We start from the raw sequence: 144,179 nt of genomic DNA, 5'->3' as shown, positions 1-144,179 counted from the left end.
GCATCAATTAAAATTTAGTCGCCAGAGTAGCGATGGCTGCAGCTTTCTTCCTGTCTAATCAGCTTGTTGAAAATGTCCTTATGGTTTCGACTGAAGACTATCACAAAAACTTGGGGGAACATTTGATTCGTTTGCGCCTGAGTAAAAATATCTGCAGCTGGGATCCAGTAAGCCAGTCCTTCAAGCATATGGAGATGGTCATCATTAATTTTCTTGCTTAAACCTAACAATATTGTCGATATGTTGGGCTAAGTCTCGAGTGCTTATGCGATGATTTTCGAAAATAGTGGCCTGAGCCCATAAGCGTATCGACCGGAGAGTGGGTGCCTGGGGGGTGGGGCACAGTCTCACTGTGCAAAGTCGGGGGCAAGGTATGTGATTTAACCCCCCCCCCCCCCACCCTACTTTTGAATACGGGCACTGCACTTTTGGCTGCACGCTGGAAAGTCAATGTAAACTACAGCTGAAGCTAAATTTTCTTCCTTAGTAGAGTGACTAGATAAGTTATGCGTTACTACGCATTTCCTGTTTGGGTAGTGGCGATTGTCTTCTGTGCCTTCTCGGGACGCCCTATACCGGGCGACGCACGGGATTTGCCATTCACATTCGCATTGCGGACAACTCAACTCGTGGCACAGGGTGGTTCTCTCATTAACTAACTGTCAACTTGCGCAACTTGCATCATGCTCAATTTCTTGGGACCACTGTATCCGTATTGCGCCCAGGGAGTTACAACTCCCGGTCCCTAGGTGGGAGTAGCCCGCTCTATGGGACCTTGCGCCCCGTAGCTCGCAGGACCTTTCATTAAAGTTATTCCATCCATCCATCCATTTTGTATCCGTATTCTAAAACACAAACAGCATGTTACAGTTATTCTACGTTTGAGGGGAGGTCAAGATAAAATAATGTAAGCGGCCGCCCCCAACGACTGGTGAGCCTAGCTTAAACCATTAACTCATTGTATTATCAAATTCTGGAACTATTTAATCTCTCTCCGTTGCATAGTTGCAGTCGCAGTATCTTGTCACCATCAGAAATGTAATCAAACTTCTTACAAGTAGAACTATCCAATTTAATTTTGTAATCACGACTTATCGTAGCTATGCCCGTGAAGATGACCTTGGTAGAACTCACTGAGCCATTTCAATAGCAATGGAACACCGTCTTCCCTGCTTTAAATGCGAGTGTCGCAGATAATTACTAAACTGCCGTTCTTTCACGTATTTTTATGAAATACCTTCCATCAGAAATTTCGATTGATTGTCGATTATTTCGCGAAATTTCCACAATTTTCTCCCAATGCGCTGAAGATGCCATGTTGAAAGTAATCAAGGTGGGAGAATTATTCTGCGCATTACATAGTGACCCATCATAATGACCCACTAAGCAGTGACCCAAGTTGGCAGAAACAGGTTCATCGAAGATAACTTAATTTTAATGTCTCACATGCTGGTGCAGCAGCTTAAAATAATGGTCTCATCTTCTGAAAGGAAATGTCTGGCGCCTGTGCTTTCACTTAACAAAATTTGTAGTTGCCTACTGCGTGCACAGAATACTATTAGGTGCGGCCTTCACGGGACGCTACCTACATATCATCGATCGGGCGGACAGTGCGAATTGTGAGGAATGCGGTATTCCTGAGTAAATTGCGAGTAGCGTCACTCCTATCATGAGCCATCTAGTGAATCGTCCACCAGCAGAGCGCCAGCAGAAGCTGCGTTTGGTGGACGCAGCTATGGATCTGTAACTAATGCGTACGTTGAGTTCTTGCAACATAGGACATACGCACAAATAGCCACTGCGGGTGGCCACCTGAAATAACCATTTGAGTATTGCACTAATGTTTCAGACCACACGTGAACTTTCAAGGACCATTATGCGTCGTCATATTATACAAGACGAAATGGAAGCACGCCTGCCATTTCGCAGTCGTGCTGCCCTTTATTGCAGCACTTGTCAGCAATCTTTCCCTTTTCGTTCCTCAAACTATCGCTTTTCACAGCCAGTAGAATGCATTACACACAGACTGTGCTAGCGGAGTCAACCTTTTTGTATGAGAAACAGCTGGCGAACTCGGGAAGGGTGGGTACACCGCTTGATCAGGATCACTTGTCATGTCAATGCTTGTCTTCATAAGCTTTTGCGCTCCTGATGAGTCGTCCGTCACAAATGGAATCAGGAGGCTTTTCTTGCCCGCGCACACTTGCTCGCATGAAGTGTCCATCTTACTGCGAAAATATTCATTTGATTTGATCACACGGAAATGTAGCTGTCAGCAATATTGCACTAGTCTTCGCTGGTCACTAGGCAACCCGCTTAGGAGGGAGCTTCAGCTCAACGCAAACTCTGATTACCCCACCGAAATACACGTAAGAGGCAGAAATGCTACCCCGAGAGGACCACTGTACCGATTTCGTGTAAAACGCGTTCCATTTGACAAAGAAGGTTACATTTTAGCCACTGTAGAAAGCTAACATCTCACTTAGGACCTCATATTATTTAACAACTCGTCGACATTGGTATTTGCAAAGATGCGGGAGCACGAAGTTTACAAATCCGTAATTCTGCGTCCAGTGAGATATCAGATATCTGTAAACTCCATCCGCTAGTACAAATAAAGTGGTCAAATTTGACATGTAAATTTACAGCATGCTCCGCATGTTTTCTACTGCATGGAAACGTTCTCGATTAAAATAAATTACTTGAAAATTTTCAACTATTTTCGAGGGTTTCGTGAAGCTCCTAGAGAAACCAACCAGTGTAGTTGAAGGTGGTGGATGAATATCTCATTTTTTGTGTTTTGATGTCTTACTAGCAGCAGTTTACAAAATCTTGCTATAGACGATTAATACTTAGCTTTAGAGACGAAAATTTGTCACTTGCAAGCTTTCTTTTAAATTTAGCGATTTTGAAACATTTCGTAGACAACGTTCACTAAATAAAGATTTGCTTCTGCAGTCACCAGACATTAATGTTTTCATTTAAATGCAAGAAACTTCATGAAATTGGGCGCAATGGATGCATAGCGCTACCATCGTTCCCGTTCTCGTGCATTTAATCGACATTCCCGATCTAAACCTTACTAGTAAGTGCGAGAGAGTAGAAAATCGCATTCGTTGCCACATGTTATCTTAAGCATAAAGGCAATAACTGTAAAGGTGACATGTTGCTCTTTGTTTGATCTTTAAGTGCCCTGAAGTTCTAATGATTTACGAGGAAAACATTCTTAACATAGTACCGGTGTCAGTTTTTCCGTTTTCCGCGAAGAGGCTCCTAGCTTTTTAAGCCTGTCACGCTCTGGGCACTTTTCTATTTCCTGGCGAACTTTACAAAGTCGTGAAAGTGTGAGATCCCCTCGGTTCTATCCAACCATTGTGATGTAAAGAATCTCAATAAACGCACTACACAGCGAATGATAAGTTAAACTGAAGTGACAGATAATTTCATTTGGATGTGTTCGGTTCGCAGGAGAGTCCACGTTCAAAGAATTAGTATTTAGGGTAAACCAAAAAAAAAGCTACTTGATGGTAAGTTAGATGAAAGTTTGGTGCGCTCGACAATGTCTGACAAATCTGGCGCGTATGATTTGCAATTTATAGGTGTGATGCTTGATTGTTTTGAACTACCTAGTGAACTACCTAAGCTACGGGATTTCCGGTTATGTTGTAGATTTTCGTTCGCATTTTTTAAAATGAAAAACGTATGGTGTGACATGTCTCAGCTACCACCTCATTTTTGACCGCCTACAATTTCACATATGTACCTATAAAAACGCATTATGATAGATGCTAAACTTGCATTTCATATTAAAACAACCCGAGAAAGATTTAAAATTCTCTTTGTAGAGCCTGCTCTCACCAGTCATAATAACTGACTATTAATAATATCTGAGCTGAGAAATTCAAAACGAAGTTAATCGTGAAATAATAATAACGCGTTCCTAATCTAAGCTCTGCGAAGGCAACAATCAAGAAAGGCTCATCTTCGGTCAGGCAGCAGAACAGATTATCGATTTGTCCGAATAGCATCATCGTTTTCTAGGGCTGTGGGAGGCGCGATGATACACAAAATTAGCAGAAAACAAGGACAAGTCAAGTGACGCGCAAACTGTAAACGGAAAATAGCATATTTGCAGTTGAAAATCTTTGTAGGTATTACCACGACAAATACGGCTTGACTTTATTTTAGTAATACCCCAATTACTTATGCGGTATTACTAGATCCCTTAACGCTGATATACAAAAGAAAAGCAGTATTTCTCATTGTATTTCGATGTAAGACCTAAGATTTGTTTCCCGCGGAATGTCAAGAACAGACTTTCTCACTGGCTGTAATGTGCTCTATCACGTGAAATGAACATGCAAGAAAAGAATTCACACACTCACTGAAAACTGTTGCTATATGATTATTAAATGAAATACTGCCGCTGTAAGCGACAGCATGTGCAGGCAGAAAGACTCAAGGCGCTCGGCTTGCTGAGCTCACATAAATAATGAGCGAATTAAATGTCAGCCAAGCCTTACCGAAAGGTCTTCTGTAGCTTCTAGCGAGTAATGTAAATGTGGCATAAAAATTGCTGAGCGTGTGCGGTAGAACACGTGATCAGCAAAACCGTAAGTCATGCTCGTTTAACATATAAACTGGTCACGTTGTAGTAGGCGCCTAGCAACAGGTGCGTGTTAAAGAAATAAAAGTCGGGAAGAACGAATACGGACCGATGTGGCTAAAATTATCAGTAACCAGGGAGAGCGTCAAATTTGTGTTGTTGGGAGCAAATAATATGTGAACATTAATTAAGCGCTGGTTTGTTTCACTTTTTTGAACATTAATTACTCTGGATGAATTGCGTCATTGCAAGATTTGGAATTTCAGAATAAGAGTGAACTATTCATGTGCACAGTGCAATGAAATGTTGCTGCATACTAATTGTTATGGTTGTGTGCTGCAAAGGCACGCCGGCAGGATATCCAATCCTTCAACAATGTAAACCACAAACGTTTGAAGTGCCATGCTGCTGCGTTAAACTCGCGCCCCGCTTTATATGCAGCATACAAAAGGTAAAACACAAACGTAACATTTGCTCACAAAAGTTGAAACTCCGTTCTTGGTTTGATTGCGTATAAACAGAAATACAGAGTACCAAGAGCTCTTGTATTCACCCTGGCTATGCCATGAAAATAATTTTTTTGCACTCTTAAACATAAGAGTGATAATAAATGCTAGTTCTTTGGAAATTACGAAAAGCATTGACCGCGGATATTACATCGGTATTCCGAGTCGTATTACTGAAAGCATAACTGCGGTATATAGCCTGCCTCTCAATGTGGGAAGACGTCACGTTCCGCATGAATATAGTGCGAAAGCACGTTAACCCTTGTAACCAACGTAACAAACTCACGTAAGATAAATAATACATATCTAAATGACATATAATAATGACATATAATAATAATGACATATAATAAAAATTTGTTCGCTTTGAATGATCTAATGGATGCGGTTTACGAAACCGCGATGTCTTCTCTTGATGCAGAGCTATGAATTTGTAAACTTCGTGCTTCTATTTTTTTCGGACGGTCGAATATTTGAATTTTTTTAAAGAATATTCAAGCCCTAAATCGAAATTTCGCTTAGAACAGTCACTAGAATTTAGCTTTCTTTCTCAAATGCAACAAACTTAATTAAAATCGGTCCACGGGTCATCTCAGAAAAACGTGTTTCTGTTTTACATGCATTTGAATAGGCCGCGTTAGAGTTGGGCCCGAGCTAAAGCTTCCTCTTAAGCTTGGCCTTTAAGACTGGAACGAACATCGCTGAATTTCTCACACTTCTCTGCAACTGCAGCGTATGCAACCGTAATCTTTGCTGGGAAACGCTCGCGGCGAACGCTATGCACGGAGGTGGACTTTCTGGTAGAAACGCGGCCTCTGCGGGGCAAGCGATGCGGCGGAGGCGAGTGCCAGCTGGAAGCGTTTCCAGGAAACGAGTGCGCCGCTCCGTGGCCTTCGAGATGTTCACTGGCCGGTGCGCGCAAATGGCGGACGTCATGGCCGGTCTGTTTATGGTATAAACGCTCGACAAGGGGTTTGTTTGAGTTCTGGCGTAACCGAATTGTTTTCTCCAATATACAAATTATAATACGGCGCTCTCATGTCTGTAGGTTACGTGTTAGTCTTACTTTACGATTTGTCTACCTACTTTAGTTTGACAACTTCAACTAGTTCAATAAGTTCCTTGCGCCAGATCGAGGGCCTCTGTTTAGGTGCTTCGAAAACGGTTTTGCCGAAACGACATCCGACCTTGGAAGCCGACGTGAGACGCCGACCCCGAATTATCTGCGACCGCGGGCAATTAACACTCTCGCCTTAAAATTGGCGATAGTGTTGGAACGAATAAACCCTCGTCAAAATTGCTAGTATTGCGTCAAATTTTCCCGGGAGATTCCTGTAAGAAAAGCAACAAAACGACTTTGTAATGAAAATTTGGTACATTTACGCCTGGGAATCGAACCTGCGCCTCCTGGGTGCGACATGAGCACGCGTCCCAACATCAAGGCGGCTTCACGGTTCCAGCTGAATGAAGGTGTGCGTAGTGCATGCTTCATGGGGCGCGTGGTAGCTAAGCCGTTGTGGATAAGATGGCGCCACGTGATGAGTGTAAAAATGAGCGCGTACGTGACGTCCCGAGGTCTACAATTGCCAGAATGCTTTCGTATTTCCACATGTACGTAGCCTTAAGTGTCTCTGCTTAATTATGTCTTTTAGGTAAGGCTTCGAGTTCATTTTCGGATTGTCTGTATAACGAAACACAATAAAATTAGAGCAATGACAAGCTTCGATTACGTGCCTCGGATTAGAAAATGTCGTAATTTCGGTAACTAGGCTTAGCGCTAACAAGCGGAATGCCACGGGTGAACACTCATTACTCTGCTTCTTTACGTGGTGTCACTTTAAATATAGAAGGGTTCAACCGCTGAGAGAACGCGCTTATTAGTGAGTTCCTTCGCTATCCGAAGGGTGCATTCCGTCGTTCAAATTTTTAAACAGGTTTCTCACGATCACTTGCACAGTATTGCAGCCAAATGTGGATGTTCAAACTAAAAAGAAGCATTCGAATCATCTTTACTGTACGTTCGATGTAGCCACGGAAGTTCTAGGGCTTGGCATTGTCCACATAAACTGGTTACGACAATCTTTTCTACTTTTCCCTTTCTTTCCTATTCCATGTCACAGTGGTAGAGGTAGCCAAATTCGACTTGTGCCCAGGGAAAGCCGTTTTTTTGTGAAAGCAGGTAATGGTGTCTTAATGGTGTCCTTTATTTTGACGGCGTACTTGCCGCCCGCACGTAAAGAGTTAGGTCTTCGGAACAACGAGATCCGTACGTTGCGCTTCGTTGCAACACTCCGGCCTGCAGCTCGCGCCTGGTCGTGGTTACAGAAAACGTGAACTTAACCCGCCCGTTCAATGGTCTAAACTTCGGAGCTGGGGCTGCGTTGTGTCCTCGGCTACCTGCGTGAACGTTATCTGCGCACGAATGCTTGCGTTCCCACTGTGTAGTTGAACGCATCCCACACCGCGGTGCACACAATGGCTTGACCGAAACAGACAGTACACTCTAAACGCAGTAGCGGTCTTTATTAAGAGGAAGCTTTAGCTCGGGCCCACCTCCGACGCGGCCGATTGAAATACGTGTAAAACGCAGAAACACATTTTTTGTGATAACCCCCGTACAAATTCTAATGAAATTTGTTACATTTGAGAGGAAAGATTAAGTTCTAGTGGCTGTTGCAAGCAGTATTTCGATTTAAGGCGTGAATTTTGTTCAAAGGATTTTCAAAAATTGCAAAGTTCGAAAAAAAAATATGGAAGCACGAAGTTTACAAATTAATAGCTCTGCATCAAGAATAGATATCGAAGTTCTGCGAACCGCATCCATTAGATCATTCAGAGCCGACAAATTCGACATGTCAATTTTTATCTTACGTGAATTCGTTACGTTATGTAAGAGGATTCTGCAAAACCTGTTTTTTCATACTTGTTTGAGATTCATGTGCAACATATCAATTTTGTACGCTTTAGATATACTGCTATATTCAATTTACACAATTATGAGATCATTTTTCATTACCGAGTTACAGAATTTTGAACTTGATTGTGTCGTTCTTGGAAATGTGATTTTTCCATATTCTTAAAACGAAGTTTTCAATAAATAAAAAATTCGAAATCAACAGTAACTAGATTTTAAGTTTGCTTTGAAATACAATAAACATATTCAAATTTGGTGCGGTGGTTCCCGAGAAAAACGAATGCTCCTTTTACATGTATTTAAATAGGAGCACCCGAGCTAAAGCTTCCTCTTAAGAGGAAGCTTTAGCTTGAGCACCACTGTGACGCGGCCTATTCAAATACATGTAAAATGTAAAAAAAGTTTTTCTGAGATAACCCCTGGACCGATATTCAGGAAATTTGTTGCATTTGAGAGAAAAAGACGAATTCTAGTGACTGCTGCAGCAGAATTTCAATTTAGGGCAAAATAGAAGCACGCAGTTTACAAATTAATAGGTTTGCAACAAAACATATATCGTGGTTCTGTAAACGGCATCCTTTAGATCTCACAAAGCGCTCAAATTTAGTATGTCAATTTATATCTTACGTGAATTTGTTACGTTGCGTAGACGGGTTCTGCAAAAGCTGTATTTCCATATTGCTAAATTTTTGCAGAATTTAGTGTAACATGTCAATTTTGTCCCCTTTATATGTGCTATGAGATGCAATTCACAGAATTGCGCTATCATTTTCCTTGTTGAGTTACAGGATTGTAAACTTAATAGTTTAGTTTTCTGAAATTTCTCAATTTTTGCCAACTTTTTATAAATAATTGACTGTATAAAGAGAAAATTTGAAACCAACACTCATTAGATTTTGAAGTTTTTCTTTCAAATGCAAAAAATCTTGTCAAATTCGGTGGAGTGGTTGCCGAGAAAAACGAATTCTCCTTTCATGTGTATTTAGATAGGAGCACCCGAGCTAAAGCTTCCTCTTAGGGCGAAAGCCTTAGACAAATCTCATTGTTCAGACGTCCTTGAAAGTCCTTGAGCGAAAGTGCGTCGACGACACGTATCATCATCAATGTATCATCATCAATGGCTTATAACCCGGTAAGCAAAGAAAGATGGGTGATAAAGCGAAATAAGATGGATGATAAAGCGAGTTAAGAAGGATGAGGAATCGAATTAAGTGGATGACTAAGTGATTTATGCGAATGACTCAGGCGAGTTAAAGGCAATATAATTAAAATTGATGACGGCAATTTAAGAAGGTGACTTAGCGATTAAAAGGATGAGTAAGCGAATTAACAAAGATGACTAAGCGAACAAGACAAAGCGCATTATGGGGTATGTATACTTAATACGTCCTTCTTTAATGCATTGGCACTTGGGCTTTAGCCTTCAAGTTGTCTTCGGCATAACGTGTGAAACCCTGCGAATGTTTCCGTTTCATCTCTGTACAGCCCGAAAGTTCGACGCCTGCACAGCGTCGGCATTGGCGATGCACTGGCGGCCAATCGCCCACGCTCTTTGTTAGCCTAAGATTATGATACCGCCAATATCAGCCCAGACACCTTCTCGGCTGCACTGCAGAAGTTGCTTGTCAAGCTGTGGCGCAACAAGATGCTTACCCGCGTATTCTCAGGTAATCATCCGAAGAACTTCAGCACAGCGATAATCCTTGCTATGAGGATGCTTCTCTCTTTTAAAAAAATGTGCCTATTTGCCTTGCTATAGCTATCCAGGCTTCAAGGCACGCGATCCATGTGATGGATATTAAGGCGATCAAGGCTTAAAGCGGCAATTTTTGTTAGACGTTTCTGACGTCTTTAAAGGGCCCCTGAAACGGTTCGGACAAATTTTGTAGGCGCATAGGGTACAGCTTAAGTAGAACATTCGCACCACAATTTAAGTGAAGCGTTACGTATTAATGGAGTTACAAGCGATTAGAAGTTACCCTCCTCCCTAGCCATGCCTTTCCTCCTCAACTCGCTCGCCGAGCGAGCGGCGCTAAGCTCCGCCTTCACTGGTCCTGCGTCACGATGCGACGTCACATCGTCCACTTCCGGTTGTTGGAGCACGCCTCCTCCCGCGCGAGACCTCTCCGCTGGCCGCTTGGCCGTCGACCGAGAGCCATCGAAGCAGCGTGCGTTGCGAGCATTCTGTCCTAGCGCCGAAGGTGGCCGGTATTCCGGTCACCACAGGCAAGCTGGTCATTTCGGCAAATGACTGGAGGCATAAACTCAAGCTGATGAAGGAACTTCAGAGTAGACGTACGTGAGCAGCCTGATCGGTCTGCACTGTCGAGACACTTGTTGGCGCAGCGCTTAACCAGTCAAACGAAGCGCTAATATTGCTCTAACCAAGTGTAAAACATTTTAAACATTTATAACAACAACGTGTTGATGATTACACTCCTGCGAAAAATACACACCAGCAGCAAAGAAGAATGCACTTCGTTGCTGCTACTGTGTATGGTTGAGCTCTGTGCCACCAGGTGGCTGCACCGTGCAGACCATTCACATTTACCTTTCTGCTCATCTCATGGCTCATCCCGGCGCAGTCAAGCGGCCAGACCCTGTCCCCTTGCGCTTGTGTTTGCCCTAATACCGGACTTGCGAAACGCTATTGCGTTAGTAATCTTCCGCTGTAAAGTGACGGCCACAAACGCGCAAATCCTGGTGCCTATCGGATAGCCGCAGTGCGATGCGCAGCAGCCACTTCGCTCGTATGCTGCCTTGCAGAGAGACACGATTTCGCAACTTCACATCTTTCCAGTCGCTACGTCTGCAGCCCACAGCGCAACAAGGGTGATTCATCGTGCTCACGAAAAGACTGATCGACACTGACGGCGGAGCTCTTGTCAAAGACTGCGCACGTTGTAACACAAGCAGACGACACTTGCTGTGTGGCGGAAGTGCTCAAGTGTACTAAAATACTATTCTTGTGTATTCTCTTTAAGTTATTTTCGTTTTACAAAAACAAAGTAACTAACATTCGAACTATTACGAACATCATTTGTTCACCATAAAGTTGGAAAAATTATCGACCACGCGCCCTGCTCAGCCAATCAGATAGCTCACCCATGTTACGTCATATGGGTTATTTGCATCATATGGGTAGGGGCGGCTTAACCCTTTAAGGCGCCTTGTACACAATTGTGTACATTGTACTTCTGGTGTTTTTTTTTCACGTTTAGGGCGCGCAATTTTCTATTAGGTTGACTTTAGCGCATTCCCAAACTTTACACTGACACCCATGCGCATTTTGGGCGCCATCTGTCGCATTTCGGTGAAGATGTTCATATCAAAACAAGAAATGGCGGACGCCGGCGCAGCAAAGAGCGGTGAGTTAAGTTCCTATATTTTTAGAGCCGCTTTTTTTCCATTGTGGCAAGCGAAAAAAATTAGACGCGCTTGTGCACCATATGAAGTACCGAGGAGTGATAATTTCATCCATTCTAAGGAGATGACCGAACGCTAACGCTCGCACGCGCATGTGTACACTATTATGTACAAAGCGCCGTGGTCGCTGCAGAAATGAAGAACGCTGAGAGTTGCTTTGATTTTCTTTCCAGGTTTTTTGGCCATTCGTCGTTCTTCTTTCTACAGTGCAAACAAGCATAAGAAAACCCAAAAGACAGCTGAAAGGCTTTTGGAGCTCATTGCTGATAAATGTTTCAGACGTCGGGGAAAGTGACGAAGAAGAAGCCACGTGTGAAGCGAGCGACGCCTGCGTTGCAGCTGCGTTCACCAACCTCACAGAAGAGGAAGATGCTGCTGCAGGGGAGAGAGAGAGAGAGAGTAAAACTTTATTAATATAAATAAAACAAGGCACGATGGTTGGAGCCCCTATTCCAGGGCCCCACTGGCACGAGCGGCTCGCTGGGCTTGGTCCAGAAGAGCCAACTGGCTCTCCCGACCCTCGTCCGCAAGCCATGCCTCCCACTGCCTATTCCTCATTAGTGGATGTTCGTGTAATATGGGACTGTCTATGTGCGGAGGCCTCCTGGGACACTCCCATGTGATGTGTTTTAGTGTGGGTGTGTCTGTGCACCACGGGCACTCGTCATTGAACCTCGTGGGGTGTATTCTGTGTAGGTGGTGCAGGTTGGGGTATGTATTCGTCTGAATACGACGCCAGTCCCTCTCCTGTTGGCTGTTTAAATCGGAGTGAGGATGTCCAAAACGTCTCCGCTCCTGCCTTTGCTGTAGGAGGATGTCACGAGAATTCGGTGGAAGGTCATCGCTAGGCCATGCCGTTGCTCGGACGTTCAAACCTCGAGCAATACGGTCTGCCCTAGCGTTTCCTGCCAGTCGCTCGTGTGCCGGACACCAGACGATAGTGTGGTGCCCCTCCAGTTGAGTGCCTAAAATTTTGATCACTGATTTGGGTGCCGTTCCTTGCAAAAACAGGCGGCAAGCCGCTTGTGAGTCGGATAATATGACAGCCGAATTGGTTTGGCGCTCGGCGTCCTGAATGGCCAAGGCGATGGCTGCAGCCTCTGCCACGCATGCCGAGGCGGTTTTGAAGGATGCCGTTGTTATGTTGTTGTTGCATGTAGAAACTATGGTGAAAGTGTCTGAGCTGGCTCGACTGGCATCCGTATAATACACCCCCGGTCCCATGCCGAAACGTTTGTGAAGGGTCTTTGCCCTTGCTCTGCGTCGTCCGGGATGGTACTTGGGGTGCATGTTTTTGGGAATTGGGGCCACCGCGATGTGCGATCGTACATTGCGGTCTATCTGTGCCGTTTCCTCTCCGCAATACTGGGGTCTCAGGGGAAAGCCTAACCTCGCCAATACTTCCCTGCCCTGAGTTGAAGAACAAAGTCGTTCTTTCTGGGCGTATAACGTCGCGACTACGTACTCGTCAAAAGTATTGTGCAGGCCCAGTCCCTCGAATCTCTCTGTGCTAGCGCATTCGGGAAGACCAAGGGCGGCTTTGAAGGCTTTTCTTATTATTTCTTATTTTCTTATTATTTTCTTATTATTATTGCTGCAGGGGAAACGCAAGCTGAAGAAGTGGACACTGAGAGTGCTTTTTCCTTTTGTTAACCTGGGTATCTGCAATTCTTTGGTGGACTACCAGCGCGACAATCAAACGCTGCCTAGTGCTAAACTCCTATATTTGATGAATTTTCGCTTGCAAGCTGCTGAAGCTATAATTAAGTCGGTACTACCCGAGAAAAAGCGTGAAAGGCCTTCTCTTGCAGAGATCCAAGCACCACAACCAAAGATAGGGCAAAAAAGCAAGAATATCGCTTCCTTGCACCGACGCGCACTACGACTTCTTTGACCATTGGCCCGAATCCCGCGACCAGAAGGTGCGAATTAGGTGCAAGCTCGAGAAGTGCACACGAGGCGCCCGGATATTCTGCATGAAATGCGCCGTGCCAGTGTGCCTGACGAAAGAGAGAAATTGCTTCCTCGCATTCCACAAGTGAATTTTGTGACCACCGAGGCGCTGTGTACACAATTGTGTACGATGTTGCAAATAATAAAGCTTCATAATAACTTTCAAGAATTCGATGGTGTTGTGTTTCTTAGGTCCCAAAAATAATGTTTATATATAAAAAGATTTTTTTCTATGCATAATTGCAAGCGGCGCCTGAAAGGGTTAAAATTCCGCCGAGCAGTGCGCTGCGATCGACAGCGATGTGCATTTTTAAAACCTTATAATAAATTACACGCTTTACGCAGAGCACTTAGATGTGTCAATTAATGATCAGAAGGACCTACTCTAACGATTCAGTACGTTTGTAAAAATCGCCAAAATCGTTTCAGGGTCCCTTTAAGGTGCGCCCACTTTTGCTTCCCGAAGAGGTTTTGCCGAATTTTTATTGCAAAGCTAATCTAGTTTGCCAGAGGAATATACATCGTGTTTTCGGCTTCTGCTTTCTGCATTTCGAAATTTGCTTTTGACGCGTTTTCAGTTAAGGATATTCAAGGTATACTGAACGATGAGTCATATAAAGTATCCACCTAATAATTATGGTGCTGTACTTTCAGAGGTACACTGGTAGCTGCGGATTTGTGGTATGTGTGCTCGTGTGATATGTGCAAGTGTCTTCCTTTGGATGTGTGCACTGCAGAAGGTTTCTATGTCACTATTCTTGAAATTTTCACTTATCTCTGCTTTCTTCCCTCTCAAACTTTGCGACGAGTTTGCAGTTCCTTCTGCTTTTCAAAACATTGCACTTGACTCATTAACCTGGGTTTCACAAGGGCTTCCTTCAGAGCAAACTTTAAGGAAAGGGCCTTTGTAAAGGGGCTTTGTATTTCGCGAAGGAAATGACTGTTTTTTTTTGTCCTCACGAAAAGAAGTCTTCTTGTCGAAATGTTGGCTTGTAATTATCGCTAACGGTAATGGCATTAGGATCATTTCAAGCCTAGAGCTTTCCTCTAATGTTGGTCTTTTTTATAAATATTATTGGGGTTTCCCGCGTTTTACCTAAAGCTCGCATTTTGGCAGTCAGCAAAACTCGCCTATGGTTTGACAGAAGTCCTTTACAGAGACAAGGAGACGCATCCGAATAAAGTTTATATAATAACCGCAGCTTATAACCACAGTTTATATATCAACCACATACGACGGTACTTTGCATATACAGTAAACTCTCAGTTGTACGAACGTCGGTTTATCGAATATTTCAGAATAACGAACTTTTTAAAAACCCCCGGCAGTTTTTTTATAGATTCTATGCAAAAATGTTTCATTTAAACGAATTTCGGAACAGTCAATATTTCTGTTTAACGAACTCGCTCAGAGGACCAAGGCATTTTTTTAACGAAGTTTTGCGCCCTGCACTGCAGGCGCAACCGATGCCCGCCCACATCAAATCGCCGCTTCAGCGGCAATCTAACGTCGCTGGCGCTACAGCGCCCCTGGGGCAAAGCGGCGGCGCGGAAAACTAACGGCAAGGAGGCGTGGCCTCCGAGATTACCTGTACAAAACGAGCAAGCATGTAATCTCGGAGGCCATGAGCAAATTAACATCGCTGGCGCTTACAACGCCGCCAGAGCAAAGCGGTGATCTACCACACCACAAACCACGTGGTGTGTGGTTTTTTCCGACTGGCTAGTCGTGGAATGGTCGTCGTCTCTTTCTTTCCAGTCTCGTCGGTTCCGCGTGTGCACACAAAGGCAGCATTATAACTGTTATGAACCTTGTACTTGTTGATATGTACAAATTCCATTTCACACATTTCTAACACTATGGATGCCATGTCTTTTGCTCCTTGAATTGCACTTCAAACTTTTGACTCTGTATGCCATGTCTTATGTTGGTCAAGTGAATATTCAGTTTAGTGAACTTTCAGTTAAGCGAACTATTTCCTACGGTCCCTTGAAGTTCACTCAAGTGAGAGTTCACTGTACAGGGTTTTTCAACAAACTTGTGTCAAACCCTAAAAAAATCCCTAGAATATGAGACTGCATCCAACTTAGTATGTTTCCCTGTCCCGTCAAGCAACCTAAACTACTTTTTTTTTTACTTTGAGCCTGCATGGTAGTTTGAAAATAATAAGGTAACTGCATTTCAAAGCATCAATTTACAATCCAGAAGTTATAGGGGAACTAGGAAAATATCCAAATAAATGTTATTGCGTATTCATAGATGCTGTGCTTTAGAATATTTTGTGGACAGCTGCCATCACAGAAGGAAATAACTTGGAAACTTCTGGAGGACCTCCGCATCCAAAGTAATACTTTAAACGTTAATTACTTAAGTATTTTAGTTAATGCTGTGAATTAAATAAAAGAATACTTACTTAAAAAAATATTATTTGCTGAACAGGATCGTGGATAATGCTAGATTTTGTCACCCATCTGCTCTTCCATCATTAGGAATTAAAAGTGCCATTTTTTTTTGTAAACATGCTGCTACCAGTAATCGGAACGGTGTTCAGCAATTCTTTTGTATAGGCGTTTCCGTGCTACCAATGGGCACTTATGGCAACATGGAAGTGGCTGCACCAAAAAAAGGACTCTCGTCTTGCAAATCATATTCAGGCGATAGTACGTGTCAAACGTGCGCATTGTCACCAGCCAAAGTACGCAACTTACAGAAATTTATTAGTCACGTAATCACAACAGTGTGGTACAACGACTGAAATCCTTATCTTTCTTCGTCTTATTCAATTGTCACCGACTGCGTCTGTTGCCACCGTATCTCCTGAGTGTTTAGTACAGCATACGCACATTTCATAGTACGCCGGTGACCGCTGACCACCGCAGGATGGACAAGGGGTATAAAAAAATGTGGAGGTAGTTGCATCTCATGGCGTCTGAATATAGTGCCCTAGTTGGCATGTGCATGCCAGCTGTGCTAATCACACATCAGGTGGAAGAGATTAGGGGTATGAGTAGGGGAACATATTTATAACAGCACAAGAACGACGCTAACTGCGCAAAACTACACAGAAGCACCGTCGTCTGTGTATCGACTGATGGAAAGAAATCTCGTAGAATATGTTTTACCTAAGAACCCGATCGCTGCTTTGCCAATTATTGTAGATTTCAGGATGAACCAAATGATAAATACTGCTCTTTCTTTCTCGAACGCTGACGATTTAATTCAAACTGTCATAGTCATAACTGGGCGCTTCACGCACCACGTACAAATGTCGCAGCTTTCACAAACACCCTCAGAACATTTGCCTAAAAGACATGAGAAATTACTGAAGTCCTCGATTTGCGAGACGTCTTCGCTTTCCATATTCTGAAACGAAAGGACGAGTTATTACAGAAATTGTTAGAGAACATGCTTAGTACTATTTGGGCGTAGGAGCTAAAGAACGGCCTTCAAGTGGCAACAAATAGACCTTTTCAGTTCTCTTGACAAGCACACCATAGCTATTTGTTCGTGGCTGAGGCTGAGTTGTTTTCTGGGTTTGGAGACTACTCTACCGGAACGATTTCTAACACCACTTCTTTGTTAAGTGTGTAAATATAGAGCTGTATATTACAAAAAAAAAGGACAGCTACAGCATCGACTTAGGTCTACAGGGATAAGGATCAGCAACAAACAGCAATAACACAGCAACAGTTAGAACAGTTAGGCGGAAATAAGGCTAGACATACTAGTAGCGAATATTTCAACTGTTAAGCTGCAGAGTGCGCAGTCAAGGTTCTTACACAACTGTATAGCGTAAGGAAAATAAGGAAATTTCGCGAAATCTATGTCGCTTCTGAACGATACAACTCTGTCGGAATAGTTTGTGAAGTTTTCCGAGCAGAATCGCTGATCAGTAACTAAGTGTTTACATATGTTATCTAAATGGTCAATATTCTACCGTTGCGAGTTCATCGCGATGAGTATTGTAAACATCAATGAGAAGCACTGCATACTATTATAGGATATAAACTTATGTACTGACAGGGATTAAAATGTTTTAAATTTCAGAAGTTGATATGGGCAACTACTATACTATAGAGGACTTACATGGAGGCGACAACCTAGGGCTGCGGTCAGGTTACCTTTGTTTAAGTAGGCACTATTCGCCGGTTACCTGCATACCTCCTGCTTCATGGTCTTGTGCTGGTTCTCTAGCCTGCCTTCATTCGAATTTGACACGCAAACATACAGATTCGAACCGTTATGCCAACAGTGAGCTTAAGTGCACGGCTCCCGCCATACCGTATACATATGTGCGCCAACAGCAATATGGCCTCTAGAGCACCAGCTTCACCTGCGAACTTGGCTGCTCCGCAGTTTTGACGACTGTTTGCCCATACTTCGAAGTAATTGTAATGGATAGTTGCAGCAACAGCTTTTACTTGCCAGTTATACCCGGTATATGAAAAAAAATGTACACACCACACGCATTGCTAGTCATTAGTTGTTTACACCACCGACCGCAACGAGCGGTATCACTCGCTTGAAACCATGTCCATGACAGCCGTAACACTTCTTGAGCCGATGATGATACGCAGGGCAGTGGTGATGGCGACAAGCTGGCTAATCCTCAGACCGAATACTATAGCATTTGTGAGGTCGATTCGGTCGTGCTATAGATGACCACACGAGATTGTTACTCGAGTGGAAAAGGTGCCTAAGCAAGCTGTGTTCCTTGGCATGCTTGCTCCTTTTTAAGGCATCCGGAATACCGTAAACTCGATCAAAGTTGTAGGTCCTTTAGTTAAGAATTTTCATCGACACCTTCGAGCTTCAAGTATGATAGCGTGCTAAGAAATTCCACTTATCTCATTGCACTGAATTAAACTTGCGATCGCAAGGCCATGATATGCGTCGAAGACACTAAGTGTGTGTCAGGACACTGCAGCGAACTCAATGAGACCTGCCGCAGAGCACGCGCGGCCTTCAACCACTATGCGCGCGTCCTGCACAGCTCTGCATGTGTATCCTTCACGGCGGTGTACGGAACACATTGTAAGTGGGGGGTAGCCTGTGTTATGCAAAAGATGTGTAGCATGACAAGCGAATAAGTAAAATACGTTATTATACCCTCTAGATCAAGCGCCTTTTCTTTTACATTACTTTAAGAAATGCCATATTTACGCATTACGGGTATATTGAGGCAAATATAAGCATATTGGGTCCTTTTGGCCTGCAGGTTCCTCTGGGATAGGCCTTCGTCATGCAGGGGACATAAAAATAGCCTCATGATCATGGTTCAGTGGTGATGAATACTAAAGCTTGTTTTCAGTCCTACCTTTCCCAGGCATCTGTGGAATGGAACCGCCTCCCTCCCAATATTGCAGCCATTGAAGATAATCAACGATTTCGTGATGCACTAACAACTTTCGTTTATTTTGGAGAATGTTGAAATTATGTTCTAACAAAACTCACTGTATCGTATTTAGTGTCTTTGTAACTTACATTGCCCACTCCCCTCTGTAATGCCTTTGGCCCTGGGGGTATAATAAAATAAGTAAATAAATAAATATATATAGATGGTGATGAAGCTTTACTTCATGAAAAATGGTTTTGAAGGCCCCCGCGGTAATACAGAAATTTTAGACAGCAGACCCTGTGCGTCCACAACTTCGAAAATTGTACGGCTTGCTTTTGCCACAGCAATTTTGTTTTCTACGAAGCTTCGTTTAGTGCTCCTTGCACTTCTCATGCAGCAAACTGTTTTAGCTCTCAGAACACATCAAGGTGAGCTCCATCAGTGTTAATACACTCAATTTCTACAGAGATCCGGAAGCACCAAGTACATTGTATATATTCCACCAAGTTCCTCATGCACACGGAATTATTTATACCGCTCGCTTTGTAGGAAAGAAGCAAATGAACTCTGGGCTACTTACGATGCACAGCGTGTTATTTGGCAAAGATATATTTCCTTTCTCCATGCATAACTGGATGCACCCGATCGGAAGCTAAGCAAACAACAAGAGGAATAGAATGACCGAAAGCACATATTCACTGTAATAATAAACAATCACAGTATAATGAGCGAAAGCAACACGTGAGGCCGTGACGCCGGAATGGTGGACTCCGGATTAATTTTCACACCGTGTCGTTCTTCCACGGTCCCCAAACATAAATGCGCGAGTGTTGTTTATTTCGCCCTCCTCGAAATGCGCCAGCTGCGGTAGGGATCAAGCCCGTGACCTCGAGCAATGCCATACCCACAAAGCTATCGCGCCTGGCACAGAAGTGTTGATCTGACGTGTGACAGCTTCTGTAGTGTCGTTTATATCACGGAGTGCGCTATATCGCCGCTCTACTTCAGCGCGCCCTGCGTATAGTTCTCCGCTTGACAAATGTGCACAGTGCTTATTTTTAAGGAATAGCAGGAACGTACCGCAGCGTGCCTTGAAGTTTAATTTATACCATTTGCCTGCTACCGCTGTCGTCTCTATAGCACTATCGTTCCCTTTGCCTTCGCATGTCACCTCCCCCCCCCCCTCTCCTCGTATGGGAACTGCAACCAAAGAGGGGCAAGGCTGGTATTTACTCGTTTCGCAAATGCGTCGGTTCTACACATTCTCTGCCTCCTCTCCCCTCTACCGTTCTATCTATGGTCCCTCTGGACTTGCATGTTAGTAGAAGGTAAGCGCTACAATATCTGCAATACTTTTGCGGGAGGTCACATATAATTACATCTGTCGAGAGGCTCATGTGGCGACGCCCGGGCAGCTGCAGAGGTTATTAGGTGATTGCATGTGCACATTCTAAGCGGTGCAAAGGTCTAAATAAGTTTCTAGCGTCACTTTTCCTCTGTGCCGCTCTCCTCTCATGTATACACATGAGCAGGAGTAGCAGCAGCAGCAGTGGGCAGGTCGAAGGAAAGGGCCAAGAAAGCTTTGTAAAAAAAAAAAAAAAACCTTGTTCTAAAACCTTTTTTTTTCAGTATCCGTTAGATCATACTGATGTGGCGACTGCTCAAACGTATTGTGCAAAATCACTAAAAATGATGCAAAATGACGTTACATGATAATTGTTGCACAGTATACTCGAACGCTGGGGCCTGTGAAATTATTCGTTATATTCACTTGTTACTTCGGGATAATGGGCGCGCCGCGCGCAGATCAAAGCTGGCTACAAAACCAGGACATAGGAAATCGTTCATTGTACTGACCACTTCGTGGTTGAAGCGTTTGTTTCAGAAGAACTGTGGTGTATATATTAGAGCGATAACCGAAAGCGATCTGCTTGTGCTAAAATATTTTTGGAACAACGCATTCTCACTTTATAATTTTGTAAAGCACAGGGAAAGCTTGGTTATTTGCAGAAAAATTATAAAAATTGCTGGTATCAGCTGCACAGAGTAAAGCAATTGGCTACCTAATAAACATGAAAAGAGGATAAAAAAACGTTCCAGCAGGCCGAGGATACCGCCAGAGTCAAAGGGATTCTGGCCGCTGTCTAGGCGGGGTTGGCTCCCGACCAACTGCCGGCAACCCAAACAAAAATTATTTCTCTCACTCTCTCTCTCGGATAAAACAAAAATAAGATAGCAGTAGGGGCTACTAACCAGGCCGCGGCCAGTTTCTAGGCCTTGAACTGTGCAGAGCTCTGGGTAATCGCCTGAAAAACAATTATGTGTGAGAAATTGCTGTGAAGAATAGTTTATCGACATTTTCTAATTTGCACAAAATAGTCCATATTAATTTCTAAGAATTACTTTTTGGTGGTAGGTGTTGTGCTCAACTAAATCACCTCTGGGGTTTCCTCTCTCCGATAATTCTCTGGTAGGTGCACAAGGTGTCCCACTTTAAAAAAAGAAGAACGATCAAATTGTTGCCTTATTTCTAACACCAGCTATATAGTAATGTCGGGTCAACTCTTAGAAGTTGCATTGTGTGCTGTGAGGAACGCCGTAATTGCCAAGAAATGTTGGAGGACGCTTAAGCTTCGCCTTCAAGAGAGGAACGCGACAGCGTTCCCGTCAACCCGCCAAGGGGTGTAAGACAATGCGCTACTGCGCAGCGATCACTAACGAGGGGCCCCGCATCGGACTTTGCACCCACCAACCACGCGGTGAGCGTCGAGCAACGCAGCGTTCGGCGCGGCAACGAAATGTGCGCCTGAGCAAGCGGAACGAACCAAAGAACTCGGTGTCACGGAGGGGGAAACGATCTATGCCAGCCAAACGTCGTGATCGGCACGGGGAGAGAGGTAGACAGATAGTGATTTAAAGAAAGGAAGGACGCTTGACTGCGCAACCCGTGAGGGAGCATGGCGAAGCTTCGTCAGGGCAGAGGGAGCCCGGGCCGCGACGCGCCTCGCACAGGTCCCCGCACAGCCCTAATGCGTGCGTGGCGCGCAACCTGTTGGGGCAGCGACGTACACTGAGAGGAGTGGGTCTTCTGTGTTTGCCGCCAGATGGCTCGGCGTGTGCGGAAAGCGCCGAAGAAATGTAGCGGAAACATACGTCGCTACGCATTTAACTGCGACTTCTGTTTTTACATGCTCATAATTACCGATATACACAGCAGTATAGCTTTCTACGGTACGTTTGTAAGGCAACACCGCATTCACTAGAGGCGTTTTTTCCCCAATTTGAACGATATAACTCATGATTGAGTGGTAGCATCTCCGCCTCACACTTCGGAGACCCTGGTTGGATTCCCACGCAGCCCATCTTGCAAGTTGTCTTTATTTATGTATTGCATTCCGGGATTTTTCGCTCACTGACGAGACCAACGCCGACGACACCGGCTTTTCTGCGACACGAGCTCCTTAACGCTGTCGCGTTAAAAGTTCACTTTTGATATGCGAGGTGCTTTAGTGTATGACTAAGTGTTAAGTGAGCGGCTACTTCTGCATACCACGCGAATCGAAATGTGCTAGCCACTGCCGTCAGAACGTCAGTGCCACTCAGCTGCAGCGGCGGGTCAGTCCAGTCTTTCAAAAAGTTTGGTTTTATATGTAAATGGGACAACGAAATTCATGCAATATTATATTATCGCTGACGCTGAAATGTTTGTGCGTGCAAGGTAAATGTTTCATATTATTCGGAGAAAACAATAAATACGGCAGAAATGTACCTCCGTGAACGATAAATAAGAGAAATTTAGGCGGTTACGATTTCGTGGTGCGATAACTACGGCACCCAACAAACTCCTCACCAACAGAGGGTCGTGTAGCCCAAGTCCAATGAGTGCAGTTCTTAGTGAGTGCAGCTGCTGCATAATTCTAAATACTATTTAGCATTCATCGTATCAGCTAGAAAACGACGCATGGATTGGCATTACAAGATTGTCGCCGGTCACAAAGCACAGGGGCTTTATTGCGGCAAGTTGCAGTACCACGTTGTCATCGAGAAGGACGTGCAGTATGCAGGCCTGCACAAAAGAACGTCTTTGACTCCTTTTTATCGTGCTCGTACTCTCGAGCGGTCAGGTCGTCGTCATTGTCGCCCTCAGGGTGTAGTTGGCAAAAATAATGACGCGGCATTACCTTGCTTTAAGAGCGAGCTTCGTCCCGATGCTCATGAAATGTTAGTCATTAGACTCGATAAACAGCTTGTCAGTGTCCACATCATTCAAACAGATATGGCTTCGTGCGCACGACGTGGACCATTTCAGGCACCTGTTGGCGGCTTTTGGAGCTGCATAAACCGTCACCAACGACCTCGTAATTCACGTCGCTAATACGGCGCAGAATCTTGTATGGTTCGAAGTATCGGCGCAGAAGTTTCTCAGAGAAGCCCCGGCGTCTTACCGGATACTAAATTCACACTCTTTCCCCTAGCATATAAGCGACAAATTGGTGGTGGAGATGATATTGTTGGGCGTCACGTTCTTGCTCTGTAGTTATTCTGACGCGCGCGAGCTGTCGTGCTTCCTCGGCGCACTCAGTGAATACTGCGGTATCTTCGTGTAAATCATTGTAGTCATGAGGCAGCATAGCATCAAGCATCATAGTGACTTCTCAACCATGGATCAAAGTAAACGGCGTCGTTTTGGTTGTTTCCTGGCGTGCCAAATTATATGAGAATGTGACGTACAGCAGTATTTTGTCCCGAATATTGTGCCCCACATCTACGTACATGCAAAGCATGTCTGCGATACTCTTGTTGAGGCGTTCTGAAAGCCCATTCGTTTTTTGGTGACAGGCTGTAGTCTTCCTATGCGCTGTGCCATTGAGTGTGAGCACAATGCACAAAACCTCAGCTGTGATTGCGGTTCTTATGTCGGTGATGATGACCGCCGCAGCACCGTGTCTCAGGACAATGTTCTCGATAAAGAACCGTGCCTCTTCAGCTGCAGTGTCGCTACGAATCGCATTGGTTTCCGCGTGTCGGGTACGATAATCCGTCGTGAGCACGGCTCATCGGCTACCGGTGTCCGGTAATGGAAAAGGGCCAAGAAAGGGGGGGGGGGGGGGGGTTGTATTCCAACTTGAGTGAACGGTGTTTCCGGTACCTCAACGGGCTGCTGTGGCCCAGCGGGTTTAGTCGCTCGTACTTTGCATCGCTGGCTCTCAAGGCAAGTTAGGACGTAATCTTTCACCTGTGCTGCGACTCTTGGCCAGTCGCATCGTTCTTTGATTCGTGCCAATGTTCGCGTATAACCAAGGTGGTTCGAGGTGGCTTCGTCATGGCAGGCTTGCAAAATTTCGTGGCGGAGATTTTCCGGAACTACTAGCAGATAGCTCTTCCCTATTGAAGAGAAGATCTTCCTGTAGAGAATTCCATTAAGAAAACGGAACTAAGGTAGACTCCTTGAAAATAATTTCTACACATTCGTAGTTCACCCTTTCAAGAACTATATGAGTGAGTTGAGCTCCCGATCGTCTTTCTGGTGCCGAAGGATGGCGGCTGCATCTACAACTCCTAAGAAACCTGCGCATTCATCCTCATCGGCGCTCGGGAGTGCAATCGGGGATCTCGAGAGGCAGTCGGCATTTAATTGCTGCCTTCTCAACTTGTAGACTATTGTCGTGTCGTATTCTTGAAGCTGTAAGCTCCAGCGAGCCAAACGTCCCAAAGTATCTTTCATATTGGTCAACCAGCAAAGGGAATGGTGGTCGCTTACGACTTGAAAAGCGCGGCAATAGTTTCGCGGTACAGGCGAAACTTCGTGACTGCCCATACGACAGCCAGGCATTCCTTCTCCATGGTAGAGTAGTTGGACTGAGCATATCACAGTGTTCTGCTCGCATAGGCAGCTACTCTCTCGGCACCGTCTTGCCACTGAACCAGAACAACGCCAAAACCCACGCTGCTTGCATCTGTGTGTATTGATGTTGACGCATCCTCGTCAAAATGAGCGAGCACAGGCGCAGTTTGTAGATGCTGCCGTAAATCGGTGGATGCCGCTTTTTGCTCCTCTCCCCATACAAACGCAAGGTATTTTGTGAGGCGGGTGAGTGGAAAGGCGAGGTGCGGGAAATCCGTGATAAATCACCCGTAATAGGCGCAGAAACTCGGGAAGAGTCTGACTGACTTCTTATCCGTTGGCAGTGGGAACCTTGCGATGGCTGCAATTTTATTCCGGTCAGGCCTAACACCGTCTTGACTGACAACATTACCTAGGAACTGAAGTGCGTCAAACCCAAATCGACATTTTTCTGGTTTCAGTGTAAGCCCCGTGGACCGTATGGCTTGAAGAAATGACAGCTGCTGTTTTAGGTGTTCTTCAAAAGTGGCACAAAAAACAATTACGTCGTCGAGCTACAACAGGTTAGTCTTCCACTTTAGACCGAATAGGACAGTGTCCATAAGCCTTTGAAACGTGGCTGGAGCCGTGCATAAGCCAAAAAGCAGTACCTTAAATTCAGAAAGACCATTAGGCGGCAGAAAATCAAACTTCTTTCGATCGCGCTCATCCACTTCTATTTGGCAGTATCGAGTTTTAAGGTCCATAGAGGAGAAGTAACGCGAATGCCATAGCCTGTACAAAGAGTCATCGATCCGGGGCAACGGATAAACATCTTTCTTTGTAACGTGATTCAACTTGCCATAACCAATGCAGAACCTCAAAGTACCATCTTTCTTTTTTTACAAGCACTACAGGTGATGCCGAAGAGCTCTTTGATGGCTAGATTACATCCCCTGTAGCATCTTATTCACCTGTTACTGCACTGCCTCACGTTGTTTCTGAGCCACACGATACTAGTTCTATCAAATGATTCTTGCTGTCTCCTTCCTGAATTGCTTTCTCAGCGGCGTTTGACCTACTCTTGACGTAGATGAGGAGCAGTCCTTAAACTCTGCGAGCAGTTCGATAATATAGTATCGTTGTGTTGGCGTTAAGACGGGACCAACGTCAACAGCAGGTGTACATGGTGTTGTACGAGCCTTGGCTTCTTCTTGCATGGCAAAACAGCCTTGAACGGGGTCGATTTTATCTAAGTATGCGACAGCGGCGCCTTTACTGATGTGCCGATGTTAGTCTGTAAAATTTGTCAAGAGCACCTCCGCACGCCCGTCGGCTAAACTGGCGATGCCACTGGCGATGGCAACACCTTGGCGCAATAGAAGGGCAGTTACACATTCCGCTACTGCGTCTTCTTTATACTGTGCACCGCAACTGACCGAAACAAGTCTGCGTGATAACGGCGGTATGCACATGTCCTTGTCGATAACACTTAAGGCTCGGCGTTGGGGTTCTGGGCCATGGGTCGTGTTTTTTTGCAGGAGAATGTTACCATGCAGTCGCGTATGTTGACACACCGTATTTGCTTAACAAGTCCATTCTTAATATGAGTGATTTGCAGCACTCCGGTAAAATCACGAATGTGGCCAGAAAAGGTACATTCGCGATCGAGAGCCTTGCAGTACACTTGCCTGTAGGCATCATTATCCGGCCTCCGGCATTTCGAATGTAAGGGCCCGCTCATTCCATTCTGACTTTCTTGAGTTTGTTTGGCAGCGCCTCACTTATTATAGAAAAGTCTGCGCCGGTGTCGACTAGTGCCGTCACTTCATGCTCGTCAATCGGTACAGCGAGGTACGCAGTCACAGTTCTGTCGGTGTCGTCTTCTTTCGGCAACAGTGGGGGATTTTCGGGAACTTGAGGACTTGCAACTTTCCCTCCAGAGGTCGCTTCTTTCAGTTTTCCCGCCGTGGGCTGGGAGACAGACCTCTGGCGACGTCAGCTAAATTTCGGCTGCTAGACGAGGACAAACGCGCTGGACACAGCAAGCGGAACCGTAGATTAGACGGGCTCACTTGCCGGCCAGCATGGCTGTCGTCGAAGACGGCACGGCTTTCATCGAACAAGCTGCGCGTAGCGGAATGTGGACTTCCCTGGTAGCCAGCTCGATAATAAGGACAGAAACGACAAATGTGTCCTGGCTCTTCACAATTATAACACAGTGGTCGCCGATCTGCAGTGCGCCATGTATCGGTCTTGCGTAACTGGGGTCACCTTACAGGTTCCAGTTGTGCCCAGGCTGCGACGGGGGGCCATTGGCGGTACTGTGGTGCTGGTATCGCAGACAAGGGACGAGAAACAGCGTCGGAAATACTGTATGCGTTGGGCTGGTGTGGCACCTCGAAAGGCGATGGAGGACGAACCACGTCTGCGTAGCTGTAGGCGATCGGCTGGTATGACATCTCGGGACATGGCTCGGAAGGGACAAAAGCCTGACGGAGTTCCTGGCGCACCACTTGAGCGACGGAGGCAACTGTGAACTCCTGCAGCGGTGGTGCATGGGCTGATGGTGCGTGCCTAACATTCTTCTTTGCAATTTCGTCGCGCATAATCTGTTGGATCAGTTGGCGGAAGCAGGTCTCATCGGCCGTGGTGAGTGCTGCGGCTCTTGTTGGTGCCCCATCGACCAAGCGATCGTATTGTTGGTACCGTTGCTGCAGCGCCCTCTCGAATGTCGTGGCCTCGTTAATATACTCGTCCGCGGTTGTCGGTGAACTGCTCGCAAAGCCAGAGAATAGCTGTTCTTCGAAATCCCGAAAGATGTGGCTCAGCTTCTTCTCCTTGGACATGCTGAGATCTGCTCGGCGAAACATAGGCGCCACATCTTAGGCAAACATGGCGACACCTTCATTTGGCTGTTGAATACGTGACTCAAGCAGCCGTTGTGTGTTTTCAGGTCGGTTTATATCCCCGAATGTATCCAGTAACCGACGGGAAAACTCTTTCCACGTCATCAAACTTCCCTATATATGTCTTGAATCCACGTCCTTGCACTGCCTTCAAGGGTGAAATAGATGTTGAAAAGCTTCTGGTCGGGGCGCCAGTGATTAGATGTAGCTACCCGTTCATACTGCTCAAGCAAGTCTTCCGCACCCTCATGCACGCCACCGTGAAAGGGCTCGGGAATCCGAAGGTTTCGGACTGCTACCTGTGTTGGACTGCTTGTAAGTGCCATTTCTGGAGTTGGGATGGCCGTTGACAGAGCTGACCCTCGTAAGAAACAAGTTCGTAGGAGACCAGATCCTCGTTCGACCCGCGTAGGATCCTCGTAAGAGACTAGCGGCGGCTCGTGAGGTGTACAGGAGCCTTGACGCGTGGTTGTCTTGTGGGGCTGGATGCAGGGCTGCTCGAAGGAGCACCAATCATCAGGTGATGGTACCCCACACCTCCACCAGTATCGCAGGTCACAAAGCACAGGGGCTTTATTGCGGCATGTCGCAGTACTGCGTTGTACTCGAAAAGGACGTGCAGGATGCAGGCCAGCGCAATAGAACGTCTTCGTCTTCTTTCTATCGTGCTCGTACTCTCCAGAGGCCCGGTCAACGTCTTTGTCGCAGTCAGGGTGTAGTTGGCACAAATAGTGACGCGGCAATATTAATTTTAAGAATGGCACTCAAATAGGTGACTATGATTCTCAATGTCATCGGATAGCCGAACTTTTCTAAAAAGGTAATCATGTTTTATAAATGGTACGATGCGTTTGAATGTGCATATTGACAGTAGGCAATTTACCTAAGTGGTGCTCAGTATTTCATTGTGTAAATGCGCGGTCGTTAACCACGGGCCCTATAATGTAAAATTGTTCCAATCTGTTTTTATTCCAATCTCATGACGTCAAACTTACGTGACCTCCGACACAAGCACCGGTGGTTTTGAAACAACTAGCAGGATTGTTTGAAAAGCCCAATCAAATGCTTTCCGGGTTTATAGAAGATCGCGTCACCTTTTGCTGTCATTCGAAGCGAATAACATTGCCTACATTGAGCGGTCATTCGCGCATGCATGCATTCCCTGTCGTTATATCGGCGACATTATGTGTGTCATCAGGAAGGAAGCGAGCGCCGGAGGAGGAAGGTGCTTGGAGGTGGAGAAAAAAATCCCGCGCCGGGGAATGTACGGAGGAGCGCGCTATGCGGGCTAAACTCCCTGAATGCTTAAAAGTAGCGACAGAACTTCGTCGCCATGGGGGAACTCTCCGCCTTCTCCCTTACCCGTACCATTCGTCACCCGTCTCCCTTTTCAGATTTGACTGCCCCCATCAGGTTACAGCGTGAGATTTTCCATTTTGCTTTTTTTTTACCCGAGAAGAAAGTGCATGCTTGCAGACGTTTCTCCAGCACCATTTTCGATGCAATGAATTAATACGTGCCGTAGTGTACGTAGCATGTAGTTTATATAGTGGCAGTAGCTGCCGTGAGAGAGTCTAAATGAACAGCGTGCTTCCTTGAAACTGTTTCTGCTCTTCGACATGAGTTATTGCTCCTATGGTTGCCGTAATCGCTTCGTTGAAGGGAAAAAAAGCTTTTTAGCCTGCCTTCCGGAACAGCATGATAAGGATGAAAGATATGGATGCACCAAATCGGTTGTGCGAAATCAGTCGTTTGTGAGGTGAATAGGAGGTTTAGAAATACCACAGTGTATCCGAGGTATTTGTCCCCAAGCTTCCACACCGCTCGATGTTACCGCGGATGTCGTGCACTTCTTCGTTGTTCTTGGGCGAATACCACAGAAAAATTTGTCCGTCACGTGAGAAGTGTAATGCCTTGTACCTGCCCTAAAATGCGTAATTTGCGAAGAAATTTATTCGTTTTAATTGTGCACATGTGGATGATTGGTAGCTTTCTAAGCAACATGGAAGAATCGAAACCGAAAAAGAAATGAAAATTATCGGAGAGAATACCCGTAGGATGCAAAGGGCACCAGAAAAAATGCACGGAGAAGCTTAGAGTGGGGGTGGGCCAACTTGAATTTCGCGGGTGGGCCAACTTGACGTTCTGCGATGGACCAACCTAAATCTGTGGCTGGGCTAACTTAAATGGGGGTTGGGCCAACATGAAATTTCGGGGTCGGCCAACTTTAATTTCCGGGTATGCTTACGCATAGTTAATAACTCCAGTGGAGTTTCTGCACGCTTGTTGATATAAGAAAAACGTAATAATAATAAAAGAAGGAAATTTTGTATCTTGAGCATGTTTGTATAGCCGTGGAAAAATATAGCGCCAATTAAACTGTTAGAATACTCAAGAAACAAATGTAATATGTACATAACAATACTTCAATACTTCATTTTAAAGCGAAAAATGGTGTTTCAACTTTGAAAATTCCATTAGAAACGCTGCTCATTCGAATCGTTTTCGGGGTGTGCGAAGTTTATTGATGTAGGATCTCTTTCCTTTCTCTTTCCCTTTCGTTTAATATTTAGGATGATTTTCGGATGAACAATTTCTGCCTTTGATTATTCGCGTTTTAACCAAAAAGAAGCTAAGCTGCAGCCGGACGCTATACCCAAGATTCTCTAAAGTTATCAGGCAGAGCGCAGTCCCTTCCAACCAGCGTAATTCATTTTAATATTTGTTGTAAGGCTGTCGGCTCTAGTCACAATGCCGGGATGACTGACGTGGTTTCAATCAACGCTTCCATTTGCCTTAACGACGAACTTGTATAACTGAACAGCGATAGTCGGCGGTATTAAAAACAGATTTGTAGCTCCTATTTCTGATGAACAGTTTGATGCAGCCGTGCTTCACAGCTACTTATGACAATTCACAAACCGTATTCAGCGAAAAGCCGTAAAGAGACGCGAACGTGTGCTCCCGCGTCATTCCAGTAGTGGCTCCAAAGGATACATTTTTTACCTTTTCCCCCTAAAATTTCTTTAGCACCACTTTTTCTACTTCCCACGGTTGAAATACTGCTCTCGGATGTAATTTCAGAGAGACAGGAATCAAATGGGAGCTAAAACAAAAGCGCCAAACTGAACCGTTTCCATTTCGTTCGCATTAATGCGTGGCGTCCTCTGCTGCGCTGCATCGGAGAAGGGGGCGCCACCATCGAGGACTGAGAGTGCGACTTGGGAGAGCGACATGGGAGAGGGTGACCGAGATCGCGCTACCTTTAATCATTGAGGAGTTTTAGAGCACGCCGTTCAGCAACGGCACCTAGAGTAAAGATTATGTGGCATCCGCTGTGTTGGGCTTCTAAGCACGAGGCCGCAGGATCGTATCCCGGCCACAACGGCCACATTTCGATGGGGCGAAATGCGAAAGCACCCGTGTACTTAGATTTAGGTTCACGTTAAAGAATACCAGGTGCTCCAAATTCTAGAGTCCCCCACTACGGCGTGCCTCATAATCAGATAGTGGCTTTGGCAGGTAAAACCCCATAATTTAATGTCTACGTGGCGTTGATCTAATCGGGGAATCTGAAAGGTGGCGACGCATCGAGGAGAAGAAGGGTAGACACAAGCGCGCCGGGTTGACCTTCTCTGGCTGTTGCTACGAATTGTGTGCGTCTGCGCTTTGTACGTACCGGGTTCGTCTCGTGATCGAGAGGCGCAGCGAGAATGACGGAGCAACCAGGCAAGCGGCGACAGGCTGAGCGCGAGTCCGCCCACCCTGAAGTGATCGCCAAGAGCCGGACATGAGCTGAACAAATGCGGTAAACGACGTAGGCCTGGCGTACCCGCAATCCTCCCGAGGAACGTGGCAGGCGGCTTTCGACGATGAGAGTGTATCAGGCAAGAGGCATAGCTTAGAAACTCCGCAACAGTGTGAAGTCTGTTTGGAAGCCCATCCTAGTGCCTTGCGAGAAGCCCGGTAGATCAAGACAGAACACAATGCTTAGCTTCACACAGGTGCTACTAAAATCTTTAAGAGGAATTACATCGATAACCCGATTGGGCACCTCTGCTTTATGTGTGATCGTTTAGGTACATGTGCATAATACATTGTATGGGCAATGGACAAAAAAGGGAATAGCGCCCATACGCTAGCGCGTATTCCCCGTTCACGTAGTGAAAAATCACTGTAATTTTTCTTATCTACTTGGCTGGCAAAAGGCGAAGAGCATGCTAGAGTGGCAAGGGCTTCGATGGTGGGCTTCAGCTCAGTGAAAATAGATGAATGGATCAGGAGGCGGGTACCGGCGTATGCCATTTTTACTCCCTCTTACTTAGCTTCCGGTTGCTGGTCAAAAATCGCGACGGCATGCTACAGAAATTTAAGCATTCCGCTAAAACGAGCATTCAGCAAAGATTAGTTCGAAGAACGATGTCGGGTAGGTGCCCAAAGGGCTATACAACGTTATATTGCCACACAAAAATTTTTATTATACGCAAGGTAATCCATGATCTCCGGCAGCTCCGAGTAGCCAGTGTCTGAGCGATCGGCGGGCAGCCACCTTCTATTGCTTTCGTAATGGGGCAGTCTCCGGCGATTCAAACATAATTTCAGTTTTTTCGGCAAATTAATGCATCTTCAACGCGGTGAGCTTTCCCTGTTTTGTGACGTTTCGTGACAGATAGGTGAAGTGGGCGCATCCCGAAAACTTTTGATCAATAGCAGAATGTTTGCGGCCGAAACGCGTCTACTAAGAAAGATTTAATAATACGAAAGCATTTTGAGGCTCATGAAGCGGAAACTCCATCGTTGGCGTTGTTGGCAGGACCATGCTATTGTCCATAAAGACTACGAACCTTCGACGTTTTGTAGGAGTCGAACCCACGAAATTTGATGTTAACTATGACGAGGTTAATTAAGGCACAGTTAAAAAATGTAGAGTCAAGGCACGCGAACCCGCGACCATTCGTGGAAGTCGAACCCACGATATTTGAGGTTAATGGAGCTAAGGTAATTAAGGCACAGTTAATTAGAATAGAGTGATGAGGAATTCGACACCACGAGCTTTTGTGGGAATTAAACTCTCGATCCTTGGTGGGAGTCGAGCCCTCGACCTTGGGTGTTAATTAGGGAAAGCTAATTAGGATAGGTATAATTAGGATATAGTTAGTTACGCCACTCGCATCCAGGACCTCGCGTTTTGCGCACCTTGTGACAAGCGCCGTTGGTCACGCGACGTGACGGCGTGGTGGTCCGAATGCTTTCGCTTTCATCCACGAAGGAATAAGTGCCCCTTGCATTATTAGAGCATAGCTCTTAGGCGCCGGTTGTGATGTTGAGCGTTGGCCTGCCTCAGCGCCCGGCGTAGCCAAGCGAACGAGAACAGCAACTAATGAAAGAACGAGCGTGCAGTGCAGCTAAGGTCGATCCAAATAGGTCGCGAAGCTTCGGGCGAAAAGCGGTTCAGTACAGATTGTCACCGACATCAGCATGGGGGGTTGTGGGAGCAGCGATTGAAGCGCGACTAGGTTTGGAGGGAACAAACATTGGGAAAGAAAAACGCGTTTTGTAATTCAAACGAGACACAGTTAGATTCATTCAACTAAAATAAAATTCCTAGTAAATTTTATATACTCGTGACGAGTAAGAGAACATAAGCTTAATTTTATTATTAATAATAAATGCATTTCTTTTCAGCGCCACTATCACGCCACTATCACTATCATTATCACGTCACTATCACTATCAACGCCGCTATCACTCGAAATGCAATGCACGTCTTGAAATGGGCAGAAAGGCGCACTCGTATCACCTGTTGAAATACGCCCACCTCACAGTTTGTGCTTTCTTGCTTGTCGAAGTTTGTCTGAATTTGGTGACGCGGGTAGCTTCATTGCTTCTTAATCTGTTCAGTAAAAAGTAGTGAGTTACGACCGCCAGATAATTGTGTAGTTGTTTTCGTGCGACTGCGCTGGCCAACGGGCTTGGCATCCAGCAATAGGATCAGCAGTCTACACCTAAAGCTTTCGTCGGCCTCCAAAGAAAGTATGTTCTGTGCAGGGATGCGATTTCGACAACCATACGGCTGGCCTTTTCCTGCATCGCTTTCCACGCTGAAAGCTCTAAACGCCCATCAAGTCGAATGGCAGGGCATTTGAATATATAGCTCCAAAGGAAGAACAACAAAACAAATTTCGCGCCTTCGAAAACAAAATGACGTCACTTCTGCTTTTAACGGACATTGCGTCAGATTATTTTTTGTTCTGCCGGAAGTGTTCCCACCACATACAGATGGCGCTAAGCCCCACAGACCGCCATGGACCGCCATGGACCGCCATGTTTTGAACGTATGGGCTCCTATGGGAGCTTCGCTACCAGGTATATTTACCTTGGTCTAATCACGCATACACTCTAAGAAGATTTTACACCCTTTGGAGTGCCCCTTCTGCCACACAACAATAGCCGTCATCTGTCTTAATGCGTTTCCTTTCTTTAACGCTGCGAGCCCGGTACTTTCCATTAACGAACGGCATGCGCGTTATCAGCGTGATAGCATTCCCGACAGTAAAGTAGCGGGCGCGGCGTTTTCAAGAAAGGAAACGCGTCAAGGCAGATGACGATTATTGTTGTGTGGCAGAAGGGGCACTCCAAAGGGTGCAAAGTCTTCTTAGAGTGCAAAAACTGTGTATAGACGTCATATCAGTTGGGGAGCTATAGCTGCTTTCGTGATGTCACGTGACCGGTAGGCGAAGAGGGGGTAGCCCGAAAATTTGTTGAACCACAATGGAGGGCTGATAACCGAACCGGAGTATAAAGGTCCGGAATAACTTTATGTTATAGCGCCCCGGAAAAATCCATTCTGGTAGTGGCCGAGCTCATCGCCATGAGAACTTCAACCTTCAAACACCCATATGCTCGCCGGTGACAACACGCCTATCTCAGAGTTGGCATTTGCGACGAACGCGCTTAGGGAGCCTTATTATGTACACACGCGCATGCGCGAGATAGGGCGTTAGGCGTGCATATCTAAGCTCCTTAAACGTGCCCTCCCACTCAGTTGCGCGATAGCATGTGCCCTTCTCATCGCTGCTTCTGTATATACGGGGAAAGACTATGCACTACAGAAAACCCACTGACCGCCAACAACCAACCAAGAAATCAGACAAAAACACGATAAGAGCTATTCGTTTTACAAGAAAGAAATTGCTTTCTTTAGCTGTAAATGTGAAGTATACGAACCTTCGGTATAGTCCTCGATGCTTAGGTTTAACCCTGGAGCCTGTACTCCTGGTATTGGTGTGAAGTCTGCGATCATGTAAAGAACAGCAAGCGCTCGGAATTGATGCAAAGGCTTGAAACTTGTAATTGTCGGCGACAGCAAAAGGAGCGATATCGTAAGGTTCCCTTTCTAGATATTCTTTCATTCACCAGAAGTGAATAGATCATAAATACTACTAAAACTAATATAGTGGTAATTTTGCTCTCATGTTACAACCAGTGAACGTCTACAATACCAATATTTCATTCCGAAGAAATATACAAGGCTAAGATCTTTCACAATTTTGTTGGTTGGCCCTAGTACACTACGAAATTATGAAGAATCTTAGTGCAGCGTGAAAGTGTTTCTCAGCCACAGGTACAATACGGATTCTGATGAACAATTCCTGAACGTCCGAGAGACGTTGTGGCCGCGGGCATTCAACAATGCAGATTACGACGGATATAAAAGTAAGCGGAGCGCACAAGTACACTAGGCCACGTTCAACTGTATGGGGCGGTTTGAGCTCTTCTCACGGCAATAGCCTCGCCTGCTGCGAGGCTATTAAGAACGGTTGTTAACAACAAAACCTTTCTTTAGTAATTAACTGTGTCTTCATGAGTTCCAATGAGTGAGAGCGTTATAAAGAAGGTGGGGCCCGGCCAAAAGAGCGGAAAAGACCTTCTTAGGCCCTGGCAATCCATATAGGGACCAACAACGAAATACGCATTTATTGGCTCGATAAATACAACACCACAATGATCCTGGACTAGCAAATATGTGCCTATTGCAAAAGACAGGAACGATGAACAAAAAAGGAAAAATAGGCACGTTGCCTTAAGTTTCTGTATGTAATTATGACGCACACACATAAAGAAAATTGATGCATCAATTGTGAACGAGTGGGTCCAACAGAGCAGGACGGCGAATTGATAATTGAATGATAACGGTAGTCACTTCAGCGAGTGCACCGAGTTTTCTTTACGTGCGCTTCCGTTCAGTGTTAAACTCGGAAATAATACACGTTAACTAAGGCCCCGGCCTCGCTTAGGTACTGGGTGGGCGCAGTATATATCACGTAACGCTAACACTAAGTGTCCTTACGTTTGCAACTGTAAATACAAGCGCTCTTATGTTGTAATTAAAGGTGACAACCGATCACCCCTCCCCCGCCCCCCCCCCCTCTCCGCTGGGCTATATAAAATACGTTTCATTCCAGTGACATGACCTGAGCCATAGCTTCAGACGAAGGTTGCTTACGTGTCCTTCCATTTGTCGGAGAGCGAATTGAATATTCTGTTGATGGCGTGCATTATTGCAGATAACTATGACTGTCACTATGAGCGTTTATAGGCTTACCGTGTACGTAATATGCCGTAGATGATCGTAGCCTCAGAGATCCTGAGCAAAATGTGGTGAATCCTACTAATAGTCATTAAAGATGAAAAAATATTAGGCAACAGTTCCACCATAGGGTCGAAGCAATGAATGCGATATCAACACGTTGGGACATTAAACAAATATATATGGCCCGTAGTTGTAGTGGCAGTAAACGTAGGCTAAGTAAACAGGCATGGGGTCGCATGTGTTAACACATGAACAGAGAGAGCGCGATGACTGCGAGCAGCATCTGTTAAAACTACAGGGCCTTGTCGGCGTTGTCGCCTTGTGTTGACTTTGCGTTCCCGTACTGCGATATGCTCACGGCAACAACGATGTGCACGTTCGCTTCGTGCTTTTGAAGTGGAGGGCTTTATCAATGTTGTCGCTTTGCTTCGGTCTCCTTCATGCCGCAGCGTCACGTCTGGCCACCTGCGGCGTTGAGCTGCAGCGTGCGCCGCACACACAGCAGCAGCACATTGTTTCTGCATCTGGACTAACGGTCTCTTGGGATATGCGATCCCGCCTTGCTTCATAGCGATTAGCGTTTCGCTGGAGCTTATCGGTCGGCGTTCTGACAACACGCGGGGACATGCTTGCGCCATGGGAAGGACGCGGTGCTTCGCTGCAGAAATTACGTACCGGCAGGCATTTTAAAACCGCCATACTTTGACTACTGACTGTGGGAGAACGGTGGCACAAGCTGACAGGATCTGCATGGTCTGCATAGCCTGCGTAGGCTGTTTTCGTACCAGTAAGCAAAGTTGTCTCACTAGAGGTCTGAGCATACAGCTTCTTTAGTGCACCAGTATCGGCGCATGGAACGTAAACCCGCCTAGACTGCTTTCGCCACCCGGCGATCAACTTATGAGGCAAAGCGAAATCGCACAGTTAGCGTGAACACTGTTCTCTCACAGTTAGCGTGAACAAAACTAAAGCAAATAATGTTTCTGTGTAACTATTTACGGTGACGAAAAATTACATGAGGTGCTCATAAAACGCGCCAGAAGTCTGAGCTTGCTGGCTTGCATGCGGAAAATTCCTAAGGATCATCTGTTCTGTTTATTAAGGCATGCGCCCATAGCATAATGGTTAGAAACTAGAGCTGTTGCACTCGGGGTTATCTCTTCGAATCCTGCCGTTGGTCTTAACGAACCCTGCCATTGGAGAATAAAGGTCATTGTTAGCGGTCTTACCACCACTTTTCTGTATCCGATATGTTTCGAACCTCTTTTGTGGCCAAGCCCCTCAGATAGTGCAGAGCCGATCCAGTAAGAAAGCATGCATCACTTTCAGATTTGATCTATGATATTGTTTCGCATTTTTATTATTCAATAGTCTAAGAATATTGAGGCTAAATGCTTCCACTGCAAGCTTTATATTTTATGACATCGTTTTTGGGCTGCCATCCTTATAATTTTGAGGAATAACTTTCCAAAGAATGTGAGACCTCGTACGCGCAGTTTTAGTTATTGAATACTCTGGGAATATTACGCTTAACTAAATGCGCAGCCTCACGGCACTGCCGTTTGTTGTGGCCACGCCGCCGCCGAAAATTCGCTTTCGTGGCCTTATAATTGCTATCACAATAGAGCACAACAACAAGCAAAACGCAAGCACAAAATGCTTATTTTGGATATGCTGGAACGTTAATTCGGCTGTAAAATGAAGTGTGAACAATGCCATCGCCATCACACTGTAACCGAAGCAACCCACGACTCACAAGAACATATAGAACTAGACACGTGTTCTAAAGAATGGGCCCTATAATTTTATGTGAAAAGTTGCAGCAAGTGAAAGTAATATCAGCATTTGTTTTTCCAAATGCATGCATTACCAAAACGCTGCGTTCCTATGAATGGCGAGTGATTACTCGTTCACCCTTGGCTAGCTGGTTTGCCGAGACCTGGGGTGGCAAGATCTAGGGTGGCAATAAGGGTTTCACTTTGACCATCAAGTGGAACAATAATTCAGAACTTAGTACCCGATTACCAGAGCTATTTTTTCGATGATCTGGTTTGAAATCACAATTCCTTTCTTTCATCTCGTATAACATTTTTCCAGGGAGCGCATCCTTCCTGCCCTTGTTGACAAGGAGAATAGTGTAGCCAGCAAATCTTGCTAAAGCGAAAATTCCATTCGGCAAGCTTATTCGCCGGCGTTCAGTGGATCACTAGTGTCACTTTATGCGTAAAGTTTAGATACTTGACGCAAACCGTCGTGTTCGCTTTAGCAATTGAGTTCGCTGCCACGTCCATACTGAGCTGCGCTATCACACACATCAATATTTAAGCACCGGTTCAGCTTTAACTAGAAAGAAATACAGAACATCATGCCAACACTATAGCTTCACCCACAAGGTTAATTATTGCGTGGTAGTTTACCGTTCGGAGACATGTTGCGGTGCTGTTGTTTGCGTGCAGTCGAACGCCTAGATGGGCTAGGGGCTTAATTCTATATGTCGAAGTGAACAAAGCGTGCGCGTATTTCGGTTCAGCCTGCAACATAGCAGTGCGCATGATCATGGAGTACGAACTGATCTCTATGCCAAGAAAATACACATTAGTAAAGCTTCCCATGTTCGCGCGTGATGCATCATGTTCTATGTGGAACATGGTTTGCGGCACGCTCCTCTGCATTACTTGAATCTTTCTTGCCGTATCTGCATCCCGTCTGCGCTCTATGGAGCCACAGCCCTGTCGCCTGCCGACTATGACTCAGTACAGCTTTTTCTAATACTCCTCCCCTCCGCATTGTGATGCCAGGGGCGCTATAACGTAAAACTATTCCAAACTTTTCTATTCCAATTCTGCTATCAGCCCTCCGCGATTGGTCAAAAACTTTTTTCGACCACCCCCCACTTCACCTGTCTGTCACGCGACGTTACAAAAACCGCAATACCTCCCCATCTGATATGATGTGTGCACACTGATTATGCATGATTTGACAGAAAAAAGAAAAACAGTTATTTCTGATTCGACCCCTTTTCGCCATTAGCCCTCGGCTATTGGTAAAAAGTTTTCGGGCTGCACCCACTTCACCTGCCTGTCACGCGACGTCACAAAACCGCACGATCTCACCGCGTCAAAGTGACGTGTACGCGATAAAGATGCATTAATATGCCGAACAAAACTGAATTTTTTTCGGAATAGCCGCAGGCTGTCCCGTTCCGAAAGGAATAAAAGATAGCTGCCGCCGATCGCTGAGATGCTGGCTACTCGCACCTGCCGGAGAGCATGGGTGTATTTGCGTATAATAACACTTCTAGCGTGACCGTGTAACGTTTTCAAGCACTTTCGACACGTTTACTACCTCATTCTGCCAACTCTTCTTTGCTGAGGGTCAATTTTAGCGTCAATCTTAAGCTTTCGTTGCATGCCGCCGCGATTTTCGACCAACCACCAATAGCTAAGTAAGGGAAAGCCGACCAATCGCAGACGCCGGCACCACCCTCTTCATCCGGTTATCGGTTTTCAGTGCACTGGCTCTGCCCTAGTGAATTCCTCTCCACTTGAGCGTTCTCCTCGCCTCTTGTCAGCCAATTAGATACAACAAGCCGCTCAGTGTAGGCAATGTTATTCGTTTTTCAAGCAAACAAAAGGGACCTCCTATGAACGAGGAGAGCGTTTGATTGGTTTGTTCAGACAACCCTATGGGTGACCGCCCGGTGCTTGCGTCGGTGGTTACGCAAATTTGACGTCAGGAAATTGGAATAGAAACATATTGGAATAGTTTTACGTTATAGGGCCCCTGATCCTGTTAAGTGTGTCGATTGCGGCCACAAGAAAACGTTTAAATATATATGTCATTCTTCTTACAGCACGCAATGTTATTACTGCGGCACTCAACACGGTTAAACACTTTTCGAACAAACGAACACCGGTGCAGGGACCATGCCCTGAATGATAACCCAAGAGGCGTATGCAAACCATAGAGTTCTTCTAATGAAAACATACGAGGAGCCTCTTGTGGCACGAAAAGTCAATTATTTAGGATTGCTGAGAAGCATGGGCATAATAGAATAATAACGATATCATCGCCATCACCAGCGTATTTTCCTTACTACTGCATTACTATTGCTCAGCGTTTTGCAGGTACGCTGTACTGCGCTGGCAGATTCCAATTTGAAAAAATTATGAGGTTTTACGTGCGAAAACCACTTTCTGATTATGAGGCACGCCGTAGTGAGGGACTCCGGAAAATTTGGCCACCGGGGCTTCTTTAACGTGCACCTAAATCTAAGTACACGGGTGTTTTTTGCATTTCGCCCCCATCGAAATGCGGCCGCCGTGGCCGGGATTCGATCCCGCGACCTCGTGTTCCGCAGCCCAACACCATAGTCACTGAGTAACCATTGCGGGTGATTCCAACTTGCGCTGACAAATTTATTATTTTGATCACCCCACCTCATTTCGTGCTGTCCTTTACTCCGCATCCCTTCCCTTGGCACTTATTCTGTAGCTCTAATGGGCCACCCGTTACCAGCGGTACGCATTACATGGTCTGCCCAGCTCCACTTTTTCTCTCTCTATCCCAATTTTCCTTCTTCCCCTCTCTTAACCTTACACCTAACATTTTTCGTTCAATAACAATGTGCGCGGTGCTTAACCTGTAGTCAAGCTTCTTTGTATACCTCAAAGTTTCTGTCCCATATGTTGGCCCATGTCGAATGCAGTGATTAGAAGTTTAACAATATATATAACGCATATAAAGATATAAAATCTCAGAGGTTTCGCTAGAAGTGTACCACTCATTTTCATAGGAAGGGAGAAAGAATTGAAGCATAGAAGACAGTTAGGCTAACCGGACGACAAAAATTCATAGAGCTACAAAATTATTGATTATGGCGAATCCGGGCTATAATATCTTCTTTCCACTGTTGTCACTCTGACTGATTATATGAAAGAGTAAAACACTATATTGCCGGGCAAATGTACGAGAATACTGACAATTAAAAGCGGCAGCCCAAATAGGCTGACGGCGTTTTTTAATTTCCCGACCGCTGTCAAGTGCAACAATGTTGAAAGTAACTCCAGTACCTCTCTTGTGCTATGTCCCCTTCTAGAAATTGTGACATAATATTCTGGCAAGTAGGATCTTCAACACAGGGTCTCCGAATCCTTGAGAAACTAAAACTTACAGGAGTGCCATAAACAGCCTAAGCCATAAGCCAGCAAACGCTCATTATTACGCCCTTGCAAATCCAAGAGAAAGAATACCCCGTGCGTCTAAATGAAAGCCTTGGCTTTTTGAAAACCTTCAAAAAATTCAAGCTCTCCCTGGAAGGTAGAAAAATGTGGTTTGTTTACCGTCTCGCTATCGATTTCCCTTCGACCATAGTATGTTTTACAGGGTCTCATGTTTCATAGCATTTTGATATGAAAGCATCAAATGTTCCATGGACTGTAAAAGCCGGTTGCTGTAGCAGCGAATCAGCTGTATCTGTGTGACGTCACACCAGCAAACTACAGATATTATAGGTGCTGTTTCCTCCTTCGTTCCCTCCCTCTCTAACTCGTCTCGCTCAATTCCGATATTAACACGCAGCAGCGCACTAAACACGACTTTAACCAACTCCCGCGTGCGTGCCATCTGTGGTTCTTCACACGCTCTCCCTGTAATGTAGGAAAATGGGGTTTGTTCCCGGTCTCGCTTTTGCCTTTACCACTCTACTCTTTACACGGCCTGATGTTTCGCAGTGCTCAGAAGCAAAACCATCAAATGGCCCATTGAGCGAAAAAGCTGGCCTCTGTAGCAGCAAAACGGAACCTAAATTCCCATTGGCTGCGACGCGAAGTCACGTGCGCGCCTCGACGGAACAAAGCGCGTGAAAGGGCGCACCTTCTGCCGCGCTGGCACGCCATGTGCGGCGTGAGGGAATAGGGCATCACCGCGACGCCATGTCACCCTCGCTTTCGGAAGCCTGTGTTAATCGCGCGTCGACTTGACCGCGCAAGCTGTCGCCTGCGTTCTAACTTCGCTTCGGTAATCCCTATACCGAAATTAATGTACGAAATAAACAGAATAAATTCAAAAGAAGAAACGCTGGTGGTGGTGGTTCTCAGGCATTGCATTTTTCTCCTCATCATGGGGTATCAATAGGTTGTGCCAAATTTTACAATCATATATGTCTGAACTCCTGTCCTGATCGCACGGACTGTCTTCTCCACTTAACGTCAAGAAATGACCTTTACTTGCCTTTCCGTTGTCAAATCCCCGTTTATTTCTCTTCATTATCGAGATGAGCTGCTACCGCAAGTGGCGGTTTCGGAGTACGTAAGGATAACTCATGATCGTAAACTAAACTGGCAGCAGCAAATCGAAGCAAATTCTAATAAAGAAGAACGTGCAATGGTATTGTTGCGATGGTTCTGTATTAAAACAGGGATGCGTAGGGCTAGGTTGCTGCTAATTTGCAAACTTTAGATCCGCACCGTTTTTTAATTTGGCTGTGCTCTTTTTTCATGATGTGCAGCATAAAGGTAAGACCTTTCCTACTACTGGAAAGGCAAGCGCTGCGTCTTTGTCTTGGACTGCCATGTCTTGTGGCTAACGACATGCTTTATCAGTAGTCTGGAATTACTCTGCTTGAATGCAGATTTCAGCCAGTTAGTGTCCCAACTTTTCTGAAATCCCACGATGCATCCCTGTCGCATTTCCCAATCCATTTTCGTCAATTCTCCCGATTCATATTTGGCGGCGTTATCGACAGCCAAAAGCTGTTTTCGTTCAGGCGCTGTTATCCGAACTAAAAGTTAGTCTGCTGAGCCTGATTTCTCCAAATTCTAATTCGTTGAAAGTGAAAACGATATTTGATGTTATTTTTCTGTAACACGAAAAACTTCTTCCTGCGCGCATACTTGAAGGCCTCTTTCAAGACCATCCTAATGAATTTTCGTCTCACTTGGTTATTTCTACGGACGCAACAGAAAACTTAGAGAAGGCGGAATTGGCATCTTTTGAAATCAACTTAAGTTGTATTTCTCTTTACTTTACTGTTTTACTGATTACACTCCAATGTTTCTTGTAAAATTTTTGGCAATTATTTTGGCCATCGGAAAATTGAGTCCACAGAAATACACAGTAATAATTGCTACAGATCTGCTCTTGGTCTGTACGCATTTAACTCGTAATAACCGTGCTCACCTGCTCAATATATTTTCGACCCTTGACCCCGATAATTTGTTTCAAGTTCACGTTGTCTTGGTCACTGGACATAGTAAAATCTTTTTAAATGATTCAGCTCACTCAGTCGCATGGTAATGAATAAATTATGTGGTCTTAAGTCTTCCTCCCTATGACTGTACTGGGATGAATAATGGTTACGGTCCACTGATGATTTTCGTCGACTAAAATTTCGGTGGAACACGAGCAAATGCCTTTCACGCCAATGCGAGGTGACGTTGTCAAGCTTCCGCTGTAGAGTTCCCCGTCTAAATTTTTGCCTTCCCAATTATGGCTTATCCATAACTAAACTCTGCTCTTTTTGTAATAAAACAGAAGCTATTCATGGCTACTTTTTTCCCGCCGCCGCTTCTCCTCCCTCCGCAGAATGTTCCTCATATTTCCAACTGATGATCTGGGTGTAACACTTACAACAACAAACATTTTGTCTTTTGGTGCCAGTCAATTAGGCACAAGCCATGGGTCGACGTTTACTGCTCTGCGCGAGTTCATTGCAGCGTCCGGAAGGTTACGCTGCTAGGGTGCTGACCGCGCCACGCTTCATTTTTTTCCCTAAATTTATATACAGGTCCTCTTAAGATCTCTCTTATCATTCAGTTGCCAAATGATTCTTTTATAATGTTTGCCTTCACCCCTTTTGATATGTTGCTGAGTGTACGTTCAGCTCCATCCAGTGTGGCCAATCCTCTTCATCGGTACGAGCCATGTTTTGAGGCAGCAACAATATCCTCGCATCAGAGGCCGAGCTCCTTACCCATTGGGCTAAACTAGTGCCTCCTAGGCAGCAGGCCTGTGCATTCTTCTTTATGAATTCATCTTACTTGGACCGCAATTTTTATTGCCAAGCACGGAATGACGAAAGCAGTGACTTCAAAATCACCGCGGCTTACTCGGAAGCGGCCCCATTAGATTCTATGGCAGTCCGTAGATCGTAGATCGTCCGTAGTGACGTAGATCGGGCATCGATCTACGTCACAGATCAAAGTGCGCCGGCCTTATGCTATCTTTACTCGAGGGCAACTTTCTGTGGCAATGACAGGAAAGCTACGGAGGCAAAGCCCGCACGAGCGAGAGCGCTTCTGAAAAGAGTCCCGTGTTTTCATCCGCGTTAGATTAAGCTGGGGAAGATAAAACAGAAACACCTTATTAGCAACAGTTAAATAAGATAAAACACACCGCTGAATGTAGACGTTTACTTATTTTGCGGCTTTTACCTTCCGCGTCTGGGCAAACGCGAAACCGTCGCACGTGGAAGTTGCGTCGATTCAGCGTCTGTTCCGAGCAATGAAAAGCACTGCCAAACACTGGCGCACTACTTGGTGCGGTAATACATGTGCATAAGCTCTGCTCCCATAACTTTCCGTTCATTGCAATAGAAACTTATCCGCGAATACTGGAAGCGCTGGCGAAGTGTCTCAACCCGCTTGCTTGCCCCCGAGGAGTTCATATCTAGAAAGACTGCTCAGCGGAGTTCAACATTTATTGCTTTTGCATTCACCAATCATGAGAATTGCTAAGGTGTCCTCGGATTTTTTTCATTAGGGAGTTTATTAGCTACAAGCATGCTACAAATTATCTCTTAGAAGATATGGCAATATGTATGTAAAATACAGTCGTTTATTTAATTAATGAAACGTTTCAAAACACAATCACTCTAGTTAAATACTCATTGGTTTAAACGGACATGAAGTAAGCATGTACTATAATTTACAATAGAAGGGAGGGTCCTTGTACTAAATTTTCGTCACAGTGAAATTAAAAAAAGAACGTGAGCTAATAATAGTGTAGTGAAACTATCAAAGGGAGCCGAACACTTGTGAATGTGCGCGCTGTGAGAATACATTTGCGGAGTCGACGAGGCGAGCTGCTGGAAAACAGTAATAAGAATGGCGAAACAGAGCAATCTGTTGCCCAAAACATTGATATAAAAATGTGCGAGGGTATAAGAGAATGTAATTATAAAGACAAGTTTCGTCTTTTGGATGGCGGGAAAACACGCACCATCATAGTTAATAGTGGCGTAGGTATAGTCTTCACTTGAGCCGTTGTCCCAGTCCTCATTCTGAATTCCCGTTGTATTCGCAAGCACAGCTGAAAAAGGAAGTGGTTTTATTGAATTCGATAAATAAGCTGTATACCATTACATAAAGGGAAAATTAGACGTCCACCCGTTCGTAGCAAGTCCTACAAAGGAAATCCATACGGGTTCCTCGACAGAAAAGCCTCGCAGTTGAAGAAAAATTAGTTCTGGTCCGGGACTCGAACATGGGACCACCGTCTTTCCAGGGCAGTCGCTCTACCATCATGGCTAGCAGGTTTTGGCCTTTAATCATTACTTCTCTCCACCTGGCGGGTTTTCGCAGAGCTATTACGTCAAACTCTTGCCTTTGCTTTCAGTTGTTGACAAATTCGACTTCACCTTGCGATCTCCTGGCCGCCTGTTTAGGTGAGATGGTAGAACGGCTCCCCCGGAGATGCGGTTGTCTCGGGTTCGAGTAACGGACCACGACGAATTTTTGTTCAACTGCGAAAATTTTCTTTCGAGGAACCAGTATGGGTGTACTTTGCAGCAATTGCTACGAAAGGATGGATGCCTGATTTTTCCTTTTTTTAATAATTTCTCTTGAGGGTTTCTACAGGACTATTGCGTCAATAGCACGACATACTATGCTATGTGTGTAAACAGTACCAGTGATTATGCTACACATCTATATTCGCCTATACTCAATGAATGTAAAAGTTAATCAACGTATGAGACAATCTTCGCAGTTTGCATAAATGAGTACTTGCTGTAAGAATGCGCTGTTAACGCTCTTTTTTTAAGTCAGCTATTAAGCTCGCACAGTGGTTTCGAATTCGAAATGCCGTCGCCAACCTAATCGAAATTAATTTGTATGGAAACGACTTTAGTCTGCCTTTAACTGATACTTCAGATATGGATTGTGCCAAAAACGACGCGCTATGATCGACGAACTACCTGAGGAATGCTTGCTCGTAATAGGAAATGCTTCTGCTCGGCATTTATTACACAATGCCTTTTACAAATATGTCTACTTTTGAAGACACGCTTGTTTTTTGTTTCAAGTTAGTCAGGTTTATGTAAAAACAGGTTCAGCGCTTGCGGAAGAACAATGGTTGGGTTGACCAGGCTTTTCTCTAAAAAAACCCAAGCTTCCATGATAGTGGCTTTATTTTCTTCAGGTCAGTCGTGTACGTCAGGTGAAAAATGAGGTTGGGTTTCAACTGAGGAAACTGCCACATGCCAAATCCGAGCCAAGCTTTTTCAGAACGGATCACGTGGTCTAATGTGTTCCTCAGTGTACTTCAGGTTGATTCAATGTTGAATTGTTTTCAGAAAATTTTGCTTTTCCTCTCATCTTCAAAATAGAATTTCGAGCCTTGTAATGATCATGTGAAAGATGCTCCTCTTATTGAGATCCCAGTTTTGCAATAATATGAGACATACAAATGATGTAATGTAACATTTAAGTGGGACGTGGTGGCCGGGTTCTCAACTTTCATTCTGGAATTTCTTTTGCCCTGAATTTTTCTTATGCGAACAGTCTGTAATGTGGAGCAGCAAATGAATTGTAGTTGCCCATTATTCAAATTCATTGTCTTTCCACGTGCCCTACTTCATTGCGGCTGCAGCATGCAGAAATCACAGCACGTACCCAGCACAGATTTTCTCGGCTTAAGATCTGCCTGACAAATGGGCTCATAGGAGTTTACGAGTTATCTGCTCTCATTTCTGCTATTCTTAAGCTTTTGTCAGTAATTTCGATTTTTCTTTTTGGAAAATACATAATACGCATTTAATGACCCAGCCCTTGAGCCAGAGCCACTAACAGGCCCCTTAAAAGACGCTCCTAAATGTGCCTTTCATTACCTTGTCATAGCCAAAAATATTATCCACATAAATTATCGCATCGATGGCAAGATAGTAACAAACACAACGCAAGAGTATTTAGAATACTTACCAAGTACGAGCCAGATCAAACACGTTGCAGGCCACGCTGATCGCTTCATCTTATTTCCTTTCTTGCGTGCGGACATTAAATATATAGAAGCGGTGATTAATTGCAATAATAACAGCAGTCACTTAAAGATTTAAGTAAAAATTTTACCCTGACATTTGAACGCAAGATATTTTGCTGAAATAAAAACAGTTGCCTAACAATTAGGATGCTCTAAGTTCCACCTTCCGTTTTTGTTGCATGTAGTCGCACTGCGAATAAGGTCATGCATACATAGTTTTCTGTGAAAATAATGACAAAAAAAACGAGCATAAACAGCATATCTTTAAGATTTTTTTCCGCGCCTACGGTAAGATGGAATTAACTATTAGAAAAATGGCAGCAGGGCAGACTTTACTAGCAGAACGTTTAAAAATCTGTCTTTTACACGTCAACGTGCACTTTTGTAACCATCACTGCTGGTTGTATTCTAGAATGTATACGATCTGATGTTAACAATTTACACCTTCTCCGTTAGCTGCGGACCTGCGAAACCGGCACCAAAAAATTTCGCCATGCCTCATCTTACGTTGAATGTTGGAAATAACGCTATGATCACTGAAGCAATGTGGTGAATTGCCGCTGCCGAAACGAGTCACGCATTAAGTGCGTATGGCAGTGGGTACTGTCTGCAGCTTTCATATGGACTCATATGCAAATAACCAGTGACCAAATTTAGCACGAAAGAGGTTTATTAAAGTGTGGAGCATGAATAACTTTTATTAAATATTTCCCCTGACCTGCTTTTTGTAGACTGAGTGACGAAACTTGGCACAATTATTAGTGCTTCTCTACCTAGGTGCCATTTTGGGACATATACGCCTCCTATCTCTTTATGCAACTTTAATTGCTTCGCGTGTAGAAGTCAACAAGTCGCTCTAAAATCCACATTGTGACTTCGTACGTCAGAGCCTCATTATCTGAAAATGCCTGTCCTTCAAACATGTCTTCATTGTTGGAAACAGGTGGCAGTCCCAAATTGTGTGGTTGAATGAGGTAGGGTGATGCCATCGAATTTGAAGCTCACAGCAGTGTGTCTCCATCTGGGCAACATGTGCACGGTGAATGGGGCAATGTCTTGCAGAAGACGGACACTTCGGTGAGCTTGCCACCTGTCCTGCTACTGATGGTCTCCAATAATTCCTTCACTAGTCAAGCATAGTATGTCACAGTCATCGTGCAACACTATTGCAGCAGATCTACCAAGGCTACACCGTGCCAGTCTAAGAAAATTGTGAGCAAAGCTTGCCGAGGGTTGGGCACGTGCTTTCTTCAGAGTTGGTGAACAAGGATGCATTCGTTACATCAATTAAAATTTAGTCGCCAGAGTAGCGATGGCCGCAGCTTTCTTCCTGTCTAGTCAGCTTCTTGAAAAAGTCCTTATGGTTTCGTCTTTTCACGAAAACTTGGGGGAACATTTGATGCATTTGCGCTTGAGTAAAAATCTCTGCAGCTGGGATCCAGTAAGCCGGTCCTTCAAGCCTATGGAGATGGTCATCATTAATTTTCGTGCTTAAACCTAACAATATTGTCGATATTTTGGGCTAGGTCTCGAGTGGTTGTGCGATGATCTTGTAAAATGGTGGCCTGAGGCCATAGGCGTATCGACCGGAGAGTGGTTGGGTGGGAGGGAACGGTCTCATTGTGGAAAGTGGTGGGCAAAGTATGTTATTTAACCCCTCGCCCCTACTTTTGAATACGAGCACTGCACTTTCGGCGGCACGCTGTGAAGTCAATTTAAACTACAGATGGAGCTAAATTTTCTTCCTTAGTAGAGTGACTAGATAAGTTATGCGTTACTACGCACTTCCTGCTTGGGTAGTGGCGATTGTCTTCTGTGCCTTCTCGGGACGCCGTATACCGGATGACGTACGGGATTTGCCATTCACACTCGCATTGCGGACCACTCAACTCCTGGCACAGGGTGGTTCTCTCATTAACTAACTGTCACCTTGCGCAACTTGCATCATGCTCAATTTCTTTGGACCACTGTATGCGTATTGCGGCCAGGGAATTACAACTTCCGGTCCTAACGTGGGAGTAGCCCGCTCTATGGGACCTTGCGCCCCGTAGCTCGCATGACCTTTCAGTAAAGATATTCCATCCATCCATCCATTCTGTATCCGTATTCTAAAACATAATCAGCATGTTACAGTTATTCTACGTTTGAGGGGAGGTCAAGATAAAATAATGTAAGCGGCCGCCCCCAACGACTGATGTGTCTAGCTTAGACCATTAACTCATTGGATTATCAAATTCTGGAACTATTTAGTCTCTCTCCGTTGCATAGTTGCAGTCGCAGTATCTTGTCACCATGAGAATGTGTTCAAATTTCTTACAAGTAGAGCTATCCAATTTCATTTTGTAATCACGACTTATCGTAGCTATGCCCGCGAAAATGACCTTGGTAGAACTCACTGAGCCATTTCAGTAACAATAGAACACCGACTTCGCTGCTTTAAATGCGAGTGTCGCAGATAATTACTAAACTGCCGTTTTTTCAAGTATTTTTATGAAATACCTTCCGTCAGGAATTTCGATTGATTGTCAATTATTGCGTGAAATTTACACAATTTTCTCCCACTGCGCTGAAGATTCCATGTTGAAAGTAATCAAGGTGGGAGAATTATTCTGCGCATTATATAGTGACCCTTCATAGTGTCCCACTAAGCAGTGACCCAAGTTGGCAGAAACAGGTTCATCGAAGATTTGCACATAATTTAATTTGAATGTCTCACATGCTGGCACAACAGCTTAAAATTAGGGCCTCATCTTCTGAAGCGAAATGTCTGGCACCTGTGCTTTCACTTAACCAAATTTGTTGTTGCCTACTGCGTGCACAGATTAAGATTAGCTGCGGCCGTCACGCGGCGCTACATGTCATCGACCGGGCGGACAGTGCGAATTGTGAGGAATGCGGTATTCCCGAGTAAATTGTGAGCGGCGTCACTTCTATCATGAGCCATCTAATGAATCGCCCGCCAGCAGAGCGCCAGCAGAAGCTGTGTTTGGTGGACGCAGCTATGGCTCTGTAACTAATGCGTACGTTGAGTTTCTGCAATTTAGGACATACCCACAAATAGCCACTGCGGGTGGCCATCTGAAATAACCATTTGAGTATTGCACTAATGTTTCAGACCACACGTGAACTTTCAAGGACAATTATGCGTGGTCACATTATACAAGACGAAATGGAAGCAAGCCTGCCATTTGGCAGTCGTGCTGCCCTTTATTGCAGCACATGTCAGCCATCTTTCCCTTTTTGTTCCTCGAACTATCGCTTTTCACAGCCAATAGAATGCATTACACACAGACTGTGCAAGTGGAGTTAACCTTTTTGTATGAGAAACAGCTGGCGAACTCGGGAAGGTTGGGTACACCGCTTGATAAGGGTCACTTGTCATGCCAATGCTTGTCTTCATAAGCTTTTGCGCTCCTGACGAGTCGTCTGTGACAAATGGAATCAGGAGGCTTTTCTTGCCCGCGCACACTTGCTCGCATGAAGTGTCCAACTTACTGCGAAAATATCCATTTGATTTGATCACACGGAAATGTAGCTGTCAGCAATATTGCACTAGTCTTCGCCGGTCACTAGGCAACCCGCTTATGAGGGAGCTTCAGCTCGAAGCAAACTCTGATTACCCCACCGAAATACACGTAAGAGGCAGAAATGCTCTCCCGAGAGGACCACTGTACCAATTTCGTGTAAAACGCGTTCCATTTGACAAAGAAGGTTACATTTTAGTCACTGTAGAAAGCTAACATCTCACTTAGGACCTCATACTATTTAACAACTTGTCGACATTGGTATTTGGAAAGATGCGGGAGCAACGAAGTTTACAAGTCCGTAATTCTGCATCCAATGAGACATCAGATAGCTGTAAACTCCATCCGCTAGTGCAAATAAAGTCGTCAAATTAGACATATGAATTTGCAGCATGCTCCGCATGTTTTCCACTGCATGGAAACGTTCTCAATTAAAAAAATTACTTGAAAATGTTCAACTATTTTCGAGGGTTTCGCGAAGCTCCTCGAGAAACCCACCAGTGTAGTTGAAGGTGGCGGATGAATATCTCATTTTTTTTTGTGTTTGGTGTCTTACTAGGAGCAGTTTACAAAATCTTGCTATGGACGATTAATACTTAGCTTTAGAGACGACAATTTGTCACTTGCAGGCTTTCTTTTAAATTTAGCAATTTTCAAACATTTCGTAGACAACGTTCACTAAATAAAGATTTGCTTCTGCAGTCACCAGACATTAATGTTTTCATTTAAATGCAAGAAACTTCATGAAATTGGGCGCAATGGATGCATAGCGCTACCATCGTTCCCGTTCTCGTGCATTTAATCGACATTCCCGATCTAAACCTTACTAGTAAGTGCGAGAGAGTAGAAAATCGCATTCGTTGCCACATGTTATCTTAAGCATAAAGGCAATAACTGTAAAGGCGACATGTTGCTCTTTGCTTGATCTTTAAGTGCCCCGAAGTTCTAATGATTTACGAAGAAAACATTCTTACCATAGTACCGACGTCAGTTTTTCCGTTTTCCGCGAACAGACTCCTAGCTTGTTAAGCCTGTCACGCTCTAGGCACTTTTCTATTTCCTGGTGAACTTTACAAACTCATTAAAGTGTGAGTTCCCCTCCGTTCTATCCAACCATTGTGATGTAAAGAATCTCAATAAACGCACTACACAGCGAATGATAAGTTAAACTGAAGTGACAGATCATTTCATTTGGATGTGTTCGGTTGGCAGGAAAGTCCGCGTTAGAAGAATTAGTATTTAGGGTAAACAAACAAAAAAAGCTACTTGATGGTATGTTACGTGAAGGTTTGGTGCGCTCGGCAATGTCTGACAAATCTGGCGCGTATTTTTTGCAATTTATAGGTCTGATGCGTGATTGTTTTCATAAAGTCAACTACCTAGGCTGCGGAATTTTCGGTTATGTTGTAGATTTTCGTTCTCATTTTTTAAAATGAAAAACGTACGGTGTGACATTTCTCAGCTACCACCTCATTTCTGACCACCTCCAGTTTGACATAATACCTATAAAAACGCATTATGATGGATGCTAAACTTACATTTTATATTAAAACAACCTTAGAAAGATTTAAAAGTCTCTTTGCAGAGCCTGCTCTCACCAGTCATAATAACTGACTATTGTTAATATCTGAGCTGAGAAGTTAAAAAACGAAGTTAATCGTGAAATAATAATAACGCGTCCCTAATCTAAGCTCTGCGAAGGCAACAATCAAGAAAGGCTCATCTTCGGTCAGGCAGGAGAACAGATTATCGTTTTGTCTGAGTAGCATCATCGTTTTCTAGGGCTGTGGGAGGCGCGATGATACACAAAATTAGTAGAAAACAAGGACAAGACAAGTGAAGCGCAAACTGTAAACGGAGAATAGCATACTTGCAGTGGAAGATTTTTGTAGGTATTACCAGCACAAATACGGCTTGACTTTTATCTATTTTTAGTAATACCCCAATTGCTTAGGCGGTGTTACTAGATCCCTTAACGCTAATATCCAAAAGAAAACCAGTATTTCTCATTGTATTTCTATGTAAGACCTAAGTTTTGTTTCCTGCGGAATGTCAACAACAGACTTTCTTACTGGCTGTAATGCGCTGTATCACGTGAAATGAACATGCAAGAAAAGAACTCACAGACTCACTGAAAACTGTTGCTATATCATTAATAAATGAAATACTGCCGCTGTAAGCGACAGCATGTGCAGGCAGAAAGACTCAAGACGCTCGGCTTCCTGAGCTCGCATAAATAATAAGCGAATTAAATGTCAGCCAAGCCTTACCGAAAGGGCGTCTGTAGCTTCTAGCGAGTAATGGAAATGCGTCATAAAAACTACTGAGAATGTGCGGTCGAACACGTGATCAACGAAACCATAAGTCATGCTCGTTTAACATTGAAACTGGTCACGCGGTAGTAGGCGCCTAGCAACAGGTGCGTGTTAAACAAATAAGAGGGTCAGGAAGAACGAATACGGACCGATGTGGCTACAATTATCAGTAACCAGAGAGAGCGTCACATTTGTGTCCTTGGGAGCAAATAATATGCGAAGATTAATTAGGCGCTGGTTTGTTTCACTTTCTTCAACATTAGTTACTCTGGATGATTTGCGTCATTGCAAGATTTGGAATTTCAGAATAAGAGTGAACTATTCGTGTGCACAGTGCAATGAAATGTTGCTGCATACTATTCGTTATGGTTGTGTGCTGCAAAAGCACGCCGGCAGGATATCCAATCCTGCAACAATGTCAAACCACAAACGTTTGAAGTGCCATGCTGCTGCGCTAAACTCGCGCCCCGCTTTATATGCAGCATGCAAAAGGTAAAACACAAACATGACATTTGCGCACATAAGTTGAAGTTCCGTTCTTGGTTTGATTGCGTATAAACAGAAATACAGAGTACCAAGAGCTGTTGTATTCGCCCCAGCTATGCCATGAAAAGAATTTTTTTGCACTTTTACACATAAGGGAGATATCAGATGCTAGTTCTTTGGAAATTTGGAAAAGCATTGACCGCGAACATTACGTCGATATTCCGAGTCATATTAATGAAAGCATAACTGCGGTATATAGACTGCCTCTCAATGTGGGAAGACATCACGTTCCGCATGAATATAGTGCGAAAGCACGTGAGGTCACTTCTCGGACAAAGGATAAAAAAAACACATCTGAAGTGTTTTGTAGTTCATATGCGAGCGAAAGAAATTCGCCTCTAAGCTTAAGAACTTGGGGGCGACTTTTGCATACATCTCTAGCCAGACGAAGACTACGGAAAAGGGCGAGCGCAGCGATCGAAAATGCAGGATACTAGGATAACACTCGTGGCGCAAAGATTCATGTGTATCCTAGAATGCTGTTCAGCGAGTAAAGTTCTCGCAAAGCAAGGAAAGTGGCAGAATACTATGCACGAGCAGGTGGACGACGTTCCATGGTGACTCTGCCACATCATCATAGAAATCGAAATTATAGAGTAAGTTTAAGTGGCCAAGAGAAACAATATAAGATGAACATTAAAACGGCAGTTTACGGGAGGTAGCTACTGCCTCACACACGTGGAAGAAGGTGAAGAAATCAATTTCGCCAGTACTTACCACCTCGAGCCTTATCACACGACACGTTATCTGAGGAGTACTTTGAGCCTGCAATTTGTGCTGACCGCAGACACTCCCAGTGTATAATCACACCTGCTTCTCGAGTCGGGGCATTTACAATGACGCAGTTCATGCCAGCGGTGAAAGCATTGTAGCACTCTTATGATTAGCAATTTAAAATATTATGGTGAACTGACGTCTTGAAAGCAAGTCATGACAAATGTATTCCGCTTGCTGTTAAATTTTATTTTAAAGTTTGCTGAAAGACTGACTACAACGTTCAAGCACCGCAGCTGTTATGATATAAAGGGAAATAAATGGTCGAGGGTTTATTATTGTACGCAAGCAAGAAGAATGTTAAGAAACTGTTATAATTATTGGCGCATAGAATTTTAGAAGAATATATTTTCATTTAGTTGCTTTGTTTCACCTTAAGTCTTTGGTACTTTGCGACCGTTGTCTTCTTCTATATTCGTTTAGGCCCTTTTAGAGGGACACGGGTATTTCTCGTCGACGACTTGCGTTTTTCGTTGTAATATTTACAATATAAAATGTCATTGAGATACAGACCTGATTATGTACTAAAAGCAGCTGAAAATTGCTTTTCACATGACTAAAGTTGGCGCGGTAGCTGGAAAACAAGCAATGTTGAAACTTCCCCGGGCGGGAATTGTCCAGTATATGTGAAACATAAAACGGCAGTGGGCGGGGTGTGGAATGATACATGCGCAGTAATGGCTTCAGGTGGCGACCGCTCGTCACAGTCGCCGCCAGATTGTCTTTAACGGCACGGTTAGCTTAAGCTTATCGCGAATTTTGTCGGCGTTGATAAATGAGCCCACCGCAACACAGACAACAAAGAGAGAATCGGTAAGTTTAGCTGTTGCTTCTGGTCGGCCACTCTTTGTCAGCAACTCTGCCGCCGCGGTTGCGGTACGCCTTAATAATTCTGGTCACTTATGTCCTCGACGTCTGCCTCGCGTTGCGACATTCCCTCAAGCAAAAGCTCCCCAATATACTTTCGCTCATACAACGGCATGTGGCGCGCCGTATTGCATAAAAGAAAGGTCGCAGTTTCGCCCTAAAGGTAAAGCATCGATTACCGTAACAAATAATGGACAGCTGGCTACACGAATTAAGGATAGCGGTTTTTTCAGCCGTGTAAAACTGTCAGCATTGACATATGAACTAAATTAACAAGCATGGTGTCACGTGCACTCAAGCAAACATGAACACATCTCACACGATTGCAGCAGAAACTCGCTGTCTAAAGGCTGGAGCGAGGACGAGCGGCAGCAGCAGCGAGCGAGTAGACCTTAGTGCTGCGTCTCGCATTAACTCCAACTAAGCCGCTAAAACACAGCGCGCGGCGGACTCTTCCACCGTCGCAGATGGCTCTCTACATAAAGCTGCCCGCGCGTGCTGCCGGAATAGAACGCTCTCACTCCCCCTCCTCTCCGCCTGGAACCTCGCGTGCGACGGCAGATGGCGCGCACACTCTCTGCTTTCGCGCCACTCTGCCCGAGGTTGAGCTGCGATCGCTGCTGACTCTCCCACGTTTTTCACCCCTTTGACTGCTAAATACGGCGCGCAACATGCGTCAACCATATTATCGCCCTTGGATTTCGTGCGGAAGCTCATGGCCATGGCAGAAAGGCTCCTGGTGTGTCCATATAGCTGGTATCGCAGTAAAACGTACTGAAGTGCGGCTAATTCTTCGCTGCAGATTTCACAAAGTATTTCACAGCTTTACTGCAGGAAATTTTAGGAAAACATAGTTTAATAATGTGATCACTTATCCAAATAAGAAATTCCTTATCTTTATGTCCTTGGCTCACTGCATATAGGCATTTGCAAGTTTTTCGTACATACCATTCATTAGTGCCTGCTCAGTTTAAGTTGAGACTTGTTCGGATATTCTCTCGTAAGGCATTGTTCATGAAACAAATGGAGCCTAGCGAGAGGGGGCGTTAGTGGCCCAGTGGTCTCAGTACTTGCTGCGTCAACAAACATTACTGCAGCTCGATTTAAGGTAAATGATATTGCGCTTCAACTTTTGAACCCAGCTGTAACTCGACGTGGCTTCTTCGTCATATTCTTCCCCATCCATACCATCCTGCTTTACATTTTGAACCCAGCTATAACTCACTGCGTTCTGCCATGTGAATTCGGCGTCAAGGATGTTTTATAGCGTTTAAGTTTAAACCACTGCGTTCTGGCCTGATGCTCGAGTGCTCGCCGGTTTTCAGAGCATATACAGGCGAAACCAAGCGCCATACGACGACGAAATGCAATGTTTGTAGAACTACCTCAGTTTCACAGCGCAGCTGAAAACATCAGCTCCGTGCCGGTCACGAGAATTGGCAGCGCTGCGATCGAGTCGCGCTACCGACAGCGCTCCGTGTTGCAAGTCTTCGCTGCGACTGTGTCCCGTGTGGTTGCATTGTTGCTGCGCATTTATTGCGTCTTGCAGAAATTCGTTCAGATGTTTGAGTATTGGGAGCTCGCGTTGGTCAGCGGGACTGTAAAGCCCCGGGGGTCAAGCATGCAACATCCCGACATGTTTTACTCCGGGTTGTAAAAGAGGCTATAAGACGCCACTTATGTGTAAGCATCACTTGCCGGATACCACAGGCCACAGGTTCGTCATCCGTCATGTGAAAAGTGTGATGCATTCTATTTGTGCAAAGACGCGTAATGTGCGAAGACGTTCGATTGTTATAATAATTTAAGTGTAGATTGTTGGTGGCTTTATAAGCGATCAGGAACAATAGAAAAATATAGGTAAAATATGCATCGGTATACATAAAGCTCCATGACGAAGCTTGTATTAAGGTATGGGCCAAAGGAAACTTGCGGTTGGGCGAACTTAAACATGGGGGTGGGCTATTGAAATTTGGATGTGACCAACTTGCAATTTGGGGTGCGCCAAATAAAATATGGAGAGCAACCTAAATTTGAGGCTGGGAAAGCTTGAAATTCAGGGTTGGGCCAATTGAAATTTTGGGGTGTGCCAACTTGAAATTTGAATTGGGGTTAGCTGAAATTTGGGGCTGGACCAACTTGAAATTAGAGAATGGGTCAATATCAAATTTGGATGGGGGACAGCATATATTTGGAGGTGTCCCAACTTGGAATTTGGAGGTGGCGCAACTGAAATTTTGGGCTCGGCCGACTTGAAATTTATGAATGAGCCAACTTGAAATTTGAGAGTGGACCAATTTAAATTGAGACCTGATCAACTTGATGTTTGCAGGTGGGCCGGCTTGAAATTTGTGGTGGGCCAAGTGAAATATGAGGGGCAACCTAAATTTCAGGGTGGGCCGACTTGAAATTCGGGCTTGGGCCAGCTGAATTTTGGGGTGCGCGGACTTGAAACGTGGATGAGGACAAATTGAAATTTGTCGCTAGGCCAATTTGAAGTTAGGGGGAGGGCCAACTTAAACTTCGATGCCGGTCAACATAAATTTGGGGTTGGCACAACTGAAATTTAGGGATGGGCTAAATTGAAACTGTGGGCTCGGTCAACTTCAAATTTGAACGGGATTGAATATAAATTGAGTGTGAGCGAGCGCGCAATACGATTGCCTTTCTCCAAGGAAATGCATAGGTAACATAGGATGTTAGGAAGCTTTGCATTTGCAGTTTGCCCGATAAACAGTCATAGTTAAAGCTTGTTTGTTATCCAGTAGTTGTTGCTTCTTTCCTTCATTACCTTTTCTGCTTTAATACCTCTCCTGCAAATTCGATTATGAAGTGCCTTGCCTGGCGGACACATCCAGTCCTAAGTGATGTCGAGGTAGCTTCGCACATAGCATAACCCTTCAAATCAAAGGGTATAAGTCGCCTTTAAGATTCGTACTGCGCTTGCGAAGGTGTCACTCATAGTGAAAACCGTGAACGATAAATACGAAGGCAGTATTGCTTTTCAGTGGAGTAATAATTCTACGTAGACGAGCGAACGTGCGTGGAATACCAAGCCGACGGGCCGCTGCAAGCTATGCAAAAAACGGGGAGCTGTACTCGACCGCAGCGCCATTATTTCTGGTGACGACTGCGTGTGTTACAGGCTTGTGCTAGCCAAGATGCGGAGCAGGGAAACTCAGTTGGGTTTAGCAACATTGACGAAATGGTGAGGATTCTGAAATGAAGATTATATAATGACGATAGCGTGATGACGATGGCTTGAGGACAATGCGTTGACGACGAATGTATCATGAGGGTGGCTTGCCGACTACTTTATGACAATAACTCTATGACAACATCCCTATGATGACAATAGCGCGACGAGGTTGGCGTAATGGTTGCATAACCAAAATTGAATTACTATGACCTTACGACGACTGTGGTAAGAGATAGTAGGACAATGAGGGCATGACACCGATTCTGCATGCCCAGAGCCACGACGACGTGCACAATAGCACATGCGCAGCAGCATGTAGCCGTGGGAACTGTAGAGTGCCCTATATCTGGTATCGGTCCACATGGCGCACCGCGCCGTCAGCGCACAACTGAACTACGAGTTGACAAGAGCTGACATCAGGAGGACCCACCTAGTGCTTTGAATGTATAGAAGCGTGGTAATGACTACCTTTTACAGATTGTAACTTTGGTAAATATTTGCACTCAAGGAGATGTGGATCATGTTTCCGTCGGCGAATGTTAGGAGCCGAGCCACTACTAGTCGTATTAGTCGGGCGCGAGGCCCATTCTTGCGAGGTTGCTTCTGCACGCTGTCAGTTGCTCGGTGATAAATATAACAGCTGTCACCGACACACAATCCATCATGTCGAAGTGTGAATGCCGTCGAACCATGCTATGTTTTGTGCAGACCCAGTGAGTTTCATTCGAACAAGCCACCTGGCGAACGAAAAATCTCCGGAAGCAGAAACATCAGCAAGCATAAACTTCGAAGGCTGAGGGAAAAATACGTAGCCGAACTAAAGCAGGCAGCATTGACAATCGCAAATCTGTACAATCTCTTGCGGTAACTACCAGACAACAAGTGCGCCCGCTCAAGTGTATTGTCAGTTATATTCGGGTCGATATTCTGTGTAGGCGTATATTTTTGTTTCAGTCTGAGTTGACGATTGTGTGCTTTCCGGAAAAGGTGGAAAATGAGGTCACAGTGGCAGGCCCTGTCCTCGATGTCATTAAGGTGCGAATACATATAATCGTTATCGTGCACAAAACTTTTAAATGTCAATCTTCGTTTCGTGTTCTTTTTCTTCAGTATGTTATTTTACATTGCGTAGAACTACCTTTATTACCTCCACATGCTTTTTGTGCAGTTATGTGTCTCAGCCTCAGAGTATTGCGAGGTCCCGACGTTCTGCCCAGGGGAAGCGTACGGCATTGCAGCTAATTGCTGGTGTCGGGATCAAAAGCGTGGGAAAGTAAAGTTAGGTGCCGAAGGGATCGTGGTCTGTGCACGGTGGACTGCTCTTAGAGGGAACATGGCTCAATGTGACCGCGCTCCTCGGGGTGCCAGTGCGTCCTGCGCGGCCGCGCATCGAAGCGAAGCGGCGCATGCGCACACGGCCCAAGGGGAGGTGCTTCGCGTTGTCTGCCACAGCGCTGGAGCTTTGCTGTGATGTACAGTTCACTAGACTCAGGAAACTGAGTGCCCGAGGGTCGTCGCTGGAAAGTGCGCTTCACTGACTGCAGCCTTTTTTGGCTGGTTTTGTCTACATCTTGGGAACAGCCTGCTTTGTCAGCATGCACAAACAGAAACAAGCTTCTCAGCACATAAAGGTCAGCATTCTTTTTTCTGAGCGATGGGAACTAAAAGAAAAAAAGTTATTTTTTCACATTACCTACGTTGCTGCGTACCTCAACTGGTACCGGGCTGTGCAAAACAAGCTCGACACCCTCATACGAGGGGTCTACATGCAAGCACTTGGGCTCCCACATTGCACCGGCACTGAACTCTTCAACCAAGTGGGAGTTCACAACAACCTTTCCGAACTGATTCAAGCCCAACAACGCTCTCAGCTTGAACGGCTCACCCTTACTGAAACGGGGCGCTTTATTCTGTCCACGCTTGGCTTTACCTACCATCAGCAACAGGGCCCCAAACAACCGATCCCGACCGACATCCGTAGCTGGATCTACATAGACCCTATCCCTAGAAATATGCACCCTGAATATAACAGGGCGACTAGGGTAAGGAGAAGGAGAATATAATTGCGACTAGGGCAAGGAGAAGGCTTTGTTTGAAAAGAAAGTGCTTGAAAAAAAGTTGATTTTGCGCAATGCCGGAAAAATCCCCACACCGCACACGATTGCAAAATTTGGCTGAGCTCTTGAGAGCAGCGTATCTTATCCGTACACCGTAATTTTTCACCAAGCAGATGGTGTGTTTAGGGCAGCTATAGGGATTCCTTAGAATTGCAGGGAAGTTCGGCTGAAGCGTTGACAGTAGCGTATGTTACCCATAGACCGTATTTTTTCGCAAAATCCTCAGGAGTGTTCAAAACTCCTTTAAGGATTCATTAGCCACCACGTGATAAAGGCCAGTCACCGAACATGCGTTTACGACGCTGCATAAATGTATACAAGCGTTTTGAAGCATTTGGGCGTGTTTTTGAACGATAAATCAGTGTTTCCCATATCTCACTCCATGATGTCGTTCGAGCGGAGAGCCGAATGCTATTAAGTCAGGCAACTGCTTCTCTCGCATCAGCATTGAAACATATGTCTGTGTCGCTTATAGACCGGGGTTTGGTCAAAATGTAGTAGCCTACCAAAGCTCTTTCGCTTTACTGTGAAGGCATTTATCGGAAAAAGCGACGGTGTATATAGTGCGACAACAGTATCAGCCAGCCAGCTTGGATTTCGCCTCCGTCTGTATGAAGCCTGTTCATACAGGTCCGCGCGTTCGCTCGAAACGCGTGAAATGGCTCTGTGCATGCGCTTCGCGGTCACAGCATCTCCTTCTCTGCCAGCGAAACGGCCATCTCCGCCTCCATTCTGGTCGGACGACGTTGACGCGTGCGGTTGCGCGTGACGGCAAGACTTCGTATAAAACGTGATCGGCTTCCGCGCCGCTTAGTCTTTCGTCCTCGTGCGCAACGACGCCCGCGTGCGTATGTGTGAAATGAATATGGAAAGTGAGTTGGGATCGTCGTCGGAAATTTCTAAAGACGAGATTTGCATCGCCCAGCGCTGCGAAGACCAATGAGTTCGGCGAAAGGGTCGGAGGGAGTAGACCGACCAAGATGTGACCAAGCGATTGTGAATGCACCAACAAAGTAGCCGAGTCATGGTGATTTAACAAGGCTATCGCGACTGCGAAGCGTTTAATTAGCAGCCGTCCAAACAATGGCATAGCAATGCCTAAATTGGTTCTACGAAATTGCTAATTTTCTCCAGGAAAATGTGCCTTCACATGACATTCCGGTGTTGGCGCAGCCAAACCATCTCAATATTGTTGTTATGTTTGAAATTGACATTGACGTAGAAGAGAAAATTACGTGTGTTAAAGAAATAGGCAGGATGGACGCTGCGGGAGAATGACAACTAACATAGAAAAAGAACGCAACCAAAATATTGATCAAATTAGAAAGGGAAATTTGGTACTGCAATTCTTCATTCATCGTTTCAATGACAGCTAGCATACCTATATATCTACGATTGGAGATGGTATTGTCGAGAAAGGTAATGACAGTTAACGATATTCTTCTTTGTAGTTGAGCTATGTCACGTGCGAATCATATATTTTCTTAGAACAGCCGAGTACCTTACTTTCAGAACTATGTCATCGTATTGAGTCATATTTAGTGCACAGATGCTCGACAATTCAGAGCACGCCTCCCGTTTAGTCAGCATGGGTTTCTTGCAAGGGCGCTCGAAACCGATAACTACATCAAATATTTAACAAAGTCATTTGAAGTTGTAACCCGATAAGATGAGTTCGGTAGAAGAAACCAGACTACCACTTAATATTTTTAAACAGGAACATTGACATACAATATTAGAATAAAAAAGAAACCGGAGTTGCGCGAAGCCAAACCGCGTTTGAACCTAACTACCGTAGTCAGTATGCCATTGTACTATAGGTCAAACCTATAATTTGATGTTTTAGTTTCACCTATAGGAATAGGTCAAACTAAATGTTTCTTTCGCTGCCCGGTGGGATTCCACATGTTATCGTTTCTGACCCGTTTGTCGGCTTAATACATTTTAGTAACGGAAAGGACAAAAAGGAAAAAGTCCCTAAAGGCATGAGAGGGGCGGCAGCACCCATGGGTCGTATGTCTTTTAATCTTCGTTAGGTGAACGAATATGCTCAAAATAAATAATAATTAGTCATTCCAACTATTTAAGCAGGAAACCCCTTGGCCCTGTATAGATACTTGAAGAAATTCCCTTTGATTGTACTGAACCAACATATTTGCCCAGCAATGCGAAGTACATGAAAAAAAGCTATGGAGTACTTAAGAAATTCTTGTGCAGGCTCTACAGCACCGACGCTAGCGTCACTGGTATGATGAGCCATCTAGTGAATCACCGCGAGAAGAGCGAAATGTCGTGCAAAGCCTCGAAGACGTTTATCACTGTCGCCTGTTACGACGGTGGCGCAATGCAACAGTGGCGCAGTGGGTAGCGCCCTCGCCAACGGAGCAGTAGCAGTGGTGGTTGGGCATAGGATAGAAGTCCCACTGTGTCCAGTTTGCTTCTTTACTTACCATGAAACGACGCAATGTGTGTGCCGTTTTACTGCAACGGAACTTCTGCCACGGCTTTCTGATGACGGCGGCATCTCACAATGAGCTAAGTAATGCTTCCGCATTAAAGGGACATTGGGGGAGGGCTAAGTACGGAGAAGCTGCGCTTGGTGGGCATAGCTACAGTCCTGTAACGAATGCGTACGTTGAATTTCTGCACTATTGGACATACGCACAAATACCCACTGCAAGTGGCCACCTCAAATAATCATTTGAATATTGCAGTAATCTTTCAGACCACACGTGAACCTTCGAGGACCATTATGCGTCGTCATCGTACACAAGACACCATCTTGACCATTTCTAAAATGGACAAGGTTTGCACGAGGCTCCATCGCAGGCGATGTAGTTACTGTCCTGCGATGTGGCAGGGCAGCACGCCTGCCACACCGCAGGTGTGTTGTCCTTTATTGCAGCACTTGTCAGCAATCTGTCCCTTTTCGTTCCTCTAACTATCGCTTTTCGCACCAAGTAGACTGCATTACGCACACACTGTGCAGGCTAAGTTAACGTTTTTAAATGAGAAACAGTTGGCGAACTGGGGCAGTCTCAGAGTGAGTATAGCGCTTCAAGAAGGTCATTTGTCATTGTCAATGCTTGTCTTCATAAGCTTTTGCGCTCCTGAAGACTCGCCCGCGTCAAATGGAATCGGAAGGCTTTTCTTGTCCGCGCGCTCTTGCTCGCATCAAGTGTCCATCTTACGGCGAAAACGTTCTCTTGTTTTGATAACACGGAAATGTAGCTCTCAGCAATAGTGTACTAGTCTTAGCCCGGTCCCTAGGCAAGCCGCTTAAGAGAGAGCTGTAGCTGGAAGCCAACTGTGATTACCCGACCGAACTACGCGTCACAGGCAGAAATGCTCCCACGAGATAATCACTTTAAGAAATTGAACTAAAACGCGCTCTATTTGGCAAAGAATGTTAGATTTTAACAACTGTAGCAAATAAAGTATGACTTAGGATCTCATACTATTTAGCAAGTTATCGCCATTGGTAATTCGAAAGATGTGAGCGCACGAAGTTTACAAATCCGTAATCCTGCACCCAGTGAGATATCTGATATCTGTAAACTCCACCCGCTAGTACAACTAAAGTGGTCGAACTGACATATGAATTTACAGCATGCTTCGCATGTTTTATACTGCGCGGCAAGGTTCTGAAAAAAAAAGTCACTTGAAATTGTTACCATGTTCCCGAGGGTATCGGAAGACCCTATTAAAATATGTGTGTAATTGAGGGCTGCGGATAAATATCTCATTTGTTTGTGCTTTAGATGTCTTAATAAGAGTTGTTTAAAAAACGTTGCTATCGACGATTAATAATGAGCTTGCGATTGGAAAATTTGGCACTTATAGGTTTGCTTTTCAATTTAGCAATTTTCAAAAACTTCGTAGACAACGTACAAGCAAACTAAATAAAGATTTGCTCCTGAAGTCACCAGGCTTGAATTGTTTCCTTTTAATGCAAGAAACTTCATCAAATTTGGCGCAATGGATGCCGTGCGCAACCATCGTTCCGCTCTCGAGCATTTAGTAGACATTCCCGTTTAAACCTTACTACTAAAAAGGGTGAGAGAGTACAAAATCGCATTGCTTGTCACATTTTATCTGAAGCACAAAGGAAAAAACTGTAAAGGCGACATGTTGCTCTTTGCTTGAGCTTTAAATGTCCCGAAGTTCTAATGACTTACGCAGAAAACATTCATAAGCATAGTACCGACGTCAGTTTTTCCGCTTTCCACGAACAGGCCCTAGCTTTGTAAGCCTGTCAGGTTCTAGGCATTGTTCGAATGCCTGCCGAAGTTTCTGAACTCATGAAAGTGCCAAATCTCGGTCTGTTCTTTCCATCCATGGTGAGGTAAAGAATCTCAAGAACAGCACTACACAATGGATGATAAGTTAAATTGAAGTGGCAGATTATTTAATTTGGATGTGTTCGGTTCGCTAGAGTCTGAGCACAAAGAATCAGAAAGTAGGGTAAATGCAGAAAGCAACTTTATGGTATGTTACGCGAAATTTTGGTGAGCTCGGCAGTCTCTGGCACATCTGGCGCATATGATTTGCAATTTACAGGTCTGATGCGAGATTGTTTTTATATAGTCAACTACCTAGGCTCCGGCATCTTAGACTATGTTGTAGATTTTTGTTGGCATTTTTAAAATGACGAACGTATGGCGTGACAATTCCCAGCTACCACCTCATTTTTGCCCACCTACGATTCGATATATATACCTATAAAAACGTATTATGATAGATGCTAAAGTTGCAGTTTATATTAGAACAACCGCAGAAATATTTAAAATTTTTCTTTGCAGAGCCTGCTGTCACCAATCATAATAATTGACTATTATTATTACCTGAGCTGACAAGTTGAAAATGAAGTGAAATTGTGAAATTATAATAATGAGTCCCTAATCTAAACTCTGCGAAGGGATCAATCAAGAAATGTTCATCTTTTTTCAGGCAGGAGAACAGCAGCAGCAGCAGCAAACGACTTTATTGTGGTCCTGAGGAGCTAAGCGGGGGCCTGCAGGTCCCTACCCAGCCGCTGGCTAGTCCCATGTCGGAACAGAGAGGCCATGCCTCTCCGCTCGTTCACGGGCCCTCTGGACAGCCAGGAGCTGGACGTCCTGTCTCGGGTCTGTGATGGCCTTCGTCCAGTCTTCTTCTGTATTAAAATCCTGCAACACAGGGCACTGCCAGAGCATGTGGTTTAGTGAGCTAAATTCAGTGCCGCAATCTGGGCAGAGTGGATCGATGTCCGGGTGGAGCTTGTTCAAAAAGCCCCTAGAGGGGTAGGACCCCGTCTGGAGCATGCGAAGCGTGCTAGCTTGTGGCCTGTTGAGCTTATGATGGGGGAAAGGAAAACTCTGCCTATTCCCTCTGTAATGAGAGCTGATTTCCTGAAAGGTAACCAGTGGATCACTGTGGACGAGCTCTCCCGAACTCACCCGAGACACCATCCCGTCGCGGCATACGAAACCTCGCGCACGGTCGTGGGCTATCTCATTGGGGTTCAGGTGACCCGGTAATACGTCTGGTCCCATGTGAGCTGGGAACCAGACTATGTGGTGAACAGTGTCAGAGGGGTGTTTACCGTTTAGAATCCTGGCTGCTTCTTTGGCTATCAATCCCGATGCGAATGCTCTAACAGCTGCTCGGGAGTCCGTGTACACCGTAGTGCGTTTTGAGTCAAGTAATGCGAGAGCTATAGCAGCCTGTTCCGCCACATCGACCGAGGAGGTTTTCAGCGAGGCTGCCGAGAGGAGTTCTCCCCTGTCATTGACTACGGCTACGGAGAACTTGTTGGCACTGGCGTGTCGCGCCGCGTCAACAAAGGTCTCCGTTCCGGATATGTTCTTTAAGAAAGCTCTAGCCCTCGCTAACCTTCGACCTTTATTGTGTTGGGGGTGGACATTTCTTGGAAAAGGGTCTACAATAAAGGAGTTCCTTGTCTGAATATCAAGTTGCGTGATATTTTCCTGATTGAAGCTAGGACGGAGGCCGGCCGCATCCAGAAGTCTTCTGCCTGCTTTGGAGTTTGATAATCTAATAATTTGTGCTGATCTTTGTGCTTCTATTAATTCCGAAGTTGTGTTGTGTACTCCCAATGTCATGAGTTTCTCTGTGCTAGCCGTGATTGGCACGCCGATCACCTTTTTGATACTTTTGCGCATAAGCGTGTCTAATTTATCCATTTCTGTTTTCGTCCAATTGAGGGCTGCGACTATGTAAATGACATGGCTGATGAGGAAAGCGTGGTGAGCCCTAAGGAGTATATCCTCGCCTATGCCACCTTTCTTGTTGGACACTCTCATGATTAATCTAATAATGTTTTCAGTTTTCGTGGTGAGTTGGGCTATAGTCTTAGCGTTGCATCCCTTTGAGTTTATTGAAAGCCCTAGTATTTTGATAGAGTCTGCTCTCGGGATGGTGTGCCCATCTCTGGTACGAACGCTAATTGGCACCTGATCGAGTGGGGTGAGTCCCCTAGCACCTCGTCTAGCCTGTCTGTACAGCAGGAGTTCCGACTTTCCAGGCGAGAGTGCCAGTACCGTACCTTTCAAGAAAGACTCTGTAACATCCAGAGCCTCCTGTAGAGCTTGTTCGACCGTAGCCTCCGATCCTCCAGGACACCAGATTGTAATATCGTCAGCATATAATGCATGACCTACGTAAGGAATTGCTGCAAGGCTTTCCGACAACTTGCGCATTGCTATATTAAACAGAAGGGGTGAGATAACTGCCCCTTGGGGAGTACCCCTGTTTCCGAGTGTGAAGTATTCCGAGACTGATTGCCTCAACTTTATGGCCGCCGTCCTGCTCTCGAGGAAGGATGCAACGAAGGAGAAGAATTTAACTCCTAAGTTCAAGGCCGATATCTCCTGAAGGATATAGTCATGTGCAATTGTATCGAATGCCTTGGATAGATCCAGTGCGAGGACGCCTTTTACATCTTTGCTTTGAGAGTCGATTATCTGTGTTTTGAGCAGGAGCATGACATCCTGCGTTGAAAGCAAGGGCCTGAAACCAACCATATTGTACGGGAATAGTTCGTTGCACTCAATATGTCTCGATATCCTGTTATGCACTGCATGTTCCGCTACTTTGCTAATGCAAGAAGGGAGATAGGACGGAGGTTCTCCAAGCTGGGTGATTTACCTGGCTTGGGGATTAAGACCACTGTGGCCTTCTTCCAACTCTCCGGTACAACGCCTTCCTCCCATACCTCATTTATCTCCTTCACTAAAGCTTGAATTGCTTTGTCGTCCAAATTTCTTAAGAGCCGGTTTGTAACTCCGTCGGGGCCTGGGGCAGACCTTCCGTTTAAATTGTGCAGCACTTCCCTGATCTCAGCTTCCGAGAAGGGAACGTCCAGCTCTGGGGCAGGCGCGCCCTCATACTGAGGGAGGGGAGAACCTGGGCTTTGGCCAATGGGAAGGTATTTGTTCGCTAGTTTCCGAAATATGGAGGCCTCTGAGATGCCTTCTATTTTTTCCTTATTAATTAATCGGTCTATGACTAGTCTCTGATTACATTTGGATTGTCCATCGTCTAAGAGATGTTTGAAGAGGGTCCATTTGCCTCCTTTGCGCATTTTTCCATCCGCTGCCGAGCAGGCGTCTCTCCATTGCTGTTTATTAAGTTCTGAGCAATGCTCCTCAATGAGTTTATTCAGCTCCGCGATCTTTTTCCGTAGCCTGCGATTGAGTCTTTGTGTCTTCCATCTCTCGAGGAGAGAGCGCTTGGCTTCCAGGAGATGCGCTAACCTTGCATCCATCCCTGGGGCATCAAAATCCGTAACTATTTCCTTGGTGGCCTTCTCGACATCCATTTGTATCTGTACAAGCAGTTCACTGAACGTGTCGTATACTGCCTCATCTTCACCTCTTATTTTCCTAAAGAGGTCCCAGTCTGTGTACTTATAGGTTTTGGGAGGAGCTGCTATTATTTCCATCCTGAGTTCTATTATGTAGTGGTCGCTCCCCAAGTTCTCCTGTAAGTTGGACCACGTGGCCACAGCATTTCTAGTGAAGCTGAGATCAGGGGTCGTGTCTCTGGCGACCGAGTTTCCCAGCCTCGTGGGGAAACGTGGGTCCGAGACCAGCGTCAGGTTTAGGTCTGTACTCGCTGCAACTAGGTTGGCCCCTTTCTTTGTTCGTGTTATATAACCCCAAGCCGGGTGGGGAGCGTTGAAATCTCCTGCGACTATTAAGGGCTGCGATTTCGCAGCGGTTGCGACCCTATTTAGTAGTGAGCGGAGATTATGCTTATGAGCGGAAGGAGAGCTGTACAGGTTGAGAATGAAGATGTTTCGTCGAATTTTTCCGTGGGGGATGATTTCAATTAACTGTGCCTCGAGACCGGATTTCTTATCCGAGTTACAAATTTTGACTTCGTGCTCCTGAAAAGAGGTGTCTTTCCTGACGAATGTGGCAATACCTCTGCCATTTTCTCCTTTTTGGCTAACCGAACGGTAGCCCGATAAATTTACCTTCTCACTAAGTGTTTCTTGCAAGAGCAGGACGTGCGGCATTATCGCTTGTGCTTTGATGAGCTGCAATAGAGCAGCCTTGCGCCTTAAGAAGCTGGCGCAATTCCACTGCCAGATAATTAGGTTTCCGGTGTGTCCCGCCATTTTGATTTCTATTGAGCTAGCAGAGCCTGCAGGGGACTCATGTTATCGGGATCCTGCTGTACTTTCTTAGCTTTTGCAGTGGTGCCAGTGGAGATGCTTTTGATTTTGCTAGCGTCTATCATTTTCATTTTAGACTCGAGGATGCCAACTTTACGTGTTAGGTGGGAGATGTTACTGTCCATATGCCCGACAGTGCTAGATTGAATAGCTAAGGCCTCTCTCATCTGCGTGAGCGATTCCTCAATTACCTTCAAAGACGCGAGTATGTTTGGTTCTGGCTTAGGGTCCTGAGCGGGGGACTCGTCAGTTTGCATTGGCTCTCTTTCCGTGGTCGCAGGGGGGGAAATAGCTTTGCGCTTATTCGACCCTTCTGCTTGTACTGGGATGGGTAAGGCTACTTCGCGGGGTTCACGCGAGTTACGGAAGAGCTCGAACTCAGCCCTCAGCGTTCGTAGTGCCTCTTTTAGTTCTGCATTTTCCTTCTTAAGCATTAAAATCTCAGATTGCTCTCTTTTATGCTCCGGCGAGATGCCCTGTGTTACCTGTTTGCCGCTTGAGATGCTCATCCTGGCCTTGTCTGCCCAGGACATTGGTTCCTGGATTCGGACCCTGTAACCCGATCGTCCTCTCGAAAGGGAGCGTCTGCTGCTATTGTCGCGCCCTCTGGAGCGAGAGCGCGATCTGCTGGATCGCCCTCTGGATCGGGAGCGGGAGCGTCCTCTCGATGCCGATATGTTGCGGTGGGGGGAGTAGAAGGGTTTCTCTCCCGCCATTGCTTCTCCGCCGCTAGCTGTGTCGAAACCACGCGGTCCTGCCGCCTGCTGCGCGTGCTGTGCGCGCCTGCGGCGCCGCCGTCTTTGGCGCACGATGTATGGCACCTGGAAGCGCTGTTTGCACTTGCGGTCTGCCGTTTGGTGTGCCCCACCACAGATGGCGCACTTGGGATCACATTGATGATCCTCTGATGGTGTGAGCATGCCACATCCGCGGCATTTTTTCTGGTCTTCGCCCTTCGGGCAAACGTCGGACCAGTGGCCCAGTTCTCCACACGCATAACAAACGTCTACTTGTCTTCGATACAAGGAACAAGGGTAGCGAACACCATCACATACGACGTTTAGGGGGACCTTGTGTCCGTCGAACAACACGATCACTGTTGTTGTCTTCTTGATTCTTCGAACCCCCAGTGCGCCGGGGTTTCTCCGGTTGACGATCATTTCCGTCAGTTCTGCGTCACTGATGTCCACGTTGATTCCGCGGATCACTCCTTTACATGTGTCGTCCGACGCAGCCACGTAGGCCGCCACTTCTATGACGACACTTGCCATACAAATCTGCTGAACCTTGGCGTAGGCGCGCGCGTTCGCCTCGAACGGCGTGGCAACCACGAGAATGTTCTGGAAGGGGTTCGTGCACAACGTGTCGTCGAACACCTGTTCCGCTGTTAGGGAAGCCGCCTTGGCGAGCGCACGCTTGAAAATAATAAGGTCCGTCTTCTTAACATCCAGCCCCCCACGAGTCCTTATAATGGTCTTAAAGTGATTCCTAGGAAGGTTCGCGATTCTGGAAGCTTCCACTACTCGTCTCAATACCTTCTGCGGTGCGGCATTGCGGGCGCCGCCATTACCGCTTCCTTTCGCTGACGTGGGCGCGTTAGGATCACACCGCTCGGCAAGTTTCTTCTTCTTGCTCACGACCTCGATCCAGCCTGAGCACTCCGCTTGCTCCGGATTGATTTCCATGCCTTCTACAACCGAGGTATTGGGGTTGGAGGCCATTTTCTAGCTCGACGACGCGTTGGGCCTAGGCTCGACGCCTGCCCGACCGCCCCGTATGGTTTGGCTCGTTAGGCGTAGCTGCGCGCCAACGTGGCGTGCGGTGGAAAAGTCTCGGAAAAGTCCGAAAAATCCACCCACCGGTAAGATTTCCGTAGCCGCCTGTTCCGTGGAGTAAACTGCGTCGATTGATGCACAGTTCCTGTGGGTTGAGGCAAGAAATCTGGTCCAAAAGGTTTGTAGAAACGGGAGCCGACGCGCTCGCACATGTGCGTTCGAAAACGTCGTCTTCTTCCCAGGCAGGAGAACAGATTATCGATTTGTCAGAATAGCATCATCGTTTTCTAGGGCTGTGGGAGGCGGGATGATACACAAAATTAGTTGAAAATGAGGACAAGTGAAGCGCAAACTGTAAACGGAGAATAGCATACTTGGCCTTGATGATTTTTATAGGTATTACCTGGACAAATACGGCTTGACTTCTATTTTAGTGATACTGCAATTACTAATGCGGTGTTACTTGATCCCTTCACGCTGATATCGAAAAGGAAAGGAGTATTTCTTATTGTATTTCTCCGTAAGACCTAAGTTTTGTTTCCCGTGGAATTTCACCAACACAGACATTCTCACTGGGTGTAATGCGCTGCATTGCGTGAAGTAAACGTGAAAGAAAAGCACTCGCACACTCGCCAGAACTGCTCGTATAATAATATTAAATGAAATACAGCCGCTATAAGCTACAGTATGTGAGGGCACAAAGACTCAAGGCACTCGGCCCCATTAGCTCGCATAGATAATAAGCGAATTGAATGTCAGCCAAACCTTACCACAAGAGCTTCTCTAGCTTCTAGCCAGTAATGCAAATGCGTGATAAAAGTTACTGAGAAAGTGCGGTAGAACGCGCGATCAACTGAACCGTAGGTCATGCTTGTTTTAACATTTAAAGTGGTCACACGGTAGTGCGCGCCTAGCAACAGGTGCGTCTTAAAAAAAATAAAAGCGTTGGTAATAATGAATGCGGACTGATGTGGCTGCAATGATCAGAAACCAGAGAGAGCATCTAGTTTCCGTCCTTGGTAGCAAATCATTTTCGAAGATTAACAAAGTGCTGATTTGTTTCACGTATCACAACATTTATTACCTCGGATGAATTGTTTCATTGCAAGATTTAGAATATCAGAATAAAAGTTAACTATATATAAGGGTGCGCAATGCAATGAAAACTTGCCCTATATTATTTGTTATGGTTGTATGCTCTAGAGGCACGCCGGCAGGATATCTAATTCCGTATCAATGTGAAACCACAAACACTTTGAATCCCAATGCCGTGGCATGAAAATACTCATATACGTAACCCCGCGCCCCCCTACATATGCAGGCATGCATAAGTTAAAACACAAACGTAACATTTCCCACATAAGTTGAGGTTTCGTTCTCTGTTTGATTGTGTATAAACAGAAATACACAGTACCGAGAGCTCTTGCATTCACCCCGGTTAATCTATGAAGAAATTTTTTTGCAATCTTACACTTAAGGGAGACATTACATGGCAGTGCTTTGAAAGAGCATTTATCGCGCATATTACTTCGATATTCCGAGTCGTATAAAGGAAAGTATAATTGCGGAATATAGTCTGGTTCTCAATGTGGGAAGACATCACGTTCCGCAATAATATTGTGCGAAAGCACGTTAGGTCACTTCTGAGACAAAAGAAAAAAAAAACTGAAGCGTTCTGTAATTGATATGCGGGCGAAAGAAATTCGCGTCTAAGCTTAAGAATTGGGGGGCCACCTTAAAGTACATAAGTCTAGCCCGACGAAGGCTACGGCTAAGGGTAAGCGCAGCGTTCGAAAATGCAGAATACCAGGATAACACTTGTGTCGTAAAATTTCATGTGTAACCTCCAATGTTGTTTAGTGAGTAAATTTCTCGCAAAGCAAGGAAAGTGGCAGAATACTATGCACGAGCAGATGGCCGAGCAGATTGCCGACGTTCCATAGTGAGTCTGTCGGGTTATCCTAGAAATCGAAATATTAGAGTAATGAGTTTAAGTAGTAAAGAGAAACAATGAATGATAAACATTGAAACTACAGTTTACGCAGGTAGCTTCTGCCCTGACACATGTGGAAGCAGGTGAAGAAATGAATTTCGGCAGTACTTACCGCTTCGAGCAGTATCACACGGCACGTTCTCTGAGGCGTACTGTGAGCCTGCAGTTTGTGCTCACTGCAGACACTCACGAAGTATAATCACACCTGCTTCTCGATGTCTGGTATTCGCAATGAAGTAGTTCATGTCAGCAATGAAAGCATTCTAGCACTCGTATGATTAGGCATTTAAAATATTCCGGTGAATCAATTGACGTCTTGAAAACTAGTCATGACAAGTGTATTCTGCCTGCGGCTAAAGTTTCTTTTTAATTTCCTGAGAGACTACAACCTTCAAGCACCGCAGCTGGTATGATATAAAGGCAAGTGGTCGAGGGCTTAATAATGTATGCAAGAAAAAAGAATGTTAAGACACTGTTAAAATTATTGACACATAGAATTTTACAAGGATAAATGTTATTCTGTTGCTTTGTTTCGCCTTAAGGCTTTTGGCATTTGTAACCATTGTCTTTATCTTCGCTGAGGTTCCCGTACAGGGATACGGGTATTTCTCGTTGACCACTTGCGTATTTCGTTGTAATATTGCCAAGATAAAAATGTCATTAAGATACAGACCTCATTACATACGAAAAGCAGGTAAAATATGTTTTCACATACCGAAAGTTGGCGTGGTAGCTGGAAATGAGCGGAAATTGCTTCCGGAGGCGACTGCTTCTCAATGTCGCCGCCAGATTGTGCTGAACGGCACCATTAAATGAAGCTCATCGCAAATTTTGTCGGTGTTGATAAATGGGTCCACCGCTACAGAGGCAACGATGAGCGAATCGATTAGTTGTTGCTCTTGGTCGCCCACTCCTTGTCGGCAAGTCTACCGTCGCGGTTGCGGTAGCCTATAAAGGAAGCTCGGGGCCAACTCCAACGGGGCCAATTCAAATACATGTAAAACGCAAAAACGGACGGACGGAAAAAACTTTAATGAGCAAAGGACCTGCGAGGTTGCAGCCCGGGCTCAGGCCACCCGGACATATTGTGCGGTGAGGCATAGCCTTTCCACCGCTCCCCGCCCCCGCTGGATAGCCCATAGCTGGTCGTGTAGTTCCGAGATAGAGCACTCAGCCATCGCTCCTCGAGTAAGTCCGGTTCTATGTTGTCCTCTACATGTATCGATCTGATCTTCGTGCACTTCCACAAGATGTGTGCCATGTCTGCGTGTTCGTGCTTGCAGAGCTTGCAGCTCACGTCTGGGTAGTGTGTTGAATTTATTCTGTTTAAATGTACTGGGTTTCGGAACGTTCTGGTTTGCAACTTTCTACAATCTGCTTCCTGAGACCTGTCGAGTTGTTTGTGGGGTTGTGGGTATGCTTCTCTTTGTTTTGTATAGTGTGTCAGTATGTCGTGGTACGTGACCAGTCTGTCCCTGTCTTCTTTTATTGCTACTTCATCCTTGTTGCCTCCTTCGTGTTCTCCATCGCCTACGCCGCAGTCCTTCCCCCTTCCGCTGGGGTTGCGGGTTGTTGAGCCGTCACTGTCCGAGCCGCGATGGGTTAGTTCTCGCGCGGCTTGGTGGGCCTTCTCGTTGAAGTTGGGAGGGCCATTCGTAGTTACTTCCCCCTATGTGCCGGGATCCAATTGAGGTATTTAGGTATTATTTAGCGGTTCTTGAAGTCTTCTGCTCTGCGGTTCAGGATTTCGGCCGCCTCAGTGCAGACACAGCCCTTTGTGAAGTTCCTAATAGCCGTCTTGGAGTCGCTGATTATTGTTTTGTCTTGTTGCCGACCGTTGATTATAGCCACTGCGATTGCCGTTTTTCCGCTGCCTCCGACGATCTGACCCCTACGGAGCCCGCAGGGACTCTTTTGAGCATACGACCGCCATTGCGAAGAGGGAGTTACCTTTGTCAGCGCCGACACAACCATTGTCGTCCCGGTTTCGGGGGTACCGCACGGCGTCTACGAAGAGCACCCCCACCCGCGCGCCGTGGTTTTTCAGAATCGTTTTCGTGCGGCATTTTCTCCTGTCGACATTGTGCATGGGGTGCATGTTCTTCGGGATATTTTCCGCGTTTATTGCCGCTCGAAGGTCTGGGTGAATCTGCGTCTTGGGGCCGTTCATTCCGTGGTAGTTTGTGCCGATCTTTTCCACGGTTTCTCGGCCCGCCTTGGTTCTCGAGAGTCTTTCGAGTTGCGCTATCCTCTGTGCTTCCGCGAATTCCTCCAGCGTGTTATGTACCCAGAGTTGTAGTAAATCTTCGTTTCTTGTGTATTAGGGGAGACCCAGTGCCGTTCTGTACGCTTTTCTAATGAGCGCGTCGATCTTGTCTTTCTCAGCCTTGTTCCAGTGGACGAATGCCGCCACTTACGCGACGTGGCTGATCGCGAAGGCCTGAACGAGCCGTACGACGTTCCTTTCATGAATGTCCCTCCTGTTGTTGGAGACTCTCTGTATTGGCCGAATGGTCGCCATGACGTTATTTTCCAGGCGCGTTATAGATTCCGCGTTTGTTACCCTGGCTCCAATCCAGAGACCCAGGATTCTGATGTTTTGGACCATGGGTATCTCCGTGCCTTTTCTCTTGGTTAACTTGGTTCCCCTTTTGTGCAGTTCCGCTACGTCTCTGGACTGTTTGCCTAACTGCCTGGGGCGGTAGAGTAGCAGCTCCGATATCTCAGCGAGCATTCTATTCCGTTGCCCTCCAGATGATTTTCGATTGCCTCCACCGCCCCTTGAAGTCTGTTCTCCATATCGCCCTCGCTTGCGTCCATCGTGGTCCAAATCGTAATGTCGTCTGCATAAACGGTGTGATTAATGCCTTCTATTCGCTCCAGCTTTTTCGGTAGTCCGATCATGACGAGGTTAAACAGCATCGGTGACACGACGGACCCTTGTGGTGTGCCAGCGCTGCCCCTGCCCACCTGGATGCTCTCTTCCTCGTCCAGTGTAATTCTGGCTGTTCTTCCCGTAAGGAAATTTCGGATATAATTATACGTTCGTTCGCCTAGGCCGAGTTGCGCGATTCTGTCCAGGATGGCCGCGTGCTTGACCCTGTCGAAGGCCTTCTATAGATCAAGTCAAAGCAAAAACAATTTTCTGAGATACCTCCTGAACCGATTTTAATGAAATGTGTTGCATTTGAGAGAGGAAGGTACATTCTAGTGACTGTTGCAAGCGGAATTTCGATTGAGGGCGTGAATTTTGTTAAACAGATTTTCAAATATTCGGAAGGTTGAAAAAAATATAAGCACGAAGTTTACAAATTAATAGCATCTGCATTAAGAACAGATATCGCGGTTCTGTAAACGGCATCCATCAGATCACTGAAAGCGGACAAATTCGACATGTCATTTTATATCTTACGTGAATTTGTTATGTTGTCTAGAAGGGTTCTGCAAAAGCTGTATTTCCATATTAAAACATTTTTTTAAAGATTCGTGTGTAACATATCAATTTTGTTCGCTTCAGAGGTACTATTAGATGCAATTTACAGAGTTATGATATGGTTCCTCATTGCTGAGTTACAGAGTTGTAAACTTGCTACTTTCGTTTTCTGAAAATTTTTGATTAATGCGATTTTTCAAGAAAAATTTACGATCTAAGTAAAGAATTCGAAACGAACAGTCACTAGACCTTAAGTTTTTCCTTTATATAAACATTGCCAATTGTGTTGCAATGGTTGCCGAGAATAAGGAATTTTCCTTTTACATGTATTTAGATAGGAGCACCCGCGCTACAGTTTCCTCTGAATAATTATGCTCACTTATGTCTTTGACCTCACCACCAGGTGGTATCTCGCTTTGCGACATTCCCTGAAGTAACAGCTCCGCAATACGCTTTTGTTCGTACAACGACATGTGACGCACCGTATTTGACCAACAAAAGGTTTCATTTATGCCCATCGATTACCGTAGCAAATTAATGGATAGCTAGCTATACGAAGTAAGGATAGCGGTTTCGTCGGCCGTATAAAACTGTGAGCATTGGTATATTAACTAAAACAACAAGCGTGGTGTCACGTTTACTCATACGTGAACACATCCTACTCGATTGCAGCAGAACCTCGCTATGTAAACACTGAAGCGAGGAAGCGCGGCAGCAGCAGCGAGCGAGATGACCTTCATGCTGCGTCTTGCTTCAACGCGAACTAAGCCGCTAAAACACAGCGCGCGCCGGACTCTTCCGCCGTCGCAGTTGGCTTTCAACATAAAGCGGTCCGCGCGAGCTGCCGTTCCACTCTCGCTCCCACTTCCACTCCCACTCTGCCTCCTCTCCGCCTGGAGCCTTGTGCGCAACGGAAAATGGCGCGCACCCTCCCCGCTTTCATGCCTGCGTGCGCGAGATTGAGCTTTGATCGCCGGCTCACCCTCGCAAGCCTTCAGCCCTTTCACTCGCAAATACGGCGCACGGCGTGTGGCAACGATTTTATCGCCCTTGAATTTTATGCGGAAGCTGACGGCGATGGCAGAAAGACGCCTGGTGTGTCTATAACTGCTTTCGCAATAAAACGAACTGTAGTGCTACTAATCGTTCTATGCCAATTTCAGAAAGTATTTCCCAACTTCATTGCAGGGAATCTGAGGAACCTTTTATGCGAAGCATACTAGCCGCACAACCACGCTCTTCCTTGCTGCGCCGCGCGCGGCCGCGTAGCTACCATATGACGTCATAACAGCTGCAAAGCGGATGCTTAAGCTTCGCCTTCAAGAGTGGAACGCGACAGCGTTCCCGTCGACCCGCGAAGGGGTGTAAGACAATGGGCTACGGCGAAGCGACTACGCGCCCCGCATCGGACGCGGTGAGCGTCGAGCAACGCAGCGTTCGGCGCGGCAACGAAATGTGCGCCTGAGCAAGCGACGCACGCCTGAGCCGACGCCGACGACACCGGCTTTTCTGCCACACGAGCTCCTTAAAGCTGTCGCGTTAAAATAAAGGCTAGTATGCTTCGCATCCTGGGCTCAACCTTAGCTAAGCCACAGCCATTTTCTTATCGAGCGTTATTATAAGTGCTCGTCTATGCTCTACCCTTGGAGTGACAACGCGGTGAAAGAACGTTGGTTAGAACATCTGACGGATGACCAGTTCTTTGAAGAAGTCGATACAAGATATAAGGCACAATCCTCACGTCTCCCACTGCTTTTCATAAGTGGGCATCACTGTCGTTCACTGGAAGACAAGCACGGACCGAGTTGAAGAAAGCTGCTGCTCCACGGAAAACCTGTGCATGCCTTTAGAAATGAAGGTTAGTTTGCTGAATTTCTTTCATGCCCTCTCCCTTCTGTTATCAGCGCTCGCATAAACTATAACGAAAAGTATATTTTCATAAAACGTGAAGCAAAGCCGCACCAACATTATTATGACAAGCTTTTAGAAAATTGAAAAATTTAATCACTAAATATTTAGGGGCAACATAACGATCAGAGAAAGCACACAGAGCGGTATAAGTATCGCGATACAAATGCGCAGTACAGTGAGCAGCGGAGGAGGGGGACGATTAAGCGTCACTTGGGAGTAGGGGGCTCGAGCCGCCGAGCCCGCACCCGTAGTCGGCGCCCATGGGTCTGCCAATGGGATATTGCGTGGAAGATCTGGGCAGATTTCTCCGTTGTTTAGCAAGACCGCATGGTATTCAAGGTGATGCACCAGTGTTCCGCACGCGAATTTCGTAAAAGCGCATTGCCCTTTGTCGTAGCTTCGCCCCTTTCCTACTTTAGCCCATTTCCACTGTTAACGCAGTTTTGGTATTAAGTTTATGAGAGAGACAGGTGTTCGTAGGTTACGCTTTGCAGTTGCTGCCATACGACGAAAACGATAGGCGCTGCTGCGTACCGTGGCGTCATAACAGTGCCAGTATGCAAAAGAAGTCCGGGTCAAGTTTCTTTCGCATCACACGGGACAACACGTTTGTTCTGAGCCAAGTTTTCAGCATGCTGTTTGCCTTCTCCAATGTAAAGACAGTCATTGTCGTATTTCAACAATGGTTTATGTTTTAATCAGTGAAAGCACGCTGCTGATAGACAATAAATAAATGTTCGGGATGTAGTTTGCCAGTTAGAACTAGTAATGAATATTTAGCTATTTTAGCAAATCGACTATGCGATCCCGTCGGCTAATAATGCAACATCCTTATTACGTAGTTTTGTTCATGGTGGTTACGGTGTTTCATTCGTTTCAGTTGAAGTTTTCGTCATTCCAAAACAGTTAACATGCATTATGCCACAGTTGTGTGACAATTTGAAAGCTGCATGGTTGGGTAATTTTAGACCGCATCTCTTTGGCCACCGTTCACCGGTTTGAGCGTCGGCCTATCTGGAAGCGCTCTTTAAGGGTGGTGACACCCTTTCTGAGGGTACTTGTCGCGGCCAGCTAAATCGGCGGGTGAAACTCTTCGACAAATTATAAGATGTGGGAGACAAATTGGCGAAATACCAGCCGACAGGTCACGTTTCCTGCAACCCTAGCTCACGTGAAACTAATTTTCTTTAATAAGCTTCGGCGTCAACAGCCACGTGTCTGCATAGCCACGTGTTTGCATAGTCAAGCATAGTCTTTATTACAGCACACTCCGAACAAGCACCCTTAAAACTGGCAGGCAACAACAAGGCCTAATTCAGATCACTTTCATGGCGTGAATGAATGAAGGAAACCACGTTTAGTTCACATTAGAATGCGCGGACGGCGTTGCGGTGTAAAAGTTCTTGGCGTGAGACAATACTGCCATGAGCGGGCCGCCGTGCCTTATAACTTGTTGCTGCATACGTGCCACCCGACATGCAATAAAAAAAAAGAAGTTCGATGTGGGAAAATAAATGGAAGACCCCTTTTGTATATCAGCGATGTATGCAGGTCTCGTGGGCTCACTGGTGTAAAATTAAATTAAAGAAATTTAATAGATCGCGTGCCAACGTGGGTACATCAGAGCGTGAAAAAAAAAGGCAGGAATTTTCCGCGACTTCTAGCAATATGGGGGACCAAAATAGCTGCTCACCAAAATGGCGGTAAACAAGGGTAACAATTATGGTGTTTTAACCACCCTAGAAGAGTGCTCGCATGTAGGCTCCCTAGCACGAACGCGCTTGTGCCACTGCTCACGCGTTCCTCATCGTCGTCTTTTTCAAATGCTGGCCGCGATGCCGCTCGTCTTGCCAGAGCTACCATACTGCCTGTCGCTCTACGAAAAAGCAGACGACAGTGGCTCTGCGCCAGACGATGCGGTGATTTGGGTCTGAAATTATTTGTCTCAGTATATCGAGAAATAAAAACACAGATGAAGTTGCGCTCAAATTTCGAATTAAGCAGTATCGTAATTGTCGAACATCTTTTTTTCTCCCGATAGAGATGATGTACTTTTTGCCTAAATTTGTCGCAGCTTGTTAATGCAAAAACTTGTGGATGCTTCTGATGGGATACCACTGAAGCACTTATTCCTTATTGTTTGACTGATTCAGTGATGCACTGCCCTTTACACGTACGCAGGTTGACGGCATGGGCTTATTTTTTGTAGAAGAGCAAATATTTTTGTTAGCGCTTCGAGTGCCCTTCTATGATGGTTATTGATTTCACTGAAACGAATACTACACATTCACGAATAATGATGCCTTAATTATCTCCGCCATTACTATCTAAGTAATATTGGCGCAATGCCTCCTCCATTAGTAACTCAGAGGGCGGAGTCGCTTAGTCTGAGTGCTCGTTCACTTACTATAATTATTTTTTTCCGTCTGCTTTCAATTTCGATCCTCCTCTCAGATTAAGAATTTTGCATATGTAAACACATTCCCACAATTCTTAGTTAATATCCCGCATTGACTACGTGCAATAAATGCGCATCATCGTCCTCGTCATCCTCTTCGCTCGCGTGACCTTATACCGTCGGAAATGAAGCAATCGAAGAAGAAAGAGAAGAAACCAGCTACTGCAGCGTTCAGGCAACAAGTGAACATCATTATGAAGCCGGAGCCTTCATCGCAATCCTCAACGGTGGCGGTAGGTTCTCACAGATGTTGCATGACAGTTTTATGCTTATTTATTTCGCTACTTCCGAGAGAATTGTGTGTGATAATATGAAATGATCCCCATAATAGAGCGACCGCAATCTTTGCCGTTCAACTGTGTATCCTCAGACAATGTTCTAAGAATGGGGGGGCCAAATACTGGTAGACAAAGCACACGCGATGACGGCTAGGGCCCTAAAACGTAAAACCATTCCAATTTGTTTTTATGCTAAATCGGCCATTAGCCCTGCATGATAGGTCAGAATGGTTCGGGTTCAGCCCGTATGGGCGGTTGCCACACCCATATGGGCTAAGCCCGAACCATTTTGACCTATCGCAGAAGGCTCATGGCCAATTTGGAATCAAAACAGTTAAAATAGTTGGAAGTTACAACGGCGTCTTGTTTAAATTAAATTATGGGGTTTTACGTGCCAGAACCACTTTCTGATTATGAGGCACGCCGTAGTGGAGGACTCCGGAAATTTCGACCACCTGGGGTTCTTTAACGTGTACCTAAATCTAAGTACATGGGTGCTTTCGCCCCCATCGAAATGCCACCGCCATGGTCGGGATTCGAGCCCACGACCTCGTGCTCAGCAGCCCAACACCATAGCCACTGAGCAAACACGGCGGGTCCGGCGTCTTGTCAGCTGTGAGGGTCTGCTAGAACGAGCAGGATGCGAAGTGCTTCCGCCGGCGTTGCAGGCGACGCACCTCAACGGTCCACGATCCACGAGACGAGAGTAACTGAAAACCGTTAGCGTCTGAAGCCCCAAAGCGTACCGTCCGTCCAAGCAGACTGCTGCAAGTGCAGTGGTGCAGCATGCATACATCTGCACACCAGGAACTCCATTCTTAGTGTGCAAAATGCTCGCGCCAGCAGCAAAAAAAAAAACGCTCACCGCGTCCGATGCGGGGCGCGTAGTCGCTGCGCCGTAGCAAAGCCACCTAGAAACAGTCTCTGTAGCACGCCGCAACCTTGGCTTCTCATTCCAACGAGCAGCACTGTCTCCAGGAGGCATCTCACGTCGTGAGTGTCTACCAGAGGCAAGCGCAGCTGCTTATATACCGCCGCGACGCCGCGAGTGACGGCGCGAGTTGGAGCCCCGTTTCTCCTCTGTCGTCACGTCACGGTGTCACGTGGTCAGCCTTGAAGGCGACGCCGCGAGCGACGGCGCGAGTTGGAGCCCCGTTTCTCCTCTGTCGTGACGTCACAGTGTCACGTGGTATTGAAGGCGACACCGCCGCGCCTGAGGAGCTGGGTTGAGCTCTAGTAATATGCTTCGCATAAAAATGTATATATATTTATAATAATAAACGCTGATTGAGCGGAGCCTTGACGATGCCCCCACTTCGTTTCATCCGTTTTGCAGCCAAACACTGCGCGTCTTTGGAGGCCTAATCCTCCATGCGAGCCCCAGGTGTGGCATCGGTACCGTGATTGTATGGGGAGGCCAAAGCGCCTGCGTGTCTATTTTATGGCGACATCCTTATTTGCCCTATGAAACGAAAAAGATTGGCAACACTTAAGCTTCGCCTTTTAGAGCGGAACGCCATAGCAATAAATGATCACTGACTGCGTCTCACACTTCCCGGCAGCTGCAGCTTATGCAACTATAAGGTTTATTAAGGGTAGAAATGCTGGAAAAGGAGTTTATGTTTGAGTTCCTGCGTAAGGGAATTAAGTTTGCTGGTATATTCAAATTACTGTTTTATGCTATCATGACTGTAGGTTGTGTTTAGGTTGTACTTTACGATTTTTCTGACGTATCCTACTTTGAGGAATTCAATTAGTTCAGTAATGTTTCTGCGCAGGGAAAATAATGACAAGCGCTCGTGCAGAACTGCCGATTTCGTGTGGACCTAATGTGGAAAAAGGCACGCACACACGCAAAGCAGAGAGTTAGAAGACGAAAAAGCAAAAACGAAGTGTTGTGTCTAAAGTCTAGGTATTTAGCTACGGGTCGAAAAAATAATAAATGGAATATTGAACTGGCTGAAATATAGGGCACACGGGAAACCCTAACTTATCATGAACAAAATTCTTGCGATGCAGAATGAGCAGTAATTCATAAGATGCAACACCACCACCACTTCCGCCGTGCCAGCCATTCGCACATGGCAATGGAGGAATTCATTGGCACATTACAAAGTACACGTGCTTACTAGCAAACTGAACACTGTGACACCATTTTGCACGTGTTATCGGGGTCTGTACTCCTCCAAACGGCACGCCAATCAATTTACGCGGTGTTAGGGCTTTGTATCGAGGTTTGTGGTTCGGAGTCGCGCGCCACCACTAGAGCGCCTTAACATGGCAGCTGCTCTGTACTATATACCAGGTCGTTGCACTAAGATGATTCGGCAGAGCCACGCAATCATCCGTCTCTATCTAAGAGAGTTGCTTGTTGGTGAGGAGATGAAGTCGAGATGTTGATGATATATGAGCAGGTTTATTTTACACATCTAGAAGTGATACAGTGCAGAGCTTCTTGGTTATGGGGGCCTTAACAGTTTCGCCAGTTATGGGAGTATCATGAGATGTGGGAATCTCAGCCGCCCACAAGAGTGAATCACGCTATATGTCGAAGCACTTTACACGTTGGAGCACACACCGCACGCGGCACCCCAACTTGACCGCATTGAAGCTTTCGTTTTCCCTTAGTCACTAGCGAGGGAACTTATAGTTCGTATCCCGGACAATCGTAAAGGTTTAATTTGTCACAGCACCCCACCCACGATATGCCGCAATTTCGGTGGTCTCCGGCTTTCAAATATCGATGCAATCACGAATTAATCCGGTAGCAGGGCTTTACACTGTTCATGCGGATGTCGCTGACATTGGCTCCTTGCCGATATTAGTGGGCGCTCTCTGAAAGTTGGCTTGTTAAGGATTTAAGGAGTGAGGCCCCGACTGCCTTTACCGGTTCCACAGAATGGGATGGTTGCTGTCACATAAAAGCCCGCGTCTTCCTTTTCCAGTCAATCGTCAGCCCCGGGCGCGAGGACGTACGTTGACCTCACTTTCGCCTAGGCTGGCGACGGTGAAAATGTTGCTTTGCAGGAGGCACAAAAAAAAAAATTCTCTTGCGGTTTTGAGACGCAACAGCGAGAGGGCGTGAGACGCTTTCCAAGACACACCTGGCTCTGAATGCTCCTCTCACCTAGCGAAGCGCAAGGGTGCCTTAGGTGAAACCCCTCGCTTGGTGTTAAATACCATTATCGTGAGAGCGTCAATGAGTTGGCTGTGCATCGTAATTCGCGAGGGAACAGCGCTACGAACACGGACGAAAGCAAAGGCACTTCGAAAAGGAAAATGCGAGCTCTTCTATGAACCTCTTTGACCGCTGTGAACCACGTAGCTATTTTATATGAACCTCTTATATGAATCTGTTTTGATGAGGCTTCAAGAAATCGCGGGGCCTGTTGTTATGACATAGCACGCGAGGCCGAAAAAGCTGCGCAGCAGACTCAGCGACTTGACATCTACATAATAGGCGTCGCCCCATAGTGGCTACAGGTGGACAGCCATTATCTGCGTCAGGCGTTGTACATTTATGTTGGTGTCACAGGTACAGTTCTCATCGTGTTGGGGGCCAATCCAGATCCAGATCCAGATCGATCCAGATCGAGCTTGACCTGGATGGGGTGTCACTGTCATTTGCGATCGCGATCCTGCGGGATCCGGATCTCGGCGATCGCGATCCAAAAATCGCGATCAGGCGTCTTATCGCGATGGAAGGCTCACGTCGGCGCCCTCTAGCGCCGTATTCTGAAAGCGCTAAACTATGAAGTGAAGGCAGCTGACTACCAAAAAAAAAAATCTTTAAGAAACTTTTTACCTCCAATAATAAGCTGCTAAATTGAAATATTGTCCCTATTTAATCACTTCTGGAAATCTGAATTTGTAGCCAATACACTATGCAGTTCTGAGAGTTCCTGACGATCAGCAGACGGTAACTCGATCCGGATCGTTGGATCCTGTAGCAGCGACCAGTGTTCAACGTGGTCAAGATATCCCATCCGGATCGGCCCCCATCGCGATCAGAAGTGTACGTGTGATACCGGTATTATAATAGCCTGAAAGCGCGTGAAGTATCCTAGGAATTGTAACTTCACTAGGAAGTCTATGACGCAGCACTGACGTGCCTGCATTGGCGTTTTAGCAGCAAGACGAAAAATGGAGACTTGCTTACTTCATTTGTACTCCTGTACAAAAATATGCTATCGTGATATAAACGCTAGCGGACTTTTGAAATACCATAATTTTCCAGTTCGAATAAATTTTTCTTTATCATTTGTCTACCATAGAAATTAGACCGTGTTCACAGCAGTCTTCATTATTGCAGTTGTCTCTGTGCTTTTTCTTTTCATCGGTCAACAGTCGAATGCTGCAGTATTCTCTGGAGCTTTTTATTGTCGATTCATGGGCGCCGCTATTTGTTGCTGTGTATGAAAATGTTCTTAGTTTTGTGAGCAGTGGCACCAAAAAGCATGCTCGTAAAGCGCCAAACGTATGCGAAGAACCATCTCCTTGTACACAATCGAGTGTAACAAAATACGTTAGATTGTTTCGGATGGAAAACGGCAGCGCTAACAGCCCGTGGTAGCGGGAACCAGCTACATACTTCTTTAAAGTACCTGATACGCAAGTCTTCCGCGCTCTGCAGGCAGAATCTAGCATGAGCTCACAAAGGGAAGACCGCGGCGTCGTCCGGCACTTTAAGACATCGCTGTTGTTCTTGTACTTTATCGGCGTGGAGCCAGGGAGGACTAGGACCTGGATTGGTGACGGCGCTGCTTAGCTAAGCGTAGCCATTCGTTTAGCAGCCGACAAACGACGTAAGTGCGCATTTTTCATGATCCTAATGGTGCCGGTCCATTTTTCAGTGTAACACGTGTACTATGGACTAGCTTCTGATTTGTGAATATTGAGTTCCTAATTCAATGGGTGCTTGCTTGGTCTGCGAACATGAACGCGTGGGATGTGGTGCACGTGTATATCTAATCGTTATTTATAGCCACCAGTACTACTGACCACTACCGTGCTTTCTTTTTTCTTTGTTTTCTTTTTAGAGCGGGTGCTGTATAGCTGTACCTCTAATGGGTCTGTAGTGTCCGTAGGCAAAATCTCGGGAGGCGCGCGAAGCATGCACCTCTGGGTTGCTTGCAGTGCTATGTGATGGCTGAGGAGGCCTGGCAAGCTACAAAAGAAACAATGAACTATGACGCAGGGTGACACCGCCTTGATGTCACCAAGCCGTCGCGACGTTGTGGGCTATTTTGGTTGACCGTGTTGTTTATCGGCATAAAAGTTCCGTCACGCTTCCCTCTGAATACGGTGTATTATCCAGAGGCGCCGCGGCGAAGTAGGTCCGCGGCACGGGTGTGAATATATATTCGGAGAAGATAATATCGCTGTATAAAACGCGAGTTAGATTCGCCTAACACCGGACAAGTTTAAAGTTCTTTATTTTTCTTTTACCTTAAAGAGTGATCGATACTCAATGGCTCGTATCCAGTGACCCAAGCTGTCATGAAAGAGGTTAATTGAACAGCAGCGCGTAAGGTGTCTCACATACCTAGTGACCCAAATTGGTCAGACGGTTGGTTTTGAGCCGAGGTCCCCAAGTACCGCCTCCCAGTGTACCCATAAACCGTAGAGTGCCTAGTCACCGAAGCTAGTAGGAAGATGGTCATAGATGCAGACAGGCAGATAGACAAGTAGAAAAACTGATAGGGGCTAATCCGTGAACTATCATAAGAAAGGTAACTATATAATAAACCGACATCTTTCACAACACGCTGCCGCGCCAGCGCTGGTGTTTTGGCACAAATATGGAGACGGAAAATGCCATGTTTTATTTTTCTTCAAGTAATCAATATGTCATTCTATAATTAACACAAAGACAACGTTAATACGCCGTAATTATTTAATTAAAATAAATCAATTGTTCATCCTTTGTGCTCATTTATTATTAGAGCTTTTTCTTCGGTTCCGTCTTTATTGCTTCTGTCTCTAGGAAGCTTCTATTTAGGTGGCAACAGCCGACTGACGACGTATCCCTGGAGCACATTATTCTGCATTGAAAGGCGCCTGCACTTTTTGCTGTTTACGAGCAAGTTCTGCATTATATGAGTAGTGACCTCAAATTATCATGGTCATAAAGTATGGAACGTGTGCGATGAACCCCCCTCATTTGCACAATCGGACATAGTAAAATGCATTAGGTTGCAAATCATATTGACCGCAAAAAAGACGGGGAGATAGGAAGAAAACACATAAACAGCACAGGCGGTAACTTTCAACTGTTTTATTCATAGCAGCCAGTGGGCATATATAGGCAAAAGGAACATGCGCAGATTGCGGCAAACAAGAATGCACATCAGCTTAGCGTGGCAACCAATTATCAAAAAAATCTATTTCCGCTTGAAACAACCTAATGGAGGTAAGTAAGTACCAACTAGGCCAAACTGAAGTTCTTCTGATGCATTAGGTTGCTTCAGCTGGAAAGCGGTCGCGCTACCAGCCCATGATAGCGGCACTCAATTGCATGCAAGATAGTTGATAGGCAATTCTTCCGCTCACCGCAGGGTGAGTCTAATAGGAGCTCACAAAAGGAAGACCGCAGCGATGACCAGCCCTATAGGGCATCGCTGTTGTTCTTGTGCCTGATCGGAGTGGTGCCATGGAGGACTAGTAGCTAGACGGGAGAGGGCGCTGCTTAGCTACTCGTAGTCATCGCCCTCTCAAGCAAAAAACGAGGTAAGTGCAACGTTTTCGTGAAACTAATGATGCCAGCTCATTCATGTCGTGTACTATGTGGGATACTGAGGGGTAGGTTCCTATTTATGAGGATTCATTCCTTCATTCAATGGCTGCTTGATTCCTCTAAGAACGCGAGCGATAAATAGCAGGATGTCGTGAACATTATATATATATATATATATATATATATATATATATATATATATATATATATATATATATATATATATATATAATCATGTCATGTGAAGCCAACAAATAGACTCCAAGGAAAACATAGGGGAAATTACTTGTACTTACTAATTGAGTTAAAGCAATGAGCAAAACAAATGATAAATTTATAGCAATGCAGCAGGTTGCAGAAAAAACTTGACGCAAGCGGGGAGGAAACCCACGTCTTCGCATTACGCGTGCGATGCTCTAACCAATCGAACTACAACGTTGCGGTTTCGCTATCCACTTTCTTGGGAACTTATATATTACATCTAGAACTAACCTTAGGACTGTTAGCCAGCGCCGCCACTCACAAACGTTGGCGGTGGATGTGGAACACCCCTTCTGCCGCAAGCGTCACGAATACGTGATCTTTCTGGGTGAAGGCAACTAGTAAATAAACCCGCACATGCTACCTGAAGGAATCAGTGTCGAAGGATTCGAGACCTTCGGTATGTAAGAACGACAAGAAAGGGAAAGTTGGGGCAAGTTGCTTTTTCATCCACTTTCACTGACCTTAATTTATCATTTCTTTAGTTCAGCTAGCAAGTACAAGTAATTTACCCTATGTTTTCTATGGTGTCTTTATTTGCTGGCTTCTCATGATATGATTAATAAAAATGGGGCTCCTCAGTTAACTCCCTTTCTTGTCGTTCTTATATAACGAGGGGTCTCGAATCCGGCAACATTGATGCCTTCAGTTGGCATGTGCGCGTTTATTGACCTGTTGTCTTCACCCCGAGAGATCACGTACTCGTGACGCCTGCGGCAGATAGGATGTTCCACATCCGCCGCTAAGGTTTGTAAGTGGTGGCACTGGCTAATGCTGCCACGGTAAGTTCTAGTAGTAACACATAAATACCCAAGAAAGTGGATGGGAAACCGCGCCGCGGTAGTTCAGTGGGTTAGAGCATCACACGCGTAATGCGACGACGTGGGATCGTTCCGCACCTGCGGCAAGATGTTTCTTCATCCACTTTCATTGCCATTAATTTATCATTTCTTTAGTTCAGTTAGTAGGAACAAGTAATTTCTCCCATGTTTTCCTTGGCGACTTTCTTTGCTGGCTTCTCGGGACATGATTAATAAATATCGGGCCCCTCCGTTACCCCCCCCCCCCTCTTCTCCTTCGGAGGAATAGCAGTATTGCACCCAATGTAACGTGCAGCATCAACTTACCACTCTTGTGTTGTACTAAGCGGTGAAGGAACGAAACAGTCGCCGTGAAAGTCACTACTAATTATAGTGGGTCAAAGCAAATAGCATAGAAAAACTCCATTTACGTCGATTCCCATACTGGATGGGAATGTGAATAATTCGACGGCATTCTTCTTTTACGTCGGGCGTATGATGTCAAGTATTCCAATAAAACGACAAAAAATTTCCTTGTGCTTTCCTTTACCTAATCATCTGTTGACTTAAGGTTGATTTGGTGTACAAGATATTGCTATGTTGCTCGACCAGAAGCTTTTTTTTCTTCGCTTTAAATGAAAATTCATTCGATGAAATTGTTTCTGCTAAAAATATCGTCCATGCGCCACAACGAGCACATCCTTACACATTATTACTCGGACAACCACATTGAAATATTGCCGGACTTTGTGGTTTATTTGCAGTTTTTCTAAAATGTATTATTTTCCTAAAGACAATGACAAGTTGGGCAGATCACAACACATGCCATGTAATATATCGAATTTCAATTCAGAAATTCTGTTGGGGGCATAATAGTCTTCCGCTGTCCGCAGGGAGAACCTAACTTGAGCTCACAAAAGGAAGACCGCGGCGATGACCGGCGCTATATGGCATCGCTGTTGTTCTTGTGCCTTATCGGAGTGGTGCCGGGAGAACTAGGAGCTGGATTGGCCACGACGCTGCTTAGCTCATCGTAGTTATCCGCTTATCTACCGACAAACGACGTAAGTGCGGATTTTTCGTGAAAGTAATGGTGCCAGTCTGCTTTCCAGTGTACCACGTGTCGTATTAATTATTACCTTCTGATTTGCGAATATTCATATTTTCATTGGGTGGGTGCCTGCTTGCTCTGCGAACGTGAACGCATCGGATGTGTGGTACACGTGTAAATCTAATCTTTATTTATAGCCACCGTTACTGCTGACCGGTACCGTGCTATCATTTTGCTTCCTTTTCTTTTTAGCGTGGGAGCTATATAGCTCTACCTCTCAATGGGTCTGTCGGGTCCGTAGCCAAAAGCTTAGGGGGCTCGTGCCGCGTGCGCCTCTGTGTTCCTTGCAGCACCAGCAGATGGCGCTCGTCTCCGTGCATGCGAGGGAGCAGTGGTGCCGCCCTGGCGGACGAAAGAAAGAAAAATAGCCAGATAGCTCGCCTTCGCGCAAAGCAATCGCCGCAAACGTTTCCTGCTACAGCTTACGGTTGCATAGGCTACAGTTGCTGGTAGGCGGCAGCTGTACGTAACGTACGAAGTAGGGAGTGACATAACTGCACTCTTCGGGCGTAAAAGAACCCGTCAAGCAATTGATATGTGTGGGGACAGTGCTCTGGAGAGGCCACATATAGTGAGGGCTGTATGTGGTTCGGTGAAAGTTTAGTTGAGTGCATTTGTCTCCTCTCCGATCATTTGTAGGTGCACGAAGCAGCGGCGCAAGCATAGTCGCGAGGATTTGAAGTTCGTTAGGCTAATAATTAGGTTAGATGCATGTCAATGTCACCATGTGAATAATTTCAAACCACGTCGCAACGGGTAATCGTAATAGTTGCCTTTTTCAGCTTCGCTCTCCAACCACATACATAGCATGGATTCGAGGCAAATTTTGTTTTCTTCTTATTTGTGTGATTTTTTTTTTGCCCTGGGGCCTCGCACACTAGGACCACATGGGACTATGTTTGAGCTAGGTTCAGAAACACGCTCGTGATCTGCATTGAGGCCGCCAGCAAACTGATCGCGTTCGTTGCATGTAACTGTTGGATTGAAGCTTCTGGTATTCTTAACCTGCTGGTGGTTTGCTATGCCATTGTATGTCATGGGCCATTGTCGCGTAGTTTGAAGGGCAGCGTACATATCAGTAGCGAGAGTGACAGCGGTAGGATCACGTTTTCGGGGTCTACTTGTTGCTGACGATGATCATACGAGTCCCAGTGAGCCTCAATGAAAGCATTCGCGGCAGCTGCATAAAATGTATTATACGGGGCGCCCGGCAGCCCCATTTTCGCGAGGCGCTCAATTTCGGAGGTTGCGCGTTCGGCTCCCGCCAGTATTAAGTTGGTTTTTCGTCCACTTTCATTTGCACTTAGAGCTTCATTTCTAAACTACATATAAAAGTCGCACTTAATTCTTCGTATGCTTTTGTTGTCATAATTATCCATAGCCTTATGATTGTTGTAGTTTGCGGAGTGGCACTAAGTTGCTGAAATTCAAGATTTCGTCTCTCGCTCTAACAGAAATGATTCCAAATAGCCTTCGGCACCTTAATCTATGGCAAGCGCACTACAACGAGCCCTTGGTCACGCATTTTTACTTGGACTGCTGCACTGAGCAATTAGCGCCTGATTCCGCGTCGAAAATGTTTTTTATCTCTGCGAACGTTTTTTAGCTATTTATCAGCCTCCTCTATCAACATCTTTTCATAAGGCGTTTAACAGTGTGGGGGACAACACAGTTGCAACGTATAGCACGCGATGAAGCAACAGCTGCGCAGCTGAAGTAGCGCCTTGACGTCTATATATTAGGCGTCTCGCAATGGTGGCTTGGATGAGGCGCGCCTCCGCCAGCGCCAGCGTCAGACGTCATACCTTGAGATTAGCGTCGCTCATGCTACATGCGCTGCCAGTGTTGCTGTTTGCTTATCTGAGGACTGCCAGCTACAGCTTAAAATAGCTCATCTTATAAGCCATATGCGACACCGTCTAAATATCATGCTTCATTGCGCTGGAGCTATCGTTGCTTTTATGCACATTACCTGCCGGCCAGAGGCGGCCTCGTTGGCCGCAGTGGCGACTTTTTACTATGGAAATTATCGGCCAGTCCTGTAAGACAGCATCAGCAGGCGCCAGAAAAATGCATGGAAGTTGTCAATGAACGCTTTCGCTTGAAAAACAGCTCTGGCCTGGAGAGGAGGCCTGGTAAGCTACAAAAGAAACAATAAACAATGACGGAGGGTGACGCCGTCTTGACGTCATCAAGCCATCGCGACGTTGTGGGCTATTGTGCTTGAGCGTGGTTGTTCATCGGCATAACAGGACCCTCACTCTTCCCTCTGTATACGCTGTATTATTCAGTGGCACCGCGGCGAAGTGGGTGTGAGGCACGGGTGGGAATATATAATCGGAGAAGATGATATCGCTAGATAAAATGCGAGTTAGGCTCGCCTAACACCGGACATGTATAAAGTTCTTTCTTTTTCTTTTACCTTGAAGAGTGATCCATACCAAATGGCTCGTATCGAATGACCCAAGTTGGCATGAAAGAGGTTAATTGAACAGCAGCGCCTAAGCTCTTTCCCATACCTAGTCACCTAAATTGGTCAGACGGACGGCTTTCAACCGAGGTTCCGAAGTACCGCATCTTTGTGTACCTACAAACCGCAGAGTGCCTAGTGACCGAAGCTTGTGGGAAGATGGTCATAGATGCAGACAGGCAGATAGACAAGTAGAAAAACAGAAAGTGGGAAGTGGGTGAACTATCATAAGAAATGTAACTGTACAATAAAGCGAAATCTTTCACACCACGCTACCGCGCCGGCGCTGGTCTTTTGGCACAAATATGGAGAAGGAAATTGTGATGTTTTATTTTTCTCCCAGTAATCAAAATGTCATTCCAAAATTAACGCAAAGAGAACGTCAAAATGCCGTAATTTTTTGTTAAAATGAATTGATTGTTCATCCTTTGTGCTCATCAATTATTAGAGCTTTTTCTCTGGTTCCGTCTTTATTGCTTCTGTCTCTAGGCTTCTTCTATTTGGGGGACCACTGCCGAATGATGCTGTATTCCCTGAAGCACATTATTCTGCATTGAAAGGCGCCTGTAATTTTTGCTGTTTACGAGCAAGTTGTGAATTTTATGAGTAGTGACATCAAATTATCATGTTCATAAAGCATCGAACGTGTGCGATGATCCCCTTTCATTTGCACAATGGGACATAGTAAAATGAATTGGGTTGCTTCAGCTCGAAAGCGGTCGCGCTACCAGCCCATTATAGTGGCAATCAATTGCATGCAAAATAGTGGATACGCAATTCTTCCGCCCACCGCAGGGAGATCCTAACAGGAACTCACAAAAGGAAGACCGCAGCGATGGCCGGCCCTATATGGCATCGCTGTTGTTCTTGTGCCTTATCGGAGTGAAGCCATGGAGGACTAGTCGCTGGACTGGTGAGGGCGCTGCTTAGCTACTCGTATTCATCGCTCTCTCAAGCAAAAAATGAGGTAAGTGCAAGAAAAGAAAGAGAGAGCAAATGATAAAGGAAATGTATGGAGGTTAACCAGGACTGAGCCCGATTGGCTACTCTATACTGGGGAAAGGGAAAAGGGGACGGAAAGATTAAAAGAAGAGAAAGTCTACTGGGGATATCGTTCGGTCACTCAGTCCGGACCATAGACGCTGACTCAATCCGGTAGCTTTCAAATATCGAGCAGCGCTTTTCTGGCATTTTGTAGCTGCGATATGCGTGGCCATCTTCCGAAGATCTTGTTCAAGGTCAACGGTGTTCTATCTAGCTGATTGAGAGCTCTGCAGAAGTCACGTCTTTCGTTTTCAAAAGATGGGCAGTAGCACAATAGATGTTCTATAGTTTCCTCGACACCGCAGGCATTGCAGTCGGCGCTATCAGCCATTCCAATCAAAAACGCATATGCATTGGTGAATGCGACGCCCAAGCGTAAGCGGCACAGCATTGTTTCCCCATTTCGCGGAAGCCATGGTAACAGCCACAGTTGCGTTGAGGTGTCGAAGGAATGCAATCGATCTTGGGTGAATTCAGGTGTGTGCCACTTCTCTAATGTCATGTGTTATGCTAGCTTGCTTAGGTGCTGGGCTGAGTCGGTCCGCGATAAAGGTACAGAAACAAGTGTTGCTCCTTGGTGTGCCTTCCTAACAGCTTCGTCAGCGAGGTCGTTGCCGGACATACCGCAATGGCCAGGCAGCCACTGAAATACGACGTCGTGTCCTTTCGCTATCATACGATGGTGCATTTCTCGTATCTCCGACACTAGTGGTTTACAGGACCCGCAACGAAGAGATGACAGAACACATTGTAAGACCGCCTTCAAATCGTAGAATATTGCCCACCGATGAGCGGGTTGGTTGTTAATGTAATCAACGGCACCTCGGAGGACAACAAGCTCCAACCCGGTCGATGTTGTCAAGAGAGAAATCTTGTATCGAATGATATTGGTCGTGATGGTATAACCACTGCGCCGGTGGAGCTGGTCTGAGTGGAAGAGCCATTCGTATTTATGTGGACACGGTCAAAGTAGAAAGTGTTCAAACAATCCAGAGATGCTTGCTTCAGGGCCAAGGTAAGCAGGTCCGTCTTCTTTCTTATCCCTGGAACCGTAAGGCGCACTTGAGGTTGTTTTAAACACCACAAAGCTGAGGTTGAACGTGCTGAGGGTGTGAAGCCTGATGGCAGACAGGCACGATTGGATACTGACCTCGTTGGAGAAGGACGCCTGTGGTCGTCGTTCTGGCAGGCAGGCAAGAGAGATTGACTGCATGCGTGAAAGATGATGAACATGGGCCCTAAGCTATCGGTGCTAATGTAAGTCGTTATCCGATGGTCTTGAGCCATTATAATGGTTCCTGCGGTTGAGGCGCTCCGCGTAAGGCCTTGGCAAACACGTAGTGCCTGTGCTTGCACGCTCTGACGTTCTCGAAGATTTGAGTTGAATGTTCTAACAAGCACGGGAGAACTATAGCGTAGCAATCCGATAAAAAGTGCTCGATATAACTGTAGCATGGAGCCCACTGAATATCCCCATGTTTTCCCTGCGATGACTTTGAATACATGAACAATAGATGTGAGCTTCTTCTTCAAGTGGGCAACGTGAGAGCTCCAAGAGAGGTCCCGGTCGACAATGACACCCAAAAACCGATTATTTCTCTTGTAGGAGGTAGAGTGGCCATTGATGCATACTGGATAACGAGACGTCGCTTTTCGTGTAAAAGCGACTAACGCATATTTTCTGTTGAGATGGTAAGGCCTTGTGTGTGAAGATAGTGAGATGCCTGTGTTGCTGCTTTCTGTAGCCTTGCGCGAACCTGTAGGCGAGTGACCGCTTATGACCAGATGCAGATGTCGTCGGCGTTGATCGAGACACTCACTGTTTCCGATAGGGATTCGGCCAGCCCAAGAAGCGCGAGGTTGAAAAGAATAGGGCTTACAAAAAAATCTCGGGGAACTCCGCGGCATATGTAGTGGTCTGTAGTCGGACCATCTTCCGTACGTACGAACAAGGATATTTGTTTCAAGCAGTTTCTGATCCATCGATATACTCGCCCTCCTAGTTCAATTATCCAAAGTGCCTCGAGAATGGGTTGATGGGAAACGTTGTCGCAAGCGCCTTTCACGTCCAGAAACAGCGCTACTGAAAATCGTTTCCAAGATTTTTGCTGTTCCACCGATGACACTAGATCGATGACACTGTCAATCGATGAATGGCCTCGTGGAAATCCCGCCATAGAATCAGGGTAAATTTTGTGGTGTTCTAGGTACTATTCGAGACGTAAGAGGATCATGCGTTCCATGAGCGTCCCGACGCAGCTGGCAAGTGCTATAGGCCGATACGATGCCAATTCGAGCGGCGACTTTCCTGCTTTTAGTAGCGGTACCAGGCGGCTGCCTTTCCATTCCTGTGGGACGACACCATCTTGCCATGAACTATTAGAAAGGCTGGGGAGTTATCTTCGTGCTCCTTGGTCAATGGGGCGCAAAGCACTATATGTTATAGCATCGGGCCCTGGTGAAGACGAACACCTACAGAGCGCCTTAGCAGCTTCTAACTCTTCCACAGAGACTGGAGCCTCCATACTTGTATCTCGTGGACCGGTGATGCCGCTTAAACCCATGTCAGGGGCTTAAACTGGGCCGCCGGCGATTTTCGCGCAGAATTCCAATGAAAAGTTTATCACACGGTGGTTTTGATAGAGAGAAAGGGCGTTACAAGGGTTTCGTTGCTGGTGTCTTGAGCAAAGACCCCGTAGGGTACGCCACACACGGGACAATGGCTTGCGGGGGTCTAGTGACTCGCAAAAGCATTTTCCTCTTTGATCGGCTAGCTTATCCATTCGGCGTTTTATCATCTTTTGCATGCGCCGAGCTTCTTTGAGGTCAAAATTGACTTTGTGCGTCTGTACCTCCTTTCAGCACGGCGACGTATTGTACGAAGCCTTTCCAATTCAATGTCATTCTCTGTACGCTTTGACGAATATGTGAAGCAACGCGTGCAATCTTGCATTGCGTCTGCAATTATGTCTTCTAATCTGCGTGCGATACGTTTCTTGCAGGTGTCTTCTACTCGATATGGAAAGATTGACCAGTCGATTTGGCGAGATACATCCTGTAATGCGGTGTCTAGTCCATCGATTCTCACATAGGTCTGCATATGGTCATTTCCATGGGTTTGAATATCAGTGAACGACTGCACGCTCGAAGTCAGGCAACGTGACATCAAATCAAGTCAAGACAGCTGCTGTACGTTGTTCCTCGCAGAAATGTCGGACTTCCGTCATTTAGAAGACACAGGTTGTGGCCTGATGCAAAGGATATCAGTGACCTGACCCTCGAATTTATCCTGGAGCCTCCCCATATATAGTGGTTAGCGTTGAAGTTCACTGTTATTATCCAAGGACCGGGAGTAGCAGCCATAATATCTTCTAGTCTTTTGTTGTCAAACTGACTTGTTGGGGATAGGCAGATGCCAATAATAGTAAAAGACAGCCTCTTCTTTATCACTCTAACACATACGTATTGGTTACTGTCGTGTGGCGCTACGGTTTGCGAAAAATACGTTAGGCCCTTGCGATTGTAAACCAGAACCTTACTACTACGGATACCCGTGGTTGAAACAAAAGGTTCATATCCTGATAGTCTTACGGAGACTGATAATTTTGGTTCACAGATCACCAGTATAGGAAAGTGGAAGTCAAACTCGAACTGTCGAAAATACGAAGTACGTGACCTCAGGCCTCTCGCATTCCATTTGAATATGGAGGCACTCCTGATATCATCCCAGAACGATCGCTGTTGCTGTCGATGAGCCATGGTTCTGCTGTAGAAATTCGCACGCACTGGACTTCTGAAGGCTCGCTAGAACCGGATTGACGGCATCCAGCACTTGCAACGCTCTTCGAGCTGTTGGTGTCTGTAGCTTGTCCAGAAGAACATGAATAGCACTCACCAGAGAGGTGATCATGACAACCATTTGGTGATCTTGGTTTGTCAGTTTATCAGGAACAGTCAAATTGTCCCTTGCTGTCGAAGTCTGATTTCGCACAGTAGGAGCATGTAGCCTCGAGTGTGCAGGCCAAGCGTCAGCTGCCGGGCTGTTCGTTGCACCTTTGTCTTTTAAGCTGACTGCGTTTGGCCTGGGCGGAAGAGTGGGTGGTAATGTACGTGGCTGGCGCTCAGTAGAGGCTTTGGAGGTTCATGATCGGCGTCGGCGACGCGATCGTCGCCGCCTAATAGATGTTGCTGCTTCTCGGTGAGACAAGTGGTCTCTAACCATAATTTTCTTCAATATTGCTATTTCCTGGCAAATAAAAGTGCATTCCTTCGAGAATGCATCGTGAGGACCGCTGCAGTTTGTGCACTTCTGCACAGTGGCCTCGCACGTGTTAGTGGTGTGGGGCCCAGTGCAGCGAGAACAGATGGTAGTGCTCTTGCACACACTACTCACATGCCCAAACTTCATTCACGTCCAGCGCTGCAGTGGTTTCGGTATGAAGGGGCGAAGTGCAGGTCGGAAGTGGGCCACTTTTACATGCGATGGTAGGGATTTGCCTTTAAATATAATTTTGACACGCCGTGACGTGCCGAGACGAAACGCGTTTGTGATGATGTTGTTTTCTGTAGCCGGCTTGATTAAGATCGACAGATCGGAGTCGACAATGGTCTCGTTAACATCGCAAAGTACGCCAATACTGACTTGTTTGCCCAGCGGAATATGAAGGCGGATTTTCATCTCGTTATTTTCCGTGACAATGCGCAAAGAATCCAACGCAGCCGCTAGTTCTACGTCAATCGCTAGGACGTTCTTACGGGTGTTCACTCTGATGTTTTTGATTTCATTCGGAACCAGTGCTTCTAGGTGTGAAGACGCGGCTTGCCTGTTGAGGCATCTCAGGTTGTCAGTAGCGAGAACTGGCGCGAACAGGATGGTAACCTCTTCGGTATTCCGCGAAGATCTCCCGGTGGACTCACCCGAATTCGGGGATGCGCTGAGGAACCTTCGCTTTGCTTTGCGACTTCACACCAGCTCGAAGGTGTCGTCACAAGAATCTTCACTGCTGACATAGTACTGCATGGTGTCGTCGCTGTCAGTGCCGCTCTCGGTGCCGTTGCGCTTCCTGGAGGCAGCCGCCACGGGCACTGTCGAGTCCGGTGGACGCGCGTGAGACTCCATCTCCATCGCAGTTAAGGAGGAAACAGCAGTTCACTGGCAAAGTCTAAGAAATCCATAAAATAAGTAGAGGTGGAAGACTCGGCGTTCTGCCTGAAAGGCACTTCGTCTTCTGCCCATGTAAGTGCAAAGTTTGCGTGAAACTAATGATGCCAAGCCCCTTTATCTCGCGTACTACGTGTGATAGTGAGCGGTAGCTTCCTATTTATGACGATTCATTCCTTCATTCAATGGCTGTTTGGTTCCTCTGCGAACGCGAGCGTTAAATAGCTGGATGTCGTGAACATATATATATATATATGATCACGTCATGCGAAGCCAGCAGATAGGCACTGAGGAAAACATAGGGGAAATTACTTGTACTTACTGATTGAATTAAAGCAATGAGAAAACAAATGATAAATTAATTGCAATGAAAGAGGATGCAAAAACAACTTGACGCAAGTGGAAAACGATCTCACGTCTCCGCATTACGCGTGCGATGCTCTAACCAATTGAGCTACCACGTCGCGGTTTCCACATCCACTTCCTTGGGAAAATATATATGACTACTAGAACTAACCTTGGGACTGTTAGCCAGCACCGCCACTCACAAACGTTGGCGGTGGATGTGGAACACCCTTTCTGCCACAGGCGTCACGAGAACGTGATTTTTCTTGGTGAAGGGAACTAGTAAATAAAGCTGCACATGCTACCTGAAGGAACCAGTGTCGACGGATTCGAGACCATTCGGTATGTAAGAACGACAAGAAAGGGAAAGTTGGGGCAAGTTGCTTTTTCATCAACTTTCACTGACTTTAATTTATCGTTTCTTTAATTCAGCTAGCAAGTACAAGTAATTTACCCTATGTTTTCTATGGTGTCTTTATTTGCTGGCTTCTCATGATATGATTAATAAAAGTGGGGGTCCTCAGTTAACTCCCTTTCTTGTCATTCTTACATAACGAGGGGTCTCGAATCCGGCAGCATTGATGCCTTCAGGTAGCATGTGCGCGTTTATTGACCCGTTGTCTTCACCCCGAGAGATCACGTACTTGTGACGCCTGCGGCAGACAGGATGTTCCACATCCGCCGCTTAGGTTTGTAAGTGGTGGCACTGGCTAATGCTGCCAAGGTAAGTTCTAGTAGTAACACATAAATGCCCAAGGAAGTGGATGGGAAACCGCGCCACGGTAGTTCAGTGGGTTAGAGCATGACACGCGTAATGCGACGACGTGGGATCGTTCCGCACCTGCGGCCAGATGTTTCTTCATCCACTCTCATTGCCATTAATTTATCATTTCTTTAGTTCAGTTAGAAGGAACAAGTAATTTCTCCGATGTTTTCCTTTGCTGGCTTCCCGTGATCTGATTAATATATATCGTGCCCCTCGATTAACACCCCCCCCCCCTCTTCTCTTTCGGAGGAATAGCAGTATTGCACCCAAGGTAACGCGCCGCATCAACTTACCACTCTTGTGTTGTACTAAGCGGCGAAGAAACGAAACAGTCGCCGTGAAAGTCACTACTAATTATCGTGGATCAAAGCAAATAGCATAAAAAAACTGCATTTACGTCGATTCCCATAGTGCATGGGAATGTGAATAATTCTACGGCATTCTTTTACGTTGGGCGCATGATTTCTAGTATTCCGTTAAAACGACAAAAAATTCCCTTGTGCTTTCCTTCACCTAATCATCTCTTGACTTAAGGTTGATTTGGTGTACAAGATATTGCCATGTTGCTCGACCTGAAGCTTTTTTTCTTCGCTTTAAATGAAAATTCATTCGATGAAATTTGTTCTGCTAAACATATCGTCCATACGCTACAACGAGGGTGTCCTTACACATTATTACTCGAACAACCACATTGATATATTGCCGGACTTTGTGGTTTATTTGCAGTTTTTCTGAAATGTATTATTTTCCTAAAAAGAATAACAAGTCGGGCAGATCATAACACCTGCCATGCAATATATCGAATTTCAATTAAGAAATTCTGTTGTGACATAATATTCTTCCGCTCTCCGCAGGTAGAATCTAACTTGAGCTCACAAAAGGAAGACCGCGGCGATGACCGGCGCCATATGGCATCGCTGTTGTTCTTGTGCCTTATCGGAGTGGTGCCGGGAGGACTAGGAGCTCGATTGGTCACGACGCTGCTTAGCTCATCGTAGTGATCCGTTTATCTACCGACAAACGACGTAAGTGCGGATTTTTCGTGTAATATATTGGTACCAGTGTTCTGCTTTCCAGTGTACCACGTGTCGTATTAGGGATTAGCTTCTGATTTGCGAATATTCATATTTTCATTGGGTGGGTGCCTGCTTGCTCTGCGAACGTGAACGCATCGTATGTATGGTACACGTGTAAATCTAATCGTTATTTATAGCCGCCGGTAATGCTGACCGGTACCGTGCTATCCTTTTGCTTCCTTTTCTTTTTAGCGTGGGAGCTATATAGCTCTACCTCTCCATGGGTCTGTCGGGTCCATAGCCAAAAGCTTAGGGGGCTCGTGTCGCGTGCGCCTCTGCGCTCCTTGCAGCACCAGCAGGTGGCGCTCGTCTCCGCGCATGCGAGGGAGCCGTGGTGGCGCCATGGCGGAAGAAAAAAAGAAAAATAGCCAGATAGCTCGCCTTCGCGCAAAGCAAACGCTGCAAACGATTCCTGCTACAGCTTACGGTTGCATATGCTGCAGTTGCTGGTAGGTGGCAACTGTACGTAACGTATGAAGTAGGGAGTGACATAACTGCACTTTTCGTGCGTAAAAGAACCCGTCTAGCAATTTATATGTGTAGGGACAGTGCTCTGGAGAGGCCACATATAGTGAGGGCTGTACGTGGTGCGGTGAAAGTTTAGTTGAGTGCATTTCTCTCCTCTCCGATCATTTGTACGTGCACGAAGCAGCGGCGCAAGCCTAGTCGCGAGGCTTTGAAATTCGTTAGGCTAATAATTAGGTTAGATGCATGTCAATGTCACCATGTGAATAATTTCAAACCACGTCTCAATGGGTAATCTTTCTAGATGCCATTTTCAGCTTCGCTCTCTAACCACATACATAGCATGGATTCGAGGCCAATATTGTTTTATTTTTATTTGTGTGATTTTTTTCCTGGAGCCTTGCACACAAGGAGCACATGGGACTATGTTTCAGCTCGGTTCAGAAACACGCTCGTGATTTGCATTGAGGCTGCCAGCAAACTGATCGCGTTCATTGCATGTAACTGTTGGATTGAAGCTTCTGGTATTCTTAACCTGCTGGTGGTTTGCTATGCCATCGAATGTCTTGGGCGACTGTCGCGTAGTTGGAAGGGCAGCGTACATATCAGTAGCGAGAGGGACAGCGGTGGAATCACGCTTTCTGTGTCTACTTGTTGCTGGCGATGATCATACGAGTCCCAGCGAGCCTCAATGAAAGCACTCGCGGCAGCTGCATTATTAGAGCTACATGGGCGCCCGGCAGCGCCATTTTCGTGAGGCGCTCAATTTCGGAGGTAGCGCGTTCGGCTCCCATCAGTATAAACTTGGTTTTTCGTCCACTTTCATTTGCACTTAGAGCATCATTTCTAAACTACAATTAAAAGTCGCACTTAATTCTTCGTATGATTTTGTTGTCATAATTATCCATAGCCTTATGATTATTGTAGTTTGCTGAGTGGCACTAAGTTGCTGAAATTCAAGATTTTGTCTCTCGCTCTAACAGAAATGATTCCAAACAGCCTTCCGCACCTTAATCTATGGCAAGCGCACTACAACGAGCACTTGGTCACGAATTTTTACTTGGACTGCTGCATTGAGCAATTAGCGCCTGATTCGGCGTCGAAAATGTTTGTCATCTCTGCGAACGTTTTTTCGCTATTTATCAGCCTCCTCCATCAACATCTTTTCATAAGGCGTTTAACAGTGTGGGGGACAACACAGTTGCTACGCCTAGCACGCGATGAAGCAACAGCTGCGCAGCTGAAGCAGCGCCTTGACGTCTAAATACTGGGCGTCTCGCAATGGTGGCTTGATGAGGCGCGCCTCCGCCAGCGTCAGACGTCATACCTTCAGATTAGCGTCGCACATGCTACATGCGCTGCCAGTGTTGCTGTTTGCTTATCTAAGGACTGCCAGCTACAGCCTAAAATAGGTCATCTTATAAGCCATATGCGACACCGCCTAATATCAGGCTTCATTGGGCTGGAGCTATCGTTGCTTTTCTATACATTACCTGCCGCCCAGAGGCGTCCTCGTTGGCCGCAGTGGCGACTTTTTACTATGGAAATAATTGGCCAGTCCTGTAAGACAGCATCAGCAGGCGCCAGAAAAATGCATGGAAGATGTCAATAAACGCTTTCGCTTGAAAAACAGCTCTCGCCTGGAGAGGAGGCCTGGTAAGCTACAAAAGAAACAATAAACAATGACGGAGGGTGACGCTGCCTTGACGTCATCAAGCCATCGCGACGTTGTGGGCTATTTTGCATGAGCGTGGTTGTTTATCGGCATAATAGCGCCATCACTCTTCCCTCTGTATACGCTGTATTATTCAGTGGCGCCTTGGCGAAGTGGGTGAGAGGCACGGGTGGGAATATATAATGGGAGAAGATGATATCGCTAGATAAAATGCGAGTTAGGCTCGCCTAACACCGGACAAGTATAAAGTTATTTATTTTTCTTTTACCTTGAAGAGTGATCCATACCCAATGGCTCGTATCCAATGACCCAAGTTGGCATGAAAGAGGTTAACTGAACAGCAGCGCGTAAGCTGTGTCCCATACGTAGTCACCTAAATTGCTCAGACGGTTGGCTTTCAGCCGAGGTCCCCAAATACCGCATCTTTGTGTACCTACAAACCGCAGAGCGCCTAGTGAACGAAACTAGTGGGAAGATATTCATAGATGCAGACAGGCTAATAGACAAGTAGAAAAACAGAAAGTGGGAAGTGCGTGAGCTACCATAAGAAAGGTAACTGTACAATAAACCGAAATCTTTCATACCACGCTACCGAGCCGGCGCTGGTGTTTTGCACAAATATGGAGAAGGAAATTGTGATGTTTTATTTTTCTTCCAGTAATCAATATGTCATTCCAAAATTAACGCAAAGAGAACGTCAAAATGCCGTAATTTTTAGTTAAAATAAATTGATTGTTCATCCTTTGTGCTCATCAATTATTAGAGCTTTTTCTATTTAGGGGACAACAGCCGAATGATGCTGCATTCCTGGAGCACATTATTCTGCATTGAAAGGCGCCTGTACTTTTTGCTGTTTACGAGCAAGTTGTGCATTTTATGAGTAGTGACCTCAAATTATCATGTTCATAAAGCATCGAACGTGTGCCATGAACCCCTTTCATTTGCACAATGGGACATAGTAAGATGCATTGGGTTGCTTCAGCTGGAAAACGGTCGCGCTACCAGCCCATGATAGTGGCACTCAATTGCCTGCAAAATAGTTGATACGCAATTCTTCCGCCCACCTCAGGGAGATCCAAACAGGAACTCACAAAAGGAAGACCGCAGCGATGGCCGGCCCTATATGGCATCGCTGTTGTTCTTGTGCCTTATCGGAGTGAAGCCATGGAGGACTAGTCGCTGGACTGGTTAGGGCGCTGCTTAGCTACTCGTAGTCATCGCGCTCTCAAGCAAAAAACGAGGTAAGTGCAAGAAAAGAAAGAGAGAGCAAATGATAAAAGAAATGTATGGAGGTTAACCAGGACTGAGCCCGATTGGCTGCCCTACACTGGGGAAAGGGAAAATAGGACGGAAAAATTAAAGGAAGAGAAAGTCTACTGGGGATATCGTTCGGTCACTCAGTCCGGATCACAGACGCTGACTCAATCCAGTAGCTTTCAAATATCGAGCAGCGCTTTTCTGGCCTTTTGTAGCTGCGATATGCGAGGCCATCTTCCGAAGATTTGTTCAAGGTCAACGGTGTTCTATCTAGCTGAATGAGAGCTCTGCAGAAGTCATGTCTTTCGTTTTCAAAAGATGGGCAGTAGCACAGTAGATGTTCTGTAGTTTCCTCGACACCGCAGGCATTGCAGTCGGCGCTATCAGCCATTCCCATCAAAAAGGTATATGCATTGGTGAATGCGACACCCAAGCGTAAGCGGCACAGCATTGTTTCCTCATTTCGCGGAAGACCTGGTAACAGCCACAGTTGCGTTGAGTTGTCGAAGGAATGCAATTGATCTTGGGTGAAGTCAGGTGTGTGCCACTTCTCTAATGTCATACGGTGTGCTAGCTTGCTTAGGTGTTGGGCTGAGTCGGTCCGCGATAGAGTTACAGAAACAAGTGTTGCTCCTTCGTGTGCCTTCCTAGCAGCTTCGTCAGCGAGGTCGTTGCCGGACATATTGCAATGGCCAGGCAGCCACTGAAATACGACGTCGTGTCCTTTCGCTATCATACGATGGTGCATTTCTCGTATCTCCGACACTAGTAGTTCACAGGACCCGCGATGAAGAGATGACAGAAGATATTGTATGACCGCCTTCAAATCGTAGAATATTGCCCACCGATGAGCGGGTCGATTGTTAATGTAGTCAACGGCCCCTCGGAGGGCTACATGCTCCGACGCGGTCGATGTTGTCAAGAGAGAAATCTTGTATCGAATGCTAATTGGTCGTGATGGTATAACCACTGCGCCGGTGGAGCTGGTCTGAGTGGAATAGCCATTCGTATTTATGTGGACACGGTCGAAGTAGAAAGTGTTCAAACAATCCAGAGATGCTTGCTTCAGGGCCAAGGTAAGCAGGTCGGTCTTCTTTCTTATCCCTGGAACCGTAAGACGCACTTGAGGTTGTTTTAAACACCACAAAGCTGAGGTTGAACGTGCTGAGGGTGTGAAGCCTGATGGCAGACAGGCACGATTGGATACTGACCTCGTTGGAGAAGGACGCCTGTGGTCGTCGTTCTGGCAGGCAGGCAAGAGAGCTTGACTGCATGCGTGAAACATGACGAACATGGGCCCTAAGCTATCGGTGCTAATGTAAGTCGTTATCCGATGGTCTTGAGCCATTATAATGGTTCCTGCGGTTGAGGCGCTCCGCGTAAGGCCTAGGCAAACACGTAGTGCCTGTGCTTGCACGCTCTGAAGTTCTCGAAGATTTGAGTTTATTGTTCTAACAAGCACAGGAGAACTGTAACGTAGCAATCCGATAAAAAGTGCTCGATATAACTGTAGCATGGAGCCCACTGAATATCCCCATGTTTTCCCGGCGATGACTTTGAATACATCAACAGTAGTTGTGAGCTTCTTCTTCAAGTGGGCAACGTGAGGGCTCCAAGAGTGGCCCCGGTTGACAATGACACCCAAAAACCGATTATTTCTCTTGTAGGAGATAGGCTGGCCATTGATGCATACTGGATAACGAGACATCGCTTTTCGTGTAAAAGCGACTAACGCATATTTTCTGTTGAGATGGTAAGGCTTTGTGTGTGAACATAGTGAGATGCCTGTGCTGCTGCTTTCTGTAGCCTTGCGCGAACCTGTAGGCGAGTGACCGCTGATGACCAGATGCAGATGTCGTCGGCGTTGATCGAGACACTCACTGTTTCCAGTAGGGATTCGGCCAGCCCAAGAAGCGCGAGGTTGAAAAGAATAGGGCTTACACAGTTTCCCACATGCATCTTGGGAAACTCCTCAGCATATGTAGTGGTCGGTAGTCGGACCATCTTCCGTACGTACGAACAAGGACCTTTGTTTCAAGCAGTTTCTGATCCATCGATATACTCGCCCTCCTAGTTCAATTGTCAAAAGTGCGCCTAGAATGGGTTGATTGGAAACGTTGTCGCAAGCGCCTTTCACGTCCAGAAACAGCGCTACTAAAAATCGTTTCCAAGATTTTTGCTGTTCTACAGATGACACCAGATCGATGACTCTGTCAATCGATGAATGGCCTCGTGGAAATCCCGCCATAGAATCAGGGTAAATTTTGTGGTGTTCTAGGTACCATTCGAGACGCATGAGGATCATCCGTTCCATGAGCTTCCCGACGCAGCTGGCAAGTGCTATAGGCCGATGCGATGCCAATTCGAGCGGCGACTTTCCTGCTTTTATTAGCGGTACCAGGCGGCTGCGTTTCCATTCCTGTGGGACGACACCGTCTTACCATGAACTATTAAAAAGGCTGGGGAGTTATCTTTGTGCTCCTCGGTCTAGGGGGCGCAAAGCACTATATGTTATGCCATCGGGCTCTGGTGAAGACGAACACCTACTATGGCTGCTACCGGGAGTAGCAGCCATAATATCTTCTAGTCTTTTGCTGTCACACTGACTTGTTGGGGATAGGGAGACGCCAATAACAGTAAAAGACAGCCTCTTTTTTGTCACACTAACACAGACGTATTGGTTACTGTCGTGTGGCGCTACGGTTTGCGCAAAATACGTTAGGCCCTTGCGAATGTGAACCAGAACCTTACTACTACGGATACACGTGGTTAAAACAAAAGGTTCATATCCTGATAGTCTTAAGGAGACTGATAAGTTCATTTCACAGATCACCAGTATAGGAAAGTGGAAGTCTAACACGAACTGTCGAAAATCCGAAGCACGTGACCTCAGGCCTCTCGCATTCCATTTAATATGGAGGCACTCCTGACATCATCCCGAAACGATCGCTGTTGCTGTCGATGAGCCATGGTTCTGCGGCCGAAATTCGCAAGCACTGGACTTCTGACGGCTCGCTAGAACCGGATTCACGGCATCCAGCACTTGCAACGCACTTCGAGCTGTTGGTGTCTGTAGCTTGTCCAGAATAACATGAATAGCACTCACCAGAGAGCTGATCATGACAACAATTTGTTGATCTTGGTTTGTCAGTTTATCGGGAACGGTCAAATTGTCCCTTGCTGTCGAAGTCTGATTTCGCTCAGTAGGATCATGCAGCCTCGAGAGTGCAGGCCAAGCGTCAGCTGCCGGGCTGTTCGTTGCAGCTTTGACCTTTGAGCTGACTGCGCTTGGCCTGGGCGGAAGAGTGGGTGGTAATGTACGTGGCTGGCGCTCAGTAGAGGTTTTGGAGGTTCATGATAGGCGTCGGCAACGCAATCATCGCCGCCTAATAGATGTTGCTGCTTCTCGGTGAGACAAGGGGTCTCTAACCATCATTTTCTACAATATTGCCATTTCCTGGCAAATTAAACGGCATTCCTTCGAGGATGCATCGTGAGGACCGCTGCAGTTTGTGCACTTCTGCACACTGGACTCGCACGTGTCAGTGTTGTGGGGCCCAGTGCAGCGAGGACAGACGGTAGTGTTCTTGCACACACTACTCACATGCCCAAACTTCATTCACGTCCAGCACTGCAGCGGTTTTGGTATAAAGGGGCGAACTGCGGGTTGGAAGTGGCCCACTTTTACATGCGATGGTAGGGATTTGCCTTTAAATGTAATTTTGACACACCGTGACGTGCCGAGACGAAACGCGTTTGTGATGATGTTGTTTTCTGTAGCCGGCTTGATTAAAATCCACAGATCGGAGTCGACGATGGTCTCGTTAACATCGCAAATTGCGCCAGTACTGACTTGTTTGCCCAGCGGAATATGAAGGTGGATTTTCATCCCTTTATGTTCCGTGGCAATTCGCAAAGAATCCAACGCAGCTGCGAGTTCTACGTCAATGGCTAGGACGTTCTTACGGGTGTTCGCTCTGATGTCTTTGATTTCATTCGGAGCCAGTGCCTGTAGGTGTGACGACACGGCTTGCCTGTTGAGGCGTCCCATGTTGTCAGTAGCGAGAACTGGCGCGAACAGGATGGTGAGCTCCTCGGTATTCCGCGAAGATCTCACGGTGGACTCACTCGAATTCGGGGATGCGCTGAGAAACCTTCGCTTTGGTTTACGTCTTCACACCAGCTCGAAGGTGTCGTCACAAGAATCCTACATAGTACTGCATGGTGTCGTCGCTGTCAGTGTCGCTCTCGGTGCCGTTGCGCTTCCTGGAGGCAGCCGCCAGGGGCACTGTCGAGTCCGGCGGACGCGCATGAGACTCCATCTCCATCGCAGTTAAGGAGGAAAGAGCAGCTCACTGGCAAAGTCTAAGAAATCCACAAAATAAGTAGAGCTGGAAGACTCGGCGTTCTGCCTGAAAGGCACTTTGTCTTCTGCGCATGTAAGTGCAAAGTTTGCATGAATATAATGATGCCAAGCGCTTTATGTCGTGTACTACGTGTGATACTGAGCGGTAGCTTCCTATTTATGACGATTCATTCCTTCATTCAATGGCTGCTTGGTTCCTCTGCAAACGCGAGCGTTAAATAGCTGGATGTCGTGAACACACACACACACACACACAAATTCGCCTGGTAACTACCGTCCTATCTCCTTAACTTGCATTTCTTGTAAATTACTTGAGCATATCATCGCTTCTCATGTCTACAGCCACCTTGAGTCAAATAATTTCTTTTTTACTAACCAACATGGCTTCAGGAAAGGGTTTTCATGCGATTCACAGCTATTTGAACTTACAACCGACCTACATTTTAGCATGAATAACAACAAACAAACCGATTGCATATTTCTTGATTACTCAAAAGCCTTTGACCGTGTCGCTCATTGTCGTCTAATCTCGAAATTATCTTCACTCCAGCTAGATTCGGTAACTCTTTCTTGGCTACGGAATTTTTTGTCACTTCGCCAGCAGTTCACAGTTGTTAACAGTTGCTACTCACCCCCTTGCTATGTGACTTCCGGTGTTCCACAAGGCAGTGTTTTAGGACCCTTACTATTTCTAATATACATCAACGACCTGCCTACTAACATATCTTCTTCCATCCGTCTTTTTGCTGACGATTGCATAATTTACCGCACCATTAATTCTATCGATGACCACATCGCACTTCAAAATGACCTCAAGAATGTTTCTGATTGGTGTAGTACCTGGCAAATGCCTCTTAACGAATCTAAATGTAACGTTATCACTTTTAGCCGTAAGCACGTCAATTCTCAATTCACCTACTTTCCTAACTACTCTCAGGTCTCGGAAGCATCTTCATATAAATATCTCGGAGTTCACCTCGCTCCTAACCTGTCCTGGGCATCCCACGTCACCGCCATTTGCGCCAAAGCCTCACGAACTTTGGGGTATTTACGAAGAAACTTAAAGAACGCCCCACCCAGCATCCGGAAGCTTGCATATGCAACATTTGTCCGGCCTCAACTAGAATTTTCAAGTCCTGTGTGGTCGCCTCATCAAAAATATCTAATCAATATGCTAGTCCAAAAACAAGAAAGGGGCTGGCAGATGGAATGGCACACTGTGGTATAAACTTTTTTAAAACAGGGTTGAAGTGCCTCAGACAGGCTGGCCAACGTTTCGATAGGTGGACCCATCTTCGTCAAAGGCGGCCTCGTCATCCTCGGCGTGTTAGTTTTAAAGGGTTAGTGCAGTGACGTCACGTGCGGGTGTTGTCGCTGGCGGCTGGTTTTAAAGAGAGGATTACAAGAGGGAACAGGCGTTGTCGTCCGACGTCTGTGAGCCTCATTCTCAAGACGAAGGGACAAGAGCGTGAGAGTGGGCACGCGGGGAGGAAAGAAAAGAAATAGAAGCATAAAAAAGGGGGAAAAAAGGAAAAAAAAGCAGGGGGGAGCCAGGGCCGTACCAAGACACAACCAAGGGGGGGGGGGTGAAAGAAAAAGAAAGAGAAAAATGAAATCTTTAAGAAATACGGGGGCTTGGGAGCGTGTTGGGGATGCGAAAGGTTAGGAGGTATTCAGGGGAGTCGTTGGCGGCATGTTTTTGAGGCATTAGAACGGCCGGTCAAGCAATAGGTCGAGTAATTTTGAAATAGTTAAGGTGGCGGCGAGGAGTCTGCGGTGCAATGTGTGGGGGTGACTGAAAGGCAGCGGCATGGTCTTTCAAGGGGCACTGCCCCACGCGCTTAACGTAGGTGTCGTTACGGCGGCATCCAGAAGGCGATACTCCGGGTTGAGGCGCCGAAAAAGGCATATTGACTTCGGAATGTGTTGTCGAGGGGGTTTCAAAAAAAACGACTAAAAAAGGGGGCAGGGGGAAGGGGGGGCGAAATCGGTATAGCAAACAGGAGGGTGACGCGTGCAGAAGCGGGCGTGGGCAAGTGTACATGGAAGAAGGGGATCGTACACTTGGTGTAGATGTAAAATCCTGAAAGAGTACATTAAATTGAGTAGTAGGCAGGAAATCTTTTTTTCCCTTCTCCCCCTCTCCCTTTTTTTTGCACGCGTCACCCTCCTGTTTGCTATACCGATTTCACCCCCCCCTTCCCCCTGCCCCCTTTTTTACTCTTTTTTTTTTGAAACCCCCTCGACAACACATTCCGAAGTCAATATGCCTTTTTCGGCGCCTCAACCCGGAGTATCGCCTTCTGGATGCCGCCGTAACGACACCTACGTTAAGCGCGTGGGGCAGTGCCCCTTGAAAGACCATGCCGCTGCCTTTCAGTCACCCCACACATTGCACCGCAGACTCCTCGTCGCCACCTTAACTATTTCAAAATTACTCGACCTATTGCTTGACCGGCCGTTCTAATGCCTCAAAAACATGCCGCCAACGACTCCCCTGAATACCTCCTAAACTTTCGCATCCCCAACACGCTCCCAAGCCCCCGTATTTCTTAAAGATTTCATTTTTCTCTTTCTTTTTCTTTCACCCCCCCCCCTTGGTTGTGTCTTGGTACGGCCCTGGCTCCCCCTGCTTTTTTTTTCCTTTTTTCCCCCTTTTTTATGCTTCTATTTCTTTTCTTTCCTCCCCGCGTGCCCACTCTCACGCTCTTGTCCCTTCCTCTTGAGAATGAGGCTCACAGACGTCGGACGACAACGCCTGTTCCCTCTTGTAATCTCTCTCTTTAAAACCAGCCGCCAGCGACAACACCCGCACGTGACGTCACTGCACTAACCCTTTAAAACTAACACGCCGAGGATGACGACGCCGCCTTTGACGAAGATAGGTCCACCTATCGAAACGTTGGCCAGCCTGTCTGAGGCACTTCAACCCTGTTTTAAAAAAGTTTATAATCAATATGCTAGAAGCCGTACAGAACAGAGCAGCACGTTTTATTTCTTGCGATTATAACTATTCTCATAGCGTAACTGAAATTAAACAGAATCATGACATCATTTCACTTGAAACTCGCCGTTGCATCGCACTTCTCTGTTTGTTCCACAAGTACGTTAATGGTAATAGGCTGTCTCCGCTACCTCTCGAAAGGCCTTTGCGCATGTCAAAACGCCTCCATAATAATTTCAGTTACTCGCGCATCTTCGGTCACACATTAACCTTCAACAGCTCTGCGCTTCCACGTGCCATTTCTCTGTGGAACGATTTGCCCGACACTATCGCTTCCTTAACAAACCATGATTCCTTCCGCAACCAAGTCAGCAGTCATCTTTCAAAAACACCCTTTTAATCTGTTCACAAACTTATTGCTTTTCATTGATATTTTTCACCTGCATCGTGGTTTGTACTGCGCATCAGTTACATTTTTTTTAAGGTGCTGTATCTCTTGTGTTTGAATGCTTTATAGTAGAAATGTATAAGTGCCACTTGCTACATAATATGTTCACTAGCTCATATAGTACTGTTTCTGTTTATACCCTCCCCCCTTACGTCATGCTCCTACGGGGGCCTGTAAGGTCATTGTAAATAAATAAATAAATAAAAAAACTAAACACACACACACACACACACACACACATATATATATATATATATATATATATATATATATATATATATATATATATGCTTTTTCATCCCCTTTCACTGACATTAATTTATCATTTCTGTAATTCAGCTAGCAAGTACAAGTAATTCCCCTATGTTTTCTATGGTGTCTTTGTTTGCTGGCTTCTCATGATATGATTAATAAAAATGGGGCTCCTCAGTTAACCCCCTTTCTTGTCGTTCTTACATAATGAGGGGTCTCGAATCCGGCAACATTGATGCGTTCAGGCGGCAAGTGCGAGTTTATTGACCTGTTGTCTTCACCCAGTGAGATCACGTACTTGTGATGCCTGCGGAAGATAGGATGTTCCACAACCACCGCTAAGGTTTGTGAGTGGTGGGACTGCCTGATGCTGCCAAAGTAAGTTCTAGTAGTAACACATAAATACCCAAGGAAAAAAGGGGACGCCAAAGACTTGAAAAATTATAGACCGATCAGCTTACTGTCCGTTGCCTACAAACTATATACGAAAGTAATCGCAAATAGAATCAGGAACACCTTAGACTTCTGTCAAGCAAAGGACCAGGCAGGATTCCGTAAAGGTTACTCAACAATAGATCATACTCACACCATCATTCAGGTGATACATAAATGTGCGGAATATAACCGACCCTTATATATAGCTTTCGTTGATTACGAGAAAGCGTTTGATTCTGTCGAAACCTCAGCAGTCATGGAGGCATTACGGAATCAGTGTGTAGATGAGCCATATGTAAAAATACTGGAAGATATCTATAGCGGCTTCACAGCCACCGTAGTCCTCCACAAAGAAAACAACAAAATCCCTATAAAGAAAGGCGTCAGGCAGGGAGATACGATATCCCCAATGCTATTCAACGCATGTTTACAGGAGGTATTCAGAGACCTGGAGTGGGAAGAATTGGGGATATAAGTTGATGGAGAATACCTTAGCAACTTGCGATTCGCTGATGATATCGCCTTGCTTAGTTACTCAGGGGACCAATTGCAATGCATGCTCACTGACCTGGAGAGGCAAAGCAGAAGAGTGGGTCTAAAAATTAATCTGCAGAAAACTAAAGTAATGTTTAATAGTCTCGGAAGATAGCAGCAATTCACAATAGGCAGCGAGGCACTGGAAGTCGTAAGGGAATACATCTACTTAGGGCAGGTAGTGACGGCGGATCCGGATCATGAGACGGAAATAATCAGAAGAATAAGAATAGGTTGGGGTGCATTTGGAAGGCATTCTCAGATCATGAACAGCAGGTTGCCATTATCCCTCAATATAAAAGTATATAACAGCTGTGTCTTACCAGTACTTACCTACGGGGCAGAAACCTGGAGGCTTACGAAAAGGGTTCTATTCAAATTGAGGACGACGCAACGAGCTATGGAAAGAAGAATGATAGGTGTAACGTTAAGGGATAAGAAAAGAGCAGATTGGGTGAGGGAACAAACGCGAGTTAATGACATCTTAGCTGAAATCAAGAAAAAGAAATGGGCATGGGCAGGACATGTAATGAGGAGAGAAGATAACCGATGGTCATTAAGGGTTACGGACTGGATCCCATGGGAAGGGAAGCGTAGCAGGGGGCGGCAGAAAGTTAGGTGGGCGGATGAGATTAAGAAGTTTGCAGGGACGGCATGGCCACAATTAGTACATGACCGGGGTTGTTGGAGTAGTATGGGAGAGGCCTTTGCCCTGCAGTGGGCGTAACCAGGCTGATGATGATGATGATGATGATGACCCAAGGAAGTGGATGGGAAACCGCGCCGCGGTAGTTCAATGGATCAGAGCATCACACGCGTAATGCGCCGACGTGGGATCGTTCCGCACCTGCGGCAAGATGTTTCTTCGTCCACTTTCATTGCCATTAATTTATCATTTCTTTAGTTCAGTTAGTAGGAACAAGTAATTTCTCCCATGTTTTCATTGGCGTTTTTCTTTGCTGGCTTCTCGTGATATGATTAATAAATATCGGGCCCCTCGGTTAACCCCCCTCCCTCTTCTCCTTCGGAGGAATAGCAGTGTTGCACCCAAGGTAACGTTCAGCATCAACTTACCGCTCTTGTGTTGTACTAAGCGGTGAAGGAACGAAACAGTCGCCGTGAAAGTCACCACTGATTATAGTGGATCAAAGCAAATAGCATAGAAAAACTGCATTTGCGTCGATTCCCATAGTGCATGGGAATGTGAATAAGTCTACGGCATTCTTCTTCTACGTTGGGCGTATGATTTCTTGTATTCCATTAAAACGACGAAAAATTCTCTCGTGCTTTCCTTCACCTAATCATCTGTTGACTTAAAGTTGATTTGGTGAACAAGATATTGCTATGGTGCTCGACCTGAAGCTTTTTTCTTCGCTTATATGAAAATTTATTCGATGAAATTTTTTCTGCTAAAAATATCGTTCATTCGCTACAACGAGCAACGTCCTTACACATTATTACTCGGACAACCACATTGATATATTGCCGGACTTTGTGGTTTATTTGCAGTTTATCTGAAATTTATTATTTTCCTAAAAGAATAACAAGTCGGGCAGGTCATAACACCTTTCATGCAATATATCGAATTTCAATTCAGAAACTGTGTTGTGACATAATAGTCTTCCGCTCTCCGCAGGTAGAATCTAACTAGAGCTCACAAAAGGAAGACCGCGGCGATGACATGCGCCATATGGCATCGCTGTTGTTCTTGTGCCTTATCGGAGTGGTGCCGAAAGAAATAGGAGCTGCATTGGTCACGACGCTGCTTAGCTCATCGCAGTGATCCGTTTATCTACCGACAAACGACGCAAGTGCGGATTTTTCGTGAAATATTATGCTGCCAGTCTGCTTTCCAGTGTACCCCGTGTCGTATTAAGGATTAGCTTCTGACTTGCGAATATTCAACTTTTCATTCGGTGGGTGCCTGCTTGCTCTGCAAACGTGAACGCATCGGATGTGTGGCACACCTGTAAATCTAATCGTTATTTATAGCCACCGGTACTGCTGACCGGTACCGTGCTATCCTTTTTCTTCATTTTCTTTTTAGCATGGGAGCTATGCAGCTCTACCTCCCAATGGGTCTGTCGGGTCCGTAGCCAAGGCTTAGGGGGCTCGTGCTGCGTGCGCCTCTGCGTTGCTTGCAGCACCAGCAGGTGGCGCTCGTCTCCGCGCATGCGAGGGAGCAGTGGTGCCGCCCTGGTGGAAGAAAGAAAAGAAGAGAACCATATAGCTCGCCTTCGCGCAAAGCAATCGCCGCAAACGTTTCCTGCTACAGCTTACGGTTGCATAGGCTGCAGTTGCTGGTAGGCGGCAGCTGTACGTAACGTACGAAGTAGGGAGTGACATAACTGCACTTTTCGTGCGTAAAAGAACCCGTCAAGCAATTGATATGTGTGGGGACAGTGCTCTGGAGAGGCCACGTTTAGTGTGGGCTGTACGTGGTGCGGTTAAAGTTTACTTGAGTGCATTTCTCTCCTCTCCGATCACCTGTACGTGCACGAAGCCACGGCGCAAGCCTAGTCGCGAGGCATTGAAATTCGTTGGGCTAATAATTATGTTAAATGCATGTGAATTTTGCCATTCGAATAATTTCAAGCCACGTCGCTATGGGTAATCGTTCTAGCTGCCATATTCAGCTTCGCTCTCCAACGGTTTACATAGCATGAATGGGAGGCCATTTTTTTTTCTTCTTTTTGTTATTTTTTTCTCTTGGGTATTGTACAATAGGAGCACATGGGACTAGGTTTGAGCTCGCTTCAGAAACACGCTCGTGATTTGCATTGAGGCCGCCAGCAAACTAATCGTGTTCGTTGCATGTAGCTGTTGGATTGAAGCTTCTCGTATTTTTAACCTGCTGGTGGTTTGCGATGTCATCGAACGTCATGGGCGACTGTCGCGTATTTTGAAGGGTAGCGTACATATCAGTAGCGAGAGTGACAGTGGTGGGATCACGTTTTCGGGGTGTACTTGTTGCTGACGATGATCATACGAGTCCCAGTGAGCCTCAATGAAAGCATTCGCGACAGCTGCATAAAATGTATTATGCGGGGCGCGCCGGCAGCACCATTTTCGCGAGGCGCTCAATTTCGGAGGTCGCGCGTTCGGCTCCCGCCAGTATCAATTTGGTTTTTCGTCCACTTTCGTTTGCACTTAGAGCATCATTTCTAAACTACAATTAAAATTCGCATAATTCTCCGTATGCTTTTGTTGCCATAATTATCCATAGCGTTATGATTGTTGTAGTCTGCTGAGTGGCACTATGTTGCTGAAATTCAAGGTTTTGTCTCTCACTCTAACAGAAATGATTCCGCATAGCCTTCGGCACCTTGCTCTATGGCAAGCGCACTACAACGAGCACTTGGTCACGCATTTTTACTTGGACTGCTACATTGAGCAATTAGCGCCTAATGCGACGTCGAAAATGTTTTTTTCATCTCTGTGAACGTTTTTTCGCTATTTATCAGCCTCCTCTAGCAACATCTTTGCATAAGGCGTTTAACAGTGTGGGGGACAACACAGTTGCAACGCATAGCGCGCGATGAAGCAACAGCTGCGCAGCTGAAGCAGCGCCTTGGCGTCTAAATCCTAGGCGTCTCGCAATGGTGGCTTGATGAGGCGCGCCTCCGCCAGCGTCAGTCGTCATACCTAGAGATTAGCGTTGCGCATGCTGCATGCGCTTCCAGTGTTGCTGTTTGCTTATCTGACGACTGTCAGCTACAGCATAAAATAGGCCATGTTGTAAGCCATATGCGACGCCGTCTAATATCAGGCTTCATTGGGCTGGAGCTATCGTTGCTTTTATGTACATCACCTGGCGGCCAGAGGCTGCCTCGCTTAGCCATTTATCCAGTGGCGCCTTTTTACTGTGGTAATTATTGTCCTGCCCTGCAAGACAACACCAACAAGCGCCCGAAAATTGCAGGGAAGAGGCCAACGAACACTTTCGCTTGAAAAAAGCTCTGGCTTTGAGAGGCGGCTTGGTAAGCTACAAAAGAAACAATAAACAAAGCGCCGCGGCGGCGCAACTGGTTAGCCAATTACAGGCTTAATGCGAAGACATGGGATCGCCTCAACTGCAGATAGTTGTTTTTTCGTCCACTTTCATTGCCATTAAGTTATCATTGCTTTAATTCAACTAGCAAGTACAAGTAATTTCCCCTATGTTTTCCTTGGCGTTTTTGTTTGTTGGCTTCTCATGATATGATCACTAGTAACGGTCCTCTCGGTTAACCCCCTTTCTTCTCGTTCAGACAAATGGCAGTATTACATCCAAGGTAACGTCTAGCAGTAACTTACCACTCTCATGTGGTACTAAGCGCTGAAGAAACCAAACAGTCGCACTGAAGGTTACCGCTAGTTGTCGTGAATCAAAGCACATAGCATAGAAAAGTGCGCTTACATCGACTCGAACAGGGCGTGGAAATGCCCATAATTCTTCGCCCTTTTGCATTTACCTTTGGCGTATGATTTCTACATTTCCATCAGAACTACAAAAATTTCCCTTGCGCTCGCTTTGACTTCATCATCTGCTGACTTAAGATTGATGTAGTGCACTGGGTATTTCTATGTTGCTTAACCTGAGGTTCTTTTTCGGTTTAAATTATTATTTATCCGATTAAGTTTGGCTGGTAAAGATTACGCACATGCAATACAACGAACACTTCGTCACGCCTTTTTACTCGGCCCACCACATTAAAAAAATGGCGGAATTTCTGGTTTATTTGCAGTTTTTCTGAAATGTATCATCTTCCTAAAAAGAATAATAAGTTGGGCAAATCATAATGCATACAATCTAAGAAACTGAATCTGAATTCAGAAATTATGTGGGGACATAATAGCCTTCCGCTCCCCGCAGGGAGAATCTAACGAGAGCTCACAAAAGGAAGACCGCGGCGATGACCGGTGCCGTATGGCATCGCTGTTGTTCTTGTGCCTTATCGGAGTGGTGCCGGGAGGACTAGGAGCTACATTGGTGACGGCGCTGCTTAGCTCATCGTATTCATCCGTTTATCTACTGGAAAATGCCGTAAGTGCGAATTTTTCATGAAACTATAGGTGCCAGTCTGCTTTCCAGTGTACCACGTGTCATTCTAAGCATTAACTTCTGATTTGCGAATATTCAATTCTTCATTCAACGGGCGCTTGCTTGCTCTGTGAACGTGAACGGATGTGCGGTACACCGGTAAATATAATGGCCATTTATAGCCACTGCTATAAATGTTCCATAAATGTACTGCTGACCTGTACCATGCTTTCCTTTTTCTTCGTTTCTTTTTATATCGAGAGCTATATAGCTCTACCTCTCGATGGGTATGTCGGGTCCGTAGGCAAAAGCTTGGGAGGCTCGTGCCACATGCACCTCTGGGTTCCTTGAAGCACCAGCAGATGGCGCTCGCCTTCGCGCATGCGCGGGAGTAGCGGTGCCGGCAGCGCGGAGGAAAGAAAAAAATTAACCATAAAGCTCGTCATCGCGCAGAGAGTTCGCCGCAAGCGTTTCCCGGTAAAGATCATGGTTGCGTAAGCTACAGTTATCGGTAGGCGGCAACTGTACGTAGCGTACGAAGTAGGGAGTGACCTAACAGAACATTTCTACGTAAAAGAACCCGCGTAGAAATTTACAAGCCTTGTGACAGTGCTATGGAGAGGCCACGTATAGTGAAGGCTATACGAGGCGCGTATAGTTACAAAAGAAACAATAAACAAAGGCGGGTGGTGGCACCGCTTTGACGTCATTATGCCGTAGCGAGGCTGTGGGCCCTTTTGCTGATACCTGGTTGTTTATCAGCCCGTAAAAGGGCTCTCACTCTTCCCTCTGGATACGCTATATTATCTAGCGGCGCCGCCACGAAGTCGGCGCGAGGTGCGGGTGTGAATATATAATCAGAAAAGATGACGTCACTATATAAAACGTGAGTTCGGTTCCCCATACACCGGACAAGCTTAAATTATCTTTCTTTCTTTCTAATTTCAAGAGTGACACATACCCAATGACACATACCCAGTGACCCAAGTTGGCATAAAAGGGGTTGATGGAACAGCAGCACGTAAGCTGTGTCACATACCTAGTCACCCAAATTGGTCCGACGGTTGGTTTTGAACTGAGGTCGCCAAGCACCGCATCCCAGTGTACCTATAAACCTTAGACTGCCTAATGGCCGAAGCTAATGGGAGACGGTTAGAGGTGCAGAAACGGAGATAGGCAAGCAGAAATATAGACACTGGAAAGTGCGTGAACTATCATAAGAAAGCTAACTGTACAGGGTGTTTCAGCGAACACTTTGAAAACTCTTTAAAAGTTGCCTGTGGCAAATATCACAATTCTAGTTCGTGAGCTGGGCTACTCGAAGCGGCGGACAATACTTGAACAAAAATTGGGATCTAATATCGACTCATTAATGAAAATTCACTACGTAAGTTTCTAACGATTTATATTATGACCCATATTGCAATTTACAAATTATAGCCATGGAGTTCGCAAGGCGGATCCTCTTGTAACGAATTTTCATGATGACACCAATTTGGAAATATCAATTCCCGAACTTTGCGGAGGAGCGCATTGCCGTGCCAGTTAATTTGTTACCAAAATATTGTTTCATACACTGAAGCACACAAGTAACTGGAATGCCACTGCATTTCTCAGCAAAGTTCGGGACTTTATTTCTCGAAATTGGTGTCATCTTTAAAATTCATTCCTAGTGGATCCGCCTTGCGAACTCCACTGCTAGAATTTGTAAATTGCAACATGGGTCATAAGGGAATTAGATAAAATTGAATAAGTGAATTCTTGTTAATTATTCAGTTTTGCATTTCAACTTTTGGTGCAAGTGGGGTCCGCCGCTTCGAGGAGACCATCTCGTAGACTAGAACTCAACTCTCTGCCACAGGCAACCTCTAAAAAATTTTGAAAGTGCTTGCTGAAACACCCTGTATAATACACCAAAATCTTTCACACCACACTACCGTGGCTGCGCTGGTGTTGCGGCCCCAATATAGAAAAGGAAAGGTTCACGTTTTATTTTTCTTCAAATAATGATCATGTCATTCCAAAATTAACGCGAAGAAACGTTGAAATGCCGTAATTTTCCAATGAAATAATTTTTGTTCATCCTTTGTGCTCACTGATCATTAAAGCATTTTCCCCGGTTCTGTCTTTATTGCGTCTTTCTGTAGTCTTCGTCTTGTTAGGGTGCAAGAACAGCATAACGGTGTATTCTCATGAGTACATTAGTCTTGATTGAATGGCGCCTCTACTTCTTCCTGTTTGCGAACAAGCTTTTCAGTTTTATGAGCAGTGACGTCAAATTATCATGGTCATAAAGCATAGAACGCGTGCGATGAACCACATTCATGTGCACAATTCAACATAGCAAAATGCATTAGGTTGTTTCAGATGGAAGACAGTCGCGCTACCAGCCCATAGTAGCGGCACTCACTTGCACGCTTCTGCAAAATAGTTCATACGCAAGTATTCCACCCAACGCAGGCAGAACCTTTCAGGAACTCACAAAAGGAAGACCGCGACGATGTCCGGCCCTATATGGCATCGCTGTTGTTCTTGTGCCTTATCGGAGTGGTGCCATGGATGACTACTAGTTGGACTGGTGAGGGCGCTGCTTAGCTACTCGTAGTCATCAGCCTCTCCAGAGAAAAACGGGGTAAGTGCAAAGTTTTCATACTCACCGTACTCCCCGCAAAAGCATTTTTACGAAAATGCTTTGCTTACCTTTCTGCTAACGTGAAACAGCCCAGAGGGGAGGGGAGGTAGGTAGAATGCTAAGGAGAGGAGACAAGAAATGTGTCAAACCGACGCAGCCAGGGAACGAGTGGATAACAGCTCTGCCACTGTTCCCTCCCAGTTCCCATACATGAGGGAGGGCGGGTGAGGGGAAAGGTGACGTGAGTAGGCGAGAAAACGGTACTACTAAACGTGCCTGTCCGTGGATACTCGCAGTCGGCACAGTTCACGCACATTACGCAGATTCTTGGGCGGTACTAACGAAGGTCTGACCGCATTTAGCAATAACAGAGGCGCTTCAGAGGCGCTTGTGGTTATAACATTCATTTTATCTGTGCATCCGAAGCATCTCTAGCGAAATTTCGTTGGTAATTTCGAGAGAAGCCCGTTTTGGGTGAGTACTTTCTGTGCAGGAGCGGGTGCATTTCAGACGTGCATTAGTGCTGTCGTTTGCCGAATACTGTTTTTTGCATGTTACGCCTGCGTTATGAGCACTTGGCCGTCGTTTGTACGGGGCGATTAGTTTTAAGTTTAATGGATTTTTTTATTATCGCTTATGACAAATAGCATAATTTTCTTTGAGCTGTATTATTTGAAGAGCCGGGCATTATTAGCATGACAAATGGAAACACATATTCAAATATTTAACTGAAATTCACTAATGAACATCTTAGATAATTACATTATGGCACATACTTCAACTTACGCATTAGCCCGCGAGATTGCAAGACGTAGCTACTTGCCAAGAATTTTGAGAAGGACAGGAGTTTTGAGATATGAATTCCAAAAGTTTGGGAGGAAATACCTAGCCCCGCCAGTTACTTTTGTGCTTCAATGCGTGGAACAACAGCGTATTTTCATGCAGAGCTTGATGGCACACATCACCAAACTGGTGTCATTCAGCAAATTCATTCTAAGTGGATAGGCCTTGCATGTTTACTGGTTGCAATATGTACTAACCATACGTGCCGTGACCCAGGTAATTATAAATTGTTAAGTTAATTATTGTTACTAATGCCAAAGAATTACAGCCCCATTTTGGAAAAATCCGCTGACGGCGTGGTACCAAAATGGCCGACGGCGCAAAGAGTAGCAACACGTCATGAAAATCTCGGATTGACATCAAATGTTCAGTGTCTTACACAACCAGGCCACATGTCTTCCCTGTATACAAAAGCTCACGCAGCACTTTTGATGGGGAGCGATTCGCCGTCGTCCTCATCTTCAATCACGCACTAATGATCATTCAATAAGAAATTTACGCCGAAATAGGAGATGCCACTGCAGCGCTCCACCTATCCATTTCTTGACCAATGCCCCATAGTAGGTAGGACGATGAGCAAAACGAGAGCAAGGTAAGAGTGGCAGCCGACGTTTCGACAACTGGATTGTCTTTTTGAAGTGCACTTGCCGAAACGTTGGCTCCCACTTTTACCTTGCTCTCGTTTTGCTCATCGCTTCGAATTTCTATCTCCCGCCTTCCCCGTGTTTCGTCTGCATAGTGGGTAGGAGCCACATACGGGACATGAAACAATAGCAGCAGTAAAAACAACAGTCTCCACGCCAAATCATGGAGGTTATACATTCAGGCGTACCACCGCCATCACGTCTCAAATGAAACGCCATGCAAGTTTATAACGGGCCGGACGACAAGAGGATGAATGCCTAAGGGAAAACATTTCACCGAAGCGAATACAAAGCTCACGCATTCCACACGCAAGCAGTCTTAAGTTTGTCTTGCGAATATTTTTATATTCAGATATGTGTTTTTTTTTATTTCTCACGCAAGTATTATCCCTATGTCTGAATATTGCAACTCAAGGACTAGAATAATGTTGTTAGAAACGGGCGATTAAAAAAAAATTCCGTAAAACTTAAGTGTGACCGTCCTCTTTGTTGTACTGCGATTTTAAGCACGTCTGAGATATGCGTCGAGCGCTCATTTCTCTCCCGTCGTGTGATAACTCGCTTGGTACGGGGCACAAGGATAGTGTTAAATAGCAGTGTTTCTCATTTAAATCACTTGTCTATGCCTACAATTCTTTCACTAAGAGCGCTTTTTGATCGAGAGTCATACGCGAGGACGCATTTTGAACATCGCGCACAGGCGGGAACCACACGAAAGGGAGGCAAGTCGGGCACTCGTACACAAATGATGATTTCGTGCAGACTCAACGAAAGAAAAAAGGATGACCAACATGCATAGTACATGGAGTAGTACAGGAAAAAAAAAACGAATGTTCTTCCCAATATCCCAATTCTGTGTCGCAGCTTTGCACCTTGCAGGCGGCCCACCGTGGTTGCATAGTGGCTATGATGTCGGGCAGTAAGAAGTCGCGGGATCAAATCTCGGTCACGGCGGCCGCATTTCAACGGAGGGAAATGAGACTACGCCTGTGTACTTAGATTTAGGCGCATGCTATAGAACCCCAGCTGGTCCCAATTATTCCGGAGCCCCCCGACTAATGCGTACTTCATAAACAAATCGTGGTTTTAGTATGTAACACCCCACAATTGAATTTAGGCCTGCACGGACTGCCTGCGGTTTCCACAAAAACATGAATATGCTTATGTGTGGGAATGCGCGGAAGCTCTCGGCTGCATTTTGACGCGACAGCGTAAAGAGCCCCGTGTCGCAGAAAATCCGGCATCAGCGTCCCGCGTCCTGCGTCGATCGTCTTGTGAACGAAATATCACTCGAATGAGGCCTACTCAACCACGCAGGCCATCCGTGTAGCACGCAGACGTTACTGAACTAATTTAGGGTCTCAAAGTGAAATGCGTCAGAAAAAATTGTAACGTACCACTTACTCGCCTAACACGCAATCTACAGACATGATAGCACTAGACTGTAAATTCAATATACGAGAAAACGTAATTCTGTTACGCGGAAACTCATACACAATCATCCTTTGCAACGTTTGTGCCACTTATAGAGCAGCCTGCTCGGTTCCTTGCAACACCATCTAGATGGCGCTCGCCACGCAAGAAGCCATGTTTCTACCGGAAATCTAAGCTTCATGCATAGCGTTCGCTGTAAACGTTAAGGTTACATAAGCTGCAGTTGCAGGGAAGCGTGACAAGCATTCAGATATCTTTGGATGCTATCGCATTCCACTCTTAAAGGGGAAGCTTGAGCAAAGTCCACATTCTTACCTGCACCTCGGCGAGGCCAAATGAAAACGCACCAAGCGTCTCAAAGCGCTCGCTTCCCCTATAGGAGTTTATGACGCGAAGGGCCGCTCAGCGACTATCAAATGGACATTTTAATGGTTGTCTTTTATGCTCTCACTTTATACACTCATGACGTGGCGCCACCTCCTACCCATAGGCTGCGCCGTCACGTGGTCAACGACGCATGCTCTAGGCCACACGTTTAGTCGGCCAGATGCGGCGACGTCACGTGGGTGATGACGCACGCGTTAGGCACATCTTTAGCGAAATAAAACCATGGAGCCACCGTGGCGTCGGGAAGGGTGCTTGACTCGCACCCTTGAGACCAAGGTTAGATTCCCACCGACACCAAAATATACCTAATATTTGTTTTAAAGCCAATAATTTACTCTATTTAAGAAATCCTCGCAGTGAAATCTGACATCAATTCGAGTATTTCTGATGTGGTTCCACTCTTCGCCATTGGCCATTTTTTTTCACCATCATTTGGTGAGGTCGCCCACTACAACGTCGGATTTTCGCGTAATGGAGCGTATAATGCTTTAGAATTACAAAAACAAAATAGGACAAGCTGAGGAAGAAGAATTTGTGGCGGAACCTAGGTAGTTCGCTATGGCTAAAAATGAACGAAATCAACCTCAAGCAGCCCGAGAGGCCGAACACGTCTGGAAACAATTATTTCTTCGAAACAAAACCCTTGCCATGCAGAACGAGAAGTAGGTAGTGAGCTGGGCCACCGTCGCAACTGCCAAAGTGGCAGTCATTCGCACATGGCAACGGGGTAATTCATTCACACATTGCAAGGTACATCTGCTTACTGGTGTACTAAGCACTGTGGCAGCATGTTGCCACAGTGTTCACGAAAAGAGTTCTACTTAAATTGAGGACGACGCAACGAGCTATGGAAGGAAGAATGATGAGTGTAACGTTAAGGGATAAGAAAATAGAAGATTGGGTGAGGGAACAAACGCGAGTTGATGACATCTTAGTTGAAATCAAGAAAAAGGAATGGGCATGGGCAGGACATGTAATGAGGAGGGAAGATAACCGATGGTCATTAAGGGTTACGGACTGGATTCCAAGGGAAGGGAAGCGTAGCAGGGGGCGGCAGAAAGTAAGGTGGGCGGATGAGATTAAGAAGTGTGCAGGCATGATATGGCCACAATTAGTACATGACCAGGGTTGTTGGAGAAGTATGCGAGAGGCCTTTGCCCTGCAGTGGGCGTAACCAGGCTGATGATGATGAACATTTTGCCTGTATTACTGAGGTCTGGTCTCGTAAAACGCAAAGCCAACAATTTTTCTGGCTTTAGTGCTTTTGTTCTAGATTCGCAGTTAGGAGTCGGGCGTCACACAGATGTCCGCGTGCCATGGCTACACCATCAGTAGCTTAAACCCGGTTGCTGGCGTGCACTCTGTAACGGGACTTTGTACTAAGTTGACTAAGCGGACCCACGCCATTGTCTATCTCCATCGCTGAGATTTTCATGCAGGTGAGGCGATTAGGCCGAGAAGTTGCTGATGCGTGAACGTGCTTACTTTACATATCCACAAGTGACATTACAGTACACAGCTCCATTGTTATAGGAGCACACTGCGTCTCAGAAGTCTATATAACTGAATAAAAACGCATCACATGTCAGAACATTTTATACGTCATAGCACGCACCACACACGGTACCCAAAGATGTCGTCATTTAGACATATTATTTTCTCTAGGTCGTTAGACGATAAAACTAATTATCCTTATGCCGCTCAAGCGGAATGGCCGAACTGATCGTAGCCCAGAGCCCACAGTATCCCACCATCTCGGCAGACTCCAGTTGTGATATGCCAGCCTCTGACGTAGGAGTCAGGAGGCCGTCCGGTAGCAGGGGCTGACGCTGCTCCCACGGATGTCATTGGCGGTTGCTCCCTGTAGTAATTGACGATTTGCGAAATCGTGAGCGCGACCTGTCGTACAACAAACGAAGTTCCTATGGTCGGCGCGTGAGTGTTTGTGGTTGGAAAGTTATTTGCGTTTCCGAGCTTATGCCTGTCTTCTGCCGTGGGAGCGCCGTCCGTTCTTCACTGTGGCAAAACCAACTAAGGACAGCATCAATTCGTTCCCTTTACTGTGCTTGACATGGATCTTCGATTGTGGCGGTATCTGCTTTGCATAACACTACCACTGTTCTCCAGGCTCATAGAGGTTTGGCCCTGAAGTTAGAGGAGTACGTTAAGAATATCATGAATTTGGATTTGGAGATTGATGATGCCAGCACAATATTGGTGCGAGCGACGTGCGCTCCTTCAATAAAGAGGGGAGTGTATGTCGTAGAAACTCGCTAGGTTTGTGTCGCCGAATGACCACACTTGGTTTCGCAGACTGGCAGCGCGCCGCGACGACCATGCGACGCGGCTCTCCTAGCTGGTTTGCTCTTGGCTATCGACAGAGTATAGAGAGAACCATTTGACCATGTCATAATTGTGCAGGTGCTAAAATTCTCACGAAAATAAAGGATCAGTGACTATAGCGGCGTTTCCATCTCAAGCACCGTCGGCTGCTGCACCGGCAGCCTTGAGCTAGGCCTAGCGGCTCGAGCGATCGGCGGCTGCCGACGAAGTCGGCAAACCGCGGGTGATGTGCCGCTTAGGAAGCTTTGCCCTACTGATAGGATGCCTCTGCAAGAACGTTTAACAATTTTTTTCGAGCGTGAAAGAAGCCCACAACTACACGGAATATGTGCCATGAGTGGGTAGTCCCGCGGAAATTTTGCGTGTATTCGCGGTCTTCTTTTATGCTCGGAAAAACACGGCATGTAGCACGTATTGAGCAACAGAAAGCTGTATCGGAAGTTTTTCATGTTGCTCTACAATTTTCTCATAGAAACTGTTAGTCTAAATCTTATGCTTGAGAAGTTGAATAAATTATGAAGACTAATTATGTAATTAGGCGGAATGCGAAAAATAATCAGAGTATCTTCCAGCGCCAGCAAACAACATCACCTTGGTTCTGTCCAGCAACGAGGCATCTGCATATGTTTAAATCTTGGTGCATCGTAGTTATGATACCCTGTGTATAACAAGGGTTTGATTGCCCCTAGCACCGGGGAAGTTTTAAATTATTTTTTTCTTACTATGAAGAGAGACACATAAGCTTAAGCACATGCCCAGTGACTCAAGTCAGTGCCGAGGAAGTGCATTGAGGAGTTAGACATACCTAGTAGCACGTACCCACCAACCTAATGTGACATTAAGGAACTTATTGAACAGCGGCACGTACGTTGGATGAAATACCCATTTCACCCAAGTTGGTGCATTTTGAACCGGCGTACCCTTGCACAGCAGCCTATTGTACCAATTAGACCATCGACAACCTAGTGGCCCAAGCTGGTAGCCAAAGCGGTTGGCAAGCAAAACAATGAGACAAACAAGGCAGAATTATAGACAACGGAAAGTGTGTGAAGTATCTTAAGAATATGCCATCCTAATAATGTTCTAAAGAAAAAAATACGCTATCCCGAAACGCCAAAGTAATTTTTAAATACCGTAATTTACCCGTTCAAATAAATGTTTAGCTTTAAACTTAGAGCTTCTTCAACGCTGTCGTTGTTATAGTATCTGTCTGTGTGCGTCTTCGATTTATGCGTAAACATCTGAAAGCTTAACAACTGAATGCAACTGAAGCGCTTTGTTGTCGATTCGTGGGTGCTGCCATTCCATGGCGCTATACGCACAGATTCACAATTTTGGTGAGCAGGGACGTCAAATTAGCATGATTGCAAACCATCCAACGCTTGCGTAGCCTCATCTCTATGTACGCAATCAACTGTAGCAAAAGGCGTTTGTTTGTTTGAGATGGAAAACGGCAGCGCTAACAGCCAGTGATAGCGGCAGACAACTGCATATTTCTGCGAAGTTCTTGATATGCAGGTCTTGCGCGCTCCGCAGGGAGAATCTAACGAGAGCTCACAAAAGGAAGACCGCGGTGATGACCGGCGCCATATGGCATCGCTGTTGTTCTTGTGCCTTATCGGAGTGGTGCCGGGATGACTAGGAGGTTGATTGGTCACGACGCTGCTTAGCTAATCGTAGCCATCCGTTTATCTACCGACAAATGACGTAAGTGCGCATTTTTCATGGATCTAATGGTGCCTGGTCCTCTGCCTAAGGCACCCCGTGTAATACTAAGCGCGAGATTCTTATTTACGACGATTCAATATTTCATTCAAAGGCGTATTGATTTGTCTGAGAATGCAAGCGCTAACTAATAAGATGTGACAGACATATATAGCCGATCACGTTATATAGCTACTTCGACTCCAACCGGAATGTATGGCGTCTTCTTTTCGTGGTGCGCCGCACATTATGGAGTAGGAAATAGGAAGAAACACGCTCATGGTTTGCATAGTTTGCATAGAGACAGCCAACAAATTGGGAGCATTGGTGCATGTAGCTATTGGATTCGAGCTTTGTTATTCGTAGCCTGCTTGTAGTTTGTTACTTCACCGACTGCCATGAGCGACTGTCACGTGGTGGGAAGTGTAGCACGTGTCACTTGACAGAATGGCAGGCGTGGGAGGAACCTTCGGAATGAATATTTATAACTGGCAATGATCCTTTGGATCCCAGTCAGTGTCGTAAATGGCCATCCACAAAAATTACATTCACCGCATTAGAAGGACCGCCCTGAAACACCCGCATCGGGAAGGGCTGAATTTCAATACATCTCTCCCAGACATTCACGGAATTTTCTGTGACCGACGTAGCGAAGAAGAGGTAGGGAAGAGTTTACTATAGGTGTTAGCCAGGGCTGTCTCAGTAAGTGGAACTTCTCCTATTCTGTGAGCGACGCACCCAGTAGGTCTTTCGCAGTTTGGACACAAAAATTTGCCATTAGCTCCGGCGCCCTTTACCGATCTTCCCCACTTATTAGCCACAGAAATGGTATACATCTGTATTCTGTGAGCGTACGAACAGAGTATGTCATTGAAGATAGGAGCGTCCAGTAGATTTGCAGAAGGCATTATCATAATTTTGCTCGTAGGTAGGGACTTGCCATAGATCAGCTATTCGTACATCGTGTCGTGGTCACCTCGCCATGCACGCTCTAGGTGCAGTGTCACGTAACTCGTACACCACAGCTGCCACTAAAATGTTACGAGGCGATTTAACCAATGTGAAACGCCCTCTATTCCGCAGAGAACCGGACTCTAAGCCAACCGTTCCCGGATTCACACCGTCCTTCTATTCCTTCGTTTTTCTTTTTCGTCTGCAAAGTATTTAGCCCGCATTATATTATGGCATGCTACAAGTTGTTCCGAAAGAAGCCACGATTTTTGGGCGAACCGAAGGCATAGCAGCGAGGAGAAATAAAACTCCCAGCACACCTAAGCACTTTTACGGGCAACATGGCGTCGCGGCGAAGCGCTCCACCCTGGCGCAATATCGAGGCAGCAGCTGTTCCCTTTCTACCGCTTTCCTCCGTCGTTGCACGAGCTAGCAAGCGGGAGCCAGCGTCACGGGCGCGCGAGGGGCGCTCGTGAAGTGGCGTAGGTGCCAATGGGAATTTAGGTGCCGTTTTGCTGCTACAGACGCCGGACGCACGCTTTCGCAATACAAGTAGCATAGCGAGAGCATAGAAGATGGTTTCTAGCGTGCGAATGAAAGGAATCTTGAAGGCTGTCTGAGGCTCATTGTTACGTTCTTCCAGGAAGTGACGAAACGCCAGGAATGCAGACATTGGGTTTAAAAGTGTTCGTCGCGCACCAGGATGCACTTGAGTAATTTGACCGAAGGCAAGAAAATAGGCTCGAAGCGGATGCTTCGCGACCTGACGACAAGGGGGGACTACATCGTGCTGCAGCAGTTAGCCAGAGTACAGCCTCGGCGATTCACATGCGTAGTAAAATAGCCTAGTTTGTTTTGCATAGAAAACGACTGCGCTAATAGCCCATGGTAAAGATACTGAACTCCATGATTCTGCAATATAGCTGGTCCGCAAGTCCGCCGCCCTCCGCAGGGACAATCTAACAGGAGCTCACAAAAGGAACACCGCGGCGTCGTCCGGTGCTATATGACATCGCTGTTGTTCTTGTGTCTTATCGGATGGTGCCTGGAGGAATAGTAGCTGGATTGGTGACTTGCGCTCCTTAGTTGCTCGTAGTCAGCGACCTCTGCACCGACAAACGAGGTAGGTGTGAATGTTTCATAAACCTAACGGTGCCATGCTGGTCCTCTCTCTAGTTTAGAACGTGTCATTTTAAGCGGTAGCTTCTCATTTGCGACGATTCGATTCATTACATGGCTCCTTGATTGGTCTGCGAATGCGAACGCTAACAGGATGCGGTACAGATGTCTAATCACTATATATAGTCACTTGTGCTACAGACGGGTTCCATGCTTTCTTTTTCGGTGCGTTTCATAGCACTAGCCCGTGCGACAACGTTTAACTCCCGTCTGAAACACGCTTGTGATTTGCGTAAAAGCGGCCCGGAAATTGAGCGTATTATTTGCATGTAACTGTTGGATTCATGCTTTCTTTATGAGATTTAATTTATTGATTCCTACGATTGACAAGAGACAAGGACAAAAGGCATACAAAAGCCTGACAGAGGTTTTTGCCCCTTATACTATCTGATGTTGGTAACACAAGCATGTTGAACATAACTAACTCGACAAACAAAATTGCAACAGTTTGGCTTTCTTTTGTCGAAAATACTTCACAGTATAAGATCCAATACAATGTGAAAGTGCAGATAGACATATTTCGTAAAATATATCGGTTACAAATTACGTGTTTGTATATTTCCTGATCTCATATACCCGAACACCAGCATATGGGAAACTAATAACAAATGTAACCCGCTGCTCAGCACCATACCCACAGGGAAAAGCAAAATTGGCCACAGTTAAAACTGCGCAACGATACACAGGTCAATACAGACGCATATATATATATATGCACACAATCAACGTGGCGACGGTGGATGCAGTTATAAAAGAGTGCCCCCACATGAAACTCGCTAAAAGCGACGTATCGACCAACAATTTGCCCATCTGCCCAACACCCCAGCGACATCTTCCTTTACCGACACTCCTCGTCCCAACAACACTGGCGATGTTACCAGAATCGTCCTGCGTGACATCGAGGCCGCCTATCCGGCTGCCTTCGACTCCAGTCCCTCTAATGCACCTTCAGTCATGGTTTCCCTGATCCAGGCCGTTGTCCGCGAAGAGTTCGCAAACATTGGTCTTCACACCATCTGCTCAGCCCATCGCCCTGATACCCACCCGGCTTCTTCGATTCCGCCCCGTCCCACATCTTCTTACCCGCCACGTTTCCGCAACCCGTCTGAATGGCACACTGCAGACGACAAGTCCATTTGTTTTCACTGCCATCGAATCGGGCACATTTCTCGGCACTGTCGCAGTCGCTGGAGTTCCCCGAACCGGTCTACTTATACTTCCTACTCTAGCCACCTCCCCCCCCCCCCCTCCAACGTGGCCCTTCTTGTCCCTATGCTGCCCGCTCTGATAATGCAGACACAGATGCTCCTGCCCTGAACCACTCCTATTCTCGTTCGCCTTCGCCCCAACGACGACAATGTCGCTCTGTCCAGCCCCGTGGCTCCTGCTCGCCGTCTCCCTTCGGACGCCGCTCCCAGCCGGAAAACTAGACGATGCAGCGCCTCGTTGCGACGTTGCATTGCTCCCTACGCCGTCAAATCCTCTACTAACGCTGCCCACTCATCTGAACCTTCTTGACGTGCAAGTCGACGGTGTTTCTGCATCTGTTATTATAGACACTGGGACGCACTTGTTGGTAATGAATGCTGCACCTAGCAACCACCTGAAGAAAATAATCACGGCCGCCGCGACGCCTGTTGTCCATGTCGCCAATGGCGGAACAGCCCCCGTAATTGGTATGTGTGCCACCCGCGTCTCCTTCGCCAATCGCTCCGCTATCGTGCTATTTAGTCATCGCCCACTGACCCCACGACATCATCCTCGCCTTAGACTTCCTCTCCCCACATTCTGCTCTCATCGATTGTTCCGCCAGTACTCTCCGCCTTGACCTGCCTGTTCTGGATCCCGCTGAAACACACCCCAGTCGCCTCAATTCCGTCGACTTCGTTCGCTTGCCACCTTCGGCACTGACTTACGTTGAGCTCGTGTCATCCCCACCAGTACCCGATGGTCACTACATCACGGCTCCTATGCAAGGCGTCCTCCTTACACACGGGATCACAGTACCTCATACAGTTTTATCTATTACGGCGAATTGCGTCTGCCTGCCAGTCGTCAATTTTGGCTTGACGACACAAGTGCTGCCACGCGGGATGTCTCTGGCCCAGCTTTGCTCATTCGATGATCAACTGAGTAGCTTCTATAGCAGTAGACAGTTCAGCCGATCCTCCTCTACCATAAAAGTCAGCAACTTGTACCATCGCCGATTTACAGAAAATGATTGCGCCCGACATGGCATCCGAGTACGCTCTTGAGCTCTACCGCGTTCTGTTTTTCTACCACGATATTTTTTACTTTAACCATCGGCCTTTGGCCTAACCTACAGCTGTTAAACATCGCATTAATACCGGCGATGCCCCTCCTATTCATCGCCGCCCGTACCGAGTATCATCCGGCTGCGCGTCAAGTTATTCACGCCGATGTTCGCAAAATGCTTGCCAATAACATTATTGAAGCGTCATGTAGTCCATGGGCGTCACCTCTTGTACTGGTAAAAAAGAAAGATGGATCATGGCGCTTTTGCGTGAATTATCGGAACCTGAACAGGGTTACCAAAAAGGACGTGTATCCCCGACCTCGGATTGATGACGCCTTTGACTGCCTCCAGGGTGCTCGCTATTTCTCCTCTATAGACCTTCGCTCCGGCTACTGGCAGATTGCCGTGAACGATCTCGACCGCGAGAAGACTGCCTTTGTACCACCCGATGGTCTTTATCAATTCCAAGTGATGCCGTTCGGTCCATGTAACGGTCCTTCCACTTTTGAACGCATGATGGTCTCCCTTCCCTTCATCACGGTTTCAAATGGACGACGTGCCTGTGCTACTTGGACGACGTTATAGTATTCTCCCCAACGTTCGCTACGCAGCTCGAGCGCCTCTCAACAATCCTGGATGTTTTTCGGATAGCCGGTCTGCAACTCAACGCATCGAAGTGCCAATTCGGCCGTCGCCTGATTACCGTCCTTGGACGAGATATCTCGTTGACGCGAACGGAGTGCAACCGGTACCAGGCAAGATCCATGCTGCTACGAACTTCCCTATTCCAAAGCGTGTCAAGGATGTGCGCAATATCGTCGGCCTGTGCTTGTACTTCCGCCGTATCGTGAAAAAATTCGCGGCCATAGCACGGCCACTAACCGAGCTTTTGAAAAAAGACGCCCCTTTCCAGTGGGGCGATAACGAGGCCTTTGCATTCTCGCTTCTAATCTACCTTCTTACAACGCCTCCCGTTCTGGCCCATTTTGATCCTTCTGCGCCTACCAAAGTCCGTACTGATGTCAGCGGTGACGGAATTGGCGCAGTACTGGCACAACGCAGCGCGGCCACGGACGTGTTATCACTTACGCCAGCAGGCTCCTCTCGCCCGCGGAGCGCAACAATTCCATCACTGAGCGTGAGTGTCTAGCCCTAGTTTGGGCGGTTGCGAAGTTCCGCCAATACTTATATGGCCGACCCTTTTCCGTTGTCACAGACAATCACGCGCTTTCCTGGTTATGCTCATTCAAAGATTCTACAGGAAGACTTTGTCGATGGGCCTTACACCTCCAAGGATATTCGTATTCTGTCACCTACAAATCTGGCTGACTACACAAGGACGCTGACTGCCTGTCTCGCTACCGGTAGACGAGCCTGACGACGCCGACAGTAGTACCACCAACGACATTTTCTCTGTGTCTGCCTTCGCTAACATCGCCGATGAGCAGTACCGAGACCTGTCGCTGCGAGTACTCATGGAGCGTCTGCGCTGTACACCTTCCGACGCATCCGTTCGCTGATACGTCCTCCAGGGCGGCATTCTGTACCGAAGGAACTTCCTCCCTGGCCGCTCTGATCTTCTTGTCATGCCAAAACATCTACGACAGACTGTGCTCTTTGAGATGCATCACGCACCCACTGCAGGACATTTTGGGATAACCCACACGTACGACCGTGTCCGCCACCGCTTCTATTGGCCTGGTCTCGCTCGCTCCGCCCTACGCTATGTTGCTGCCTGTGATCCCTGCCAGCGTCGGAAAACACTTTAGTTGCTACCTGCTGGTCATCTCCAGCTGATCACCGTCGCTGTGGAACTGTTCTTTCGTGTTGGATTAGACCTCCTCGGTCCCTTTCCGACGTCATCCTCTGGGAATAAAGGGGTAGGTGTCGCAACTGATTACGCCACCCGATACGCTATCACGCGGGCTCTCCCTACCAGTTACGCCACTGACGTCACGGACTTTCTCTTGCGTGACATTATCTTACTTCGTGGCGCCGCGCGACAGCTGCTTACTGACCGTGGTAGTAATTCCCTCTCGAAAGTTATCGCCGACATTGTGCGTTCCTGCTCCATTCAACACAAGCTGACTACCTCATACCATCCTGAAAGTAATGGCCCGACAGAGCGGTTAAACCGTACTCATACCGATATGCTGTCCAACTACGTTTCCAAAGACCACCACGACTGGGACATTGCCCTTTCTTACGTCACATTTGCGTACAATTCTTCCCGGCACGACACCGCCGGATTTTCTCCATTTTATCCATTGTATGGTCGCGACCCGACCTTGACCCTAGACACCGCACTTTCTCCTGCTGTGATCTCAACAAGCGAGTATGCGCGCGACGCCATCGCCCTCGTGCACCATGCTCGGCAGCTTGCCCGTACTTGACTGAAGGCCTCGCAAACCACTCAGCAGCTTCAGTACAACGCCCGCCACCGTGACGTACAGTTTTCGCCTGGTGCGCTCGTGCTCCTGTGGTCGCCCTCTTGTCACGCCGGACTTTCAGAGAAGCTCCTTTTGCGATATACAGGGCCCTACTGCGTGCTGCGCCAGGTGACGCCTGTGACGTACGAAATTGCACCTGTGCGTTCAACCACGTCCTCTGCTCTGGCATCTAATGATTTTTGTGCACGTCAGTAGGCTCAAGGCCTGCTACACTGCTGCCGAGTCCAGCGTTTAGTCGCTCAGAGACGGCGCTTTTGCCGCCAGGGGTAGTGCTACGGAACAGTATTTGCGATGACAAAGAGGTGAGCATGGTGAAGACGACGACGACGATTACAGGCTAGCGCGGGCTGTTGCCTTTTGGCCAAGTTCGGCGTATTGCCTTGTAAATATACTTGTATATAGCTTTTCGTCGGCGTCTTCCTACGTAACAATATATATACACACAAGACATACGCGCATACATCGTGTCCCAACTGCTATGCTCTAAGATTTAAATTTATCACAATGCCACATCGCTGGACAGAACCAAAGTAATCTTGTTTGCTGTCACTTTGATATAATAAAGTTATCTTTTGCATTCCGCTTAAGTACATAATTAGTACAAATTAATCAATCTGTTTCTGAAATACTGTAATTAGATAAAAAGTGTCAATGAGAAAATTGAAGAGCAACATGAAAAGCTGTCGAGAAAGCTTTCTGTTGCTCAATGCGTGCTACATAAAGGTTTTTTTACGAGCGGCAAAGAAGCTCGTGAATACACGCAAAGGGCCTTGGTCGGCCAGTCGCGCGGCAATGTTAGCACAATATTCTAGCAGAATATTTGCGGATAAGAGCGGGTTCGTTGTGACGGCCGTGCCACAGCCAAAATTTTAGCATGTAAAGCCTTTCTTTCGGCTTTCTTTCTTTTCACATGTATTCTTACCACAGAGTACAGCCAATGCTCCTGCGGGCACGACGATTGAATGCAAGGTCTAGGCACAGTGGCTGAGGCTGAAAGTGGACCAGAAATATGTCCTTGCCACGACTTTACCAGTTAGTGTGCGGTGATTACAAAGAGAAAGACAATTTATCAAAAGCTCGTCAGGGTTACAGTCCCTCTGGCGGCTGTAATGTGGTGCGAAATAATGCGGAAAGAAAAAAAGTTAGGACACAAAAGACAACACTGTGCTCTCGTATAGTAAAGGTGAACTGAGTTCCACTCAAATGAAAGGCCCGGAGTTGTGTTCCTAAGTTCAGTAACCAGTGTTTCTACCACTTGTTAGGCATGCGGAATGTATGTTTCTAGAATGGAAAGGATAGCGAAGAAATGGGACGCCCCGAAACAGCCGGTCAGCCAACAAAACCTTGCGCCGCCTCTTTTCCCGCTTCCACGCTTCGTCAGTGTGGAGTTATAAAAATAGAAAATAAGGCGTTAGAATATATATATATGTATATATATATATATAAATGGAGGAGAGAGAGAGCGATACTTCTATTCATATGAAAAGAACGATGCGTTATTCGGCCAGTAATATCCGCTCTTAGTGATTGTGCTACACATCAGTGCCGTGCAAAACAACAGGAGGCCCCTATTTTTATTGCAAACGGATGTATTGTAGGCGCAAACTATCATATTATGCTAAACTAAGTTTCTCAGAAATTTTCTTAAAATTGGTACAAACGACTTGTTCAAAATTTAAGCCACTGCCCATAATTTTGCGGGATAAACATATGCCGCATTTTTGGGAGTAGCTAAGCGTTTTGTTTGTTCACTATTTTCTCGGTAAATGTTGCGTAAAATAGGTTCCAACTTTGGTGCATTGGCCTACCTTTCATTTTCATTTGATTAAGTCACTATTGCGGACAGAACGTCGACAGAAAAGGTAATTTTAGTATGGCTCAGCTAATTCTCAGTCCAACCTTGGGTTCACTTTCTGCGGAGAGCCTATGTTGTATTAAATGAACTTTTTACCGTTCAGTGTTCTCGAAATTTATGCATGGCTTGACATATACACGTGGGGTAGAAGTTATTTCATTGTGACATAATTTAAACATATTGAATTAGGTATTCATGCATAGTTTGAGCTTCCCAAAGTAGCACTGTGGCTAAGATAAACGTCGCAGAGGTGAAGTATTCATGTAATGCGATTCAAATGTTTTGACAACTTCGCCAAGTTTAGGGTATATACGCCCGTCTGTCAGTCTGTCTCGCCGTCTGTCCTCAGTTAACCTCTTTTCCCGCCAATTAAGGTCATTGGGTAGACCAGCAGGTGTAATGGGTACAGCAAATGGCTGCTCTGCTCAGGGAACAGAGTGCGAAATGTATGAAATAAACTTCAGTCACGGGCTATCTAACTTATGATGTATGTCGCTCTTCAATGAACCGTTGGTGCCAACTTGGACCAATGAATATGTGCAACTCTTCAATAAACCTATTTTACGACAACCTGTGTGCCCAAATATGGGATACAGGGGATGGGCTGCGCTTCATATTACACGTCATAATATACAAAACATATCCACGATTAGACACCCATCTTAAGTTTGTGTTATCATATTAACGTCGCCAATGATTTCCGAAGGATGGATGCGCTGCTATTTTTTTGTCACCGGTGGTTCCTTACCGCGCATTTAGCCAAAACAGAATTTGTTGTCCATGCAAACACGGTCACTACGGTGAGGATGTGCATCCGTAATTCAGTGCTTAGCGTAGAATGTAACAGCCACTAATCCACAGCGTTTGCAAACTTCTACAAAATGAGAGGGCAACTTTCGCTCCAATGAAGACATCTCATCGCACAAATTCGTTACATACTTAAATATATTTAAATATATTTAAAGCACGAGAGAGAGAAAGAGAAACAGGATGATAGAGGCAAGGAAGGTGACTTGAAGAGCTTCTGGTTTGCTGCACTGGACTGGGGGAGAATAAGTGGAAAAGAGAGACGCATTCAATAACGGAGAGAGGTGGGAAACGTCGGCGAGATCCATATATTCTCTAATAAGCCAGTCGAAAATATAAAGCTCAAATTAGCTTTGACTGTGTTGTGACGTGACGAATGTATACGCCGGCGTTCCAGGTCTGTTGGCTCTGCAAGCGGTTGGTAGTCAAGACTGGCCAGCGCGGTTGCGAGTGACTGCCTACGTGTTCTGTATGGAAGAAAACGGCAAAGGACGTGGTAAATAGCTCGCTCGCTGCCACAGTGGTGACAAGTAGTACGATGTTCCCTAATGAGGCCGAAAACGAAGGATTTAGCAAAATGGACGCAAAGCGACTGCCAGGAATATTTTGTTGTCTCGGGCCAGGATGGTGTGCCGGTGGGGGACAATGTCGAAGACGAGATGCCAATCGATACAGACACCGGTGCTGGAAATTCTGCTCCACAGAGATTGTGTGGCGACATGTGTTGTTGAAACATTATAAAAATGACATCTCTCAAGTGTGTACTTTTTGTCTCCGGGAAAACACATGGCTGACGAGGTGTGGCTACCATATCCTGCAACAAACAATAATTTGATAGTAGCAAAAAGTGTGTATGCGTCATCTTATTTTCAGTCATGCACCACGTTCTCAATTGCGTATTGCAGTCACCAGGCACTCATTTTCTATGAAGGAGATTTAGTCAATCGCAGAAATCAAAGGCGTAGCTCCTTCATATCATAAATGGGCCCCTGGTCACTATCTGATCGAGTATCGCTAAAAACGTCGAAGTTTCGCCCGAGAAGTGAAGGATCGATTGCGATAGCAAATAAGTACAGTTATACGAAGTAAGGATGGTAATTTTATTGGCCGTGGAAACTTGGCAACATTCGCTTACTACCTGAACTAAGAAGCATGGTGTCAGCGCGCACACACAAACATAAAAATTGAAGGGTGTTTAAGCTTCGCCTTTCAGAGTGGAACGCAATAGCATTCAAAGATCCCTGACTTCTCACGCTTCCCAGCAACTCGAGCGTATGTTACCGTGATGTTTACCGGGAAACGCTGGCCGCGAACGCTGTGCACGAAGGCCGGCTTTCTGGTAGAAACACGGCCTCTTGCGCGGCTGGTTTGTGAATGTTAGAAATGCTGGAAAATGGCGTTTGTTTCCGTTTTCGCGTAACAGAATGTTTTCTCGTACGGGGAAATCACAATCCGAGAGCTATCATTGCTATAGGTTGTGTGTAAATCAGTTCACGATGTTCTCACGTATTTTAGCTTGAGAAATTCAATTAGTTCAGTACATTTCTTGCGTCATATGTAGGGCTTGAGTATGGATGGTTCGAAAACCTTTTTCGCCGAAACGACGTCCAACGCCGACACCATATCTCACCTGGAAAGTCGGAGCTCCTGCTGTACAGACAGGTTAGACAAGGTGCCAGGGGACTCACCCCACTCGATCAGGTGCCAATTAGCGTTCGTACCAGAGATGGGCACACCCTCCCGAGAGTAGACTTTATCAAAATCCTGGGGCTTTCAATAGGCTCAAAGGGCTGCAACGCTAAGACTATAGCCCATCTCACCACGAAAAGTGAGAACATTATTAGAATAATTATGAGAGTTTCCAACAAGAAAGGCGTTATAGGTGAGAATGTGCTCCTTAGGGCTCACTATGCTTTCCTCATGAGCCGTGTCATTTACATAGTCGCGGCCCTCAATTGGACGAAAGCGGAAATAGATAAATTAGACACGCTTATGCGCAAAAGTGTCAAAAGGGTGATCGGCGTGCAAACACGGCTAGCACAGAGAAACTCATGACATTCGGAATACACAACACAACTTCGGAATTAATAGAAGCACAAAGATCAGTACAAATTATTAGATTATCAAACTCCAAAGCAGGCAGAAGACTTCTGGATGCGGCAGGCCTCCGTCCTAGCTTCAATCAGGGAAATACCACGCAACTTGTTATTCAGACAAGGAACTCCTTTATCGTAGACCCTTTTCCAAGAAATGTCCACCCCCAACACAACAAAGGTCGAAGGTTAGTGAGGGCTAGAACTTTCTTAAAGAGCATATCCGGAACGGAGACTTTCGTAACGCGGTGCGACACGCCAGTGCCAACAAGTTCTCCGTAGCCATAGTCAATGACAGGTGAGAGCTCCTCTCGGCAGCCTCGTTGAAGACCTCCTCGGTCGATGTGACGGAACAGACTGCTGTAGCTCTCGTATTACTGGATTTAAAACGCATTACGGTGTACACGGACTCCCGAGCAGCCGTTAGAGCATTCGAATCGAGATTGATAGCCAAAGAAGCAGCAGGATTCTGAACGGCAAACATCCCTCTGACATCATTAACCACATAGTCTGGTCCCTAGCTCACATGCGACCATACGTATTACCGGGTCACCTGAACCCCAATGAGATAGCCCATGACCGTGCGCGAGGTTTCATATGCCGCGACGGGATGCTGTCTCGAGTGAGTTCGGGAGAGGTCATGCACAGTGATCCTCTAGTTACTTTTCATTAGATCGCATCGCATTACAGAATGAGTAGGCAGAGTTTTCAATTCCTCCATCCCAAGCTGAACAGGCCACAAGCTAGCACGCTTCGCATGCTCCAGACGGGGTCCTACCCCTATAGGGGTTTTCTGAACATGCTCCATCAGGACATTGATCCTCTCTGCCCAGATTGGGGCACTTAATTAGGCTCATTAAGTCACATGCTCTAACAGTGCCCTGTGTTACAGGAATTTAACTCAGAAGACTGGACGAATGCCATCACAAACCCGAAACAAGACGTCCAGCTCCTGGCTGTCCAGAGAGCCCGTGAATGAGCAGATAGGCATGGCCTCTCTGTTTCGACATGGGACTAGCCAACGGCTGTGTAGGGACCTACCTAGCAGGTCCCCGCCTAGCTCCTCAGGACCCCAAATAAACTTGTTTACTACTACTACTTGATTTAGAAGAGATAGAGGCATAAGAAGAGATGTCATAGAGGCATTGCGTAATCAAGGAGTACATGAGGCATACGTGAATATCTTGGGAAATTCTACAAATTCAACAGCTACCTAGTTTCTCTACAAGAAAAGCAGAAAATTGCCAGTCTAGAAAAGGAAAGGAGACACGATCTCTACCATGCTCTTCACAGCCTGCTGAGCAGAAGTAATCCAGCTATAAGACTGGAAATGATTAGGGGCGAGGATCAGCGGCTAATATAACAAAATATATACGTTTGCAGAAGACATTTTTCTGTTCATCAACACTGGGGACGAATCGCGACAAACGATGGAGAAGGCAAAGGTAATATTCAATAACCTGGCAATTGAACGAAAATTCAGGATCACCAGCCGATGTCTAGATTCTGTGCAGAAGTACGTTTATCAAGTTCAATTTCTTGGGGACTCTGATCGCGACTACGAAACATAGAGAAATAAAAAAGGCTTAGAGTACATACGGCAGACATTACAAAATTGTGACTGGAAGCTTACCCATCTCCTCGAAAAGAAGTGTACAGTCATTGAATTCTAGTGGTGCTAACATATGGGGGAGAGCTCGGAGGTTAACATTGAAGCTAGAGAACAAGGACTACGCAAAGAGCGGTGGAACGAAAATATCCAAGCGTAACTTTAGGTGATATGAAGAGAGCGGTTTGAATCAGAATGCATATTAAGACAGCGGATATTCTAGTTCACACCAACAGGAAAAAATGAAGCTGGGCTGGCCAAGTATTGCATATCGTAGGTAACCGGTGCACCATTTGAGTTAAAGAATGGGTGGAAAGGGAAGCGAAGAAAAGCGCAGTCGAAGACGGAAGAAATTTAGGTGGGATAATGAAATTAGAAAATTTGCAGGCGCAAATTGGAATCAACTAGCGCAAGACAGGGGTATTGGAGATCGTTTGGAGAGACTTTGGTAATGCAGAGGTAATAAAGAATAGGCTGATGACGATGGAGATGCTGGCGATGATGATGAATTATAGCTTTGATAACTACACCTACAATACATCACTTGCATTGAGACAGCGGTACACTGCAAATATATTTATCCCCAAGAAAGCACATCTTACAAAGCAAACTTTCATCATCAACGATTTTATCACACGTAGTAACATCGACAGAATGCTATGAAAGAACAGCCACGCTGCCTGGTCAGAACCGCTGTCAGGTCGATACAAGAGGCAACCTGGTGGTACAATTTCATTGTCAGAAATATTGTCACGAAGCCAAGTTCACTAATCATAGAGACATATGCACGTTATATAAGATTGATAGCGATTCCAAAGCGTCTGTATCGTTTAACGGCTTTCTGGCATTTACCGAAAGGAGGTGAAACTGAGGAACCGTGAGTTCCTAACTTTTGAGAAATCGGGCGTTTCTGCTTCATAGTACATTTCGTGTCATCGAATTGTCACCCCATACGTAATACATATGATTGATGCGGGGGAAGATAAACGCTTAATCTAGATTTACCCCAGCCGCACAATGTTTTGCTACTCAGAAACCTGTTATGCCGGAAGAAAATTACAAAGAACGTTAAGAAAATGGTGACAAGGAACGTTAAACGCAAAGTTGGAGGCTCAGACGATCTCTCACGAGGCGGCAACAGAAAAAAAAACTTTTATGAGTAACGACCTCAGATGTGAAAACGAAATCAGGCGAGATATATATTATGATAACGCGGATGGAAGCTGTATACCTTCCGAAGCAACATCAGGATGTTTTATGACGCGGAGTTATAAAGCGATAGTACACGAAGAAAAAAGAAACATCTGTTTGTTGTGATAAAGGCTAGGAAAACGACGATACTCGTCTAATTAGAATGTGAAGATATCTACAAGGTGGTCGGTTTATGCTCGATCTGCGCGCCTCCTTGAATCCATGTGGTCCAGGAATAGCAGCGGAAAAGTAAACATGCCCGCAATAGAGATAAGTAAAAGGTGTTTGGAGGTTTTGCGGCAGAATAGTAGGAAGACCACAAACCACAATAAACGATAGAGTACAATCAAGAGATTCCGAATAATGGCTCAGAAATCATGCTGCCAGGTAATCATAGTGTTTAAAAAAATAGGATAGGTAACACATTTGGCAGAAAAAGAAAAGTAGAGCTTGTTGGCATAAGCTCCACCCCATTTCAGAAGGGACACTCATGGGATCCAACGATGTATCCAGGTCTAGGAATACATTGAAAGCGTGGATGAAGATTCGTGCGCTAGGAGGAAGGTCGAGAAGGCGCGGCCACTAGAGCGAGACAAACAGGCGAATCTGGAGAAAGAATACATCCGTGTTTTGTCAGTTTTGTAAACTTTGGTAGCACCACATTGGAAAAATGCCGGAATTACATGAAAAAGTTTGATAATGTTTTGCACGGGACCTACCACCACCAAAGAAACGGTGTGAGATTGATTATTCATTTAAAATCTTTTCTTTCAGAGACTGTTAAGTAAAAGTACAGTGTGATTTTAATAACAAGACAGTGCATGGCTGCTATCAGCATGCAAAAAAAAATATGAAAATCAGCATGCAGATTAAAAAGAATGTCGCTTTACACGCACTTCGCTAGTTTCGCCACCAACGCTGAATTCCGGTGGCTAGTACTGTAGTAATGTCGTTTGGTACTCATCATACCAGGCTAGCCACTACTACCAGTTGTCAGTAGAAATCGCAGGAAGTAATATGTTTAATGCGTTATGGCTGAAATCTCCATAGCGCACAGTTCGTTCGTGACAATTGTACAAAATGCAGTGTGCGTGTGGTGGCAGGACGCCATCCACAACGTAATGGAGGATTTATTACTCAGAGAACCTACAAGTACTAGTGCTCTTCCTATTCTACCTTATATGGCTTTAGTGACTGCATGCAGAAAAGAACATTTTGCTTACAAAATTATTTAACGAAATTGCTGCTGGAAACCAGTTTAGACATTCAGCAGCTCTCAATAGTTGTCATTTCAACTATATAGACCTTCGAGGCGAATTCTTGCTGTAGGCGGCGCTGTGATTTTCCGGATATATTTAAGTATATTTATTGTGGTCGCACAGTAGGCGCGTGAACTGAAGCAGACAAGAAGAACTAGACGTTCGCAGGGACA

At 46.0% G+C, this 144,179-nt stretch overlaps 1 long non-coding RNA gene across 9 annotated transcripts; it reads left to right on the top strand.

The window, feature by feature from the left end:
- Positions 1-81,049: 81,049 nt before the first annotated feature.
- Positions 81,050-138,611, top strand: LOC135921084 (uncharacterized). Of its 9 annotated transcripts, none has more exons than XR_011512096.1 (12): positions 81,050-81,154; positions 85,833-86,004; positions 87,757-87,928; positions 89,890-90,060; positions 93,373-93,544; positions 100,748-100,918; positions 118,201-118,371; positions 120,829-121,000; positions 128,188-128,358; positions 130,230-130,429; positions 136,120-136,267; positions 138,252-138,611. It is a non-coding gene; the product is annotated as an uncharacterized lncRNA (long non-coding RNA). The 9 variants fall into 9 exon arrangements; XR_010570441.1 differs by lacking the exon at positions 136,120-136,267 and adding an exon at positions 104,179-104,350; XR_010570440.1 differs by lacking the exon at positions 136,120-136,267 and having other exon boundaries at positions 130,259-130,429.
- The last annotated feature ends 5,568 nt before the right edge of the window (positions 138,612-144,179 follow it).

The sequence above is a fragment of the Dermacentor albipictus genome, chromosome 2 (genome assembly GCF_038994185.2).
Source record: "Dermacentor albipictus isolate Rhodes 1998 colony chromosome 2, USDA_Dalb.pri_finalv2, whole genome shotgun sequence".
Classification (NCBI taxonomy): domain Eukaryota; kingdom Metazoa; phylum Arthropoda; class Arachnida; order Ixodida; family Ixodidae; genus Dermacentor; species Dermacentor albipictus.
This window is presented reverse-complemented; position numbering and strand designations above follow the sequence as displayed.